The sequence below is a fragment of the Muscardinus avellanarius genome, assembly GCF_963383645.1.
Source record: "Muscardinus avellanarius genome assembly, chromosome: 3".
Lineage (NCBI taxonomy): Eukaryota > Metazoa > Chordata > Mammalia > Rodentia > Gliridae > Muscardinus > Muscardinus avellanarius.
The window spans coordinates 147,988,591-148,130,371 of NC_137788.1; the positions used below are offsets into that span (position 1 = coordinate 147,988,591).

At 49.6% G+C, this 141,781-nt stretch overlaps 4 protein-coding genes across 11 annotated transcripts; 3 read left to right on the top strand and 1 right to left on the bottom strand.

The window, feature by feature from the left end:
- Positions 1–3,402: 3,402 nt before the first annotated feature.
- Positions 3,403–17,010, top strand: PLIN1 (perilipin 1; the record flags this gene model as incomplete). Its single annotated transcript, XM_080692973.1, has 8 exons — positions 3,403–3,447; positions 7,948–8,152; positions 10,474–10,556; positions 11,632–11,896; positions 12,178–12,350; positions 14,655–14,846; positions 15,713–15,958; positions 16,672–17,010. 8 exons carry the CDS (start codon positions 3,403–3,405, stop codon positions 17,008–17,010), a joined length of 1,548 nt encoding a protein of 515 aa, XP_080549099.1.
- A 6,840-nt stretch (positions 17,011–23,850) lies between these two features.
- Positions 23,851–40,189, top strand: KIF7 (kinesin family member 7; the record flags this gene model as incomplete). 8 transcript variants are annotated; one of them, XM_080693055.1, is made up of 19 exons in its annotated part: positions 23,851–23,933; positions 25,915–26,254; positions 27,134–27,334; positions 27,651–28,044; positions 28,120–28,627; positions 29,539–29,655; positions 30,163–30,390; positions 31,191–31,321; positions 31,652–31,767; positions 31,899–32,051; positions 34,063–34,265; positions 35,213–35,410; positions 35,875–36,000; positions 36,106–36,282; positions 37,244–37,459; positions 38,390–38,596; positions 39,213–39,411; positions 39,499–39,645; positions 39,843–40,189. In XM_080693055.1, the coding sequence occupies 18 exons, from the start codon at positions 25,927–25,929 to the stop codon at positions 40,187–40,189; spliced, it is 3,996 nt and encodes a 1,331-aa protein (XP_080549181.1). The 8 variants fall into 8 exon arrangements, with proteins under 8 accessions (XP_080549181.1, XP_080549174.1, XP_080549175.1 ...); XM_080693048.1 differs by lacking the exon at positions 23,851–23,933 and having other exon boundaries at positions 25,927–26,254; positions 31,188–31,321; XM_080693049.1 differs by lacking the exon at positions 23,851–23,933 and having other exon boundaries at positions 25,927–26,254; positions 31,188–31,321; positions 34,063–34,259.
- A 3,933-nt stretch (positions 40,190–44,122) lies between these two features.
- On the bottom strand, positions 44,123–83,848 carry TICRR (TOPBP1 interacting checkpoint and replication regulator; the record flags this gene model as incomplete). The annotated part of the gene is made up of 22 exons (XM_080691121.1): positions 44,123–44,235; positions 46,572–46,697; positions 46,797–48,957; positions 50,748–50,905; positions 52,325–52,459; positions 53,201–53,259; positions 54,768–54,858; positions 58,318–58,479; positions 61,868–61,919; positions 64,204–64,300; positions 65,050–65,286; positions 65,450–65,529; positions 65,617–65,710; positions 66,398–66,498; positions 67,566–67,714; positions 68,923–69,111; positions 69,439–69,575; positions 71,838–71,967; positions 74,676–74,919; positions 76,410–76,648; positions 78,890–79,166; positions 83,186–83,848. The coding sequence occupies 22 exons, from the start codon at positions 83,846–83,848 to the stop codon at positions 44,123–44,125; spliced, it is 5,694 nt and encodes a 1,897-aa protein (XP_080547247.1).
- A 35,614-nt stretch (positions 83,849–119,462) lies between these two features.
- Positions 119,463–139,915, top strand: RHCG (Rh family C glycoprotein; the record flags this gene model as incomplete). The annotated part of the gene is made up of 10 exons (XM_080691690.1): positions 119,463–119,649; positions 128,460–128,646; positions 129,059–129,209; positions 131,534–131,681; positions 132,349–132,515; positions 135,201–135,338; positions 135,518–135,654; positions 135,943–136,067; positions 136,253–136,326; positions 139,811–139,915. The coding sequence occupies 10 exons, from the start codon at positions 119,463–119,465 to the stop codon at positions 139,913–139,915; spliced, it is 1,419 nt and encodes a 472-aa protein (XP_080547816.1).
- Between the last annotated feature and the right edge of the window lie 1,866 nt (positions 139,916–141,781).

The window sequence follows — 141,781 nt, forward strand, 5'->3', positions numbered from 1 at the left end:
TGTCAGGGTGTCCATCTTGGTATCCGTGCCCTCAGCAAGTGTGTGTGGGAATGCCACGTCCTCTGGAGTGTGTCAACTTGACTGCTGGTGCCTTATCTCTGTGCATTTCTCCTTCCCAGCGGCCCACCCCAGCCTGCACATCCTTGGTGGGGTCCAACTACCAGAGAAGTCCCTGAGCCTGCAGGCCCCACGTCCACACTGGGCACCGCGCGGGCGCTGTGTATTCAGTACGCCTGGGTGTCCTGCGCGGTGTGGGGACCCTCCGTGACCAGGACGACCACGGCCCCGCTCTCGGGCAGTGGAGGAGGAGAGGGCGGGTGGACAGGAAGACGGCGCTTCGTGCCCGGCCCGCTGCAGCTGGCCACTGGCTCTTTCTCCTCCTTGGGATTTTCCTGGGCCCTTTCACCGCTGTTCACCTCTCACCCACATTCTAGAGTCCCAGCTAACGCGGCCAAAGGCACAGCTTTGTCAGCAGAGCAGGCACAGAGCCCTGTGCTCCCTCTGGCCTGCAGCCAGCACTCCCGCAGCCAAGGCTGCCCTTTGACCCAGCAGGCCACCCGGGAGCAGCCTCCCCAGAGGAGGCCGGACCTGGGAGCGAGGCCCGAGTCCACCTCTTCAGACACTTCCTGTCTCTCCATTAGTGCCCATGCCTGAAAAGCCCAGGTTGGATCAGTAGCTAGTCCGTGAATCACAGATGTATTACTCGTTTTGGAGGGAGCCACCCACTTGTCTCCTCCCTTTCTTGGTTTCTTGTTCTCTATTTCATTTTGTCACGGATACAGATTTTATTACCATCCATCCATCACTGCTTCTCCCTACTCCTACCTCTTCCTCCTGTTTCCATACCTTAGCAACTAGGGGACCGAACCCAGGGGCATTCTGTCTCCAAGCTATACCCCAGCCCTATTTTTTTATTTTTTATTTTGAAATAGGATCTCACTAAATTGCAGAGGGCCTCACTAAGTAGCTGAGGTTGGCAGTGAACCTTCCATCTTCCTGTCTCAGTCTCCCAAGTACAGAACAATGCATGATTTTCTTCTTTTCTTTTTCCTTCCTTCCTTCCATACTGGGAATTGGGCCCAGGGGCGTTCTGCCTCTGAGTATCACTCCCAGCCTATTTTTTTAAGATGTATATTTTGAAACAGGGTTTTGCTAAGTTTCTAAGCATCTCCCTAAGTTACTGAGGCTGGCCTGATGCTGTGATCCCCAGCAATTTAGCAAGACCCTGTTTCAAAATAAAAAATAAAAAGGGCTGGGGTCTAGCTCAGAGAATACCTCTCCTGGGTTTAATCACCAGTACCAAAAAAACCAAAAACAAAACAAAAAAACCCTGGTATGTTCAAGTGAGCCCAGGTCCAGTACAGATTTAAATCAGACTCTTCAATCAATATTCACCTTTACTAGTGAGTAAGAAAGCACGAGAGAGATGGGTTGGAAACTGCCCCACAGGATGCACTGGGGAAAGGGACCAAGATTATGAATTAGATGGAACTTTACAGCTTGAGCTTCATATGATATATCCCAATACCTTCTCTTCTTGCCAATTGAGAGCCAGGAATACTGCAACTCAGTGAGACCCTATTTCAAAATAAAGAATAAAAATCGAAGTTCCATCCCCAGTACTGCAAGAGAGAGAAAGGGAGGAGGGAATCAGCCAGGTGTGGCAGCGTATGTCTATAGTCCTTGTACTTGGGAGGCTGAGAGGAATATTGCAGGTTCGAGGACAGCCTCAGCAAGTAGTGAGACTTACCAACCCAGCAAGACCCTGTTTCAAAATAAGAAATAAAATTGGGCAGGGGATGTAGCTCAAGGGTAGAATGCTGCTGGATTCAATCCTCAGTTCTACAAAAAAAAAAAAAAAAAAAAAATTAAAAAAATAAAGAAATAATTAAAAAGGGCTGGGAAAGTAGCTTTGAGCTAGAATGGCCTTGGGCTCCCAGACCAAAAAAAGGACAGTCTGGGCACAATGGCACATATCTAATCTTAGTACTTGGGAGGCTAAGACAGGAAGATTGTAGGTTCAAGGCCAGAGTGCGATTCTGTTTCAAAAATTAAAAAAAGAGCTGGTATAGCCAGGCATGGTGGTATACGCTTACAGTCCCGGTACTTGGAAGGCTGAGACAGGAGGATCGCAGGTTCATGACCAGCCTCAGCTACTTAGTGAGGCCCTCTTCAACTTAGTGAGACCCTGTTTCAAAATAAAGAATAAAAAAAAAAAAAAAACAGGGCTGGGAGTGTAGCTGGGAGGTAGAATGCCCCTGGGTTTAAGCCCCAGTGCAAAAAAAAAAAAAAAGCTGGAGTGTAGCTCAGAGCTAGAGCAGTTCAGGATAGAAGGATAGAGCACCCTGGGTTCAATCCCCAGTGTCACACAAAAAAGGGCAGTTAGGGTGTCCCAGGGGACCCCGTGGCAGATAACCATGGCAACCTCTGGCCGGGTTTTCTTTTCCTCCCTTCCCTGTAGCTGGGAGGCCCAAGGGGCATTGCCCAAGAGCCCCTGGAGCGACTGGAAGTGTTTCTGCCGAGGAGACACTCTGAGCCTGGGCTGTGGGAGACGGAGGCGGCGGGCAGCTGCAGTAAGTCTGGGGTCCCTGGCACCGGCACCGCCCCACCTGGTGGGTTTGTGAGAGCGGAAGGGGAGGCTGTGGGTGGGGCCTTTTGGAATTTTACTGGGAATAAAGAGACCTGTAGGGTCCGCTGAGGCAAAGGTTCAAGGTGAATGGCCAGGATTCTAGAGGAGGTATTTGGGGACCACTAGTTCTTCCAAAAGATGGCTGAAATGACTAGCTTTTTGAGTGACTGCTTACTCAGCCGGCTGAGCCGAGAGGGACAGGATGCTTGCTGAGAAATAGATTAACCCAGAGCTTTCTCATAAAAATAAGACAAAGCCTGAAACTCGTTCTTTTAGTCTCTTTCGGACCCTCATTTTTGAGCCCTCAGACTTGATCAAAACCTTGTATCTCTGTGGCTTCTTGCATTTTTTACTTCTCATCCTGAATCCTTATAAGAAGCATCAGAGCTGGGCATGGTCATATAACTCTAGTACTTGGGAGGCTGAGACAGGAGAATCACGGGTTCGAGACCAGCCTCTGCAACTCAGCGAGCTCTTGTTTCAAAATAAAAAAACAAAAAAGGCTGGGGTGTAGCTAGGAGGTAGAATTTTCAGTCAAAAAGAAAGAAAGAAAGAAAAAGAAACACCAGTAGGCTGTGGGACAACTTGTTGTTCTGAGACCCTAAGGAGTGACATCTACCTACGAAACTTCTATGAGAGCAGGTGAGCTCCCAGGCAGCCGGGGCCAGTGGGTGGCCACGGGAGGCCGGGAACTGACCTTGTGAACTGAACTGACATCAGCCCGTGGGCTTCTGATGGACCTGGGACTCTGCTTTGCAGCGTGAAGAGCTAGGATGGCCGCCAACCGGGGCCCGACTTTGCTGGATGGAGAATTCCCTGTAAGTACCGTGGGCTCATGTGAGACAGGGGTGGGCAGCCGAGGAGGATGGAGCAGGAGGAAGGGAGGTTCGGAGATGCCTGTTACAATCCCAGTTCAAAGACCACGTCTCAGCTGTTCCTGTCCTTGTACCTTTTGCAGGGTGATGTGGAGGATCTGAGGATGGGGGGAGATACCTATCAAAAACTAAGCCCAGCTGGGTGTGGTGGCACACTCTTGTCCTCTCAGTACTTGGGAGGCTGAGACAAGAGGATCACAGGGTTCGCGGCCAGCCTCAGCAGCTTAGTGAGGATCTGTGCAACTTAGTGAGACCCTGTTTCCAAATAAAATATAAAAAATAGGTGGGGAACCCTGGAGCTAGAAGATCCCTGAGTTCCATCCCCAGTGCCACAAACAAACCAACCAACCCCCAAAAAACTAAGCCCAGAGCCAGTCATGGTGGCGCACACTTGTAATCATAGCACCTGGGAAGCTGAGACAAGAGGACTGTAGGTTCGTGGCCATGCTCAGCTACTTAGGCCCTCTGTTACTTAGTGAGGCCCTATTTCAAAGTAAAGAATAAAAAATAGGACTGAGGGTGCAGCTTTGAGTTAGAACGTCCCTGGGTTCAATCCCTAGTACCACAACAAAGCAAAACTAATCCCGGTCAGGTATGGTAGCATATCCCTGTAATCCCAGTACTTGGGAGGGTAAGATAGGAGGATCGCAGGTTGGAAGCCAGACACTTAGCAACTTAGCATGACCTTGTCTCAAAATAAATAAGTAAAAAAAGCCGGGCGCGGTGGCGCACACTTGTAATCCCCGCGCTTGGGAGGCTGAGACAGGAGAATCGCACGGGTTCGAAGCCAGCCTCAGCTACTTAGTGAGGCTCTCAGCAACTTAGTGAGACCCTGTTTCCAAATAAAATATAAAACAGGTCTGGGAGTATAGCCCAGAGGTAGAAAAAGCCCCTGGGATCCATCCCCAGTGCAAATAAATAAATAAATAAAGGGTTGGGGGCGCAGCTCAGAGGTAGAAGGTCCTGGGTTCAATTCTCAATCACACACGCATACACATGCACACACACACACACACACACACACACACACACACACCACCACCACCACCATCACCACCACCAACAACAAAGTCCTTTGGAAGAAAAGGACAGAAATCCTGGCTGTTTGGGGGGGCTTGACGGGAAGGAGCTACTGGGCTCTGGACCCTGATATGAGAGTCCACCTTTCCTCATGCAGAGCCGTCGCCCTGCGCCACTCCTGGGTCACTCACTGCGAGCGGCTGGCCCGGCGGTGCTGTGCCGGGCAGTGACTGGGGTGTCCAGCGTGTGGGGTGTTTATCTCTGTCCTGGTTTCACTGTGACTTGGAGTAATTTCGATACTTTTAAATGTACTTGTTGTCTCTTGCTAGTTTGGCATGGTTCAGAGTTAGTGAAGTTTAAAAATTATGAGGCCATCTCACTGCAAATTAGGTGCAAAGTAACCTCCGTAATAGGGATGGCCGGGTAAGCGTTGTACTGACGCTGAGCAGAGAGACCTAAAGCGGACACATGCAGTGAGTCCTTCCTGACAGAGGGGGGATCTCCCTTTCCCAGCATCCTTTTCTCCCCTTGGGCTTTGTCTAAAACAACCCTTGATGGCTCTGCCCAAAATATTGAAGAAAATGTTTTTTTGTTCATGTATACTCATAACCTTTTTCTACTTCCAATTTCCAACTTGCCCGCCGTATGAAAAGCTAAATACTGTGGTCCAGTGTCCGCGTGTGTCTCCTTGCGGGTCCTGTAACAGCTTTCTGCAGACAGAACAGGCTAGGCGCTCACCTCCAGGGCAGACCCTGCCACAGAGGCGCGTTCACAGCCCCGCGGAGCCTGAGCATCTGAGCCAGACCCCTGGGGTCTTCTCATTTTACCTCTGTGAATCCTCATAAGACGAGGCACAAGTATAGAGTAAGGGCCTCCTTTCACCAGCACTCCCCTCAAATCCATGGCCAACCCGCCTCACCTTCACCTCGATGATTTTGAAGCCAACCCCAGGTATGCCATTTCACGCAAGCCCAACTTGGAATCCTGCCTCTGCCTCTTACGAGCTGTGTGACCTTGGATAAGTCACTTCACGTCTCTGGTGTCCGTCTCATCAGCAATGGTGGTGACAATGAGGACTCAGAGGGTCCCTGTGAGAATGAAGAAAGTTCATGCCACCAGGGCACCCGACCAGCTCCGGGGGCATATGGCACCCGGTAAACTGCCCAATAGAAATGCTTCAAGAAGAGCACAGCACCCCAGGGAGGAGGAGGGATGGTCCCACTCCCCCCTGCATGCTCAAGCTACATCTGGAGACTTCAAGTCTGAGTGCTGTTTTGTTTTTTGTTTTTTTTTTTTCCAGTACTGGGGATGGAACCCAGGGGCATTCTACCTCTGATCTACACTCCTAGCCCTATTTTTTTTATTCTTTATTTTGAAACAGGGTGAGTGCTATATTTTTGAGGGGGCTATTGGGGGATGAACTCAGAGACAGTCTTCCTCTGAGCTATACCCCCAGCCTTCTTTATCTTGAAACAGGTTCTCACTAAGTTGCTGAGAGTCCTTCTAAGTTGCTGAGGCTGGCCTCAAACTTGGAATCCTCCTGTCTCTGACTTCCAATTACCTGTCTCAGTCTCCCAAGTATAAGTGCTGTATTTTTAAGAATGACAATGTAAAGCCGGACTCTGTGACACACATCTATAATTCTAGCTACTTGGGAGGCTGAGGCAGGAGAATCACAAGCTGGAGGCCGGCATGGGCAATTTAGTGAGATCTTGTCTCAAAATAAAAATTTTAAAAAGGGCCAGGGTATAGTTCATGGTGGAGCATTTACCTAGCATCCATCCCTAGCACTGCAAAAAAAAAAAAAAATGCCAAACTGTATCTTGTCCAGGGGAGGTGGTCACCAGTCCATGGTGTAAAACATTTATAAACTGAGACCTAGGCTTGGTGGGCATGGCGGTGCCTGTAATTCTAGTGCTTGGGAGGCTGAGACAGGAGGGTTGCAGGTTCGAGGCCAGCCTTAGCAATAGTGAGAGCCTCGGCAATTTAGTGAGATCCTATTTCAAATTTTTAAAAAATAAAAACCCCAAACAGGCTGAGGGCATAGCTAGGAGGTAGCATGCCCCTGACCTTGATCCCCAGTACCCAAAAAACAAAAACTAAAAAAGGCCGGGGGTGCAGTTCAGAGGTAGAACATCCTTGGATTCAAGCCCCAGTACAACAAACAAACAAACACGAACACCAGGGGAGGAACTGGAGCTGCTACGTGCAGAGACGGGACCTCCCGAGGGAGACGCTGGACTTCAAATATGTGAAGGGCCAGTCGTGAGTGATGAAATAGACGTGCTCGGGTTGTTCCAGAGCTCAGAGGGTAGGACGGGCTGGAGGCTGACCTCAGCTCAGCAGAGCTGTCCAACAGGGGGCCCAGGCATGGCCAGGAGGGAGACACCCAAATCCAAGCCTGGCGGGGGATTCTGGATAGGGCTCTTGTCCGAGAGCCCTGGGGAGGCCAAGATTCTGTGCAGTTGGCAGATGGAAACCTAGGCGGTCTGCGGGCTGCGGTTCTGACTGCCACTTGCCTCTCCTGTGAACTCTCCTGGGCCGGCCTTTGGCTTAGGCACGGGAACAACAAGCCCAGAGTCACTGGGAGAGAAAGCGTCCAGGCAACTGATCGATCACAGCGTGGGGGCCAAGGGAAGGAGGCAGCGGCTTCTGTCTGAGGGAGGAGACTCCGGAAGCCTCACGGAGAAGCGATGGTGAAGGGCAGGAAGGGACGAGGAGGGAAGGTGAGCGTCCCTGGCAGTGGACGACATCGATGGGCAGGGAGGCAGGAGCTCAGAAAAGGCTGAGATGGTCAGGCATGGTGGCGCACACCGGTGATCCCGATACTCGGGAGACTGAGGCAGGAGGATTGCAGGTTCAAAGACAGCCTCAGTGACATAGAGAGGCAGACTCAGCGATCTAGCGAGACCTGTCTCCAAACAAAAAATAAAAGGGGTTGTGGGTGTAGCTTGGAGATAGAATGGCGCTGGGTTCAATCCCTAGTACAGAGAGAGAGAGAGAGAGAAAGAAAAGAAGAAGGAGGAGGAGGAGGAGGAGGAGGAGGAGGAGGAGGAGGAGGAGGAGGAGGAGGAGAAAGGATTAGATGACGCTACAACTCAAAGGTAGACTAAAGTTCCAGGTTGATGTGTTAATGCCACCTGCTCTCTGCCAATGAGTCTGCAAGGCCCTCAGGGGGAGCTGGTGTTTGGCCTGGTCCCTGGAGAGCAGAGGCCGCCCAACAGCTCTCCAGAGCCCGGGTCGTGGCCAGGAGGGCACAGCAGTCTGGCTTTCATTTCCCCCATGGGCTCCCATGACTGGGGCATCTGAGGACGCTTTTGGATTCAGGCCGGCCTGGCCATTGGACTGCACGATCCCGGGGCTACCTTCCCGGGGGTGGGGGGCTGGAGAGGGGGGAGACGTGACCGTGCTCCTTCCCCCCAGGAGCAGGAGAATGTGCTGCAGCGGGTCCTGCAGCTGCCAGTGGTGAGCGGCACCTGCGAGTGTGTGCAGAAGACCTACACCAGCACCAAGGAAGCCCACCCCCTGGTGGCCTCCGTGTGCAACGCCTACGAGAAGGGCATGCAGGGCGCCAGCAGCCTGGCCGCCTGGAGCATGGAGCCCGTGGTCCGCAGGCTGTCCACCCAGTGTGAGTGCTCGGCCCCTGACGCCCGCTGCCACCTGTCTGTCTGTCGGCCTGTCTGTCCTCTGATGCCTGCTCATCTGTCTTCTGACAGCTTCTGTCTCATTGCCCGGCCTTCCCATCTATGGACATATGGACACAGAAACAGACTTAGACACAGATCCCTCGCATGCGGCCTGCCTCATGAGAGCCCGCTGGCATTTTCCTAGGATGACAGCCCAAGAGTTTGCAGGGGAAGGGACAGGCAGAGCTTCGAGGGCAGGGGAAAGGGGCAACAGAACAGACACCCACCAGGCACCACCACCAGCAGCATCCATGACCAGCAGTCCAGCAGGGAGGCCCCAGCAGCAGGCACTAGGGCCCCAGGGTGTGGATGGAGAGGGGCTGCTGCCGATGGTACCAGCTGGTGACAGGAGGGGGCAGCAGAGAGCGACCTGCCGGGCCCTGGAAGTGGGAGACAGGAGACCCTGTGAGCCTTACAGAGCCGCCCCTGCAAATCCTTCCAGCCCCATCTGAAAACATGGTCTCCAAGACGCAGCTTTTGACAACGCTGGGAGAAATCCCAACAGCTAAGAAGTCTAGTACCTTCCAGTCTCCTAACTAGAGAACTGTGTCCAGCAAGTTCTCCACATCCCATCCCTGGGTCTCATTCTGCCCAATCAGAAGGCAGACAAGTCCTTCAGGCTCTTTGCTGGCTGGGTAATTGTGTGTGTGTGGGGGGGGGATAAAAATCAGGAGAAAGAATGAAATTAAAAAGCACATAAATTAGCCGGGTGTGGTGGCGCACACTTGTAATCCCAGCATTCGGGAGGGTGAGACCTGGAGGATCATGGTTCGCGGACAGCCTCAGCTACTTAGTGAGGCCCTCTGCAACTCAGTGAGACCCGGTTTCAAAATAAAGAATAAAAAATAGGACAGGGGGTGTAGCTCAGAGGTCAAATGCCCCTGGGTTCCATCCCCAGACCCGCAAAAAAAAAAAAAAAAAAAAAAAGCACATAAATACCCTTTAGAATTATGGACCCAGCTGCTCAGGAGGCTGAGACAGGAGGATTGTAGTTTGGAGGCCAGCCCTGGCAACTTAGACGTATCAGTCTCAAGTTTATTTTATTTATTTATTTTTGTGGTACTAGGGATGGAACCCAGGGACATTTTACCTCTGAGCTCCACCCCCAGTCCTATTTTTAGTATTTTTGGTATTTATTTATTTATTTATTTAGGTGGTACTGGGGTTCCTGGAAGCCCTTCTACCTCCAGGCTACACTCCCAGACCTATTTTTTTATATTTTTATTTGGAAATAGGGTCTCTTAAGCCAGCGTGGCTGACTTCGAACCTGCGCTATCCTCCTGTCTCTGCCTCCCAAGCGCGGGGATTACAAGCGTGAGCCACCACGCCCAGCTAAAAGTTGAATTTTTTTTATTTTTTATTTATTTATTTTTTGTGTGGTACTGGGGGTGGAACCCAGAGGCTTTCTACCTCCGGGCTATACTCCCAGACCTATTTTTGGAAACAGGGTCTCACTAAATTACTGAGAGCCTCACTAAGTAGCTGAGGCTGGCTTCGAACCTGTGTGATCCTCCTGTCTCAGCCTCCCAAGTGCAGGGATTACAAGCGTGCACCACCACGCCCGGCTGTATTTTTGGTTTTTGAAATAGGGTCTCACTGAGTTACGAAGGGCCTCGCTAAGTAGCTGAGGCTGTCCGCAAAACACGATCCTCCAGTCTTTGCTTCTCAAATGGTGAAATTACAAGCATGCGCCACCACACCTGGCAAGTTAAAATTTTTTTTTAAAGACCAGGCTGGGGCAGGAGGGTGCCACTCAGGGCATCGCTGGGTTCAACCCCTAGTACCATACACACACACACACACACAAAGGAAGAGCGTGGGTGCGCATGGGAGGTCGGAGCCACTGAACTCTCCCACAGCCCCTGCGCAGTGTCCCTGAAGCATTTTCCACCCCTGGCGTGTGCCTCCTCTCTGGGGAGCTCTCCCCGGCTGTAATCCCCTACACACTGTCGCCATCTCAGCGCCCAGTGGTTAGAAGCAAGGGCCATGAGCAATCGGGAACCTATGGGGGCTGTGGCTGGCCTTAGCCACCTCTGGTTCTCAGCAGCCCTCACCCAGCCCCAGCAGGACAAACACCAGGCTGAGTTCAGTGGCTCCAACCTCCCATGTGCGCCCACGCTTTCCCTCACTTCACCCAGAGCCCAGCAGCAGGGGTGCAAGGGGAGACGACAAAGGGCTTCGGGTTCATGGATGCCTGGAGGAAGCAGGTGCTTTCCTTGGTCCTCAGTGGGGGGCTGGCTCACTCCTGGCCCTTCCCTTCCAGTCATAGCTGCCAATGAGCTGGCCTGCAGAGGCCTGGACCACCTGGAGGAGAAGATCCCGGCCCTCCAGTACCCTCCGGAGAAGGTGAGTCCCTCCCTAATGTCCCACAGCACCCTTGCCTCAGGGAGGAGAGCCGAGCATCTTCTGCCACTGTGGCCTCCAGGCTGTTCTTCCTCTCCCGGTGGGGCCAGCTGGAGGCAGGGTTTAGGGGACATCAGGCACAAGCCCAGGACAAACTCAAATAGGAACTTGGGATAGGTCCCACTCCTACCTGACACCCAGTGCCGGGCACCTGGGTCTGTGTGGGGCTGCACTGGACACTTGGTGACTACAGCTGCCCGAGATCACGCCACACTCGTTAGGACCCCAGGGCTGCAGCCTGGGTCCTAGAGACACGGGTCCTAGAAACCCAGCCCTTGTGGACTATGGGGTGGACCAAGTCACTGTGCCTGGCTACACGTTCACCGGGCGGTTGCTACAGTCAGGTCCTCGTGGGCACTTAGGAATAAGCTTCAGTCTGTAGCTTCCTGTATTTGGCAGACCAACCATACGCCCATCCCTCTGGCCTCCCCTGAGCCTGCCCTTGCCAGGGGCCACAAAGTGCTTCCCCAAGCACTCTCACTCTTGCCAACCCTGTGGGGCAGGGCTTGCAGCCCCCATGCACAGATGAGAAACAGCCACCACACCCGGCCCCACGGCCGAGCACGGGCACTGCAAGAGGGCAGGTCTGTTTGGCTCTGAGTACTGTGTTCTTTGCTCCCCAGTTTTCCACAAAAAGGACACAATAATGTCACTGTCACAGAGGAGCTCCCCGGCTCCCCAGGGGAAGGCAGATTATTTCAGTGCAGAACCTGGAGGAGGATCATCTACATCTGTAAACCAATATAAATGCAGATGGGGGTGGCCAGTGTTCTGAGGGAGGGACACGAGACGGGATTTGTGTGCACAGGGTGTCAGGACAGTGCCACCCCTGGGGGCAGGATCTTGACAGGCAGGGGGCTAGGGTGGCTGGCACAGGGAGGGCATGGCTTTCACTGCAAAGCCCAGCTTGGTCCAGGAGCCCTCGTACGGGTGCCAGTCCCCTGGACCTTTCAACGAGGCCTTCCAGGAGCTGGGCCTGCGGGGGCTCACGTGGCTGACCCTCCTTCATCGCCCCCAGCTTGCCTCTGAGCTGAAGGACACCATCTCCACACGCCTTCGCAGCGCCAGAAACAGCATCAGCGTGCCCATCACCAGCACTTCCGACAAGGTCCTGGGGGCCACTATGGCCAGCTGTGAGCTGGCCTTGGGGGTGGCCAAGGAGACCGCAGAGTATGCCGCCAGCACCCGCGTGGGACGGCTGGCCTCTGTCGGGGCTGACCTCGCCCTAGGCAGCGTGGAGAAGGTGGTGGGCCTCCTCCTCCCTCCCGCCAAGGAGGAGCCAGGTACTTTGACCCTGAGGAGCTGCCCCCTCCCCCAGGCGCCCGGGGATCAGCAGAAGGTGCCAGGGCTCACTGGGATAGGGAAGGCCCGGCAGGATTTTCAGAGGGATCCCTAATCACTTAGTGACTTCCACATCTGTAGAGGGAAAGCGGGTTGAGCACATCACGCATAAGTTTGAGTCAGAGAGCCGGGAAGGATCACCTTCCAGCCCAAGACACAGCCTGGCCTTCCCTAGCCCTCCTCTGAGCTGTTTTTCCTTCTTTCTCCCCAAATCCCCACCCAGTCTCTGTTCCTGGACGCCAGCGGGCGCAGAAGGCCCCCAAGGGCAAGCCGAGCCTCATGTACAGGGTCGGGGCCCTGGCCAACACCCTCTCCCACCACACCGTGCAGACCACGGGCTGGGCGCTGAAGAAGGGCCACTCCCTGGCCATGTGGGTCCCGGGTGTGGCGCCCCTGGTGAGTGTCTGCCCTGAGGCTGCCTGACCCCTGCCTGGGAGCCTCGGGCCTCCCTTCCCTCCTGACCCCTTCCAACCAGGGCTGGGCTCGTGGGTCAGGCTGCAGGGGAGAGAGAACAGCAGCCACTTCTGTGGCCCACATCTTCCCCGAGTCCCCCTCACTCCCCTAGGTGGGCCTTGCTATGTGGGCCTCCCACCTGGAGGGAGCGACCCACCTGCTACCAGCACTAGGAAGTGTCATCCGCACACAAGCAGAGCATGAACCCTTCTGCTGGGGGGAGAAACAGCTGGCCCTGGCCTTGACTGCCCTGGATCCTGTTCTCCCTCCTAGAGGCTTCAGATTCCCACACCGCTGCACTCACCCCCGGGGAGGGCTAGCTCCTCACGGCCCCCAGCCCCACCCTTCTGTGTCTTTTACCTCTGATGGATGGACTTTTTTTTTTCCATAAAGAACTTTAGTTAAAAAAAAAAAAAACGAAGCTGGGTATGGTGGCACACACTTGTAATCCTAGCATTTGGGAGGCTGAGACAGGAGGCTTAAGGTTCGAGGACAGCCTCAGCAACTTAGTGAGGCCCTTTGCAACTCGGTGAGACCCTGTTTCAAAATAAAGAATTAAAAACAGGGCTAGGAATGCCTCTGGGCTCCATCCCCAGATCCCCCCCCCACAAAATAAATAAATAAAAATAGGGCTAGGGGTGTAGCTCAGAGGTAGAATGTCCCTGGGTTCCATCCCCAGTACCACGGGGGCGGGTGGGGGGGGACTGAGGCCAAAACTGGAAATAAAAACAACAGTAAGTTATGAAGGTTAGCAAAACAGGATGACCACTGTTGAGCTGTCATGTGAGTAGAAGCCCAGCTAGGCTCGGGTCATTCATTCAGACACAGGTGGACTGAGGACCCACTGTGAGCCAGGCGTTGTGGCCCCAGAGGGTTGTACAAGCAGTGGTTCGCTTCCGCCCCTGCCCTGAGGGTCACCTGCCAGTGACGCTGGGACTGATCTGCGCGCCTGGAGTGGGTAGGACTGGATCAGGGACACCATTCACGCAGTCCCTGAAAGCCATAAGATAAGGAAACCTGGTTTGCGGGATGACTTGCTTTTGTCTCCTACAAGACATCAAAAATGTTCATATCAGCCATATCTTTAGCCAACAACTGGGAGAAATGCAGGTGTCCATCCACAGTAGAATGGGTAAAGGGTGGGAAATTCATACAAGGGAATATTACACAGAGATGAAAGAGAAGAAAACACTTGGAATATGCAACGAGGGTGGCTGTCATATCCACCATCATGTGCAGTTACAGAAACTCTCCATGAGCAAATACACACTGTACGATCCACTTATAAAAATTAAAAATATGCATGGGGGCGGGGGTGCGGCTCAGCGGTAGAATGCGTGTTTAGCATGGTGAAGCCCTGGGCTCAATCTCAGCACCAAGATAGCCCTTCCCTCCCCTCCAATAAAAACATGATAATAGGCGGTCAGAAATTGTGGCCACTCTTGGGGGAACGGGGTCGATCGGGGGCACTGGGGGTTTTCTGTGGTGCTGAAAATGGTCTCTGTGTTGATCTGTGGTAGTTGTACAGGGCATATATCTATCTATCTATCTATCTATCTATCTATCTATCTATCTATCTATCTATCTACCTACCTATATGAAAATTCATAGAACTGTATGCTAAGGGTGTTTGCCAGTCGGTGCCACCAGGGAGTACTCACTAAAAGCCGGGCTTTGGTGGTCCGTGCCTAATCCCAGTATTTGGGGGGCTGAGACCAGAGGATCAGCAACTTGGTGAGACCCTGTCTCAAAATAAAATATAATAGGCCGGGCGTGGTAGCGCACGCTTGTAATCCCTGCGCTTGGGAGGCGGAGACAGGAGGATGGCTGGCTTAAGAGACCCGGTTTCCAAAAATAAAAAATAGGTCTGGGAGTATAGCCCGGAGATAGAAGGGCTTCCAGAAACCCCTGTACCACAAAAAAAAAAAAAAAAAGAATAAAAAATAGGGCTGGAGGTGTAGCTTGGAGGTAGAATGCCCCTGGGTTCAATCCCATGTGTGTGTGTGTGTGTGTGTGTGTGTGTGTGTGTGTGTGTGATATCTGTATATATATATAATATATATATATATATATTTATATATATATATATATATTTATATGTAGCATATATAGCCCAATATCTATACCGTTTTAGGAAACGTCTGCAGGGCTGGGCCTGCTAGCACCCTGCCCCGGGTGAGGGGCTCTGGTGTGGGCGCCCCGGCCTCTGCAAAGCTGCTAAGCCAGGTCGGCCCATCCCTCCCTTAGAGCAGGCTGGCCCAGTGGGGCGCGTCCGCAGCCATGCAGGTGGTGTCCCGGAGGGAGAGCGAGGTTCACGTTCCCTGGCTGCACAACCTGGCTGCCGCTCAGGATGAGGACCACGATGACCAGTCGAACTCAGAGGGAGAGGAGACAGAGGAAGAGGAAGAGTCGGAGACTGAGGAAAACAAGGTAAGCAAGGTAAGGACGAGAGCCCCGGGCCCCAGCATCCTCAGGGGGGAAGTGGAAGCTTGGGTGGGAAGGGGGTTCCGCTCCCGAAGCCCAGGGACGCCACGCATGGGGCAACGCTCTACCCACCCCAAAGGCACGGCCAAGGAAGGACTCCCATGTCACACTCTCGGCCCCTCACAGTGCCGCATAAAGACGCTGTCCACCTAGTACTTTGGAGGCTGAGACAGGAGGATGGTGGGTTCATGGCCAGCCTCAGCCACTTAGCGAGGCCCTCTGCAACTTAGTGAAACCTTCCTTCCTTCCTTCCTTTCTTTCTTTCTTTCTTTTTCTTTTTCTTTTTTTTTTTTTTTTTTAGGTACTGGGGATTGAACCCAGGGACATTTTATCTCCAAGTTACACCCCCAGCCCTAGTTTATTTTTATTTTGAAAGAGAGTCTCACTAGGTTGAAAAGAGTCTCACTCCTTGCTGAGGCTGTCCTTGAACCTGCGATCCTCCTGTCTCAGCCTCCCAAGTACTGGGATTACAAGCGTGCACCAGTTTAAGATCCTATTTCAAAATGAAAAACAACAACCAGAAATAAAGAAAATAAGACTGAGTGTAGCTCAGTAGTAGAATGCCCCCAGGTTTAATCTTCAGTACCACACACAAAAAGAGAGAGAGAAAGAGACAGAGGCAGAGAGAGGCAGGACAGAGATTATTGTCCACTTTGCAGATGAAGACACTGCGGTCCACAGAGGGGAAGAGACAGCTCACAGCAGAGCCAGGTCTTCTCAACACGGCATGCACACGCTTTCCCCTGGAGCTCTGGGGCTGGTGGAAGGGGGTGTCCGGGGAGTGGTGGCCGTGGGAGGTGCTGACTCTGCTCTGCCCTCAGGGAGCCGCCCTGCCCAGCCAGCAAGGCCTCCTGGGCAGCGTGGCGCACACGCTGCAGAGTGCCCTCCAGACCACCGTCGCGGCTGTGACCTGGGCGCCTGCAGCTGTGCTGGGCACGGCGGGGAGGATCCTGGGCCTGACGCCGGCCCAGCCTGTCATCTCCACCAAGGGGAGGGCCATGTCCCTGTCGGATGCCCTGAAGGGCGTTACTGACAACGTGATGGACACTGTGGTGCACTACATGCCGGTGAGTCCCACCCGCTGAGCCCTGGGGCCTGGACTGGACAGAAGGGGCTGCACCAGCCCCTGGAGACCCCCCAATCCTCAGCACCCAGGGACCTTGTGACATCTAAAACCTGTCTCAACCCCAAGAACATAGAAACCTCTTCCCACACCCCACTTCCATCTGGGTACATCCAGAGCTAAGCTCTCACCTTTCAGCTCCCAATTGAAGGACCTGGCAGGTGTGCGTGCCGCCCCAGGGCAGGGCTGGGGAGGCTGCCAGGGCACCCTGAGGGGCGAGCCATGAGTTCTAGGGACAGCAGCCAGCCCCATCCCAACGCTATCCCCTGTCACCAACAGGAAAAGCGGAAGGGACACGGTGCTAGCTCTTTGGGAGCCCCTGGCAAGTTACAGATGGAGCTGACCCATTGAGGGCCGGCCAGGGCAGGAAATGCCGGGATGGGGGGGGGCCGCTCACTCCCACCATGGGGCTGCCCAGGCAGTGACTAGGGCTGGGCCAATGTGTGGACCACTCAGCCCCAGTCCAAGGAAGGGTTAGTAAAACCACTGCCCGCCTCTGACCCCCAGAATGGCCCGAGGGGTCTGGACACTTTGGTTGACAAGCTTGCCCTGCCTGAGGCCTGAGGAGGCAGATCAGGGCTGGCAGGACCTCAGGGGTCTCCCTGGCGGCCCCTCCCCATCCTGCCTAAGCGGATCCCTTTCGCTGCTTGGTCTCAGCTCCCTAGGCTGTCGCTGATGGAGCCCGAGAGCGAATTCCGAGACATCGACAACCCTCCGCCCCCTGTGGAGCGCAAGGGCTCGGTGGTTCTGTCCTCCTCCAGCCCCGAGCTCCTCTCGCCCCGGCCCTCGCAGCCCCGCGGCGGCCTGCGCAGGAGCCTGGGCGCGCCCTCCTGCTCTGGCCCGGAGGACAAGGGCGAGACCTCTCTGCGCCCCGGCTTCCTGGCCATGCCCCGCGAGAAGCCCATGCGCAGGGTCAGCGACAGCTTCTTCCGGCCCAGCGTCATGGAGCCCATCCTGGGCCGCGCGCAGTACAGCCAGCTGCGCAAGAAGAGCTGAGCCGCGGTGCCCCCTCCCCGCGGGCCGCCCCCAGGCCCGGCTGGTTCCTCTAAGAAATCTACAGAGCCTAGCTTCCACGTTGATCCCCGCAGAGCGGGCCCCCTGGGAGCCCAGCCTCCTCCTCGGGTGCCGCCAAGGCACATGCCAGTTTTAAAGCATCTTTTGGGGGTGCCCATCAGAGCCAATTTTTAAGGGGCCGATTTCTAAGAGCAGCAGCCTGTTCTGATGTTGTGGCTTATTTTTTGTTGTTGTTGTTGTTTACTAAAAAAAGTAATCGCTTAACTTAATCGCTTCCTTCTTTAACCAAACTTGTGGCTAAAATTTGACTTTTGTCTGTTTACAACATTCAGATCCCTTCTCTGTGGACAAATATTTGTTGCCAAGGAGTATAGTGTCACCGGCCTAAAATGATGTCTGTGATGTTTGTGACATTTTTAGCACTGAGTTCAGAGATCCTCTGCTTCTCTGGGCTCTCAGCAGACCACATTGAGGGAAACGGCAATGGGGCGCCTCCTGTGTTTACTTAAAACATTGGTATCACTTTTAGGTACCCCCTGTCCTGCCCCTGTGCCACGCCCGTCTCTGAAGCACCTGCCACCTTCCTGCTCACAGCTGCATTCCATTTGCATAACATCTGCCTTCTGCCTGCATAGTTACTCTTTGAAATGCTGGGACCCCCAGGTGCGGGGGGATCACAGCGGTAATCCTCTACCCCAGATAGTCTATATTATGTGGACCATATATACAGACTCTATATAGCTGCTGTTTGTTTCAGATTCTGTTTTGGGGAATGTTAATATCTGGTAAGTCTCGGAAATGCATAAATATAATTTAAAAATTTAAATATTGCAAAAGAGTGTGTTTTCTTCTCTGAGTCCCCCAGTTCTTGTGTATATCCTTCCAGTTATAGACTGTGCATCGCAAGGATGTGCCGGTATAGCCCCGCCAGCCACTCCCCCTGGGCACTGGTGTACCTACTGTGTGGACAGGGCTGGCCACGCCCCCTGCCATACACACCACACCCAGCAGTTCCCGGAGGCTGGAGGGGGGTGGATCTGGCAAGAGTAACCCTTATCAATTGTGAACGTGTTATTACCAATCTCACTAACCCATGTCGGGAGGGAGGAAGGGGGAGTGGGATATGAAAGGAAATAACCCCAATTGCTGTGTACATGTATGTTTTGGTTTGGGGATTAGAGGTAGCTTTTGTTTTATTTTAGCTTAGAGGTAGAATGCCTCTGGGAATTGAACCCAGAGGCATTCTACCTCTAAGCTATACCCCCCAGCCCAATTTTATATCTTATTTGGAAACAGGGTCTCGCTAGTTTGCTAAGAGCTTATTTGCTGAGGCTGGCTTTGAACATGCAGCCCTCTGTCTCAGACTCCTAAGCACTGGGATTGCAAACATACATCACCAGGCCCCGGCTCATGCGCGTATGTTTGTAACTCACGGAACCTCATGTGTTGTGTAATTGCAATGCACCAAAAAATTACGGGGGAGAAAGGGCTCTGGAAATCACCTGGGCTATCTGCGACCCACAGTTCTGCCGCTCCTCTTACTAAACCACGCTGCAGTCGGCAGGAAGCGGAACTCTCCTCAGCTTTTGAGAACAGGGCCTGGGCTGGGCTGGGCTGCAGCAGTTACCGGGCCAGCCAGGCCAGATCCTACACCCGGCCCTGGACCTCACTTGGGGAAGACAGCACAGAAAATAGTGTAAGTTGTAAACATCACTCTTTTGGTGCCCTGAGTCTATATATCAGTATTTTTAAACATATTTTGGCTGGAAACAAGGACAAGGTAACTCCTTTAAATGTCAGGACTATGCTTCCTTGACTCTAGGCTTGATGGGGACATTTACTTATTTACTTATTTACTTATTTATTTAGTGGTACTGGGGATTGAACCCAGTGGCATTCTACCTCTGAGCTATATCCCCAGACCTATTTTATTTATTTATTTATTTATTTATTTATTTATTTATTTATTTAATTTAGGGTCTGGGGATGGAACTCAGGGGCATTTGACCTCTGAGCTATACCCCCTCCGCTATATTTTATTCTTTTTTTATTTTTTTGGTGGTACTGGGGGTGGAACCCAGGGGCTTTCTACCTCCGGGATATACTCCCAGAATTATTTTATACTTTATTTGAAAACAGGGTCTCACTAAGTTGCTGAGAGCCTAAGTAGCTGAGGCTGGCTTTGAACCTGCATGATCCTCCTGTCTCAGTCTCCCAAGCACTGGGATTATAAGTGTGCGCCACCATGCCCAGCTTATTCTTTATTTTGAAACAGGGTCTCACTAAGCTGTGGAGGGCCTCACTAAGTAGTTGGGGCTATCCACGAACCGCGATCCTCCAGTCTCAGCCTCCCGAATGCTGGAATTATAAGCGTGCACCACCACACCTGGCTCTATTTTATTTTGAAGCAGGGTATCACTAAGTTTCAGAGGCTGGCTTCAAACCTGAAATCCTCCTATCTCAGCCTCCCAAGTACTGGGATTGCAAATGTGTTCCACCACGCCTGGGTGATGCGGGACTTTCTTTGTTCTGGGAAGCATCACTATGGTCACCAAGACATTACGTGGTCAAGTGGATGCCATATTCAGCATCTTATCCAGAGCTTGAGATTGTCTACTTTTATCTTTTAGAAATGTGACGAGGGTAAAATAGTATCTTCTTGTGTATTCTTTTTCTCATGAACTCTTAAAAGTTTTTTATATTTTCTGGACACTAATCTTTTATCAACTATATATATCACATATATCTTCTTCCAAATTATGGTTTATCTTTTCATGGTTTATTTCTTGTGTGTGTGTGTGTGTGTGTGTGTGTGTGTGTGTGTGTGTGTGGTACTGGGGATGAAACCAAGGGACATTCTACCTCTGGCCTATACCTCCAGCCCTATTTTTTATTCTTTATTTTGAAACAAGGTCTCACTAAGTTGCAGAGGGCATCAATAAGTAGCTGAAGCTGGCCATGAACCCATGATCCTCCTGTCTCAGCCTCCCGAGTACTGGGATTACAAGTGTGTGCCACCACGCCTGGCTTCATGGTTTCTTTCAATGAACAAAAATCCTTAATTTTTGTTGTTGTTGTTGTTGTACTGGGAATTGAGGTCAGGGATATTTCACTTCTGAGCTATACTCCCAGCCTTTTTTTTTTTGGTGGTACTGGGTTCCTGGAAGCCCTTCTACCTCCGGGCTACACTCCCAGACCTACTTTTACATTTTTGTTTGGAAACAGGGTCTCCTAAGCCAGCGCGCGCGGCTGGCTTCGAACCTGCGCGATCCTCCTGTCTCTGCCTCCCAAGTGCGGGGATTACAAGCGTGCGCCACCACGCCCGGCTACTCCCAGCCTTTTTAATTTTTTATTTGGAAATGGTCTCACCAGGTTACTGAGAGTCTCACTGTTGCTGAGGCTGTCCTCAAACCTGCGATCCTCCTGCATCAGCCACCCAGGTACTGGGACTACAGGTATGTGCCATCCTATCTGGCTATAGGTTCTTAATTTTAACTTAGTAAAATTATCACTTCCTTTTAATTTATAGTTTGCAAATTTGAGTATGTTTTAAAAAGTGATTTCCTGAGCCAGGTGTGGTGACACTCACCTATAATCCCAGTACTTGGGAGGCTGAGACAGAAGGATTGCAGGCTCAGACCCAGTTTCAGTAATTTAGTGAAGCTGTCAGCAATTTAGTGAGCTTTAGTTTCAAAATAAAAAAATAAAATCTGGGGGGAGGGTGGTACATGTTTATAATCCCAGTACTTGGAAGGCTGAGACAAGAGGATCACAGGTTCACCTATCAGCATCAGCCAGCCTCAGCTACTTAGTGAGGCCCTCTGCAACTTAGTGAGACCTTGTTTTAAAATAACGAATAGAACCGGGTATGGTGGCACATGCTTGTAATCCCAGCATTTGGGAGGCTGAGACTGGAGGATCACAGTTCAAGGACAGCCTCAGCTATTCAGTGAGGCCCTTTGCAACTAACTCAGTGAGACCCGGTTTCAAAATAAAGAATAACAAATAAGGTTGGGGGTGTAGCTCAGATGTAGAATGCCCCTGGCTTCCATCCTCAGTACCACAAAAAGGAAAGAAAAGAAAAGAAAAGAAAAGAATAGCCAGGAATGGTAGTGCATGCTTGTAATCCCAGCATTTGGGAGGCTGAGACAGGAGGATCGTGGTTTGCAGACAGCCTCAGCTAGTGAGTCTCTTTACAACTCAGTGAGACCCTGTTTCAAAAAAATAAAGAATAAAAAATAGGGCTGAGGGTGTAGCTTGGAGGTCGAATGCCCCTGGGTTCCATCCCCAGTACCACACACACACAAAAAAAAATGAAAGTAAAAGTAGAGCTGAGGTGTAGCGTGGGGGTAGAATGCCCCTGGATTCAATCCCTAGTAACACACACACACACACACACACACACACACACACACACACACTCGCCCCCTCAGTTAGCCAAATTCCACAAAAGGAATTTCAACAGACTCAATTTATTTCAATCACCTGTCACTTTTGTTTGCCTGCCTGCCCGCCTGCCTGCCTTCCTGCCTTCCTTCCTTCCTTCCTTCCTTCCTTCCTTTTTTCTTTCTTTCTCTCTCCCTTCCTTCCCTCCCTCCTTCTTTCTCTCTTTCTTTCTTTTTCTGGTACTACTGAACCCAGGGGCTTAAGTTGCTGCGGTTGGTTATGAACCTCTGATCCTCCTGTCTCAGCCTCCCAAGTACTGGGATTACAGGCCTGCACCACCATGCTGGGCTACAGCCTTATTTTAGTAACTTCCAGTCATGGTTTCTGTTACTTGAGGCTGAGGGTTTCCTAAGATGACTCTATCTGAAGAGAGCTGGCAATTTCCACAACCTTTAATTATGTTCCCTACAACAGGCAATCTTCTATATACAAAATAAATTCACCTTCTGTTATTACATTAGAGTGCAGTTTCTTCAATGATGTGTGTGTGTGTGTGTGTGTGTGTGTGTGTGTGTGTGTGTGTGTGATGTTGGGGACAAAACCCAGGGGCATTCTACCTCTGAGCTACACCCCCAGCCCAATTATTTTATTTATTTATTTATTTATTTATTTATTTATTTATTTATTTATTTATTTGCAGTACTAGGGATGGAACCCAGAGGCAGTCAACCTCCAAGCTACAACTCCAGCCCTATTTTTTATTCTTTATTTTGAAACAGAGTCTCACTAAGTTGCAGAGAGCCTCAAGTAGCTAAGGCTGTCTGTGAACTGGGATTCTCCTGTCTCAGCCTCCCAAATACTGGAATTATAAGGATGTGCCACCCTGCCTGGCTCCCAGACCAATTATTTCTTTTTTCTTTTTTTCTTTTGTGGTACTGGGAATGGAACCCAGGAGCAGTCTACCTCTGAGGTACACCCCCAGCCCTATTTTTTATTCTTTTTTTAATGGTACTGGGGAGTGGAACCCAGGGGCTTTCTACCTCTGGGCTATACCCCCAGCCCTGTTTTTTATAATTAATTTGGAAACAGGGTCTCACTAAGTCGCTGAGAGCCTCACTCTGTAGCTGAGGCTGGCTTTGAACCTGTGCGATCCTCCTGTCTCAGCCTCCCAAGGGCTGAGATTACAAGGGTGTGCCACCATGCCCAGCGACATTATTTTTATAAGTGACAAATATGTTCCCAGAGGTTTTGTAACATCAGAATCAAACCCAGGGCTCCTACATGCTAGGCAAGAGTTCTACCACCGAGTCACAAAACCAGCTCTGTTTTAAAATTTTAATTAAAATTCAATCATGCAGCTGGGTGTAGTGGCACATACCTGTAACCCCAATACTTGGGAGGCTGAGTCAGGATGACTGCAGTTTGTGGCTAGCCTCAGCAACTTAGACCCTTCACAACTTAGTGGGATCCTATTTCAAAATAAAAATTAATATAGGGCTGGGGGTCTAGCTCAGAGTAGAATGCCCCTAGGATCAATCCCCAGTACTCCTCTCCTTCGAGATTCAACCATGCACTATGCTCCCAGTACACACAGTCCCTCAGAATCACAGAGGTGAGGACACCTAAGCCTCTTCTTGCCGGACCCGGGCTGGGTGGCATTGGGACTGGCACACCTGGAGAGTCCTGACCTAGCATCACCTCTCTTTCCTCCCCTGGTGACAAATTTCCCTTGACAACGACTACAAGGTGAACTTTAAGAAGGAAAGGGAGAGTCCAGCACGGTGCCATACCTCTGTAATCCCAAGTACTTGGGAGACTGAGACAGGAGTATTGCAGGTTGGAGGCCAGCCTAAGCAACTTAACCAGATCCCGACCGACTTCATGAGACTCAGTTTCAAGATAAAAAGGCTGGGGGTGTAGCTTGGAGGTAGAATGACCTCCAAGCCCAAGTACCTCCTGGTTCAACTCCCAGTACAAAAAATAAAAAAGGGAAAAGGAAAAAGGAAGGTACAGGAGAAATAAACTGATCAGAATCTGTACTGATTTAAAGAAGAAAAAGATGCAATTCAATTGCAGGGATGCTAAACTGTGAGAAAATTAGTCTTAGAACTAAGCTTTTTTTAAAAAAATACTTGTTAGTTTTAAGTGATGGATGTTCCTGCTGGCTTATTTATTTTCGTCCAGGGAGGATGGTTTGGCGCTGGGAGCGAAGAAGGAACTCTGGACACAGCACAAGGCTCCAGGGGCTCAGCCCGAGGCCTCCTCAGGACCAGCGTGGAGGGGGAGGGGCGCCGGATGGCTCCGCCCACAGCCCCGCCCCTCCTGCCGGCCCCGCCCCGCCGTCCGCGGGCGACTCCGCGGCGCCGCCGGCTCGCCTCCGCCCCCAGCGCCCGGCGGGCGGGGTTGCGGGTGAGGGGAGGGATGTTTTAGGGGGCGGGGGTCCCGATGACGGCATCGGAGCGCGCCGCGCGGGGGCGTGGAGCCTGACGGCACCGCCAGGGCTGCGCGGGACTCCGCAGGTGGGTGGGGGCCCGGGGGCCCGCGATCCGGCTGGGCGGGCCCCCCTCCTGTGCTCCCCGGCTTTCTGGAAGCCTTTCCCTAAAGTGGGGACGGAGGCCGGCTTCCCGGGCCTGGGGAGGAGGAGCGAGCGCCGCGGCTGGCCGGAGGGTCGGCTTGGGCTGGGAGTCACTTTTGCAAACTTTCCGGGAGCGCCTGCCGCGTGCCCGCCACCCCCGGCGCCGGGTCCCTCACCCCGGGCCGGATTGCACGGGTGAGCTGTCGGGGTGCCTTCGGGGCGCAGAGCCGTGTGGGCCGAAGCCCGCACCACCCGAGCTGAGCTGGGAAAGCCCAGGGGATGGGGACGCGCGGAGGCAGAGTCACCGCACGCTGGTTCCCCGGGGCTGTCTCCCAAAGATCGAGCCGACGCTTGCACGTGCGGAAGAGGCTCACCAGTAAATAATAAAGGCCTGTGCTCGGCCCGGCGCTGAGCAGGGCCATAGGAGGAAGGACGGTGATTCCTTGGAGAAGGCTATTTATCGGACCTTGTGCTGGGCTCCCTAATACAGCGCCGAGGGGACAAAGAGGGGTCCTGCCTTCCAGCTCCGATTAGGAAGGTGGAGACAGCTGGTAACTTGACGATCGCATCTCAGTGGTCAGTGGCGGATGGGGTCAGCTTCAGGCCTGTGTGTGGCACAGGGGGCACCGAGCACAGGAGCTTCCCTGGCCCTGGGAAGGTGGCCTGAGCCTTAGCTTCGAGGGAAGAAGAGCTGTGGCGACACTAAGCCGTCCAGGTTGTGGGCAGTGAGGTGAGGTGGTGCCTGGAGGCAGGGAGGTGAGTGGTTGAGAGGCGGTGCTTTATGGCTTGCCCCCCTTCCTCTCGCTGTCCAGGGTTGGAAGCCCAAGGGCAATGGGGAGCCCAATGGCCGGGGTGGGGGTGGCGACAGGAGAGATACACGATTGCATTTGCATCTTTGGATGATGCCCCCGGCTGCTTGTTGGTGGGGGCAGAGAGACTGAGGCCCAGAGGCTGGCCAGAGTCAGCCCATCAGGACCACCGTGGCAAGACCTGGGCGTAGGCAATGGCATGGGAGCAGCAGGTGGAATCGGCAGGATTTGGTGGTGGGAGCTTGGTCTGGAAGGATCTGCTGGCATTGTGTGTGTGTGTGTGTGTGTGTGTGTGTGTGTGTGTGTGTGTGTGTGTTTGTTTGGTGGTACTGGGGTTCCTGGAAGCCCTTCTACCTCCGGGCTACACTCCCAGACCTATTTTATACTTTTTTTATTTTTAGAAACAGGGTCTCCTCCTGTCTCCGCCTGGTGGGGATTACAAGCTTGCACCACACCCGGCTGCTAGCATTTTTGAAGGTGGAAGGGGCGAGGGGGGACCCAGCAGGTGTTAGGGAGAGGAGTTCCCTGGTGTGGTGTGGTGCTCTGAGCGTGCTCCCGTGTGATACTCGTGTGTGCACATGCCCATGTTCTATGAGGTCGCAGGGGAAGCTTGCAGCAGGAATACAGAAGCCTCTGGGCATCAGGTGCCACAGTTGAGGCCTTGTTTTGGCAGTGACTGGAGCCATGCGATGCTACTGTGTAAGACTATGCATATTATGCTTAGCTGAGAGTGGCGGTGCACACCTGTAATCCCAGTACTTAGGAGTCTGTGATAGGAAGATCGCAGGTTGGAGGCCAGCCCCAGCAATTTAGCCAAACCCTCAGCAACCTAGTGAGATCGTGTTCCAAAACAAAAAATAAGAAAAGGGTTGGGGATGTAGCGCAGAGGTAAAATACCCCTGGGTTCAATCCCTCATTACCACAAAATTAATCATTCTGTCTATATCTAGCATGACTGTTGTAGCATTTGGGTCCAGAGGAGGTTCTGAGCTTAACTCTTCCCACTCCCCAAGGTCAGGCGCGGCAGGATCTGGCTCCAGATCACCTGTAGGGTGAGTCTAGCTCCCTGGGTGCAGGCACTGATGGCAGGTTCATCTGTCTGCAGGTTCCAGGCAGCCCTCCCTCGACATGGGGCTGGAGGCCCAGAGGCTGCCAGGGGCCGAGGAAGCCCCAGTGAGGGTGGCCCTGCGAGTCCGCCCACTGCTGCCCAAGGAGCTGCTGCACGGGCATCAGACCTGCCTGCAGGTGGAGCCTGAGCTCGGTCAAGTCACCCTGGGGCGCGACCGCCACTTCGGCTTCCACGTGGTGCTGGCGGAGGATGCTGGGCAGGAGGCTGTGTACCAAGCCTGCGTGCAGCCCCTCCTGGAGGCTTTCTTTGAAGGGTTCAATGCTACCGTCTTTGCCTACGGTCAGACGGGCTCCGGGAAGACGTACACCATGGGAGAGGCCAGTGTGGGTGAGTGACCGTGCCGGTGGCCTGGTGCCCGCTTTCAAAGGCCTCAGTGTTTTCCCTCGCTTCTGCCTGTGTCCTCCCCCACGAAGGTGAGGATGCTATGGGCAGGGGTGCAGGTCTCCTAGGCAGAAATCTGCACCCCAAGGTGGGACCAGCCATGCCCCAAAACTGGGCAGGGCAAGAGGAAGGGGTAGACTTCTCGGGATGAGAGGAGCTGGGCCACGCTGCCTGGCCCTGGGGGCCTCAGCAGAGGCAGGGCGCGGGAACTTGGAAGTTGTCTCTGGAGGTTGTTGGAGTGGCTCCCGAGGGTCGGAATCTGCTGCATAGCAGGTCCTGGGCTGGCTCGGTGAGGCTCTGAAGCAGAGTTTGGAGGAAGTCCCTTTGGGACAGCTGAAGGAACTGTCCCCCTTTTAAGCAGCAGGAACTCTTTTCTCTTAGGCTACTGTTTAGTGCATTTGGGCTGTATAACAATGTCACCATCAGGGTAGCCCATAAACAGAACCAGATCTCCTGAGCCTTAGGATGAGTACTTCTGATTACTTCCTTGGGATACATTTAGGAGTTCCTCTAGTTACCTGAACATGGACTGTGGTAATGAATGCCCTGTCCTGGGGTATAATCAAACCAAGGGTATCTGGTTATCTGTTGAGGATGTGCTGAAGGGGATGCTTACTTCACGAGAGGGGATTATTTAATGATGAGAGGTTGCTTCCACCTCTGGAATTCGGATTCTGCCTGGCCTGCCTGCAGCATGGCCTCGCCCAGGCTGCCTCTCCCATCCTGCCCCTGTGCGCTTTCCTATGCTGGAGCCCCATCCTCTGGCTGCCGGGGTCTGGGGGGCCACAGGAGGCTGGTGGCAGGAGGTCTGCGGTGTCTCCCCAGCCTCCCTGCACGAGGACGAGCAGGGCATCATCCCGAGGGCCATGGCCGAGGCCTTCAAGCTCATCGATGAGAATGACCTGCTGGACTGTCTGGTGCACGTGTCCTACCTGGAGGTGTACAAGGAGGAGTTCCGAGACCTGCTGGAGGTGGGCACTGCCAGCCGGGACATTCAGCTGCGGGAAGACGATCGCGGAAATGTTGGTGAGGAACCCCTGGTCCGCCATTGACGGCGTGTGGGGCACTGGCTTGAGGGGCCTGCTCTGCTTTGAGGGGTGGCTTCCCTGTCTGGGAAGGGAAGGGAATTAAGGGAAACCCAACCTATGGGTGATTTTACTCTAGTCCCCAGCCTCTTCTAGTAGTTCAGGATAACCCTCTGTGCTGAGCAAGAGGCATTGAGGTGGGCTTGGGGGAAGATGGAGCCCCTTATATCCAAAGCAGGGTGGGCAGGACTCCGGAGGATGGACAGGGCCTCGGGTCCGGAAGAGCAGGCTGGGGCTGATCGCGCGCTGTGCCGCAGTGCTGTGCGGGGTGAAGGAGGTGGACGTGGAAGGCCTGGACGAGGTGCTGAGCCTGTTGGAGATGGGCAACGCGGCGCGGCACACGGGGGCCACGCACCTCAACCGCCTGTCCAGCCGCTCGCACACGGTGTTCACTGTGACCCTGGAGCAGCGGGGGCGCGCCCCCAGCCGCCTGCCGCGCCCCGCGCCGGGCCAGCTGCTGGTCTCCAAGTTCCACTTCGTGGACCTGGCGGGCTCGGAGAGGGTCCTCAAGACGGGCAGCAACGGGGAGCGGCTCAGAGAGAGCATCCAGATCAACAGCAGCCTGTTGGCGCTGGGCAACGTCATCAGCGCCCTGGGGGACCCCCAGCGCCGCGGCGGCCACATTCCCTACCGCGACTCCAAGATCACCAGGTGCGCGCCCCCGCCGGCCCGGGTGGGCCGCCCGCCCCGGCCCGGGGGTCCTGACGAGCCTCGCCCGCCCCGCAGGATCCTCAAAGACTCGCTGGGCGGGAACGCCAAGACCGCGATGATCGCCTGCGTCAGCCCCTCCGCCTCCGACTTCGACGAGACCCTGCACACGCTCAACTACGCCAGCCGCGCCCAGAACATCCGCAACCACGCGGCGGTCAACTGGCGGCCCGAGGCCGAGCGCGCGCCCGAGGAGGCGGCCCAGGCCCGGGCGCGCGCGCCGCCGCGGCACCGCTCGGAGACGCGCATCATCCACCGCGGCCGGCGCGCCCCGGGCCCCGGCGCCGAGTGCGCGCGCTACCGGGCCCGCGCCCGCGCCGCCTACGGGCTCCTGCGGGAGCTGCAGGCCGAGCCCGGGCTGCCCGGGGCCGCCGCGCGCAAGCTGCGCGCCTGGCTGTGCGCCGCGGACGGCGAGCGCAGCGCGCTGAGCTCCGCCTCGGGGGCGCCCGACAGCGGCATCCAGAGCGCCGCGGCCGAGGAGCGGGCGCCGCCGGGGCCAGGCGCGCGGAGGGCGGCCCAGGGCCAGGTGCGCCGCCAGGGCGGGAAGGGCGGGGGGCTCCGCCCGGCCTCTGACCCGGCACGGTGGCTTGGCCTCCAGGTCTCCCCCGGTCCCGAGTTCTGGGAGTGTCCTGAAGGCGGCAGGTGTAACAGGCGCCAGCTGTGGCTGTTGTTTCTAATATTACTCTTAATAGAAATGTGGTTGACCGGAGGATCGCGGTTCCCAGACAGCCTCAGCTACTTAGGGCCTTCGCAACTCAGTGAGACCCTGTTTCAAACGTAAAAAGGACTAAAAAATAGGGCTGTTGGCCGGGCATGGTGGCGCACGCTTGTAGTCCCCACGCTTGGGAGGCGGAGACAGGAGGATTGCGCAGGTTCGAAGTCAGCCTCGCTGGCTTAAGACACCCTGTTTCAAAAAAAGAAAATAATATAAAATAGGTCTGGGAGTGTAGCCCCGAGTTAGAAGGGTTTCCGGGAACCCCAGTACCACCAAAAAAAAAAAAAAAAAGGGCTGCGGGTGTAGTGTGGAGGTACAACGCCTCTGGGTTCCATCCCCAGTGCTGTAAAAACAAAATATGGTTATGAGCTGGGCATGGCGGCCTGTAATCCCAGTACTTGGGAGCCTGAGATGGAGCATAGGTGCCCAGCAACTTAGACCCTATTTCAAAACAAAACAAATGACTGTGGTGTAGCCCCTGGGTTCAGTCCCCAGCACGAAATACATTATATGGTTAATAATTGCAGCAGACAGCTCAAATGGTTCCTAGAAGAAACCTCAGGCCACGTGGGGCCCGGAGTACCCTCCCCACCTGTGTTCAGGACCCCTCGGGATAGGGTGGAGAACAGGGCTGGGGGCAGGTGGCAGAGAAGGGGCTGGGGTATCCCAGCTCCAGGCCAGCCCCAGCCCCAGCCCTAAACGCCTTTCTTCCCGCTCCCCAGGAAGATGAGGGGGCGCAGCAGCTGCAGACCCTGCAGAGCCAGGTGGCGCGGCTGGAGGAGGAGAACCGGGACTTTCTGGCAGCGCTGGAGGACGCCATGGAGCAGTACAAGCTGCAGGTGGCGCGGCCCCTCCTGCAGTGAGCAGAAGCTTCCTGGGAGAGCTCTGAGCTGAGATTCCCAGAGCCGGAGGGGGCCAGAGCGGGGACTGGGGCAGGGTGGAGGCGCAGCGTAGAGCTACGCGTGCACAACGCGAGAAGTGCAGAGATGAGGGGCGGAACACGCTAGTGTTCAGCTGCCAAGCAGGGCACCTTGCTGGGTGACCGTGAGACTGGGCGGAGGACGCGACCAAGGTGCACCTTAGCCAGGCCTATCCGGGCCGGCATTGCGTCTGGCGCCCTCCAGCGGCAGAAGTCAGAGGTGGCGGACCGCCGTGGTTGGAATGATGGGTGGTGGGGAGGTGAGAGCCTGTTGTCTCTTCCAGTGCAGTGTGTTGGAGGGTGGTCGGGGTATTTGAAGGTCTTCAGCTTTACACTCCCGCGGGGGCGTGTAGGTGGCCTCAGGCCACTCTCCCGCACTCTGCTGGTCAGCAAGCATCCCTGCCTCCTCCCCCCTGGTGTCTTGCAGAGTGACCGGCTGCGGGAGCAGCAGGAGGAGATGGTGGAGTTGCGGCTGCGGCTGGAGCTGGTGCGGCCGGGCTGGGGGGCTCCGGGGCTCCTGCAGGGTCTGCCTCCCGGGTCCTTTGCACCCCGGCCTCACACAGCACCCCTGGGGGGCGCCCATACCCATGTTCTGGGCGTGCTACCCCCTGCCGGCCCTCTTGGAGATGACCTGGACCCTGAACAGTGGGGCAAGGTGAGGGGCGCTGCTGGGCTCCGCTGGGCTCCGTGGGAAAGGTCAGGCTCCAGCAGGAAGGCCTGTGCTGGGGCAGCGACCCTCGCGCCTCTCTGTGGGACCACCTCTGGGATGAGACCCCTCTTTCAGACATCCCTAGAGCAAGGGCCAAGGCTTGGGTGACTGGGGCTTCTTAGAGGGCCCAGTGCCCTTGGGCATCCTAGGAGTAGCTGGTGATTGCTTGGAGAGAGAGGTTCCAGAGGAGATGGGAAGCTTGCATACTCCTGAGATGGAGAGCTCACTACTTGGGAGCCCCCCCCCCCCCACACTTGGGATGCCTCTTTCTTCCACGAACCGTAATCCGCCTCCCTGACTCTTGGTCTCCGGCTTCTGGTTCTGCCCCTTGGGGCCTTGTGGACAAGTCTCCACAGAGTACCTGCCCTGCCTCGAAGCTGGAGGGCATCTCAGCTGTAAAGGTCCAGGAGGACTTGGGTGGTGGAAGTCTGTTTGTACCCTCTGCCCTGGGAGGGCGTTGTTGGTGAGATGGAACTTAGGCACAGATGAACTACCTGCCAGACAGAAAGGGCAGGGAGGAGACCCAGGTGCCGGGGGTGCCGGGGGGCTCCTGCCTCGGCTCGGGGTCGAGAAGGCTTCCCAGCTGTGGTGTTGGGCTTGGTCTTGAAGGCGGGGCCAGGCTGCTGCAGGAGGTAGGTGTGTGGTGGGCGTGCATGTCGGGGATGCTGCAGGACAGACCTCGTGGGAAGTAGCCTGTGGAAGACGCCTTGCGGGTGCTCCTGTCCTGAAACCCTGTATCCTAGCAGGTGACAAATGGGAAGGAGGCTGGAGCCGAGCTGGCCGAAGTAGACAGGCTGGGAAGCGGCTCCTCAGCTGCATCAGAGGACGAAGAAGAGGAAGAGGTGGAGCCGCCCAGGCAGACCTTGCACCTGCGCAGGTGAGCAGACCGATGCCTGGCCTGAAGGCACCAGGGCAGAGCTGAGGTGGGGCAGGGCAAGGATCCTGCAGGGAGGCACTAGGGTCTCCTCCATCACCCTCAGCAGCCCTTGGGAAGAGCAGGACAGAGGCCGCACCAGGGTGGGCTGAGGTGGGCCTGGTGCCCCAAATGCCGGTGACCTCGGAGCTCTCCCCCGCCTCTGTCAGCTGTACATCCTGGGCTCCTGCGGACCCTGGGCTGGGAGGCCCAGGCCTCTCTTCCTCCAGGCCTGAGAGAGGCGGGGCGGCGCGGGGCTGGTGAGGAGGCCGGACTCCTGCTTCTCTCCTTCAGAAATGGGATCAGCAACTGGAGCCAGAGGCTGGGGGCCCAGCCAGCGAGCCCGCCCGACAGGAAAGGCCCAGAGCTCAGTCCAGAAGAGCTGACTGCTGCCATCCCGGGGCCCGCAGGTGAGCGGTGGGAGCCCAGGCTCAGGCTCACATTGCCCCTCTCTGGTCCTAGTCCGCAGGCCACTGTGGCAGCCCTCCTCTGCCTCCTACACCTAGTCCAGGTGATGACCTTGACAGTCTTCCTGTTCCAGCAGCTGGTGGGAGCAAGGCCCCAGGTCAGACCCGCCAGGGCCCCGCTGCCACGGCCTCCGAGTGGCGGCTGGCCCAAGCCCAGCAGAAGATCCGGGAGCTGGCCATCAACATCCGCATGAAGGAGGAGCTCATAGGCGAGCTGGTCCGCACAGGTGAGGGTGGGCATGCCTCCCAGGCTGGCGAGGAGCAGGAGGGACCAGGCTGCCAAGGTTTAGACTCAGATCAGCTCCTTCCAGCTGTGTGACCTTGAGCAAGGTGCACAGCCTTGTGCACCTCAGTCTCTGATCTCTAGATGGGGATTTACCTACACCTACTGCATAGGGTGTTTATAAAGGTGGAATGGGGTGGTTGAGGTGAAGCGCTTAGACTAGCTCTCTGAAAGCGGAACTTACTACCAAGTCCCTGCTGTGTTGTAGGTATTTTGCTGGATTCAGTATCTCTTAGTTTTGGGGGCCACACAGTAAGTGTGACTAGACCCAGTTTCCCCAAATTCTGACACATCTGTAACAGGAACAGAGGAGCTGGGATAATTTTAGGTGGTGACCATTCAAGCCTCTTTATTTTAATAGTTCTGAATTTATTACTTTTTTCTTTTGTTTCTTTTTTTTCTTTTATTTTTTCTTTCTTTTTTTTTTTTATATGCTGGGGTTGCAGTCAGGGGCATTCTACCACTGAGCTACATCCCAAGCCATTTTTATTTTTAAATTTTGAAACAGGATCTCCCTAAGTTGTTGAGGGCCTCACTAAATTGTGGAGGGTCTCATGAGTTGCTGAGACTCGCCTCAAAATTGCAATCCTCTTGCCTTGCCCCCCAAGTATTGGGATTATAAGTATGGGCCACCAACCTGGCTGTGAATTTCTTTATTATAAAATTCATTATGCAAATTTTAAGAAGGTAGATAAGAAGAAAGACTGTGCCCTGGGCCCCCATAGATCCATTGTCTAGACTTAGCAGTTACTGAGAATTTCCCATTTATTTTCTCTCTCCCTTTTTTCTTGGTTGATATATTCTGAACCAAATCCTAAATACCATGTCCTTTCATTGCTCCACCTTCCAGACTACCTCCCTAAGAATTTGGACTTTTTTTTTTTAATGGTTCTGGGGATTGAATTCAGTTTACATCCCTGGCCTAATTTTATTAAAAAAAAATTTTTTTTGCAGTAATGGGGATTGAACCCAGGGACATTCTACCTCTGAGCTACATCTCCCAGCCTGATTTTTTATTTGTTATTTTGGAACAGGGTCTCACTAAGTTTCGGATGGCCTCACTAAGTAGCTGAGGCTAGTCTTAAACGTGCAATCCTTAGGTCTCAGCCTCCCGAGTGTTGGGATTACAAGCGTGCGTGACCACGCCTGGCTGTCTGCTTTTTTATGGTGTCATTTAACATGTTCCTCCAACCTCCATATTTCTTATAAATCGATGCCAGTTCTAGGGACTGAATTCTGTGCAGGTTCAAGATACATACTTATTTGGGCACATATTAAGTAAAAATAAAACGAGCGATCTTGTTTCTGTGGGTCGCTGCTGTGGGTGAGGCTCATTTAAAACGTGAGTCCAGCCGGGCGTGGTGGCGCACGCTTGTAATCCCCGCGCTTGGGAGGCGGAGACAGGAGGATCGCGCAGGTTCGAAGCCAGCCGCGCTGGCTTAGGAGACCCTGTTTCCAAATAAAAATATAAAAATAGGTCTGGGAGTGTAGCCCGGAGATAGAAGGGCTTCCAGGAACCCCAGTACCACCAAAAATAAAAAATAAAAAGTGAGTCTGTTTAAAGAAATACATCAGCCGGGCATGGTGGTGCGCGCCTGGAAACCCAATACTTGGGAGGCTGAGACAGAAGGATCGCAGGTTCAAGAACAGCCTCAGCAAGTAGCAAGCCTCTCATCAACCTATCAAGACTATTTCAAAATAAAAATAAAATAGGTTAAGGAGTATAGCTGAGAGATATAATGTCCCTGAGTTAAATCCCCTGTACTACACACACACACACACACACACACACACACACACGAAGAAAGGCATCACATTAATCACAATAGGGAGGGATGAAGGTGTGGCACACCTGTGCAGATGTTCACTGCTGCTGGCCTGTGCCACCTCCCTGAGAAGCAGTGGCCCTGCTGGGGCTGAGCGGCGCCTGCGCTGATGTCCCTGCACTCTTTCAGGGAAGGCCGCCCAGGCCTTGAACCGCCAGCACAGCCAGCGCATCCGGGAGCTGGAGCAGGAGGCAGAGCGGGTGCGGGCGGAGCTGAGCGAAGGCCAAAAGCAGCTTCGGGAGCTGGAGGGCAAGGAGCCCCAGGACGCTGGCGAGCGCACCCGGCTGCAGGAGTTCCGCAAGAAGGTCGCCGCAGCCCAGAGCCAGGTGCAGGTCAGTCTTGGGGCGGCTGTGGCTCCCCAGGCTGGGTCCCAGGGGCCAGGATGTGTGGGTCCCGGGGCCCAAGCCCCCTGTGAGCCTGCGCATGTTCAGGCCTCCTGCCTCAGCCGGGGCACTAATTGCCTCCTAGCCTCCCAGGGTGAGGCTGATGTTGTGTAGGGAAGCTGGGGCTGGCTCCGCTTTCAACACGAGAGAGACATGGAGAGGCAAGTCCTGCCTGCAGACCACGCAGGAGACCAAGAGAGGATGGGAACATCGAAAAGAAAGCTCCCTGCATGGCTGTGGGAATACATGCCTGTCCCGCTGGTACCTGCAAAACTCAGACAGGAAGATTGTAGGCTTGAGGCCGGGCTCAGCAACTTAGCAAGACCCTGTTTCAAAATAAAACAGAGCTGGAGGAGTAGCTCAGAGGTAGAATTCTCTGGGTTCAACCTCCAGTACTAAAATAGTAGTAATAATAATTATTATTATGCAGTTTCTGAGGCTCGCTAGGATAACTTAATGCACACAGAGCCCCTGTATAGCGCCCGGTGCATAGCAAATGTCATAGTAGCTACCATGATTTGTATGACTTATTATTAGTTTATTTATTTACTTATTTATTTTGGTGCTGAGATTAAACCCAGGAATAGTCTGCCTCTGAGCTACACCTCCAGCCCTATTTTAATTTTTATTTTGAAACAGGGTCTCACTAAGTTGCGGAGGGCTTCACTAAGTAGCTGAGGCTGCCAAGAACCTGCTTCCCCAGTATCAGGATTACAAGTGCGTGCCACGGGCCTGGCTTTAATTATTAGTTTATCTTCCACCTGCCTTTCCGCCTTCTGTGTGTCCTTGTATCCATCCATTTGTCCACCCTTACTTTCCGCCCTCGGTGAGTGCCAGGCAGTGCCGAGTTCTCGGTAGTCCCCGTGCATGGTCCATGAACACCGTGTGTGTCCCAGGTGCTAAAGGAGAAGAAACAGGCGACAGAGCGGCTGGCGTCGCTGTCGGCGCAGAGCGAGAAGCGTTTGCAGGAGCTAGAGAGGAACGTGCAGCTCATGAGGCAGCAGCAGGGCCAGCTGCAGAGGCGGCTTCGCGAGGAGACGGAGCAGAAGCGGCGCCTGGAGACCGAGATGCATAAGCGGCAGCATCGCGTCAAGGTCGGGCTCTAGCCGCCGGGCTTGGGGCCAGGAGGTCGAGCTCTGCTGGACCTGGGGTGTCCAGGCCACTGGGCTTGGGGCCAGGAGGCCGAGCTGCGCTGGAGCCGGGGTGTCCAGGCTGCCGGGGTTGGGGCCAGGAGGCCGAGCTGCGCTGGAGCCGGGGTGTCCAGGCTGCCGGGGTTGGGGCCAGGAGGCCGAGCTGCGCTGGAGCCGGGGTGTCCAGGCGGGCTCTGCCCTGCGCCTGCCGCTCCAAGCCACGGGACCCTAGGGGGCGGCTCACAAAGCCCCTCCACGTGTGGGCCACAGGCAGCTCGCAGAGACAGATGTTCGCATCTGTTGGCTGGGCAACGCCTGCTGGGTGGGCTCAGAGCCTGGGCAGATGCTCTTGCTGGTTTGGGGCATCACTCTGGGGAGCTCTGGAAGGATGCCTTGGGCAGTGTTGCCCACCGGGCCTCCTCCCCCAGGAGCTGGAGCTGAAGCATGAGCAGCAGCAAAAGATCCTGAAGATCAAGACGGAAGAGATCGCGGCCTTCCAGAGGAAGCGGCGCAGCGGCAGCAACGGCTCCGTGGTCAGCCTGGAGCAGCAGCAGGTGGGTGGCAGCTGCACCTGCTGGCCTCTTGTCGGGCCCCTGGTGGCTGCCCTCCAGCCGGAGGCGGGAGCTGAGGCCCCTCCTTGCTTCTTCGCCCTCCCACAGAAGATCGAGGAGCAGAAGAAGTGGCTGGACCAGGAGATGGAGAAGGTGCTGCAGCAGCGGCGGGCACTGGAGGAGCTGGGCAAGGAGCTCCACAAGCGGGAGGTCATCCTGGCCAAGAAGGAGGCCCTGATGCAGGAGAAGTCGGGGCTGGAGAGCAAGCGCCTGCGGTCCAGCCAGGTGAGGCCCTGCTGGGTGAGGTCCAGCCCAGGAGACCCTGCCAGGTGAGGTTCTAGTGGGTGAGCTTAGCCGAGTGGGGGCCCTCCAGGTGATGTGCCCGACAGGTGAGGGCCTCCTGCTGGATGCCCATGCCAGGTAAGGTTTAAGTAGTTGAGATTCTTCTGGGTGGTGTCTTTGCCGGGTAAGTTTTAGACAGGTGAAGCTCTTTCCTACAGATCCTCAAGAATCCTGGCGCTTTAGGATTCCTCCATCCCACAACTCATTTGCCTTGTTATTAACCACCTCTCTGGGCCCAGCGCAACCAGAATAAGGAGGAGCGGGTGTAGGAAGTGGTGTGGCCAACGAGACTGAGACCCTCCAGCTCTGGAGGTGGGCAGGCCTGGCAGCCCTGGCCCCCTGGGCATCATCATGCTCTACTGAATGAGAAGCTCTGCTTTGGAGCCAGTTTCCTCTCTGTCCATTAGGATCTGAATGTGGCTGTAGGGATTGGAGCGAATGCGTCAGACCCAGAGTGTGTGTCAGTCCAAGTGCTGGGGTCAGATACCCGAGGGCTGCAGATGCAAGGAGCCCCATCCCTGCTGGAGCATCCATAACCCCTGGGCTGTGGTACTCTCGCCCCTGCCACATGGGGCCCCTGGGAGGGCCTTTGGGGTTCGGCCGTATCACATGCTGTCCATCTGAGTCATCTCAGCGACAGCCACCGCCATCTCTGCCCTTGGCCTGTTGCCCCTCTTGCCACTAGGGTCCCTGCCTTCTGCTTATCAACAGCCGCCTCCAGGCCGTCTCTGGGCCCTGGCTCAGATGCTCTGTCCCTTCACCCTGCTCCCTGAGCTTCTGTGAGCTGAGAGTCAGGCCCTCTGCCGAGCAAACATCTAGGCTGTAGGTTTCTTGGGGACGGGCCCACTTCCTCCTGCGAGTCCCTTGTCTCGCTCCCTCCCTGACCCCTGCGGTGCTGCCCCAGGCCCTCAATGAAGACATCGTGCGCGTGTCCAGCCGGCTGGAACACGTGGAGAAGGAGCTGTCCGAGAAGAGTGGGCAGCTGCGGCAGGGCAGCGCCCAGAACCAGCAGCGGATCCGTGGGGAGATTGACACGCTGCGCCAGGAGAAGGACTCGCTGCTGAAGCAGCGCCTGGAGATCGACAGCAAGCTGCGGCAGGGCAGCCTGCTGTCGCCCGAGGTATGCCCAGCGGCTGCCTGTCCGTCTGCTCTCCTTGGCCCCTGCGCCGGGTCTCAGTGGGTGCCAGCCTTGCTGCTGTGGACACAGGTCGCTGTGTGTGTTCCACCCTGTATGGTGTGTTTGTGTGTGCGTGGGGGGGGGGGGTTGGGAGGCCTGTCCTGGCCCTTTCACTCCCTGATTCAGCCCCCTTGATGGGACGTGGGTGGGCCTTGCCCACCTCTCAGTTCCCTTCCAGCCGAAATCTGGGCTTGGGTGTCTCTTGCCGCAGTAGACCTGTGTTCACACGCCTCGGCTCTGCACCTGGGACCGAGTGCCAGCACATGCCCAGTGAGGCTGGAGCTGGCATGGAATTGCTTCCTCCAAGCGAGACAGCACAGTAGAGAAAGTCTGTGCTGTTGTGAGGTGTGGTAGTTCGTGCCTGTAATCCCAGTACTGGGAAGGCTGAGACAGGAGGATTGCAGGTTTGAGGCCAGTGTGTGATAAGACTGTCTCAAAATAAAAAAATAAAATAGGTTTGAGGATGTAGTTCAGTGGTAGAGCACTCCTGGCTCCAGTCACTATACCACACACACATATACAAAAAGCAGAAGCAGGCCTGTTTTGCAGACTTAGGCAGCAGACGCTGGGGCCTCTGTGCAAGCCCAGCCCTGCATTCTGGTCAGCTCCCGCTGTTGGGGGCTCCTTGAGTATTGGTTACTTGGGAGGTCATGCGCTTGAGAAAGCAGCCTGTTAGCAGTGCCAGCCTTAACTCCTGGTCCAGCTGTGACAAGCATCCCTGTTGCTGCCGCAGTGACTGGGGATGCTTTCCTCTTGAGCTCAGGATGTTCGAAGCTAGGTGGTGGCCATGTATTGACTGATGCAAGTCTGCCCAGGACTTGGTTGTTTGGGGAGCCCGGCTCCCCTCCTCCATGTGTGCCCCTGTCTCCCCAGGAGGAGCGGACGCTCTTCCAGTTGGATGAGGCCATTGAAGCCCTTGACGCTGCCATCGAATACAAGAACGAGGCCATCACGTGCCGCCAGCGGGTGCTGCGGGCTTCGGCCTCCTTGCTGTCTCAGTGCGAGATGAACCTCATGGCCAAGCTCAGCTACCTCTCTTCTTCGGAGACCAGAGCCCTGCTCTGCAAATATTTCGACAAGGTGGGTCACAAGCCCCAGCCTTCACGTTCTGCAGCTCTTGTAGGGACTGTCTGTTGGCAGCTCCTGCAGATAAGCATTTCCTCTCAGATGGGGGACAGGATCAGAACCCGCCACCTCCAGTCCTGCACCTCACCTCGTTGAAGCCTGTCTTAGTGAAGCCAAGACCCAGTCTCCTTAGCCCCTTCCCAGTGGATTGCCAACGTCAGGGTGGCCCCTGCTAGATCCTTGGGTCTTGATGGGATGGTTTCAGCCCCTATCCCATCTGGACATACTTTGGTTGTCCAGTGGTGGGGAAGGGGCCAGGGATGCTACTACGTATCTTACAATGCACAAGACAGACCCCAAACGCTGATGGTGCCGAGGGCCAGAAGTCCCAGCCTAGGCAGTGATTTTGCAGATGAGGCCCCGGCTCAAAATGCATTAGCAAGTGGCTGGGAAAGGGCTTGAGGCAGGGATGACAGAAAAGTTCTATCTTGAGAGCCAGTTCTGGTCATTTGGAACCCGCTGCCTAGAACACTGTGGAGAACGCTTGGCTCACGACGCCCCTTGTGGGGCCAGGTTTGCTGGCACTGGGGAGGGGTGGGTGGCAGGGCTGAGCCCGGCGCTCTGGGCGCAGGTGGTGACGCTCCGCGAGGAGCAGCACCAGCAGCAGATCGCCTTCTCGGAGCTGGAGATGCAGCTGGAGGAGCAGCAGAGGCTGGTGTACTGGCTGGAGGTGGCCCTGGAGCGGCAGCGCCTGGAGATGGACCGGCAGCTGACGCTGCAGCAGAAGGAACATGAGCAGAACGTGCAGCTGCTCCTCCAGCAGGGGCGAGGTGGGCGCCGGGGGGCGGGGGAGGCTGCTGCCCGCTCCCACCCCCCCTCAGCCTCTCACCACTGCCTCCTTTGCCTTCCCACACTAGACCACTTTGGCGAGGGCTTGGCAGACAGCAAGAGGCAGTATGAGTCCCGGATCCAAGCCCTGGAGAAGGAACTGGGCCGCCACATGTGGATGAACCAGGAGCTGAAGCAGAAGCTCGGCGGGGGCGGAACGGCTGGCCAAAGCAGGGGTGACTGCCTGCCCCGCCTGCGCCTGCCCTGTGGGGCCACAGGCACTTGCCTGCGTTTGGGGGAATGTACACGCCACGCTCACTTGTATTTTTATTGGCTCATTCCTCCAGGCGCTTATCGCATAAGGCACTGAGAAGTACTTTAGGATGGTGCCGCCATCTCCCTTCTGACGGGGGTGTGCTCTTCTCCCTGACAGGTGGAGAGCGGAAGAGCCTTTGCGTGGAGAACAGACAAGGCCCCGCAGGTGAAGATGGGGTCCACGTAGCAGCGCCTGAGCCTCCCTGGCAGCCCCCTGTCCCTGAGCCGCGGGACTTGGTGCATGCCCCGTTACCCCTGATGTGGAAACGCTCTAGCCTGTGCAACGAGGAGCAGGGCTACCCCGAGGACCCGAGACCGCGGGAGGCACCCGAGCCCCTCGTGGGGCGGGTGCTACCTGTGGGTGAGGCGGGCCTGCCCTGGAACCTGGGACCTCTGTCCAAACCCCGGCGGGAGCCGCGAAGACCCAGCCCCGGGATGATTGATGTCCGCAGAAACCCGCTGTAGGCTCTCGAGGCAGGGCCTGCATCAGGGAGCTGGCCCCTGCCGAAAGGTGCAGGTGCCAGCGATTTGCTTCTGTGAAGGACAGTCTTAACTCACACCCAACACCTATACGCTAGTCTAATGAGTCAGAAGATTTGGTACACAGCCCAAAAGAAAGACTTTTCTTTTTTTATTTTTTTTCTGTATTGTTGGGTATGAGGCCTAGGGTCTTACCCACACTAAGCACATGCTCTACCCCTGAGCTATGCTCTCAGCCCTCATTTTTAGGACAATATGCAAATTCTTCCCCTTCGATTCTTTTAAACTGCAGGACCTGATGGCCACTTTGGCTCGCTCAGGTTTCGTGCAATTCTGGCTTCAAGCACACGCCTACATGTCCATAGTTCTAGGGTTCAGCCGGGGCTTGCCACAAAATGGTCAGTGGCAACAGTATTAAGGTTTAGATGATCTTATGTAGAGGGAAGAACTGGGAAACTTAGCACATTTTTAGAATTTTTAAAACCATTTTATAATAAACAAGATTAATATTTTTTGTGGTTTGGATCTTAAATGTCCCCCAAAAGCTCATGTGGTGAAGGCTGGTCCCCAGCTGGTGGTGCTGCTGGGAGGTGGCGGAACCTTTGGGGGGTGGAGCCTCGTGGGAGGAGGTTAGGTTGTTGGGGGCGTGCCCTGGGGCGGGTGTGGAACCCTGGCCCCGGTGTCTGTGAGGTCATCAGCTCTGCTCTACCACGCACTCTTGCATGACATCTGCTTCATCAGATCCAAAAGCAGCCAGATGCGGATGAAACCTGGAACCGTGAGCCAAAATAAACCTTTTTCTTCATTTAAGTTGTTTATTTCGACTTATTTGTCACGGTGATGGAAAGCTAACGGCTTTTACAAAGTGGGGGGGTCTTTGTGTTACTAAATCTGCAGATGTTTTTCTACTGCACACGATGTCCCAGGAGCAGATAGGATTTGTTCAGTGGCTGTTAAGTGGAGAAGGGGGCTCATGCTCTAAAAGCACCTCGTCCCAGGGAGGCCTGGAATCTGGGTTTTTACTGAGACTGCGTGAGGGGCTGTGGTATGCCTACTGTCATCAGAGGTTTCCATGGAAAGGAGAGGTTGCCAGGAATTAGGGCGCTGCCTCTTTTCTCCCCTTAATTTGGGCTTGGTTAGGTCTGTCATGACACTGGTGGGTATATTCATCATTATGCTGAGATTGTAACAGGCCCAAGGTTATCTGAAGTGTCAACAAATTGAGCTGGTCTGGAGTCCTCCTCATTGAGAATGTTATAACTGCTGGCCAGCAGCTGAGCAGGTGGTTAATAGCTTCTAGGCCTTAACAGTTTTAAGCGTGTGGCATCTGACTGACAGGACAGCAGGTGTCAGGAACTTGGGGTTTGTGACAGGCTACAACTATATCTCATGCTGTGTTTCACAAGCCTTTGGATCTGGTTTGCAGGAGGAGTTTGGAGACGCAGGCTAGAGAAACCCTAGAATGTTATAAACAGCTTAATGGGCAGTTCCAGTCAAGAGCTGAGACAGAATGCTAACAGGACTGTGGACAGCAAAGGCCTGCTCATGACATCTCAAATGAAGTGAAGACTATATTAGGAATTGGACTAGGAGGCCTCTGTTACATTCTGGCCAAAATCTTGACTAGCTTTTGTCCATGTCCTGACTTTGTGGGAGGCTATTTAAAGGTGATGGACTAATTAATCTGGCAAGGGAAATACCAATGCAGCACAGCATTCAGGTTGTGTGGTGTGATCACTGGCTGTTCTGGCCAGATTTGTAGTGAGCAGAAGAGCAGAGCAGTAATATTTGAAAAACCTGTAGTGTCTCCAGAAAAGGAGTTACTTTCAAGTTGTGGCCAAGGAGCATATGCAGAAAAGAGATTAGTGCCATTAAAATGATGCCAAGCCAGGTGCATTCCAGTGCTTCAGAGGTTGAGACAGGGATCACAGGCTCAAGGACAGCCTCAGCAACGTACCAATGCCCTGTTTGAAAATATAAGAAGGGCGGGGGGCGGGTCAGAGTAGAACAGGTTCTACCTAGGTTCAATCCCCATTACCACAACAAAAAAAGTACTTTGCACCAAGATAGGAAAGATGCCTTCAGAGCATCTCGGTAACTGGTAAAACCTCACTCATTACAGGCTCAATAGTGTGTAAACCCCTTGAAGGTATAAACTCCTTTCAAAGACTTTGCTTTGAGAGAGCCCAGGGTGCCCTGCTTGCGCTGGACCACCTCAGAAATCGCTTCTCGGATTCACTTCCTCCTGGTCAGCTGCCCAGGAACTCGGGCGCCCCTGCACTTGTGGTTAAAGCAGGCCACCCAGATACTTCTCTCGCTGGTGGCAGATGTTGGGGATGTCCACATGGTACTGCTTTGCAAGTACGTAGAATGAGTTGTGGGGGCAGAGGTGTCCACTAAGGTTTCAAAGGAAAGCAGCGTGTGGCAGCATAGGGTTCTGCAAGCAGCCCTTTGAGAGGGTGATGTGGAAGCTGCCAGGAAACCGAAGGTGCAGTGGGGGCCAGGAAGACACGGGAGCACGGGATGCCTGGTAACGGGAGGCAGCGAGCTGAGCCGGCCCGAGGGGCCCGTGGACTGCGGCCAGCAAGCTGTAGGGTGGGGCAGCACACCTGGAGCTGATCAGGAACTGCAGGATTTAATGTTTGCCACGCTGGGTTTCACTTTAGTCTGATTGCTCAGTATTTCCCTATTTCTCCCTGGGTAACATGGGAATGTTTACTCAGTGCCATTGTATCTTGGAATTAAGTAACTTCTTTTTTTGCAGAGTTCACAGCTGAGTTTGCCTTGAGTTTCAGAGACTTTGGGGCAAAGTCCCAAGGAACTGTTTGAACATGGGGACTCTTAGACATGGATCAGATGGAGGCCTTCTGCATTGTGAGGTGGGCAAGCCTTTGGGGGCAGGAGGAAGAAAGTTTGGATTTCAAATGTCCTCTAACCTCTCCTGCGCTGAAGGTCCCTAGCTAATGGTCCTGTGGCGAGGTGGGGGACCTCGTGGAAGTAGTGCTTCACAGGCGAGCACCATGCCTGGAGCAGCCGGCCCTCAGGGTAGACCTTGACAAGTGGTTGCTCTGGAAACCACTAGAGTTGGACCCTAGGCACAGTTAACCTGAGACAAACATCAAACAGAAAAGCACTGAATGGTCAGTAGCCAGAGATGATTTTCTTTTTTCTTTTTTTTTTTTGGTGGTACTGGGGTTCCTGGAAGCCCTTCTACCTCCGGGCTACACTCCCAGACCTATTTTTACATTTTTTAAAATTTGGAAACAGGGTCTCCTAAGCCAGCGCGCGCGGCTGGCTTTGAACCTGCGCGATCCTCCTGTCTCTGCCTCCCAAGCGCGGGGATTACAAGCGTGCGCCACCACGCCCGGCAGCCAGAGATGATTTTCACTCAGGGAATGCAAAAAATTTTATTCTGTTGCCTGATGCAGTTTTGGCTGTGAGGGGCTTCACAGTTTACAAAGCACTGCTGTGTCTCAGCCGCCCCGCAGCTCGAGACCCCACGACGAGCTTTCCTGTTTTCACAAGTAAGGCAGCGGGCCTCCGACTCACCCAGGTCAGGGTGCTGCTGGAATGGGATCCCCGTGAAATACTTGCTCCCAGGCTGCCTGGGACCTAGCAAGCTGCCTTTCCCTCCCAAGGGCTGGGCAGTGGGTGCATTCTGTGAAGGGAATCGGAAAGCTGACTTAAGGGGAAAAGGCTTGGGACAGGTCCCGTTTCTTCAAGCCCATGGGACCTGGCTGACTTCACCTTCACCTTTTGAACTTTCTGGCCCATAGGTACACAGCAAGAGCTCCTGATGGTATGAGTTTGGAATCGCTGTTGTGTCCAGAATACCACCCGCAGAGTGCTTCTCAGAATTGCTGTGGGCCTGGGCAAGCTTAGTGTTGTAGTGTTAGTCCTCCAAGGGCTCCATACTAACTAGCTAATGAGCTTCTTCCGGGTGTAAGTCCTGCTGAAGGGGCGTCTCCTGGAGAAGGCTCGGCTGAACGGAGATTCTTCTGGAGCGGAGGGAACTACATCCACATCCTCATCTGGAAAAAGGCAGAGAAGTGACTGAGAACTGAACAGAAGAAAGTGGGCTTACACTGCAAGACAGAACATAAAGACGGACTTGAGAACCGGTGCTGCGTGGAGGTTTTTCCACGCTGCAGAAATGGTACCTACACTTGCAATAAGGCTTTCTGCCATGCATGGGCATGCGCAGTGCTAAGGCACTGTGAAAGTGCAGTGTCTGCATTCAAGGGCCCGTGGTTTTCTTTCTTTTTTTTTTTTCAATCACATCATAATTGTAATGACTCCATAGTATTTTGTTATGTAAATATCTCATTTTATTTTATTTATTTTTTGCGGGTCTGGGGATGGAACCCAGGGGCATTTGAACTCCAAGCTACACCCCCAGCCCTATTTTTTATTCTTTATTTTGAAACCAGGTCTCACTGAGTTGCAAAGGGCCTCACTAAGTAGCTAAGGCTGCCCACGAACCGCGATCCTCTGGTCTCAGCCTCCCAAATACTGGGATTACAAGTGTGTGCCACCACGCCCGGCTCATATTTTATTTATTTTTATTTATTTATTTTGGTGGTACTGGGGTTCCTGGAAACCCTTCTATCTCCGGACTACACTCCCAGACCTATTTTATACTTTATTTGGAAACAGGGTCTCACTAAGTTGCTGAGAGCCTCACTAAGTAGCTGAGGCTGGCTTCGAACCTGTGTGATCCTCCTGTCTCAGCTTCCCAAGAGCGGGGATTACAAGTGTGCGCCACCACACCCGGCTTCCCAGACCTATTTTATATTTTATTTGGAAACAGGGTCTCTTAAGCCATGGAGGCTGGCTTTGAACCAGCACGATCCTCCTGTTTCCGTCTCCCAAGAGCGGGGATTACAAACCACCACACCTGGCTCATATTTTATTTTTAATTAATTAATTAATTTTTGGGGTGGTACTGGGGTTCCTGGAAGAACTTCTACCTCCGGGCTACACTCCCAGACCTATTTTATTTTGGAAACAGGGTCTCTTAAGCCAGCAGGGCTGGCTTTGAGCCAGTGTGATCCTCCCGTCTCCGCCTCCCAAGCACGGGGACTACAAGCATGCGCCACCACGCCTGGCTATTTTTAATTTATTTTTTAACCTACTACTTTTTATTTTTATGTGGAACTTATTGAAAATGTCATACATTCAGACTATGCTTGGTACCCTCCCCCCCACTCTCCCCCTGTCCCAACAATGAGTGTCCAGGTTAACCATGCTATATTTACATTTTTACACAAAACAGAAAGAGAAGGGACTTATGTTTTCTTTAATATGCTCAAACTAGGGAGTATTAGGGATACCAGAGGGACTCTAGACAATGGAGGAGCCCTTGGTTTTCTGAGTTACATTATTATTATTATTATTATTATTATTATTATTGTTTTTTTTTTTTTGGTGGTACTGGGGGTGGAACCCAGAGGCTTTCTACCTCCGGGCTACACTCCCAAACCCATTTTATATTTTATTTGGAAACAGGGTCTAAGTTGCTGAGAGCCTCACTAAGTAGCTGAGGCTGGCTTCGAACCTGTGCGATCCTCCTGTCTCAGCCTCCCAAGTGTGGGGATTACAAGCGTGCGCCACCACGCCCGGCTTCTGAGTTACATTATTATACATTCTTTTTAGCTTTTGGATCTATAGGACTTAGGCTACTTTGCTGACTTAAATCACTGTCTCAAGGAAAGAGAACCACCAAAGGGCCTTACTTCTTGTTCCATGAACAGCAGGAAATGTTTCTTTTTTGGTACTGAGGACTAAAACCCAGGGCATTCTGCCTTTGAGCTACACACCCAGCTCTTTTTATTTTGAAATGGACGTGCTGAGGCTAGCTTGGAACCTGTGATCCTCCTGTTTCAGTCTCCCAAATACTGGGATTACAGGCAGGCACTACCATGCCAAGCTAGCAGGGAAGGTTTCTCACCAGTACAGCAGGCAGAGAGCTTGAGGAAGGGGAACCCTCGCCTCCAACAGCTGATCATGAGTCAGTACTTTTCATAGTGAAAACACGAGCACAGAGCATGGGCGGGATGGCCGGCTCTGCACGTGCTGTCCCGTGTCACCAGATGCTTTCCTGTTCAGATCCTAAGACTGCAGCAAGCACGGTGTGCCTAGCGCTGCCACCGTCTGCTGGAACATGAAGGTAGGATACTGAGGGGCTTCTTGTTGGAATGTGTGTGACTCTACTGTGGAGCTTCTCTGGGAACTTGTGAGACACCTGAGGCACAAAACCGTCTATCCCATTCTTGGCACCCCGAGATTCCTTCTGGTTTGATTTGCTTGGCAACCCTGAGCAAACTGGGCTCTTGAAAGTCTCCAGGACCTTGAACAAGCAGATTACCTCTGGAGTCCTTGCCCTGAGAGGCGGGTGTCCTCCCCTGGAACAGCAGTGGAGACTGGGTTAGAGCCTGCAGACCACTGGCTGAGAGGCAGCTCCGCACGGCACAGCCGGGAGGTGGCGTGGAACCTGAGAAGACACGGTCAGTGACCCCTTGGGGACCTCCCAGCCCACCTGCCCATGCACTCTGCCCCAAATCCACGGCATGTAGGTTTCAAGGACACTCACTGGAAATAAACACGTCGTCGTCGCCCATGGAGTGGCGCGGTGGCACGCTGCCCCCTGGAGAGCTCTCTTCCTGCTGACTGGCTCCGGGGCCTGCGCTCAGGCCATCACAGACCCTTTTGGCTCCATCTTCAGTTTCGTCCTGGTCAGAAAGGAATCTCTTCCTGGAACCCAATCCAAACTGTCCCCAGGAGAAGGCTGCCTCGGCCTTATGCACGCTGTCCCTGGGAGGCGACTGGTCTGGCAGCTGACATACCCCCTCAAGCTCGAAATCCTCCAGGATGGGGGCCTCATGGAGGCCGAGCGCAAGGCCCGGCTCCCTGCCATCAGGCTCAGGCAGTGGCAAGCCCCCCTGGGGGTCGGCACTGGCCTCGCCCTTCCCTGCCGGGGGCCCAGTGCTGCAGTCCACCGCCCTCTTCCTGCGGGGCCAGTCTTTAATTGTGTCAGGTGTGGTCTTCCCACTGTGCTTGGGGGATGGTGTCCAGGGAACCCCGGCATCAGTTTGAAATGGAGAGGGGGTACTGGCGGGGCAGTGGGTGGGGGTGCAGGACTGGCAGATGTAAGTTTGCCCCCTGCTTTTGCCAGGCGTGCTGTGCGAGGGGCGGAGGCAGGGGGGCGACGTGTAGGTGGGCTCGGGCTTGCTGGAGGACCTGCTCTCCCTGGGCATGCTGAGACCAAGGAGGGAGCCCTCCTCTTCCCGAGGGCTGTCCCCCTTGCTCAGGGCCTCAGCCTCCAACACGGTGCCGGGATCTACCTTTTTAATCCGAAGCTTGGGGAGGCCAGAAGCCTGCATCTCCAGCTCCACCTCGTAGGTCTGGGGGCTGGTGGGAGCCCTGGGCTGCCATGCCAAGGCTGGCAGGCTCTCCAGCTGTGCAGCAGCCTGGCGCTGCCCTGGGCCCGCAGCGCAGCACAGGGTGTACGACAGCGTAGGAGAGCTGAGCCCAGGGGAAGAAGGGGGTGGTGTGTTGCCAGGGTCAGGTACAGAGGCCCGCTCCTTGGCCAGCAGCATCCCTGCCCCTGCACCTGGCCCTGGTGAGACCCTGCTGCTTCCATCATGGTTCTCCCAGCCACATTGCTCAGCCTGGTGGGGCAGAGTGAGGTACTCCTCATCACCTGCAACCAGCAGAGGAGAGCACCTGTGCCAGTCGCTCCCGGAGGCAGGGCTCGAGTGACTCCGTCCTTTGGGAGAAGACTGGGGAGAGGGGCTCCCTTCCTTTTGGCCCTTTCTAGAGTCTGAGATGGTGGCTGGGCTATGGACTGCCACAGGAAGAGCAGAGGGGCCGGGCTTGCACTCCAGGAAGCCTCCTTCAGGACCAGAGGGCTTTCTACAACCTCTCCCAAGTTTAGAAGGTGGTGGAGGGGTGATGGGGTCAGCGTGCTGTGGGGTTCTGTGGGGAGTGGAGGGAACAGGACAGGAGAGAGAGGCGACTACGCTGGGTGGCTTCTGGGGCTCTTTCTGCTCTAGTTCTCCAGGTGGAGGGGATGCTGTGGAAGAATTATTAAGTGGACTGGAAGTGTCACATGCAGGAGAGGTAAGTCGTTTCTTTGGAGAAACAGGTGAGGAGGAAGTCAGAGGGGGAGCCCCTGGCCTCTCTGGGGTCTTAACGGCTGTATCCTTTAGAGTCTGTGTCGGTTCCTCTGCCTGAGGAGTTCTGGGGCGGCAGGACTGCTGGTGCTTCTGATTTTGAGGTGTGCCCAAGTGGGCTGCCGCTCTGGGAGGTGTTCTGAGGGAGCATCTGCTGGGTGGGGTCAGGCACTCGCTCCTGGGCTGGGCATTTAAGGGAGGTGAGGATGCTGGATGGCAGAGACCTTGTGGACTGGAATTCACTGAATGTGGCCATGTACAGTTGGGCAAAAAGCCAGGCAGCTGAGCACCCGGCCTGCTGGGAGTGCTTGGTGTGTTCGTTTCGAGAGGAGAGGCCCCTTTTCCTGCCAGGGAGGGTCCTTTCTGAGAAGTGACTTTGGATGCCAATGGCGGCCCATAGCTGTGTGAGGAAGGGTCTTCTAAGGACTTCTTAGAAAGTGCCTGTTTCACAGGTGTCCTTTCTGCAGGGGAGTCTTGCAGTCTTTCTGGAGAGTGCAATGGAGCCTGCGGTGTATGAAGGAGCCTTCTTGGTGTAGTTTTAGAAAAGCGTGGAGACTTCCGGTGACTCTTCTTGGGAGTCTGAAAAGGAAAATGCTTATTTGAGTGCTTGAATATTATAACCCACATTCCTAAAGAGTCTTAGTGATCTCTCAGATGGTTAGAAAAGTGAACAGTAGATTTAGTCAGCCAAAGGACTAATTCTTTTTTTTTTTTTTTTTTTTTTGCAGTACTTGGGATGGAACCCAGGGGCATTCTAACACTGAGCTACACCCTAGCCCTATTTTTCTTATTCTTTATTTTGAAACAGGGTCTCACTAAGCTGCAGAGGGCCTCACTGAGTAGCCGAGGTTGGCCATAAACCTGTGATCCTCCTGTCTCAGCCACCCAAGTACTGGAATTACAAGCATGGGACACCACTCCCAGCTCAGGACTAATCTTAAATTGTTATTTCAAACAGCAATCCATTTCTCCTACCAAAACACGACTCAGATTTTACTTGTCCACTTTTTCTAGGACCAAGCACTATTTCTAATTTTGTTCTCCTAAGAACAATTTTAATAATGAGCACACTGTAGTTAAACCAACTGTCTCATGCCGCCACTCACAACTATACTAGTCTCTCTCTTCAAATAAATCAGTATTTCTGACCTTTCCCTTCAGTAGCCTCCAGGAGCCACTTCATCTGCTCTCAGCTCCATTCAATCTGTGCTTGCTAAATGCCTACTCTTTGCCTGGGAGTGAGAGGCACGGAATATACAAACACATACGGCACAGCAACAACGATCACATCTTGGAAGGGATATTCTGCAACCAAACCTCCCCTTTCTTCTTGCAAACAACGTAGTTAAAAACTCCAACAGATGGGAAGCCAAACACCTGTCTTTTCTATAACCTTACTGGATCGTCTCACGGGAATCCCTGTTTGGCTGGCATTTCCTGTGTAGTGCAATACGCACACGTGATAACAGTGTGTAGGGGAGGGACATACGCAGAGGAGACAGTGGAACCAAGATGGGGTAGGGAGGGAGGACTAGCCAGGTGTTCGAGAACCGTGGCAGCAGGGGCAGGCAAAGGCTGGAGAAGCGCAGCGGAGACAGGGCAGGGAGTGGGAAACAGCAGCTGGCAGGCGGCAATGCTCAGCCTTGTGCTACGGGGCAAGAGCCACAGGTTGAGGCCCACCTGGAGGAGACTGGCCTCCGTCATGCAGACCTGCACTCTTCAAACCTTTCCCCAGAGTGCCATGTCCTCCCCAACCACCACGCAGGTAACTGGGTTTCCAGGCAAGATTTCTCTTTTTTTTTAATAGAATGGTTGCATTTTAGGAAAACTTAGAAAACTCTGATTTACCAAATGAGGAGTCTATAGAGCATGAAGCAAAGCACACATTTTAAGCAAAGTCAGATGAATGTTTCAGAAAGAACACCCTGACCTCTGGGTGGGGGGTGGATCTGAGGGAGAAAGGCTGTTGACAAGTTCCAGGTAGAACTGAACTAGGGCAGGACTCGGGAGAGGGAGAAGTCAGGACCACTCCCAGATTTCTAAAATAGGAGACTGGATGGAGCGGGCAATCAAACAAAAACAGAGGAAGGATTGGTATGTGTTTCAAAAAGAGAGAGTATAATACAAAAATAGATGAAACCCAGGGCGTAGACGAGACCACCTCTGTCTCTTGCCACCACTGGGGCCCAGCCAACCTGCTTTACTTTCCCCTCTGCCTAGTGATCATCTATGTGACACAACCTAGCCGCCCAAATCTCTGTTACCACTTACAGAGGACCTACTTTCTCTTCTCTACTGGACTCTGAATTCCTTGGCCATGTCTACATGTTCCCCAAGATACCATTTTAAATGTTATAGGAATTTTATACCTGGTAAGCTGTAGGAATCGCACAACTCAGCCTGCTTCTTGAAGGCCTTGTAATTTTGGTTGAACCTTTCTCTGAGGGGCTGATCACCTCGGACACTGCCCCAAAAAGAAGACTCTTGGGAGACCAAATGCTTTGGACTGGAGAATTTTCTCTTTGGTCTGAAAGTTAAACATAGCAACATTTAATTCCTTCTTAATATCTGCCCTTCCAATATTAGTAAAATAGCTACTCTGAACAACAAAAGAAGATGAAATTTTAGAGCAACTGGGGAGGAGGGAGATTCTATCTAATTATGACCATAACTGCAATGACTGCTGCCTTCCTACATTTTAACAGATTAACACCCCAGGTCCTATGTTAGGAAATGTAGGCAACTAAAATAACTTAATCTGTGTGTGTGGTACCGGGGCATTCAACCTCCAAACTACACCCCTAGCCCTTTTATTATTATTATTATTATTATTATTGCAGTAATAATAATTACTATTATTATATAATAACATATGGGGATGGAACACAGGGCATTTGACCTCCGAGCTACCCCTCCTGCCCTATTTTTTCTTTATTTTGAAACAGGGTCTCATTGAGTTGTAGCAAGCCTCACTAAGTAGCTGAGGCTGTCTGTGAACCATGATCCTTCAGTCTCAGCCTCCCAAATGCTGGGATTACAAGCGTGCACCACAAAGCCCGGCTAGTCCTATTTATTTATTTATTTATTTATTTATTTATTTATTTATTTATTTATTTATTTGTGGTACTGAGGGTGGAACCCAGAGGCCTTCTACCTCTGGGCTATACTCCCAGACCTATTTTCTACTTTTATTTGGAAACAGGGTCTCACTAAGTTGCTGAGAGCCTCACTAAGTAGCTAAGGCTGGCTTCAAACCTGTGCGATCCTCCTGTCTCAGGCTCCCAAGCACGGGGATTTTTCTTTTATTTTTGAAACAGGTCTCATTGAGTTGCAAAGGGCCTCGCTAAGTAGCTGAGGCTGTCTGTGAAGCGTGATCCTCTGGTCTCTGCCTCCTGAATGCTGGGATTTCAAGTGTGTGCTATTTTTATTCTTTTGAAGCAAGGTCTTACTGGGTTGCTGAGAGTTTTGCTACATTGCTGAGGCTGTCCTTGAACCTGTGATCCTTCTGTCTTAGCCTCCTAAGTACTGGGATTATAGGTGTGCACTACCATGCCCAGCTAAATTAACTTAATTTGTTAGTATATTTTAGGTATATGTTATGTTAATCATGTATAAAAGAATGTAAAACACACAGAAATCACACAAGTATCCCTCTACCGGGGATACTTGTGTGTAGCATCTAGACTTATGTTGGAAATTAGGGATCATTTCCTCTTGAATGAATGAGCTCTCGATAATAACAATGTGGATGACTGTCAAGGGAATCCCTAGTATGGCGGCTGATGAGAGGCCATTCATCCATGGGCTGTTCATCCGTCATCACCCCGAGCCTCGACTGTACACACTATTCCACTTCTCCAATATGAAGAAAGAAAATGCCCACTGCATGCTTCTTTCCCCAGAAACACTTCTCAGCACATCAGCACAGACAGGCGAGGCCATGTACCTGATTTGTTTTGCTGGAGTGAATGGATCCTTTGCACGCTTCGAGACTTTGGCTGAGATACAGAATAGAAGGAACCAGAATTGGTTCTGCTAAATGATAAGTGCTTGATTCGAGGACTTCGTCTCAAATTCCCTTCTGCAAAACCAGGGTCACAGTTAGCAACCAGGGAGAACTACAGACTTAGCTTTTCCACATAGTGTCAGAAATGGGCACAACTTATGTAATACCACACACAAGATGGAAATTCAGTGGCTTTAAGGACTTTTGAAGTGTCTTTAAAAAAGTTCAGAGAGGTTTGGTCTATGCTCCCAACAAGGCATGAGAAAATCACTGACCCACCTGTCACCTTCAGAAAACAGCCACCTTTAAAGCATGATATAGGGTGAAAAAGGGTGTATGTAGTGTTACTTTGTTAAAACAACAACAAAAAACCCAGATAGGCTTTATATGTGCAGAGTACATACATTTGTATAGAAATAGCACTGGTTAGGGTAGAAGCTAAATGTTAACGCTATATTTGAGTTGTGGGATTATCAAGGAATTTTTAAGTTTGTCTTCTCTATATATTCCAATTCTTTTTACAATATGAATTACTTGAGCAATTTTCAAAAGTTCTTGAAAACCTTTCCTTTGTCATGTACTTTTAAAATGAGCCACAGCACTCTGTAGTTTAGTCCACACACTGAGTTCCATTTTTCTTGCACAAAAATATTTCTTATCTAGAAATTTTCTCAAAAAATTCTGAGTAAAATACTTAATACTCTAGAACCATTAAAATTTCTGTAAAGTACCTGCAAATATGCCACATGACTATACAAGTACAGAAATGTTTTCATAGAAGCTGGTTAGAATGCGAAGACAGTAGGTAGTACTCACCATCTTCTTTTTCAGGGGACTCTTCAACAACATTAATATCAGGACCAGGATCAGAGGACCTCAAGGAACAACACAAGGACTCAGTATCACTCATAATCAATGCACATTAAAGCCAGAAACGGCTTCTCATCTAACAAGATAACAAGCAACTAACTCAGTTGGAGAGTGCCCCGGGTCTGATTCCCAGTATAGGGCTGGGAGAGGAGGGAATCACAGGGTTCGACAATACCAGTATTAGTAAGCTCTCTCACATATGACTGTTATTGCATTTATTTATTTACTTATTGGTGGTACTGGGGATCGAACCCAGAGGCATTCTACCTCTTAGCTACATCCCCAGCTCTATTTTATGTTGAAATGGGTCTTGCTAAGTTGCTAAGTCTGGCCTTAAACTTGTGATCCTCCTTTCTCATCCTCCCAAGTATTGGGATTACATAGGCATGTGCCACCCTGCCCGGCTGATCATTATTGTATTTGTGGTGCTGGGGATTAAACCCAGGGCCTTTCACATGCTAAGCACACACTCTACCACTATATAACCCCAGCCCCATACATCATTATTACTGAGTGATATGGCTAGAATGCTTTTTTTTTTTCAGAAAGCAATTTTATAACATCAAAATTAATTTTAAAATAGATTAAATCCATTCATGTACTAAAAACTATGCCCAAATGTCACACGGTCACAATAATGAATAGCAACATTCAAGTTTCTATTTAGAGCTTTAATTTCTGAGAGTTTGCCAAGGACTTCTAATCTACTTGTCATTTATTCTATAAACTTTGAAGTGTGAAGCCAGTCAACAATGTCAAGGTGGAGCTTTGAGAAGATGAAGTAGACACACTTGTCATGATTTCCCTTGAAAGTACAGCTAAAACTCTGGACATTATATAGAAAACAAAAAGACGGTGACTTTGCACGATGGAGAGATGCAACCTGGCTGGGGACCTCACGAGCTGAGGAAAGATGGGGCGGTGAGGAGGGCAGTGGCTTTCCTTCTGCTGCACATGTCCCACACTGGGTGCCAGAGAAGCAGACTTCCAACCCTACCTGGTAAGATGAGGACACAGCCTTTCACATTTCATTGGGTGAATGGGTTTAAAAAAAAAAAAATTAATGGAATGCTACTCAGCAATAAAAAATGACATTTTGTGTGTGTGTGGTACTGGGGATGGAACCCTGGGGCATTCTACCTCTGAGCTACACTCCCAGCCCTATTTATTCTTTACTTTGACACAGGGTCTCACTGAGTTGCAGAGGGCCCTTGCTAAGTAGCTGAGGCTGTCCTTGAACCATGATCCTCCTGCCTCAGTCTCCCAAATGCTGGGATTACAAGCCTGTGCCAAAATGCCTGGCTAAAAACCGGTAAATTACGGATATAAACATCAAGGTGGAGTACATTCTGAATGTCTCTCCTGTCCCCAAGTGTTCACAGAAAGCTCTGTAGTTATGGGCAGCATGGTTAAGAACTGAAGTCATGAAGGGCAAAAGAAGGTAAACTGTGGCCTGCAGCATCTTGATGGAGGTGGTGTGTGTCTGAAGATGCCTGGGGAGGGTGGCACTCACCTGCCCTTGATCTGCCTATGAAGTAGCCTCCTAGAGATCTGCTTATGCACTGGAGTCTCGGTTACACTCTTTGTCAGTAGTTTATGATAACCTAAAATGTAAAGAAAGCTTAAGTTACAAATTTCACTTAGCCTTCTCAAGCAGCAGCAAGGTAAAAGGAGCGCCTGGACTTACATACAACCTAGCTGAAGGGGATCTTAATCTTTAAGTTATGTTTATTGGACTCAATTGGACAGAACAGCTTATCAGCATAATCAGAGATTGAATAATGACAGAAGCCATTGTAAAATATTGCAAAATTATTTGCCAAATAAGCAATCCTACAAAAACAAAAAGCGCTCACTTATTAGGACTAACATGTTCATCCTCCTAACTGGTGATTCTTTTTTTTTTTTTTTGGTGGTACTGGGGATGGAACCGTCTTAACTCCGGGCTACACTCCCAGACCTATTTTGCATTCTTATTTGGAAACAGGGTCTCTTAAGCCAGCAAGACTGGCTTCAAACCTGCAAGATCCTCCTGTCTCCGCCTCCCAAGCGCGGGGATTACAAGTGTGCACCACCACGCCCAACTCTAACTGGTGATTCTTATATTTATGATTAAGTGAAATAAAATGTGAAAATGATGACAGGCCATGCAAATGTTGAATTTTAAGATAAATCTAGCTGGCACAAGGTTTCTCAATAGAGTAGGTAGCCACGCTACTCATGGGAGAGCTGGTTTAGAATTAGTGGAAAATGACTGTAGAGGGAGCAAGGTGTGGTAACACACACCTGTGATCCCAGGACTTGGGCGGCTGAGACAGGAGGGTCCACACACCAGCCTCAGCAGCTTAGTGTGATCCTCACCAACTTAGACCCTGTTTCAATAAAAAAATCAAAGCACATATACACAAAACTTAATAAGATCCTCAGTGATTTAAAGCAAGACCCTGTTTCAAAATAAAAATGGCTGGGGGTATAGCTCAGAGATAGAATGCTTTTAGGTTCAACTCCCAGTATGGGACAAAAAAACCCCAGAATGCTTCAAAATTTGCACATCAGCTGGGCCTGGTGGCCCACACTTGTAATCCCAGTACTTGGGCAGCTGAGAGAGGAGGATTGCAGGTTTGAGGATTGCCTCAGCAAGTAGTGAGACTCATCAACCCAGCATGACTCTGTTTCTAAAGAAGTAGAATGCCCCTGGGTTCAATCCCTAGTACCAAAATATAAGAAAGGTCCAATAAAGGTATACCAGTAAAAGTCCTCCCCCGCATAAAAATATATATATACAAGAAAGGGACATAATTCTATAATAATAGTTAAAGAGTTTTTTTTTTTTGTGTGTGTGTGGTACTGGGGATTCAACCCAGGGGCATTCTACTTCCAAGTTACACACCAAGCCCTTTTTTTGTTTTGTTTTTTGTGGTGCTGGGGATTGAACCCAGGGGCATGCTATCTCCCAACTACATCCCCCAGCCCTGTGTTTTATTCTTTACTTTGAAATAGGGCCTCTGAGTTGCAAAGGGCCTCACTAAGTAGCTGAAGCTGTCTGTGAACCCGTGATCCTCCTGTCTCAGCCTCCCAAGTACTAGGGATTACAGACGTGCACCACCATGCCTGGCTTATTCTTTATTTCTTGAAACAGGGTCTAAGTTAAGGAGGGTCTCACTAAGTAGCTGACTGCTGGCTATGAACCCAGATCCTCCTATCTTGGCTCCCAAGTATTGCGATTACAAGTGTACCCTCCTACGCCTGGCCTAATTTTTTGTTTTTGAAACAAGGTCCCTCTAGGTTGATGACAGTCTCATTTCTTTGCTGAGGCAGTCCTTGAATATGGGATCCTCCCGTCTCAGCCTTCCAAGTACTGGGATTATTATTATTATTATTTTTGCTGGGGATGGAACCCAGGGGCATCTGACCTCCGAGTTACACCCCCTGCCCTATTTTTTATTCTTTATTTTGAAACAGGGTCTCACTGAGTTGCAAAGGGCCTCACTAAGTAGCTGAGGCTGTCTGTGAACCGCGATCCTCTGGTCTCAGCCTCCCAAATGCTGGGATTACAAGTGTGCACCACCACGCCCGGCTCCCAAGTGCTGGGATTATAGGCATGAGCCACATTGCCTGGCTGGAGACTCTAATACAAGTGTACCCTACTTTCGATAATGCTCATCAATGAAAAGGAAATTTGCCGGGCGTGGTGGCGCACGCTTGTAATCACAGAATTTGGGAGGCTGAGACCGGAGGATCGTGGTTCGCAGACAGCCTCAGCTACTTAGTGAAGCCCTTTGCAATTCAGTGAGACCCTGTTTCAAAACAATGAATAAAAAATAGGGCAGGGGATGTAGCTCGGAAGTAGAATGTCCCTGGGTTCTATCACCAGATCTGCAAAAAAAAATTTGAATAACATTATAAACCAACTAAATCAGGTGGATGGTGCACACTTGGGAGGCCAAGACAGGAGAATTGCAGGTTTGAAGAAAGACTCAGCAAGTAGTGAGACTCATCGACCTAGCAGGATCCTGTTTTACATAAAAATAAAATAGGGGTGGGGGTGTAGCTCAGAGATAGAATGCCCTTGGGTTTGATCCCCAGTAACATAAACACACACACACAAAACTAAACCTAACATACATCTATAGAACACTATACCCAACAAAAGCAGAACACACATTTTTCTCAAGTACACATGGAACATTCTCTAAGACAGACCAAATGTTATGCCAAAAAACAAGTTCCAATAAAGCTTTCCCTTGCTTTACGGATGAAACCCAGGCCTTGTACATGCTGGGCAAGTGTTTTACCACTGAGCCATATCCTCAGCTCAGGTTTCAATATATTTCAAAAGACTGAAATCATGCAAAGTATATTCTCCAACACTGATGGAATGAAACTAGAAAACAATAGAAGGGAATTTGAACAACTCACAAACACATGGAAACTAACACACTTCTAAATAACCAATGGGTCAAAGAAAAAAATCCCAAGTGATTAGAGGTGATGAAAACACACCATACCAAAACATGCAGAATACCGCTGAAGCAGTGGTTAGGGGGTGGTTGGAGGTAATTTCTACTTGTAAATGACTGCTTTTAAAAAAAGCTCTCAAATCAATAACCTAAACTTCACCTTAAAAAAGCTGAAAAGACAAACTAAAATCAAAGCAAGAAAGAAAAATATGAATGAAATCAAGTTGAGACAGGAGGATCCCAGGTTCACGGACAGCCTCAGCTACTTAGTGAGGCACTCTGCAACCTAGTGAAACCCTGTTCCAAAATAAAGAATAAAAAATAGGGCAGGGGGTGTAGCTTGGAGGTAGAATGCCCCTGGGTTCAATCTCCAGTACAGAAAAAAAAATTAAAAATAAATAAATAAATAAATAAATAAAATTGAGGTTAGGAAAAAAGAGGAAAGTTCAACTTCCTTTAAAAGATCAATAAAAATTAACCAAACTTTAAACTAAGAAAAAAAAGAGGGAAAACCCAAATTATTAAATAAGGAATGAGGAATGAAAGAGGGGACACTGTCACCAGCAAATTTGTTATAGACAAAACTCCTCTTTTCTTAGTTACCCTGAAATGTGGTACTTTTGGTCTTCTTGAAGTTGTCAAGTTTGTGGTCCAGACCTTCCATGGCTGACACAGAATGGCTTCTAGGCAGCCCCCGCTTTAGGGATCTCTTTGAAGGAGATAGCATTTGCTGGTTGAAGAGATTTCTTCGAACTTTGGTCACTTCTGAAGGCGGCGGGGGTGGGGGAATGGGACAAAACAACAAATATTCTCATCAACAAAACAGAGGAGCTGTTATGGAAACAGAGAAGCTGCTTAAGGAAAACTACTCTAATGATTGATTGCTATTTTCACATTTACTACAAAGATTTATGTAGTACACTCCCATGGTGGCTTAAAACAATTTACTCTTAGGATTCAGATTTTGTATGAAGTATGGGTCCATTATGATTTTGTTGCATGTGGACACCCAGCTATTTCAGCACCATTGTTTAAGACTATTCATCCCCCAATGAACTACCTTGGCACCCTGGTCATATAATAATTGACCATAATAAATGCTCGGGTATTAACTCTTCTTCCCACCCCCTAGGACTAGAGATTGAACCCAGGAGTGCTCTATCTCTAGGCTACATCCCAGCCCCTCCCCTTTTTTGTGATACTGAGGATTGAACCCAGGGGCATTCTACCTCTGAGCTACAACCTGAGCCCTATTTTTATTTTATTATGAAAGAGGATTTCATTAAGTTGTGGAGGGCCTCACTAAGTAGCCATGAACCTGCCATCCTCCTCTCTCAGCTTCCAAGTATTGGGATTACAAGCGTATGCCACCATACTTGGTTATCCCAGCCCCTTAAAATTTTTTTTAAAAAAATTCTGAGACAAAGTCTTGCCAAGTTCACCAGTTTGGCCTTGAACTTGTGATTTTCCGCTTCCTGAGTAGCTGGGATTACTATTACAATAACACATTGGCCCAGCAATATGTTAATTCCTTTTTTTTATTTTATAACTGAGGATTTTTATTGTGCTACCAGAGGCATTCTACCTCTGAGTTATATCCCCCCAGCCTAATTTTATTTTTTGTTTTGAAGCGGGATCTTGCTGGATTGCTGAGAGTCGCGCTACACTGCTGAGGCTGCCTGAGCAACTGTGACTCTGCTGTCTCAGCCTCCCAAGTAGCGGCATCAATGTGGCACCACTCCCAGCCATTAATTCTTTTTTAAATGTTAGGTAGAATTTAGCTGTGGTGCCATCTAGTCCTAGACATTTTATTTACTTTTTGGTACTAATGGTTGAACCAAAGGCATTCTACTTCTGAGTATATCCCCAGTCCTATTTTTTTTTTTTTTTTTTTGAAACAGGTTCTCACCAAGTTGCTGAGGAACATCTCTACGTTGCTGAGATAGGATCGCAAACCTGAGATTCTTCCGTCTCAGCCTCCCAAATACTGGGATTACATGTCTGTGCCACCATGGCTGGCTAAAATCATTCTTTTTAATTCTGAAGATTTCATTCTTCTCTGACAACTTTACTAATCAGCTAGTTTATTTTATTTTACTGAGACAGGGTCTCACTATGTTGGCCAGAATAGTGCTGACTATGAGCTCAAGTGGTCCTCTTGCTGCAGCCTCCTAAGTAGCGGGGACCACCTCACGCAGGTTGCCAAGGACAACAGTAACACTTCAATGGCTCAAAAATGTTTATCTCTGTTACCTGAGATAATGTGACTCCATTACATTAACTCAGTAACTCTGTTACCTGAGTTAGGCTCTCTGTGAAACTGAGTTATTACTGGAAGGCCAAATGCAATTTATTTTTTATTTTTTCCAATGTTTTTTAAAATTAAATATCAGCTGGGAATGGTGGCACATGCTTGTATTCTCCGTATCTGGGAGGCTGGCAGGAGGATTGCAGGTTTGCTACCAGCCTCAGCAACTTAGTGAGACCTGTTTCAAATTAAAAATAGGGCTGAGCTTGGAGGTAGCATGCCCCTGGGTTCCACCCCCATTACCACAAAAATAAAACCTCTAAGGAAAATATAATACAATAAACATGTAAATCCAACAACTCTCAACATTGTTTCTTCTCCACTTCTCTCTAACATATAGTTTCTCCCCCTGAACCCTGGAGAGTAAGTCATGGACTCTAGGACTCTTCCCTATGTGTCAGCCTGTGTCTCCTAAGAAGGATGCTCTCCTGCATAACCACTGCCATTATTACATTCACCAATATTATTTAGCATACAGGCTTCCAAGTTCCCTAGTTGCTTAAATAATTTCCTCCCTCCCTCCTTCTCTTTCCTTCTTTCTTCCTTTTTTTTTTTTTTTTTTAAAATAGTAATTGGGATTAAGCCCAGGGGCACTCTATTCTGAAATAGAGTGCCCCTGGGCTTTTATTTTGAAACATGGTCTCAATAAGTTGCAAAGGGCCTCACTAAGTAGCTGAGGCTGGCCATGAACCTGAGATCTTCCTGTCTCAGCCTCCCAAGTACTGGGACTACAAGTATGCACCACCATGCTCACCTCAATAATTTACTTTCTAGCTTTCTCTCTCTCTTTTTCCCTCTTTTTCTCTCTTTCTCTCCCCTCCCTTCCTTCCTTCATTCCTTCCTTCCTTCCTTCCATACTGTGGATGGAAGCCAGGGACATTCTACCTCTAAGCTATACCCCCAGCCCAATTTTTTATTTTGAAACAGGGTCTCACTGAGTTGCAAAGGGCCTCACTAAGTAGCTAAGGCTGGCCATGAACCCAGATCCTCCGGTCTCAGCCTCCCAAGTACTGAGTATTACAAATGTGCGCCACCGCGTCTGGCTTCCTTTTTTCTTTCTAAATTTAAGATCCAAGCTGGAATCATGGAGTGCAATTAGCTGTCATACCTAACCTCCCTTTATCTAAAACAGTTCCATTGCCTCTCTTTTTTCTTTCTCCTTTTTTCCTTCATTATAATAGCATTTAAAAAAAATTTCAAGCCAGAGCTGGGTGTGGTGGTGCACGCTTGTAATTTCAGCATTTAGGATGCTGAGACAGGAGGATCATGGTTCACAAATAGCCTCAGCTACTTACTGAGGCCCTTTGCAACTCAGTGAGACCCTTATTCAAAATAAAAGAATAAAAAATAGGGCTGGGGATGTAGCTTGGAGGTAGAATGCCTCTGGGTTCCATCCCCAGGACCACAAAAAAAAAAAAAAAAAAAAAAAAAAAAGAATTCAAGCCAGTTATTTTGTAGAATGCAGTATTTTAGGATCATATAAAGATATCTTATAGCCGAGTATGGTGACACCTGCTTGTAATTCCAGCTGAGACAGGAGGATCACACAGGTCGAAGCCAGCCTCAGCTACTTAGTCAGACCCTGTTTCCAAAGTGTAACCTGAAGGTAGAAAGCTCCTGGGTTCCACCCCAAGTACCACAAAAAAAAAAAAAATAAAAAAAAAATAAAAAAATTAAAAAATTAAAAGTTTTCTTATTCCCTTTAGGCATAGAATTGGGACATATTTTGTTACCTGTGATCTAAAGCAACAATTTATAACTGAATGCAGCTGCTTAAATACATATAATCAAAATAAACTTGTTATTCCAGCGAACAGATGCATACCCTGGGAGAATAAAGCATACCTTGACCCGTGTCTTTCCTGAGGAGTACAGGCTGCTGAGGGGCAGGGTTCTCCTGGAAAATGAGAAAACCCTCTAAGAAAATTTATATAGTCATTCATTTAAAATGAAAGAATAAAAGTTCCACATGAAACCCTTTGATCCTTGCAGTGCACTTACAGGGATTCAGAACAGAAATAGTAAAATGCACTAAGGTAGATGTTCCAAAGACACTCCTGCTATGCTGTGATAATAGAAAGAAGCACCACAAACCCATGAAGAGTGAACCCATTAAGTACTTTATACACCTATCCAGTGAAGGTATTAAAAGAATAAAGAAGGAACACTTACAGGTACTAACATGGAAAGAGATCTCGGATGGGAAGAAGTTTAAAAAAAGTGTTTTAAATATTGTGCTCCTCTAGAATACATGGAAAGGAGTTAATATTTATTAATTAATCTAATTAATATATGTACCACTTAAAAGTTCACTGCCTCCTGAGTTCACTATATTGACCCTACAGAAGATTCAGATTTCTTCAATGAAAACTTATCTCTGCCCCTTTCAGTTAAACTGTCATTACATATGGTACTGACTTTGACATGAAAAACTTTATTAACCAATATCAAATTCTTTTTTTTGGGGGGGTGGTACTGGGGTTCCTGGAAGCCCTTCTACCTCCGGGCTACACTCCCAGACCTATTTTGACATTTTTATTTGGAAACAGGGTCTCTTAAGCCAGCGCGCGTGGCTGGCTTCGAACCTGCGCGATCCTCCTGTCTCTGCCTCCCAAGCGCGGGGATGACCAGCGTGCGCCACCACGCCCGGCAAACCAATATCAAATTCTAATGTAAGTAAATCTGGGGTTTTAAATTTAATTTTATTTTTTGAGGTACTGGGGATCGAACCCAGGGACATTCTACCTCCGAGGTACACCTCAGTCTTATTTTTTATTCTTTATTTTGAAACAGGGTCTATATTGTGGAGTACCTCACTAAGTAGTGATCCTCCTGTCTCAGCATCCCAAGTGTTGGGATTACAAATGTGCGCCACCACACCTGGCTGCAAATCTGGTTTTAAAGAAGTAAACTCTCTTGGCCACTGTTAAATCAAAGGTTCAAAGAATGCTAAAGTGTAAATCACTGTAAAATCTAGTGAGAAAGGAGGTGTGACAACCTTATAACTGTCCACTTTTGGACACTCAATTCTACAGTCTTCAATAACAAGGTATGTAAGATTGGCATCTTATTCTCAGGTAAGGTATAGTAAGAAAGTGAACACCACTAACTTTAAAAGCAAGGCCCGCTTCTAATGTCAAATGACAGCTAGTAATGTCCAGAAACAGAATGAGCCATTTCTGTTGTAATGGTTACTGATTCTGAAGTAGTTCTCATAAAATCACAAGTCTTCTCAAATAGTTTGTGCAGTTCAAAAGTTTCATGCACTTTTAGTTTCCCTTCTTTTCTTACCAAGACATCAATTCCATTCAGTAAGCAGATTCCAGCCAGGTTTCTTTTCTTTGCAACCAATAAAAACTTAAAGTACTTATGACCACTGCCACAGAAAAATGTGCAATCCCAGTAAATCCCACACCTGTAATCCCAGTACTTGGGAGGCTAAAACAGGAGGATCAAAGATTTGAGGACAGCCTTAACAATGTAGCAAGACTCTTAGCAACCTAGCAAGACTCAGTTTCAAAATAAATAAAGATGGGCTGGTGATGTAGCTTGGAGGCAGAATGCCCTTGAGTCTGATACAGTTTTTTCCCCAATACCATAGGAGGAGAGAAAAAACATACATACATATGTATGTGCATGTATGTATATAAAATACAAAAATATATAAATGTGCATATATGCACATATTTATATAAAGTATAAAAGTACACATATGCATTAATATTTTTAAAATTTATTCATTCATTCTTAAGTTTTACTTGCTGATTTTCTTCATATTACCTCTATCACATCCTTGGGTAAAATGGGTAACCTCTTCACAAATTTGTATTTCTTCATTCCTTAGGTTACAGTTTAATATATATTCATAAGAATATTTAATACCAGTTGAACACCCCCTAATCCAAAAGAAGTTTAAATTGCTCTGAAATCCACATTTTTTTGAGCATCAACACTGTATGCAAATACTCCAAAATCAGAAAACTCTGAAATCTGAAGTTCTTCTGGCCCCACTATTTCAGACCAAGAGTACTCAGCTTGTACATTCTGTGCCCTACTAAGTTCCTTTCCTAAAAGTAGGGACTTATCAACTAAGGGCCTTTCATTCTTATTTACTGTGTCAACTGGAGCTAGAAGAACAAATCTGTTAGTGTTGTTTCTTACTTATCGGAGCTTACACTTACGTTTTTTGTAGCTCTTTTGGACACTTTAGGAATTTCAATTTGTCGAAGATTCTGTGAAACCTCTGCAATGCTTTTATGTCTTATAAGTGCATTTTTCCTTTTAAAAAATAGAAAGAAACAGTAAAAACCTAACAGAAGTTATATGGAGTTAAATTTGAATGGAACTAGGGTCTGAATTAAAGTCTTATTTGAATAAAAACCAGTTATCTTAGAGTTGGTCTAGATTTATATAAAGAAAAACAAAACAAAAAAGGCAAACCCAGAACTTCAAAAAATAGGCACTATAAATTAATTCGTTACAGCCAAGTGTGGTGGTGCATGTTTGTAATCCCAGTACTTGGAAGGCTGAGACGGGAGGATCACAGGTTGGCAACCAGCCTCAGCTACTTAAGTGAGGCCCTCCGCAACTCAGTGAGACCCTGTTTCCAAATAAAGAATATAAAATCAGGCTGGGATGTAGCTCAGAGGTAGAATGTCCCTGTGTTCAATCCCCAGTACCATGGAAAAAAAAATCAATTCGTTAATAACAATGAAAAGCATCAAGGGGAATTAAAAAAAATAAGCTGAAATATTAAGATTATTTCATAAAAAGCTCCTACTTCCTGGAGACTCTATGTGGATAGTAAAGAGGGCTTTTGTGAACTACAAAATAAATACTATAGATTCCCTAGGTAATACTGAAGGCCAGATACTACTTGGTAGGAACCCCCAAAGTTGGCTTCTGTGATTCAGATGAGAGTGACTATTAATCCAACACCTCACACAGACACATCTAGACTTATCTAAACACGCCCTCCGCCCAAGCTAAGCCAATGCAAGCAGTTCCTCTGATGCCCGGGTGCCTACCTCTTCTTGGCTGATCTGGTACGGAGCTCCTCTAGCTGATCAGATTCAGTGCCACCCAGCACTGAACTGTGAGCACCCGATGAAAGAGGCCCAGAGAGAAGTGGTGATTTGCTCTCTTGTGTCATGGAGTCATCACTGAAAAAATCTGTAGGAAGGACACTGGCCAGCTTCTGGGGAATCACAAACCCGAGGCTATGGTAAAGATGTCCAAGCATCTCTGGGAGCGAGTTGATATACCTGTGAAAATGGTTACATATGAACAAAGGATTACAACCTCACCCCCTCGATTCCCTCCCTCACACACAGGAGTAATAATCCTTATAGCCCCATAATTCTGAGACGCTACCTTGTGTAGATCTTGGTCAAACAATTTTTTAAAGTTAGCAGTCAACAAACTTACAGTTTCAAAATCTCCTCCAGAAACGTTGCCACGTATGCTGAGTCCTCGGTTACACACACTGTGCGCAGCAAATCTGTCACCTGAAGAGGATTTTAGGAAATGATCACGTGCTCTCCGCAGCTAAAAAGACAATGGCGTGTTCCCGAGGCACTGAGCTGAGAGCTTACCTCCTCCACTACTTGTTCCATCCCATCCATACTTCCTAGTACTGAAGGGCACTGCAGACACATCTCCAGATGAAGAAACACCTGAAGCTGACACCTCCAGAGAAAAAAACACGGTCACATTTACTTTTAGTGCCCCTCTTCTTGAAAACTTTTGCTGGACATATAAATCTATTTATATAAGAAATGAAGCTGGGTGCGGTAGCACATGCCTGTAATCCCAGTACTTGGGAAGCTGAGACAGGAGAATTGTAGGTTGGAGGCCAGATTTAGCAATTTAGTTGAGACCCTCAGCAACTTAGCAAGACCCTGTTGCAGAATAAAATAATAAAAAGGGCTGGGGGTTTAGCTTATAGGTAGAATGCCTCTGAGTTCAACCCCTAGTACAAAAAAATAAAATAAAATTCAAAGAATCAGCTACAAAATTATCTGCAACTCAGACAACAAAAATGAAAAAAAAAAAATCTTCAAGCAATTGGCAATTTTAAACGTATTCAAGTAAAAGCGGGCGTGGTGGCACACGCTTGTAATCCCAGTACTTGGGAGGCTGAGACAGGAGGATCGGCACAAGTTCAAAGCCAGCCTCAGCTACTTAGTGAGGCTCTAAGCAACTTGGTGAGACCTTGTTTCCAAATAAAATATAAAAAATAGGTCTGGGAGTGTAGCCACCCCCAGTACCACAAAAAAGAAAAAAGAAAACTTATTCAAGTAAATCTTAGTTTTGTCTTGAAGTAATGGTAAAATTTAAAAAGTGAATAGATAAATAAAAGGGGTAGGTACTTACTCTCTGACTTTATCATCCTTATCCAGTTTCTTCCCTAGATTCTGCCGAAGACTTTTGCTAGTTTTTAAGAGGTTACTTTTTATGTGATTCAGACAGTTAACCTGAAAATACAAAATCATTATATAGCAGAATACTGTTACTTAATATTATTTCTAATTTCTTTCACAAATGACTAATGCCCTAAGAAGGGAAATATATGCCATTACGAATTTTCCTCTTCATTCACTGTAATAAATAGTGAAATGAGTATTCTTTTACATCTTTAAAAAGAACTGATAAAAAGCATTAGGGTGTGGTGGCGCATGCTTGTAATCCCAGCATTTGGGAGGCTGAGACTGGAGGATCACAGGTTTGTGGACAGCCTCAGCTTCTTAGTGAGGCCTTCCGCAACTTAGTGAGATCCTATTTCAAAACAAAAAATAAAAAATAGGGCTAGGGGTGTGGCTGAGAGGTAGATTGCCCCTGGGTTCCATCCCTAGCACTGCAAAAAAAGGGCATTTGTTAACAAGTAGGTAAGGGTACAGGAAGCCTGCAAATTTCAACTTAAAAGGAAGGTTCTGCAAGTAGTGATAAGAAGCCAAAGTATTATAAACAATTCTCTCTGTTTTAGAGAAGAGCCTGCTTTTGCCACTAACCACACAAATAAAAAATAAAATAGGGATGGAGGTACGGCTTGGAGCTAAAATATCCCTGGGTTCAATCTCTAGCACCCCCCCAAAAAAGAGTTTTTGGTGACTGAAGTGCAGACACACACACACACACACACACACACACACACACACACTAGAGTTTAATTAATGCAGCCCAGATGAGGATAGGGTTTTCATTAAAAAGGAAGTTTAAGTAATTACCAGTTATCCCCTTTTGACCCTTTTGTTTGATTTCTGTTACCTGTTCATCTTATCTACCTTCCAAAATCTAGACCTGTATTCATAAGCCAGGCGTGGTGGTGCACGCTTGTAACCCCAGTACTTGGGAGGTTAAGACAGGAGGATCGCGCAGGTTCGAAGCCAGCCTCAGCTACTTAGAACTGTATTCATTTCCTTTTTCATCTTATAATTTTTGAATCATGTACAGCACAACAGGAATGTCCCAAGATACATGAACCAAAGCCATCAACAGCTAACCAAACACTACACCTATGATAACATTATCCCGACTTTCTTACTTCTAATTCCTTGGTGCCTTTCGATTTTAGGAACACTTTAATGGTTGAGATCAAGTTCTGAGCACATGAATACAACATTTCTCCTGTGTCCACAGTCTTCTGGTAATTTTCATGTATGTAAGAAAGTAGCTCTTCCTCAGTTTTAAAATCTGTAGGGGGGGAAAAAAGTAAAATTGGTGATCATATTCAGCTCAAGGGCTTGTATAACTTAAGGTGGTAGTTGTCAATGCAGGGAGCCTTTGCCTCCCCACAGGACATCTGACAATGTCTGGCCTGCCTCCACTGGCAGTGCTAGTGATGGGTTACTGGTATTTAGTGTATAGAGGACAAGCTTCTGTTAAACTTCCTGTAGTCGTACGACAGGCCACGCAACAAAGGACTACCCAGTTCAAGATCCCAATAGCATCAAAATGAGAAAGTACAGAGATAAGTGACTCATTAAGGCTTTGTGAATCAAGCATACATGTTAAAATTTTAAGCTTGAAAAAAATAAAACTGCCTGTTCAAAGATGACATGACATCATTATCTATGTATAAAATTTGAAAGAACCAACAAGAAAATTCCTGGATTTAACAGGGGATTATAACAAGAGAAAACTTTCATTCCAGAATACCCAAAGGAACTCAAAGGTCATCATACAATTATTGTTCCAATGTTTATAAGGACTGGCACCATCACCATGGGTTAAGAATGTGCCCTGGAGAATTGGAAACACATGGGAATCTCATGTATAATTTAATTTAAAAAAAAAGGGGGGGGGAAGAATAGCAAATAAGAAAATAAAAGTTGCTGGACAAAATTCTTTTGCCACTTTTTCAAGACTTCAACGTAGCCCTAGGTCACTCATCGACCTCTCTCTCTCTTTATCCACAAATGTAAAACTTCTTTAACCACTTGTCCTAGAGCTAAGATGTAGACCTTCTTTGAGACTACTTGTGCTAATACCCCATTTGGAATGCTTTTATCTTTCTGCCTTTAACACTTGCCCGTTCTTGAAAATCCAGCCAGGCTCCAGGGGCACCCTAGAAGGTTCCTTACCCCATTCCCGGCTGGACCTTCCTTTCCTGACTCCTGCTCTTGTTGGTGGACAATGATTTTGTTTTACTCTCATGTATTAGTTCATTATATAGATTATACATGTCAAACATATATAAGCTTGTTAGTTCATTAGTTTTATCTCTATAGTTAGATCATATGTCTAAGAATAGGACATTATATCATTTAATATATTCATCATACTATTTGGCACATAGCACAGTATTCAATAAATTAAAAGATGATTAAAAGTTACTTTAATAAATGAAGGGTATAAAAGAGTAAATACAGACACCGAAATGCTATAGAATGGAGAGATACCCTTAAGTTTGGAACTTCTTAATGTTCTTCCACTGGCCATCTTTGGGATCCCCTTCTCCCCAGGCACGTCTGGACTGCCATCCGGATGCAGCTTCTGTGCCTTTACATTCAGCCTTGCAACATTCAGCATCTTCAGGGAACGGCACATGGTATTCATCTTCTGCCTCACTGGTGTGCGGGGAATGCCGCCTAGCGAAACAACGGCATGAGAAAAGGCCAACTCACCGTCCTGTCTGCACAACCAGACCACTGTGAGACAGCGCGGAAATGAGGCATCTCCCTTCAGAGTGGTTTTGCATCTCTTTCTACCCATAACACGGGGTAGAAAGAGAACCCTTCCTTTAGCTGTCTAACTCAGAAATCAGCTAGATATTAATAATGAGTATTTGGTAACTAAACATTTCAATGATTTTTACATATATCAAATGCTAAGTATACTCATTTCGGAGATGTCAGTCTCTTAAAATATACAACTATAAATAAATAAAAGACTGTCTTAACAGTCTATGTGCATACGTTTCTTTTTGCTGTCTTCTTGATTAACTATAGATTCTTCACGAGATTTTCTCTGGTAGAGCTCGGAGAGGCAACGTGTTAATTCACTTTCAGTTTTGGGAGACTCTTCCTTATTTGCTGAGGCAGCTTGTAATAACCTGCGAAGTAAAGTTGTTTAGTATGAAACCAAAGCTCTAATTTTCAAAAACGTGGTTTTTTTGGATGATAGTACCTGCGCTTGAACCCAAGGCTCACTCATGCTCAGCTAGGCAAGTGTTCTACCACTGAGTTACACTTCCAGCCCTTCTTATTTTGAGACATGGTCTCACTAAGTTGCCCAGATTGGCCTTACACTTGTGATTCTTCTGCCTCAGCCTCCCAAGTACCTGGGATTGCAAGTATATGCCACCATGCCGAGCTCTAAAATGCCTTAAAAATAAAACAAGCTGGGTGTGAAGGCATATGCCTATAATTCTTAGTACTTGGGAGGCTGAGATGGGAGGTTTACAGGTTGGAGACTGGCCTCAGCAACTTAGTGAGGCCCTCAGAAACTTAATAAGACCCTGCGCCTCAAAATAAAAAGTGAAAGGGCTAGCTAGGAGTGGTGGCAAACACCTATAGTCCTGGTACTTATGAAACCGAGACAGGATAAAGGTTCAAAGGCAGCCTCAGCAATGTAGCAGGACTATCAGCAACCTACTAAGACTCTGTTTCAAAACAAAAAATGGCTAGGGGTACAGCTCAGAGGTAGAATGTCCGTGGGTTCAATCCCCAGTAACACATACGAACACACACACACACACACACACACACACACACACACACACACACACACACACACTCTGAAAGGGCTAGGAGGTAGCTCAGTGGTAGAGTGCTCCTTGGTTTAATTCCCAGCACCAGCACCACAAAAATAATTAAATAAAATGGCCGTAATCATTTGTACTTCCACTATCTAAAATTCACATTTCCCTAGGTGCTAGCATCACATTTATTAATACTGGCAATCTAAGGGGGCACAAAATAGAGTCTGCTGGGAGTTTTTCTTATTATGCCTTTAATTTACTTCTATCTGAACTACTGGCTATTAGATTTCCCCTTGTATAATTTGTGGGTATTTTTTTTTTTTTTTGGTGGCACTGAGAATTGAACCCAGAGGCATTTTACCTCTGAGGTACACCCCTACACCAATTTTATTTCTTATCTGGAAACAGGGTCTGGTTAGGCTGATGAGAGTCTCACTACTTGCTGAAACTGTCCTTGAACCTGTGGTCCTCCTGTCTCAGCCTCCCAAGTATTAGAATTACAAACATGCACCACCACGACCGGCTTTGTTGTTATTCTTTACCCAATAAAAAAAATCCCTTCCTCCTTCTCTCTCCTAATGGGGATTGAAACCTGGGGAGTTTGATTATTGAGCTGCATCTCCAGCCTTTTTTATTTTATTTTGAGAAAAGGCTTTGCCAAATTGGCGAGGCTGGCCTTTAACTTGTGGTCCTCCTGCCTCAGCTTCCAGAGTAGCTGGGTTCACTGGTATGAACACTATGCCTGGCTTTAATTTTCAATTGGATTGTTTGTCTTAGTGATTCGAGGAATTCTGTACTAATTTGAAAACCGGTTTTTCGTTGCTTATATGAATTGCAACCACCCATCTATGACTTGTTTTTGTACTTTTTTTTTTTTGCAGTACTGGGGATAGAACCCAGGGGCATTCTACCTTCGAGCTACACCCTCAGCCCTATTTTTTTTTTTTTTCTTTATTCTTTATTTTAAAACAGGGTCTCACTGAGTTGCAAAGGGCCTCACTAAGTAGTAGCTGCAGCTGTCCATGAACCCGGATCCTCCTGTCTCAGCCTCCCAAATGTTGGGATTACAAGTGAGCTCTGTTTTTGTACTTTAACAATACAAAAATTTTAAATTTATTATGATCAAATATATTGTTTCCTTTATGGTTTAAATTTTTATATTTTGTTTAAGAAATCCACTAAGCTCTATATTTTATTTTATTTTATTGCAGTACTGGGGATGGAACCTGAAGCATTCTACCTCTGAGCTACACTCCCAGACCTAATTTTTTATTCTTTAGTTTTGAAACCGGGTCTCACTGAGCTTCAAGGGGCCTCACTAAGGAACTGAGGCTGTCCGTGAACCGCGATCCTCCTGTCTCAGCCTCCCGAATGCTGGGATTACAAGAGTGCACCACCACGCCCGGCTTATTATTTAATTTTTAAGACAGGGTCTCACTAAGTTGTTCAGGCGAGTTTCAAACTTATGATCCTCCTGCCTCCCTTCTCCCAAGGGATAACAGGCATGTACCACCATGCCCGACAACAAATTTCATAACTGGAAATTTTTAAACTCACATGCCAATAACTGAGAGTTGATTTCGATAACCAATGACCAGAGAAATAAAGTTTTACCAAAATGACTCCATCAAGTTTGAACTGGCACCACTGCTGTTAGAGAAAGGAAACCACTTCTCCACTACAGCTGGATTCCAAGGGATGGTGCGACCAAGCTCCTGCTGGGCCCACTCTGGAACAGGGGCACCTGTGGAACAAAGGACAGGCAGGAGAAGAAAGGAGGTGTTAGACCACAGCAGAGTCCAAGCGCTCGCTCCTGCCTGGGAATGCCTCCCTCCGGAGGACAGATACAGCAGGACCACTAACAAGGTTCTTCGTCTGCACCAACTCCTGCAGGCCTATGTTGTCTATGAAAAATACAAAAATGATTTAATTTTTTGTTCTTATTACTAGCAACAAATTCCTTCGTCTTATTTCTGACACGTTCCTCTAAATGGGTAAATAAACCATTTTTCTGACCATAATGATGTACCTCTTAAATGTGTCTTTAATTCAGGAATAAATACAATAATATAAAAGCAGCATAAAACTGTAGACTGTGACAACTGTGCTGCACCCAGTAGGTAAATCTGCAATGGTGTGAGGCAGCGCCGTGTTGTGAAACCTCAGGACAGGTCTCTGAGAGGAAGCCTGGTGGACAGGGGTGGTCAGGGAAGACTAACAGGTTCTTCACTAAATTTGGTAATTCTAGGATACCCTTCTAAAACCCCAGACAAAAGAAATGCCATACAACCTGGAAGCCAAATCCTTAAAGTGTATTCAAATTCATACTGAGATGATCAAACTCTAGAGCGCCAACTTTAAAAGGAGTCCCAAGTGTCAGAAGGTAGATCTGCTCTTGAGTCTTGTCACGGAGATATGGACAAATGCTAGTACACTATCAAGGACAAGGAAGCTGCCCTGGAGAATATTTGAGCTGGGTACGGATGCACGAGTAGGACCTCACCAGGACAGAATGTGGGGGGCAGTCTGGGCAATAAGTCAGCATGCTGATTTACACCCTCAAAGAATCCATGGGCCGGGCTGGAGTATGGAGTTCTGGTAAAATGCTCCAATTCTTCTTTTACCACATCCCAAAACAGTTTTTTCTGACCCATTTCTAAGACTTTATAAGTAATTAAACTACAGTCTGTTCCACTGCATCACAAATTTCCTGTAACGCAAATAGCCTACACATGACTGGCAAAGAAGGTACTGAAATCAGTACAAAATATCATATTGTTTTGGTTGCTATGTAATTATTTCTAACATGCTAATAGTAGCAGCAGCTGTATCTGAAGTGGACTAAGAGCACAACTAAATATACTTAGCCAAAGGAACAAGGCTAGGTACACCCCACGCCCTTCAAGCCACACCCTCGGGCTTGCCTGGCCACAAGCTTGCTTCTTACAGAGCTTTCGTGCATTCTTCGCCATTCACCCTTCTCTCCACAGGCCCACGAACTCCATCCAGCCTATCAACCCCCTTCACCACACCATCATCACCTTTTTTCCCTTTTCTTCAATTTTTTTTGTGGTGTTGGGAATTGAACTCAGGGGCATTCTCCCTCTGAGCTACACCTTCAGCCCTTTTATTTCTATATTTTTGGTTTTGAAACAGGGTCTCACTAGGTTGCTAAGAGTCTTGCTTCTTGCTGAGGCTGCCCTCAAACCTGCAATCCTCCTGTTTCAGCCTCCCAAGTACTGGGTTTATAGGTGTGCGCCAACATGCCAGACCTTTACCTTTTACTGTATGTATGTATGTGTGTATGTATCTATGTATCTATGTATGCATGCATACATTTATTTTGCGGTACTGGGAATGAAACCCAGGGGCATTCTACCTCCCAGCTACACCCCCAGCCGATTTTTTAGTCTTTTTCTTTTTTTTGAAACAGGGTCTCACTGGGTTGCAAAGGGCCTAAGTAGCTGAGGCTGTCCACAAACCGTGATCCTCCATTCTCAGCCTAGAGTATTTCTTTCTTTCTTTTTTTTTTTGCAGGTCTGGGGATGGAACCCAGGGGCATTCAACCTCCAAGCTACACCCCTGCCCTATTTTTATTCTTTATTTTGAAACTGGGTCTCACTGAGTTTCAGAGGACCTCACTAAGTAGCTGAGGCTGTCCGTGAACCGTGATCCTCCCGTCTCAGCCTCCTGAATGCTGCGATTACAAGTGTGTGCCACCACACCCGGCTGAGTATTTCTTAAATAAAAAACAACAACAACAACAACAAAAATCACCACATTATAGCACTAATGCCCATTAATTACATTTGCTATATCATATCCAAAATTTCAGACAAAGGAAATAAAGGTCTATGAGAGTGGGGCTGTGGTGTAAGTTCGGTGGTAACGCGCAATCCCCAGCACCGCCCCCATAGGAGGCATTGAGATCTGGGAGTGAATGCAGATGCACATGCCTCCAGCTGGCACACGTGCTCCAGCAGCACTCAGGCCCCTAACAAGCCAAGGACCTGTCACCGTCCTCCGCCCTTCTGTTGCCCTCAACTCCGTTCCTTTTCTGCCTGATTCCATGAACAGTCACCATCAACACTTTCTGCTCACACTTTGGAACCTGTCACTCCTCTCTAGCCTCATTATCCTTATTTGGCAAAATCCTAAACCTGGTCAGGCCAGCTCCCTGCTTTCTCTGTCACTGTCCCTGGCAAGTGACCACAGCTGGAGACAAACCAGCCTGCTGCGGGACCTTATTTTATATTCAAGACCCACTAGGCGGCCTTCCTTGTTTCCTGCTACTCGCCATCCTGCTCAAGCCTTCCAACAATACCTCCCCTCTCCTCAGCACCGACAGTCCCTACGCCTTGATTTTCAGCTGATGACTTCGCTTCCTATATCACTGCAAGGGCTGGCACACTCAGAAAAGAACCCTGCACGCTCACCACCACACCCACTCACCTCCCAGCTTACCAGGAGAAGGGTCTTCAAATGAATCACAAATCTGATTCAGTACACCATCCAAAACGTCCGAGAAAAGGGAAGCTGTATCCTGGGGACCTCCGCCCCCAACTGTTTGGGGAAAATGTCTTTGAAATTCAGCCTCCTTGGTGTGGAACACAGTGAGAACCATAGTACTGGCAGAGAGCGGGGAAATAACGCCGGTGATGGGAGGCCAGCCTTCGCCAGGATCCACACTGGCAACCTGCAAAGTAGTTCTAATTAGTTGAGAATATTGTTGTCAAGGTACCTGAGGAATCCAGCTTAATAAAAGATAGGATGATAACTGGCTAATAGAGGCAAACGGAATTTGTTAATGATACAGTGTTAAAGCTTCAGTTTATAAATAAGAATAACCTAATGCTGCCAGGAATATTTACTAAGCATTTATTATGTACTCACTGAATCTTCACAACCACTCTGAGTTGAAAATGGTTATTACCCCCACTTCATAGTGGAGGGATTGAGGCTGAGGAAGAAGTAACATGTTCAGGGTTCCATTAGTATGGGAGAAGTCAGGCACATCAGACTTCAAAACCCACACCTGTAACCCCAGTGCTTGGGAGGCTGAGACAGGAGGATTGCAGATTCCAGGACAACCTCAGCAAGTAGTAAGACTTTCATTAACCTCGTGAGACCGTGTTTCAAAATAAAAATAAAATAGGGCTGGGGGTGTAGCTCAGAGGTAGAATGTTCCTGGGTTCAATTCCCAGTACCACAAGAAAATAAAAAATAATGTATATAACATTTATTTTATTTATTTATTTATTTATTTTTTGGTGGTACTGGGGTTCCTGGAAGCCCTTCTACCTCCGGGCTACACTCCCAGACCTATTTTTACATTTTTATTTGGAAACAGGGTCTCCTAAGCCAGCGCGCGCGGCTGGCTTCGAACCTGCGCGATCCTCCTGTCTCTGCCTCCCAAGCGCGGGGATTACAAGCGTGCGCCACCACACCCGGCTATTTTATTTTATTTTTTTGTGGAACTGAGGATCAAACTTAGGAGCATTCTATCTCCAAGCTGTACCTCCAGCCTTATTTTTTATTCTGTGTTTTGAAAGAGTCTCACTAAATTTTGGAGGACCTTACAAGTTGTTGAGGCTGGCCGTGAACCTGAGATTCTCCTGTCTCAGCCTCCCAAGTACTGGGATTACACGCATGTGCCATCTGCCCGGCTCTACATAGAATATTTAAAAAAATAACAAGAAGTCACTCACTACCTCATACTCTAATTCAACCATTCCATTTTTTCCTACGTGAATTCAAGGTACTTATTGGATTCAAGATATATACAATTTTATAAAGGGTTTCTTTGCTAATGAGCACTGTTGTCATGATATTATAGGACATACAATATTATTTGCAAAAATGTAATCAGTTTTACTGAGACTACTTTTTTTTTTGGTGGTACAGGGCATGAAACCCAGAGGCTTCCTACCTCCGGGCCATACTCCCAGACCTATTTTATATTTTATTTGGAAACAGGGTCTCACTAAGTAGCTGAGGCTGGCTTTGAACCTGTACGATCCTCCTGTCTCAGCCTCCCAAGTGCGGGGATTACAAGCGTGCGCCACCACGCCCGGCTTACTGAGACTACTTAATGGAGAGCAACCCTTGGCATTTTTATAATCATATTTATCTCATGTTACCATGTGTTATTAGACAAGAATTATTTAGCAATTGGAGGATACCTACCAGATGTAACTCTTCAGCAGTCAGACTGCTTACCAGTTGTTGAAATAACAGCCTTTGAGTTGATTTGTTCTCCTCTGGACTCTGTAGCATCCAGCTGTCAGTGCCCAGAATGCCACACACTGGGAGAGACCACTGGGCCACTGTGCCTTTTAGGAAAATCCTCACTGGTTTCTGAAAATGTCTCTGATGCATGACCAAGGGCTCTAAGATGACTGTCCATGTTTCTTGAATCTCTTTGTCTATTGGATAAAAAAAAAAATTTCTTCAAGTATTTTGTGGTGTTGGGGATTGTATCCAGGGGCATTCTACCTCTGATCTGCACCCCCAGCTTTTTTTTAGTTTTTGAAACAGGGTCTTATTAAGTTGCCGAGAGTCTTGATTAAGTTTCTGAGACTGGCTTTGAACTTGTGATCCTCTTGTTTTAGTCTCCCAAGTGCTGGGATTAAATGTGTGTGCCACCATGCCCGGCTAAGAACATTAAAATTGTAAACAATGATTATTAAAAAGATATTTAATAGTAAAAATGAAAAAAAAAATCAGATTTCCAGTTGAGGTACTAGTACTGTCACTTCACTGAAATGTGAACTAGTACCTCAACTAGAAATCGGATTTCTTCTATTGTCAGCTTACTATCACAGCAAGTTCATTCAGCTCCATGGGAAAAGCTATATACAAAGGGCAAGATATGATTTCAGAACTTCTCAATAATTATGACTTAGCAATACTACTTTTTTTTTTTGCAGTACTGGGAATTAAACTCAGGGGCATTCTAGTTCAGTTTAAATTCTAAAAACTGAATGATGGAATTGCTTAAATAAAAGTACTCTTGAAAATTCCTTAAACTGTACATAATGTACAACATAGTTTGATGTATATTGGTATTATTTCTGTGGGAATATATAATTTATTCAGAACTGAGATTTGCCATATAGCAAATCATATAGTGAAGCAAATTTATGAAGATTCCAACATGCTGGCTTTTCCTGGCTATAAGCATAATTTTTCTTTTCTTAGTCAATCATTGTTTCTTTTATCTTTTTTTTTTTTTTTTTTTTTTTGGTGTGGTCCTAGGGATTGAATCCAGGGGCATTCTACCGACATATCCCCAGCTTTTTTTTTTTTTTTGGTGGTACTGAGGGTAGAACCCAGGAGCTTTTCTACCTCTGGGCTATATACTCCCAGACCTGTTTTATACTTTATTGGAAACAGGGTCTCACTAAGTAGCTGAGGCTGGCTTTGAACCTGTGTGATCCTCCTGTCTCAGCCTCCCAAGCGCTGGGATTACAAACGTGAGCCACCACGTCCGGCTCCCCAGTCTTTTTAAATTTTGTCTTGACATCATTAGTAATCAGGGAGATGCAAATCAAAACTATACTGAGACTTCATCTAACCCCAATCAGAGTGGCAAGCATAAAGTCAAATAACAAATGCTGGCAAGGATGTGGTGAAATAGGAACTCTCCTACACTGTTGGTGGGAGTGCAAACTAGTTCAGCCACTATGAAGATCAGTGTGGAGATTCCTTAGAAAACTGGAAATGGATCGATCTGGTTATATCAATACTGGTATCTTTCCAAAGGGATTGAAATCAGAGAACTACAGTAACATATGCATACCCATGTTCAGGGCAGCACAATTCACAATAGCGAAAATATGGAACCAACCTAAATGTCCATCATTACAAAATTACGGGAAATACACACAATGGAATTCTACTCAGCATTAAAGAATAAAATCATGTCATTCATAAGAAGATGGAAAGACCTGGAAAACATTATGTTAAGCGCGATCAGCCAAGCACGGAAAGAGAAGGGACATGTTTTCTCTAATATGCTCAAGCTAGGGAGCATTAGGGATACCAGAGGGACTCCAGATAATGGAGGGGAAACCTCAGAAAAGCCAGAAAGGAAGGGAAGGGGAGGAAGAAGCCCGAGGTTAATTAATGGAAAAGCTACATGCAACTATGTGTATCCACGTGATTTTTTTTTTTTTTTTTTTTTTTTGGTGGTACTGGGGTTCCTGGAAGCCCTTCTACCTCCGGGCTATACTCCCAGACCTATTTTTGCATTTTTATTTGGAAACAGGGTCTTCTAAGCCAGCGCGCGGGGCTAGCTTCGAACCTGCGTGATCCTCCTGTCTCTGCCTCCCAAGCGCGGGGGTTACAAGCGTGTGCCACCACGCCCGGCTATCCACGTGATTTTAACATTGTTAACCTGGACACTTCGTATTGGGAAGGAGGGAAACAGGAAAGCGGGGTGGGGAGAGAGCACAAGTACTGTGTGAATATAAGGCTTCCCATGGTGCCTTTGATTTTGCTTACTTTTTTTGTGTATGTGTGGTACTGGGGATGGAACCCAGGGGTGCTCTACCTCCAGGCTGTATCTTCAGCTCTATTTTTATTTTGAAACAGGGTCTCACTAAGGTGCTGAGAGCCTAAGTTGCTGAGGTTGGCTCGAAAACAACAACTAAAATTATGCTTACCTTTAAGAGGGAGAATTAATGTTCCTTCCATCTGTGGAAATGAGGCTTCATACTCAAAATTACAGAGCAAACGGTTTATAGTGGCATCAGCTGGCAGAGCTGAAGTCCACGGAGAGAGGTGAGATACACCTGATGGCTTTCCTTCATCCCCGAGCATGGTTTTCTCTGCTTTAGTAAAAGTCCAGCTGAAAGTTTCAGATGGTAAAACAGTGCCTCCTCCATGACGGAGCAGCTCACAAACTGTCCAGTACCCAATGTGGTCTGGGGATTCCCACAACTAAAATAAAAATGCCAAAGAGGTTTGGTTGGTGCAAACTAGGTACTCATGAACAAAACTGAAGGAAATCTGGAGCAAGTAAAGTCATTACCAACATTAAAGGATCATATTACATCATTAATACATTCATTGAACCAAACAGTGGCCAATATCCATTACTTAACAGCACAAGAACATAATTATTGTATAAGATACCTTTTAGAAAGCATTCATTTAGTGAAAATAGACTTCATTTGTATTTTCTTTCTTTCTTTTTTTCTTTTCTTTTCTTTTTTTTTTTTTTTTGGTCAGTACTGGGGATTGAACTGAACCCAGGGGCATTCTCTGAGCTACATCCCCAGCCCTATCGTCTTTTCTTTATTTTTGAAACAGGGTCTAAGTTGCAGAGGGCTTCATTAAGTAGCTGAGGCTGGCTGCAAACCTGTGATCCTGTTTCAGCCTCCCAAGTACCGGGGACTACAAGGGTGCGCCACCAAGCCCAGCTTTCATTTGTATTTTCTATCAAAGAAGAGAAGTGATGCACATCCCTGGTGTAAATCATAATAACATTTATAAAATGTTAGAGTCAGAAGGAATACAAAACCATTATATATTAATAAAAATAATTCTGTCTTGCACAACCTAAGTCAAAGATGATCAGGTGTTATGGGAGGGCCAGGACACTGTCCCTAGACAGTGACCTTAACTTTGCCCTGCCCACCGCAGGTCTGGGCCGGAGCCAAATGGCTGTTCTCCAGTCCATCTTCCCCACTCCACAGAAGCCCTCACCACCTTGCTGAACTCTTACCACAGCTATGAAGGCTGTGCCCTGACTCCTGCTCTCAGGAGAAAGGGGACTCTTCAGTATGACCATAAAGCCTCTCACAACCAAGTGCTAAGTTTTCCAGAACACGTTTTCTTCTATTTCCCTCACCCATCCCTACCTTCTGGGCACACTGAACCATTAGCTATTCCCTAAACGGGCCACGTTTTACAAAGCTCCCAAGTTTGTGCTGATCTTATCTCCTGTGTTTCCACTTCCTTCTTTGTCAACCAAATGCTTATTACACATCTGTATCTAGCTCAAATCTTGCTACCTTTGGAAAAGCCCTACCTCAGTCCTTCATGGGTGACTCTTTAGTCAACTTCTTTCAACATATTTCTATTGCATAACCACGAAGTGCAAGGAAATAGTAAGAGAGTCTCTGTTGTCTAATAACAACAACATGACCGGAATGTGGAGGTGCATGCCTGAAATCCCAGTGCCTGGGAGGCCTGGACAGAGATTGGAGGTTTGAGGGTAACCTCAAAAACTTGATGAGACTCTGTGCACCTCCATGCTTGGCTTTATTTTGAAACAGGGTCTCCCTAGGTTGCTGAGCCTGGCCTTGAACTTGTTTCAGCCTCCCAAGTACTGAGATTACAGGCATGTATCACCATGCCCCCAATAAACATTAACTGTTGATTAGATACATATGCACATGATTAAAATAAGTTATAGAATATGGTTACTTTTTCTTCATTTTTATGCATCTTACAGGATGACAGATGGTAGGTTCACAGTGGTCGTTTCCTATTTGGGGATTTGCAAATGTCCACTAGACCTTAAGCTCCAAGAGAGCAGGAACCATATTTGATTGCTTCCTGATGGTAAACCAGCCCCCAGCATACCTTGCAGGTATGTAACAAACACCATTGAGCAAGTCAGAGACAAAGTTGAAACTGTGTCAGGGTCTCCCATGCTTCACTCTGTCCCATCTGCAAAGGATCTCTGTGCTTGTATTGCTCCACTCCCCATATGAGTCCAGGCTCTGTTTCTCCCAGTTTTTCTTCCCAGACTGTAAATTCCCCAAAGTCAAAAACTGCCTAAAATTCCCTTCTGCTTCCATAGTGTGGCTGAGTAGAAGCTTTTGAATAGAAAAAGATAGATCTTCAGCAGAAAAAAAAAAATTCCAGAAATGTTAAAGATTATTTGGTATGTCAGAGCTGGGTGGAATCTTTAAGACTCAATCTTCAATTTACTGTGTGTGTGTGTGTGTGTGTGTGTGTGTGTGTGTGTGTTACTGAGGATGGAACCCTGGGACTTCCTGCCTCCGTGCTACACTCCCAGACTTATTTTCTATATTTTTATTTGGAAACAGGGTCTCACTAGGTTGCTGAGAGCCTCAGGAAGCAGCTGGGGCTGGCTTCAAACCTGCGCGATCCTCCTGTCTCAGCCTCCCAAGTACTGGGATTACAAGCGTGCACCACGATACCCAGCTGCAAATCTACTTATTTTAATGCTACTCCAAAAAGAGAAAAAGGAGAAAAAAATAATCTCCAAGATCAGAATACCTGCTCAGAATTATTTCTTCCAGTATTTAATATAAAAAATTCTAGAATAAAGTCTTTGGTATTTGATATCAATTAAGTCAAATCAAACATTTATGGGCTATATATTATTGTCTTAACACATTTTAATTTCTAGGATTTCATTTCCCCCAAATGTTTACCACTCTCTTAAACTTTTTGTTTTGGCCCTTTCCTTTCCTCTTTGTTGACAAACCACTGCTACTTTACTTGGTATTTGCAGAGCCTTTTTTGGGCTTTGTATGTGAAAAAAATTGGAAATCTTAAACTATATCACTAGTTTGTGTGTGTATATGGTACTGGGGATTGAACCCATGGCCTTCTGCCTCTGAGCTACACTCCCAGCCCTAATTTATTCTTTATTTTGAAATAGGGTCTCATGAAGTTGCTGAAGCTGGCCTCGAACCTGAGATTCTTCTGTCCTAGTCTCCCAAATACCGGGACTACAGGTATACACACCAAAATACCTGGCTTTCCCTGTGTGTTCAAAAGGACCTGTTGGTTGTCCACTTAATCTTGCAATTTAACCCACTCTTGGTTTAGTGACCTGTATTTCCAATAGGTGAAATCACATCTTTCACCTTTTAAAGCCTTCTCATGGACTGAAACACAATCCACCCTGAAGACCTTGGCCCTACAGATTAGCCTCTTCTTTCTGACTTCTACTGCCCTCTCTGTTCTTTAGGGCTTACTTAGTACTCCCAGCCTTTTTTTTTTTTTTTCTTCTCTGAAACAAACTGAACTCATTTCTAGCTCAAATCCTCAGACCTGCTCTCGTCTATGCCTACAATGTTCTTTCCTAACCTTCAAGTTCCTTTACCACTCAAGTCTCTCTACTCAAAAAGGCCTTCCCTGATATAAAGTTCCCACCTGCCTCTACTTCCCAGCCTGACTGCCCAATCCCCCCCACCACCCAGCTTTATTTTCTTCAGAGCAGGATTTGAAATCCTATCACTTACTCCCTCATCTGTTTAATGTGTTAGCATTGTCTGGTTAATATATCTTCCACACTAGAAGGTAAACTACTTAGACCATCATATCCCCAGCAGCTAAAACAGAATAATACGTACCCAAGGCAGTAGTTTATCAATGAGTATCTGCTGACTAATTGACATGAGGACAATGACAAAGGCAAAAAAATATGCACTTACAGTGCATAAAAAGCAGGGATCTCCAATGCCTCAACAAAACTCCAAATTAGCCACTGAAGACTTAAGTTGTAAGAATTTACTCATTTAGTCAGTAACTATTTACTGAACACCCACAGTGTTAGGTGCCTATCTGTGGAGGAGTACAAAGATACACGTGTAAGACCTGCCTTTGAGGTATTTTCAAACTAGATGGAAAGTGAGAAATGTGTATGATTCGGACATAATGGAGAAGGGGTTCCACACACAGAGAAAGCATGGAAATTCAGAGGTTACACGACCCAGCTGTCATTTGTGTGAGGCCTTAAAGGTTGAGAGCAGCTTAGAAGGCCCTTAAATGCTCTTACTTGGCAGGTACCAAGCGCCTTCCCGTCTTGTTGTGCAAACCGTCCCTGTTTAACTGCGACAACAGGGCTTTCCTTCCCGCAGGGCACATGGTCTCGTTCTTTCTTTCATTCTGGGTCCCTCCGCAGACGCTGCCAAGTCCTCGTTAGCAGGGAGAGAGCGCGCCGTGCGACAAACCTGCGGCTTTTGTGGCCTTACCTTCGAACACTCGGTGGTATCCACCCAGTACAAGGTGATTTTTCGGGCGATCATGACCTCCTGGACTCTCTTGGGCAACAACCTCTCCATCACCTGCTTGGGAGCTAGCGGCAGGCTTTGGGGCTCGGCCTCGAACCCCGAGACGAACTGCTGCAGCTCCCTCTCGGAGCGCGGACAGGGCGCCAGGAGGAAGACGGCGTGCACGAAGCCCCCGAGCGCGGCCTCGGCCTCCTTGGCCTCGCCCTCCACGTCCAGCAGCCTCCGCCCGCGGCTCCGCAGGACCGGCTTGGTGGGCGACGTGATCTCCGGCCGGTCCCACTGGTAGTCCAGCAAGGTCTCCATCAGGGCGCCGTGCGTGTGCACCGCCCGGGGCGCCGGGCCGGGCAGGGGGGCGCCGGCCGCGCGCTCCCCCAGCCGCGCCTCCAGCTCCTCCTCGAAGTCCTCCCAGGAGCGCGTGCCCAGCTCGCGGAAGTCGGACCCGCGCGAGGGCCGGCTCCGCGCCCCCTGCGAGTCGAAGAACTTGGAGGCCCAGTGGACCTGGGCCAGGCCGAAGCGGCAGCTCAGGTAGGTGAGGAGGCGCAGCGCGGCCCGCCGCACCGGGCCGGGCCGGGCCGCGCCTCCCGCCGTGTCCAGCAGCAGCAGCACCTTGTGGCAGCCGGGCATGTCGGCCGCGCGGCTCGTCAGCCGACCCGGGCCTCAGGGCACCAGCGCCATTCTCCGCTGAGGGCTCGGGGTCCAAAGGCTCCCGCGCTCCCCGGGCGCCGCTACTATTGGCGAAGCTGGTTCCCGAGATCAGCTCTTATTGGCTATCTGTCTTACGTAAGTCACGTAGGCGCTGCCACTTTCGGCGCTGATTGGGAGGGCGGTGGCGGAAGCCTCGTCTGGATTGGTTGAGGGCGTGACCGTGGGCGAGGCGCTGGGTTCCGGGAGAAACTTCACGGTCATTGGCCCGAGCCTTCGTTTTAAAATTTAAAGGGGTGGTGCCAAGGGGGCGTGTCCTGAAGTTTCCGGGGCAGAGGATCGCGTTTGATGGATGATGGAAGTGCGCAGGACTCCAGGGTAGAAGGGGCAGAAAGTGTGTGTGTGTGTGTGTGTGTGTGTGTGTGTGTGTGTGTGTGTGTTTACTGGGGATGGAACCCATTTTGAAACAGGTCTCGCTAACAAACCTACAGCTTAGACCCTGTTTAAGTCTCACTAGGTTGCAGAGGACACTAGGTTGTCCTAGTGTCCTGTTGCAGCCCGATTTTATTCTTTTATTTTGAAACAGGGTCTCATTAGGTTGCAGAGGGCTTCATCAAGTTGCTGAGGCTGCCCTCGAACCTGCGATCCTCCTTGAATCAGCTTTCCAACTACTGGGATTACAAGCCTGCACCATCACGCCCAGCTTAGAAATGTTAGCCTTGCACCTGGAGGGCTTTCGAATGTTTAAAATTTAACCGGGTTTTATTTTTTTAATTTATTATTATTATTATTATTATTATTATTATTATTATTATTATTATTATTGGTGGTGGTACTGGGGTTTCTGGAAGCCCTTCTACCTCCGGGCTACACTCCCAGACCTATTTTTACATTTTTATTTGGAAACAGGGTCTCCTAAGCCAGCGCGCGCGGCTGGCTTCCAACCTGCACGATCCTCCTGTCTCTGCCTCCCAAGCGCGGGGATTACAAACGTGCGCCACCACGCCGGGCTCTAACCGGGTTTTAATCCCTCTAGACCCTTTATGTTATAGAATCCAATTTCAGAAACTTTAGCTTTCTGTACATTTTAAAAAATTATTGGCCAGGCCAGTACCCTTCCCCCTTCACACACACACACACACACACACACACACACACACACACACACACGACAATTTCATCAAATTTTATGCTGAATTGCACAAATACAATTTGGAATTAAACAAAGCCATTGAAATATGAATTTGAGGGTAAGGATATAACTCAATAATAAAGCACTTATCTAGCGGGCAGGAAAGCCTGGATTCAATTCCCGGCATCAAGAAAATAAAACCAGAGGCAATGAAACATGCTCTCTATTATTATTAATCACAAACCTTACCCTAAATGTATATTGTGCCTTGAGATATTAGCTACAGTGATAACATATGGCTATCACAATGAGCAGGTCTCACTAAATTGCTGAGGCTGGCTTTGAACCTGTGATCCTCCTGTCTCAGCCTCCCAAATACTGGGATTAAAGGCGTGCGCCATTGTGGCCAGATGCTTATTCCCATTTATGTCATTGTTTATAAACTTCTGTGTTTAATAATGCATGTACATATTAATAGAAAATATCTGCATATAATTTGCCAATTAATAAATATACAGATGTTGGGGGTACAGCCTCAACTTGCAATTTCTCTATATTTCAAGTTATATAAAACAGGCATGCTGCGTGTGGTGGTGCATGCCTATAAATCCCAGTTCTTGAGAGGCTAAAACAGGGATTGCAGGTTCAAAGCCAGCCTCAGAAACTTAGTGAGGCTCTCAGCTACTTAGCAAGACTCTGTTCCCAAATTCAAAATAAAATAGGGTTGGGGGTATAGTCCAGAAGTAAAAGATCCTGTGCTCCATCCCCAGTAACACACACACACACACACACACACACACACACACACACACACGTTATATAAAATATAGTTCTGCATTCATAAGAGAAAACATCAAATGAGCCGTGGAGACTCTTAGTCCATGCTGTTTATTCTGATGTTTTTTGACAAGAGTACAGATGGTGAAGATTGTGAGCCATGATTGTATCTTGAGTATATTCTGAGTGTGGAACTGACAGACTTTGCAAACTCTACGGATGGAACGATAATTTCTCAGTTTAGGGCCTGAACATTGAACAAAAGGTGGGGAAGGCTCGGTGAAGAGGTGCTGGAATCTGAAAAGTTCTACTTAGCCAGGGTTAGGTTTGAGAGGCCTGTTTGGCTCCCAGTTGGAGATGTCAGGTGTGCAGTTAGATATATGAGTAAGGAGCTCTGGAGAAAAACCCAGGCAGAGAGGGAATTTGAACACGATCGGTACCTCGCTGTCGCTTAACACGCTGGGCCTGGGGGAGCTTCTCAAGGTGTTGCAGCATTGAGAGGTTAGAAAGAGGAGAAGGGACAACAGAGTGTCTGCTTGGATAGGGGGGTGCTATGATCTAAATGTTTGATTCCTCTGAAATTCATGTTGAAACCTAGTCACCTACTAGGTAGGGCCTTTGGGGAGCCGATCAGAGCATAATGGTAGAACCCTTGTGAGTGGGATTAGTACCTTTGAAAATGGGGACAAGGGAGCTTGTTTGCCCCTCTACCTGGTAAGGATGAAGCTAGAGAGGCTATCTGTGACCAGAAAGGGAGTCCTTGCCAGACACCAGCGCTGCCGGGCCGCGCTCTTGGGTCTCAGCCTCCACACTGTTAAACCATAAACTTCTATTGTTTATAAACCACACTGTTCATGGTATTTTGTTATAGAAGCACAAATGGACTAATGCAGAAGAAAATTAGGAGAATTCTATGAGTGGTAATGAGGAGATAGAAAGGAAATAGGCAGATAGGGAAGAGGCCTCGTAGAAAAAGCTTAATTCCCTGCTCTTCCAAGGAGCAGAGATAAAAAGGACCAAAGCTTCACAAAACCATCTGTTTACTAATCAACAAACCCAGAAGACATCACTGGAGCAAGTCTGACACTCCTACTGAAAGGAAACCCTTCAAAGGACATGCAAATGACACTCCTACTGAAAGGAGACCCTTCAAGGACATGCAAATACCCTATGCAAATTCTGAGAGCTGCTTCCCAGAATTCTCAGAATCCCAGACTCCAACCACAACCAATAGAGGACACACAGACATATATAAACCCCTAGTGCAGCCACCAAGATGGATTTCCCTCTCTGGGAACCCCTCCCCTTTGGGGAGCTTTTCTCTCTCTCGCAGGTTGCGTTAGCCTTGAGAGAAGGTGGAGTACAACTGATGGCACGTGGCCCAGGCTACACTCGGGTAGTGACTTGAAGGCCTTTGCTGGACATCAAGGCCGACCAGGGCCCCTAGGGGTGACCTGCACCTCTTTTCTGGCAGATCTTGTGGCTCGGGCGACACTCGGGTAGTGACCTGAAGGCAGCTACTGGACACCAGAGCCCCGACAGCCCTAGAGGTGTTCTGCCACTTTCCCTATTCCTTTCTGGCTGATCGCGTGGACTTTGGGAGAAAGCAGCTTGCAACTGAAGGCATTTGGCTTGGGCTACCCTCAAGTATTTTCCTGAAGGCAGCTGTTGGACTCCAGAGTTCCGACAGCCCCTTTGGGGTGTTCGGCCCCTTCTCCCTATTCCCTGCTGCTTCCAATAACCTTTTACTCCCCTTCCTGTGGTCTGCGGGTGTCATTCTTTGCTCACTGTAGACAAGAACCCGGTAAGGAAACGCCAAGTTTCTTATCAAGAAACCCCCCTGTTTCAGTAATACGATGAAAAACAGGTTTCAGGAATGAGGAGAGCTGGGGGTGGCGGCCCACATTTGTAACCTCACCATTTAGGAGGCTGAGACAGGAGGATCGGTTTGCAGCCAGCCTCAGCTACTTAGGCCCTTTGCAACTCAGTGAGACCCTGTTTCAAAATAAAGCTGGGTGTGGTGGTGCACCCTTGTAATCCCAGTACTTGGGAGGCTGAGACAAGAGGATTGCACAGGCTCGAAGCCAGCCTCAGCTACTTAGTGAGGCTCTCAGCAACTTAGTAAGACCCTGTTTCCAAATAAAATAGGTCTGGGAGTGTAGCTCAGAGGTAGAAGGCCCCTGGGTTCCATCCCCCATACCACCAAAAAAAAAAAAAAAAAAGGAAAAGAAAGAAAAAAGTATTTCCTTCCTGTAAGTCCTCATATTTCCTCCCACTTATTATACAAATGTTTTAAATATTTCCTTTGTAAATGTTGTTAGCCACATTAGACAGTGTTACAATTTTTGCTTCAATCAGCAAGCAATTTAGAAAACTCAAAAAGAGAAGGAAAGCCAGGTGTGGTGGCACATACCTGTAATCCCAGTACTTGGGAGGCTGAGAGAGGAGGATCGCAGGTTCGAGGACAGCCTCAGCAATACAGTGAGACCCTGTTTCAAAATAATAAATAAAATAGGGCTGAAGATGTAGCTCAGAGGTAGAATGTCCCTGGATTCGGTCCCCCCCAGCACCATAAATGAATAAATATTAAAAAGAGAGAAGCTGCTGGGCGTGGTGGTACACGCTTGTAATCCCAGAATTTGGGAGGCTGAAACAGGAGGATCACTGTTCGTAGACAGCCTCAGCTACTACTTAGTGAGGCCCTTTGCAACTCAGTGGGACCCTGTTTTAAAATAAAGAATAAAAAATAGATCTGGGAGTGTGGCTGGGAGTGTAGCTCGGAGGTAGAATGCCCCTGGATTTCATCTCCAGTACGGCAAAAAAAAAAAAAAAAGAAAAGAAAAGAAAAGAAAAAGAAAATTGCACCACATCCATCTGGCCCCACCTGGCTCCCCTGACATTGGCCTCCTAACCACCCAGTGACAGTAGTGCTGGCTCTCCCCTAGGCCTCCTCTGCTTCTGCCCCAGCAGGGAGGGAGGCGTATCCTGATTGGTTGCGGACATCCTGGCTCTTGATTGGCCTCTGTGACTTTGCAGGGCGTGGGCCTCAGGACCAAAAGATGGAGATGGGAGTCCCAGCTCTTCACTTCTCTGCTGCTGCCTCTCTCTAGCGGGCGAGGGTAGAAATCCAGGCCCCAGCTCAGCTTTTCCACCATGTACCATGTTTTCTGTGGAGATTAGCTGGACTAGAGTGGTTATTGTCTTAGAGTTTTCTGCTTTGCTCAGCTGCCCCTTTCCTAGTTCCTTGTCTAGAGAAAGCATGTTTTTCTTGGAGGTTTTTTTTTTTTTTTTTTTTGTACTGGGCATGGAAGCCAGGGACATTCTACCTCTGAGCCACACACACCCCCAGCCCTATTTTTTATTCCTTATTTTTAAACAGGGCCTCACTGAGTTGCAAACGGCCTAAGTAGCTGAGGCTGGCTGTGAAGCGTGATCCTCCTGTCTCAGCCTCCCACATGCTGAGATCACAATGTGCCACCACTCCCGGCTTCTTGGAGCTTTTTTGTCTGTATCCACCAGTATATTAGGCTGTCAACTCCTCCAGGACTCAATCAAGATAACTAAGAAAAAAATAGGGCCCAGGGAATTCCTTGGGTACCAAAGTTCCCAGCCAGTTTCTTCTCTCAACATTTAAGAATCCTCTTATATTTGTGTACATGTGCGTGAGTACACACACACACACACACACACACACACACACACACACACTATCCTAGGGGCTTTTCAACCTCACTTAGTGGTAATAATGGGCATAAATGCCATTTTTCCTGGAACCAGAAGTCAGAAACCATTGTTTTTATTATAACTTATCACATTGGCCTATATTCAAGCAACCCCTGGTAAGAGTTTGCCTCTCTTTCAAAACTTTCCAATCGTAGAGGATGAAAACTAGTTTTTACTTGTCTTTGTATCCTTACTGCCTAGCATAATACGTGTTCAGTAATTTTTTTAATCAAATAAAAAATGTTATCAAGTACTTATTCCCCCTCCCCTAAAAAGTTGGAAATTCATGCAGATTATATAAATTGCCACCAGAGGGCAGCAGCAACAACCCTTCCTTAGGAGCTGGGACACCTGCGGCACCCTACTCCAGAATCCAACCTTTCCTCAGACCTGCTTGTCCTCAGAATTCCTGTGAAAAGCAGGAGTCTGCCAAGGAAGAAAATGGCCTTGGGTTCAGTCACACTACGCCCGAAACTCATGGGTCCCACTCTTTGGAAGAGAGTTGCTTCCTCCTCTCCCCTATGAAGGAAGAAACCACGTATTTCCAGTGGGACAGCCAGGCTGCTGGGCGCCCTTCGCAGTAATTCTTCCAGGCTTGCACTGGTTCCTTCCTTTACAGTGAGGAAACGGGGCTCAGAGGATTGCTCACGGATAGTAAGAGTGAGCGGAGGTCTGACCCAGGCTTGGCTGATTCTGATCTCTTTGTTCTATTCCTCATTGCTTTTCCCCCAAAGAGTGGACATCCCAGTCTTCTGTGGAGGCCGGCCAGTGGACATGGGCCGGGGAAGCTGTGTCTCTCCCCTCCTTGCCCCACAGCCAGCACTCTTCAGAGCCCTCAGTATGCCCCCTTCTTTAATGGGGTGATAATCTACTTTTAAGAACTGTGTGATCTGAGGCCAAGACCAACTATATAACTGGCTTAAAAACTAAGAATTTTAAACTGGGCTCAATGAATGGCCCACACTTGTAATCCCAGAACTTGGGAGGCTAAGACAGGAGGATCATAGGTTTCAAAGCCAGCTTCAGCAACTTAGGCCGTCTACAACTTAGTGAGAACTTGTTTCAAAATAAAGAAGAAAATAGGGCTGGGGGTTTAGCTCAGAGGTAGAATGCCCCTGGGTTCAATCCCCAAATTAAGAATTTCAAGCGCAGTATGGTAGTAATCCCAGTGCTTGGGAGGCTGAGAGGAGGATCACAGGTTCCAAGCAGCCTCAGCAAGTTAGCAAGGCCCTCAGCAACTTAGGGCAACCCTGTTTCAAAATAAAAAATAAAATAGGACTAGGGTATAACTCAGTGGTAGAGTATCCTTGGGTGTCCAATCCCCAGCATCACAAAAAAAGGAAATAAAAAGAAAGGAAGGAAGAAAGAAAGAAAAAAGAAAGAAAAATTTAAGAATGTTATAATGACAACCTCAGAGGGTTGTCATTATACAACCAAGCACAGGGCCCTTCTCAGCATGTGGTCTCATATGTTTTTATCTCAACAGTGAAGAGGTCGGATTAGGCCAATAGTTTTTAACCCTGGTTACACATTAGAAACTCCTGGAGACTAAAAAAAAAAAAAAAAAGTTGGCCCCACCCCCAAAGATTCTAAATGAACTTGCTCTAAGACCTTGGCTTCCATTTGACAAGGACAGAAATGTCCTCCTCCTTTGAAAAAGCAGCAGCTGTGTCCAGATGACTCCAGCTCCAGTTGGAGGAGTCTTGAGGTCTCAGGGCTGAGACGTTTCACCCACAAAGACACAGAGAATATGTGTCCTCGGGGGTCCCGAGTGGTCCAGGCAGGCCTGGAAGGCCTGCCTGTTTCTCCTCCCGCATCTATTCTGCAGAGGGTCTCAGCACTCTAGTGGGCTCCAGGATGGGCTCTGGGGAGACCACCCACTTGTTGGCAGTATTTCTGGGCTTGAGGGGACAAGAGTGGCTTCCTGGTCCTGGGATCTTGCAGCTTGTCTGACCTGAGCAATGTATGTAAAGCTGCCATAGAGAGGAAAGCAAAAAGGAGAAATAATGTTTACTGAGCACTTTCTAAGTGTCTGGCACAAAGGAGCAGTCATATTTAATCCTCCCAAGCCCTTAGGGCTAAGATTTTTTGTGTTAGCTTGGGTTTTTGTTGTTGTTGTTTTTGGCCTGGAGATTGAACTCAGAGGCACTCTTCCTGTGAGCTATACACCCCCAGCCCTTTTTATTTTGTATTTTGGGTTTTGTTCTATTTGTTTTTGTTTTGGAGTTTTCTTTCTTTTCTTTTCTCTTTTTTTCTTTTCTTTTTGGTACTGAGGATAGAACCTAGAGGGATCCTACCTCGAGCTACAGCCCCAGCCCTTTTTATTTTGAAACAAGGTTTTGCTAAATCGCTAAGGCTGGCCTCGAACCTGAAATCCTCCTGTCTTGGCCCCCCAAGTACTAGAATTACAGGTGTTTGCCACCTCACTTTGCTTGCTTGCTTTATCTTGTGGGTCTGGGGATGGAAGCCAGGGCCATTCTACCTCCAGGCTACACCTCCTGCCCTGTTTTTTATTCTTTATTTTGAAACAGGGTCTCACTGAGGTACAGAGGCTCACTAAGTAGCTGAGGCTGTCTGCGTACTGTGATCCTCCGGTCTCAGCCTCCTGAATGCTGGGATTACAAGCGTGTGTCACCATGCCCGGCTCAGCTTTATTTTTTATTTCAAAACAGGGTCTCGCCAAGTTGCTGAGGTTGGCCTTGAACCTGCAATCCTCTTGTCTGGAGTAGATTTTTTTTTTTTTTTTTGGTGGTACTGGGGTTCCTGGAAACCCTTCTATCTCCGGGTTACACTCCCAGACCTATTTTATATTTTATTTGGAAACAGGGTCTCTTAAGCCACGAAAACCAGCGCGATCCTCCTGTCTCTGTCTCCCAAGCGCCAGGATTACAAGCATGCGCCACCACGCCCGGCTTGAGTAGTATATTTTTAATCTCCATTTTTACAGTTCAGAAAGGTTAAGCAAATTGCTGAGTATCACACAAGAGCCTGAATGGTCTCTCTGCTTACTGGGAGGAGGCTGGGCTACTGCCCGAGATGCTGTGGGGGTGAAGTGGGGCAGGTATGTGAGCCAGAGACCCTATCCTCTTCCGTTGCCCCCCTGCTCCACACCCCAGCAGCACTTCCTGGGCAAAACCATGTGTAAGGGCCAGTGTGATCCAGACCTCCGAGGAACTGGCCCTCCCTTTACTGGCCGGGGGAGCAGGCGGGAGGCCGAAGGCAGTGAGGTGTGACCCCGGACTGCGCTGAACCCAGGAAGCCCTCACTTCAGGTCCTACAGAAGTGGTGTGGAACACTGGATCCATTCCTAATGTGGGGACTCAGAAACAATGGGCATTGCCTGGGGAGGCGGCATCTCCATCTGGAGAGGGGCCAGCGCAGATGGGCAGTTCTGGGACACCAAGCAGAGCTAGGACTCCTCATCAGAGCAGTCTCCTCTGAAGCCCATCATGATACAAAGAACTTGGGAGGCTACGACAGGAGGATCACAGGCTCAAGGCTAGCTTCAGCAATTTAGTAAGACCCTCAGTAACTTAGCGAAACCCTATTCCAAAATAAAAAATAAGCAGCTGGGTGTGGTGGCGCACGCTTGTAATCCCAGCATCCAGGAAGCTAAGACCAGAGGATGGTGGTTCGCAGACAGCCTCAGCTACCTAGTGAGACCCCCCACAACTTGGTGAGACCCTGTTTAAAAATAAAAAATGAAAAATAGGCCAGGGGGTGTAGCTCAGAGGTCAAAAGCCCCAGGGTTCCATCCCCAGACCTGCAAAGATAAATAAATAAAATAAATAAAAATAAAAAGGGCCAGCTGAGGCTGGCCAATACCTGCAATCCTCCTGTCTCTGCCTCCCAAATACTAGGATTACAAGCATGCGCCACCACGTCTGGCTCTACAAATAGATTCCGAAAAGCTTGGTAGATATGCTCTCTTCTTGCCCTTTCTAGCTGTCCCCAGGTCCATGAGACGAACCCTCTTTCTTCAGCAACACTTTGGGAATGGGTGTGAGGACTGAGCCAGTAAACCGGGCCCTGTCCGGGAGGGTTTGGTGCGGCCCACTCCGAGCATCAGGAGAATGTGGCCTCTGGGCTGAGGGATCCAAGGAACCACTGAGCTTGCGAGCGGAGCCAAGAGCGCATTCTCCAGGCAGAGGCCCATGTGTCTGCTGTCCCATGCAGGCACCCGTGGCAGTATGTTAGGGGCACAAATGCCCTGGGAGAAGACACTACCTTCCTGGAGTGTACCTTTACTTAATTTGCTGGGGTGGATCATATCGCATTTTTATTTAAAACACATATAAGGTCCCCTTGGGAGCATATAAACTAGAACTCAGATGATACAGAAGGCCAGGCGTGGTGGTGCACGCTTGGAATCCCCACACTTGGGAAGCGGAGACAGGAGGATCACGCAGGTTCAAAGCCAGCCGCGCTGGCTTAAGAGACCCTGTTTCCAAATTAAAAAGTATAAAAATAGGTCTGGGAGTGTAGCCCAGAGGTAGAAGGGCTTCCAGGAACCCCAGTACCACCAAAAAAAACCCAAACAAACAAAAAAAAAAAACCCAGATAATACAGAAGATTAAGCCATCACTCTGCATGAATGGTGTGCACATTTTGAAGCATCCTGCATTTTTTAGCAGCAAATAATTGAAACAAACATTTTTAAAAATCCAATTTATGATAATAAAACACTCCAGAAAATATTTAAGAATAAATTTAACAAAAGATGTGAAAGACTTACCCATTGAATACTGCAAGCAGCACATGCCTGTAATCCCAGTACTTAGTAGGCTGAGGTCACAGGTTCGAGGACAGCCTCGTCAAGTAGTGAGACTCAGCAACCTAGAAAGGCCTTGTTTTCAAACCAAAAAATAAAATAATATAAAAAGGGCTGAGGGTGTAGCTTGAAGGTGGAATGCCTCTCGGTTCAATCACCAGTACAAAGAAAGAAAGAAAGGAAGAAAGAAAGAAAGAGAAAGAAAGGAGGGGAGAAGGGATGGAGGGAAGGAAGGAAACTATAAACAGACACAGTGGTGCATGTGTATAGTCCCAGGTACTCAGAAGACTGAGGCAGAAGGATGGCTTGAACCCAAGAGTTCAAGGCCAGCCTAGGCAACATAATGAGACCTTATCTCAAAGGCTGTGTGTGGTGGTGCTCATCTATAATCCCAATACTTGGGAGGCTGAGACAGGACGACGGCAGGTTCTAGGCCAGCCTCAGAAAACTAGTGATATCCTCAGCAACTTAGTGAGATCTTGTTTCAAAAAATATTTAATTTTTTTTAAAAAAAAGGGCTTGAAGGTTAGGCATGGTGACACATGCTTGAAATCCCAGCACTTGGGAGGCTGAGACAAGTGGATCACAGCTTCACAGCCAGCCTCAGCTACTTAGTGAGGCGCTCAGCAATTTGGTGAGACTCTGTTTCCAAATAAAATAGAAAATAGGTCTGGGAGTATAGCCCAGACGTGGAAGGTACCATCCCCAGTACCACAGATAAAACAACAAAAAATCCAACCCCCACCCAGAAACAAAACAAAGGGCTTGAAGTATAGCTTGGAGGTAGAATGCTTCTGGGTTCAATCCTCAGTACCAAAAAAAAAAAAAAAAAAAAAAAAAAAAAGGAGAAGGAGAAGAGGAAGGGGAGGAGGAGGAAGAAGGAAGATTTAGCGTGTTCTCTTCTGGCTTCCTGTCTTGCCATGATACGCCTACCATAAGGCCCTTGCCAGAGCCGGTGTTATGTTGCTTAAACATTCAGCCTCCCCAACTCAAAACTGTGAGCCAATTAGACCTCTTCAAAGAAGGAGAAACTAGAGATGATCAAATAAGGAGACGTAACTGAGGGAGATGGAGGGAAGAAGAAGGAAGTTCCTCAGGTACATGATGTACATTCACAAGCATATCAGGTCAGTCACTAAGCCAAACGTGAGAAGGAGGGAGGGGAAGGAATGGGGTGGGAACTGGGGAAGGGCTGATTGGGTGATGTGTGCACGCTATGCCTCTACCATTTTGTACTCCATTAAGATGTATGACTACAATGCACCAATAAAAAAATTTTTTTTGCCGGGCGTGGTGGCGCACGCTTGTAATCCCCGCGCTTGGGAGGCAGAGACAGGAGGATCGCGCAGGTTCGAAGCCAGCCGCGCGCGCTGGCTTAGGAGACCCTGTTTCCAAATTTTAAAAAAATGTCAAAATAGGTCTGGGAGTGTAGCCCAAAGGTAGAAGGGCTTCCAGGAACCCACCAAAAAAAAAAAAAATTTGTGTACCACCAAAAAAAAAAAAATTTTTTTAAATTACATTCTAGTTAATTCTAACTCCCACACCAGAAGCCCCGACTCTTCATATCTCTCTCTCTCTGCCTCTGCCTGTATGTCTCTGTCTGTCTGTCTCTCTTACCTAAACCACTTAGCTACATCCCCTGGTCTTGTTATTTTTTGAGACAGGATCTTGCTAAATTGCCCAGGCTGGATTCAAACTTGTAGGCATCCTTCCTCAGCCTCCCTAGTCACTGGAATTACAGGTGTGCCCCACCGTGCCTGCAGGTTTATGGTTTTATTGATTGACTAGACTTAAAGAGAATCGTGGAAAATATTAATAATTCAAGTGAACTTTCAAATTGAGTGGTTTCTGCTGCCATGACATTGTGAATAGAACCCCCACCAAAAATATCAAGGAAATAGACTCTTGGCGTTTGGAAATTATTGCCTGATTCAGCAGAGTAGGTTAGATTATTGACTAAGGAAAGAAGTTTCACCACGTCTTTATTGTTTCTTTATCCTTCGTTGTCTTATTTCTTCTTCCTTCTTCACGTAAAACTGTCAAGCAGCTTTCATGTTAGAAGTAGGTGAGTTGCAGCCATGGGCTGGCTCTAGGCACAGGAATTTGGAAGAAATAGACAAAAGTATTTTGTGAGACTCAACTGTCTATATGGAATTCACACTTAAGAGTGTTGTTGCCGCGTGTGGAGCTCCCAGTACTTAGGAGGCTGGCTCAGAAGGATCACAGACGCAGAAACTTAGTGAGACTCTGTTTCAAAAAATAATAATAAAAACGTCTGAGCTCAGAGATAGAGCACCCCCAGGTTCAATTCCCAGCACCAAAAGAAGGCAAGGGGTCTTGGGGTGTAACTCAGTGGTAGATTATCCTCAGGTTCAATCGCCAGTACTGAAAAAAAAAGTATTGTGTATTTTATTATTATTTGTAAATGGCGTGCTACACTTTCTTTTTATCAGTAAGATTTATGTGTACATCTAGGCATGCACTTTTACTTACATTACTGCAAAGGATAGACCCTAAGATTTATCTTCTGACCTCCTGCCTGGGGCAGCCATCTGAGTACAAGTACAAGATCTGAAACCCTTGGGGTACCAGTTTCCTTTGGGGCTCCTTTACCCCTAGCTTTAAGGTCTGTGGAGCACTCTCTTTTATGTTAGTTCAACGAAACATTTTCTTCCTTCCTTCCCTTCTTCCTTCCTCTCTTTCTTCTTTCTTTCTTTCTTTCTTTCTTTCTTTCTGTACTGGGGATTGAATGCAGGGACATTCTACCTCTGAACCACACCCCCAACCCTATTTATTTATTTATTTCTATTTTATTTATTTATTTAGCAGGTCTGGGGATGGAACTCAGGAGCATTCTACCTCCAAACTACACCCCCGGCCCTATTTTTTTATTCTTTATTTTGAAACAGGGTCTCACTAAGTTGCAGAGGGCCTCACTAAGTAGTAGCTGAGGCTGTCCATGAACCACGATCCTCCGGTCTCAGCCTCCCGAATGTTGGGATTACAAACGTGCGTGCACCACCACGCCCGGCTCCGCAACCCTATTTTATATTATTTTTGAAACAGGATCTCACTATGTTTCAGAAGACCTCACTAAATTTCTGAGGCTGTCAAAGAACTTGTGATCCTCCTGTCTCAGCCTCCAAGTACTAGGATTACAAGCATGTGCCATCACACCCGGATTCAGTGACTTTTTTTTTTTTTTTCAGTACTGAGGATGAAACCCAGGGACATTCTACCTCTGAGCTATACCCCAGCCCTATTTTTTATTCTTTATTTTGAAACAGGGTCTCACTGAGTTGCAAAGGGCCTCACTAAGTAGCCGAAGCTGTCTGCGAAGCACATTCCTCCTGTCTTAGCCTCCCAAATGCTGGGATTACAAGCATGCGCCATCATGTCCAGCCAGTGACATCTTTTTGTTGTTGTTGTTGTTGTTGTTGTTGTTGTTGTTGTTGTACTGGGGGTGGAACCCAGAGGCTTTCTACCTCTAGGCTATACTCCCAGACCTATATTATATTTTATTTGGAAACAGAGTCTCACTAAGTTGCTGAGAGCCTCACTAAGTAGCTAAGGCTGGCTTTGAACCTGTGACATCCTCCTGTCTCCCCAAGCACGGGGATTACAAGTGTGTGCCACCATGCCCGGCTCAGTGACATCTTTTAAAATATATTTTGTTTAAAATTTTATTCAGCATTTTTTTTTCTGAGAAGGATCATTCAAGAACACATTTTGCATTGACTCCCAGCTACAAGAAGCTTGACTAAACTTTTGGGACAAAGGATTAGTTTATTGCTTATACCTGTTCCCTCCACAAGGATGGGAACTCAGCCACACCAGTAGGAACAGACAATTAGTGGACAATACCTGAGTGCTGGGCCATGCTGTCTTCTCAGGGAACATGTTTGTATTAAGGACACGAGGTTTAGGGTGTCTCCATTGTTTTGAACTTCTGTACTTTCAGTTTGTAAATGTTGCAAGTGGCTTTGGCTTGGGTGTGACTAATAATAATAATAGTTATAATTGTTATTAGTTGTATTATTATCGTTGTTCCCTAGTCCTGAACAGTTTGGGCAGAATAGTAGTTGAGAAAAAAGAAGCCATTCCTATTAATCAGTATCTGTGGCTACTGGTAAGCAGCTGAGCTGGGTCCCTGTCTTAGTCAGCTTGGGTTACATAATAAAATACCACAGACTGGGTGGCTTAAACAACAGAAATTTATTTCTCACAGTTTTTGAGGCCAGGATCTAAGATCAAAGCAGGAGCCAGTTCAGTCAGTTGTGTGTGTGTGTGTGTGTGTGTGTGTGTGTGTGTGTGTGTGTGTTTACTGGGAATAGAACCCAGGGGCGTTCTGCCTCTGAGCTACACCCCCAGTCCTATTTTTGATTCTTCATTTTGAAACAGGGTCTCACTGAGTTGTAAAGGGCCTCATTAAGTAGTGAGGCTGTCTTCGAACTGCGATCCTCCTGTCTCAGCTTCCCAAATGTTGGGATTACAAGTGTGCGCCAGCACCCCAGGCTAGAGGGTCAGTTTTTGATTCAGGCTCTCGTCTTGTCTTGGAGATGATGTATACTTATGATCAGGTATGCTGATCATGAGACAACAAATTATTCATTCTCTCTTTCTCTCTCTCTCCCCCCCCCCTCTCTCTCCTACTAGGGGTTGAACCTAGGGGCATTCTACCCACCCCAGCCTCTAATTTAGGAACAGGGTCTCACTAAGTTGCTGAGCCTGCCCTCAAACCTGTGATCCTCCTTTCTCAGCCTCTCAAGTACTGGGATTACAGGCATGTGCCACCATGCCTGGCTCCAGATTTTCACTTAAGATGCCTTTCCTCTCTGGGGAACCCCAACAAGCTGGGAGGGACCCCATGACACTTCAGAGAGTCTGTCTTGCATACACAGCAGGTAAACAGATCTCTGTCTTCCCATGCATCAAGTCCTGGCCTGAAGCCTCCACGTTTGCTCTGGATTGCCTCATCAGCATCTCTTCACAGGTGACAGGTGTCCGGCAGAAGCTTCCTCTCCTGCAGGTCAGTGAGGAGAGGCTGCCCCAAGGCCCATAGCCAGTACCTTCCCACACCCAGATGGCTCCCTTACAACTGGCCCTGGGAATGACCACAGGCCTGTTTAGACTCTGATTTTATGCATGGCTCCTAGAACTGTCTGCTTTCTTTCCACCTCCTATGTACCTACTTGGGGGGAAACCCACATATTTGTACTTGTTAGACAGATGTATGCTTCATAAAGAAATCATTCCCAGCTATAGTGGGCAGCTGATCATTCCTACTGTCTCAGGATCCTGCAAGAGGACCAGGACCCAGGTGCTATCGTCTGAATGTCCGTGTCCTGCCAAAATTCATTGTTGAAATTCTAACCCCCAATGTGAGTGTACGGGGAGGTGGGGCCTCTGGAAGGTAACTAGGACACAAGGACAGAGTCCTTGTGAAAGAGATTAGAGCCCTTAACACAGAGGCCCCAGAGGGCTCAGTCATCCCCTCTATCTTTGGAGGACACAGCGAGAAAGCGCCATCTGGGAACAAGTGAACTTTCACCCAACACTGAGTCAGCCAGTGTTCTGATATTGGACCTTTCAGACTCCAGAACCACGAGAAACACATTTTTGATCATGAGCTACCTGGTCTCAGTCATATTTGTTATAGCAGCTGAAGCGAACTAAGACATCAGGTGAGGAGTCTAGGTCCTGGAGGACCATTGGTAAGTTCAGGGCCTTGGGGATGCGTATATTGGAAGCCCTGCCTTACATTACATAAAACGTATTAAAATACCCCCATTTCACATTAAATATAAATTTGCCATCAAATAATTTGCAATTATTGAGGGGCATTTCTTTTTTCTCTTCCTCTTACTACATACTCATACTTTGGAACTTTTCACATGTAGAAAAAGAAACAAATAATATAAGCCTGTGGGACTCATCACCCAGTTAGGGCCCAGCTTAGGACTCAGATGGTCAAAACATTTGGCGCATCTTCTCTGATCCCTACCCCTGCTTCAGAGCTAACTACCATCCTGAACTTGGAGAACATCGTTCCTACTCATTTCCTTAAACTTTATATATATCCCCTAAACACATCTAAAATGTTTGCATTTTCAGCTCTCTCGCAAAGATCTACTAGAATAATGTTTATCATTTTGCACCTGTTGTTATTTGGTTACAAGTTACTTACATCATGATGGTTGTGATTCCTCTGACATCCTCACTCATTTAAAATTTTGGATGAGAAAAATTTAACATATAATTTTATTTCAGCTGTTATTAAAGGCCGAGTGTGGTGGTGCACGCTTGTAATCCCAGCATTTGGGAGGCTGAGACCGGAGAATCGTGGTTCGCGGACAGCCTCAGCTACTTAGTGAGTCTCTCTGCAACTCAGTGAGACCTGTTTCAAAATAAAGAATAAAAAATAGGTCAGGGGGTGTAGGTTGGAGGTCAAATGCCCGTGGGTTTCATCCCCAGACCTGCAAAAAAAAAAAAAAAAAAAAAACAAATGTTATTAGAGATGTCTACATAAGCTAATACAGTTGAAATGGTAGACATTTAACAAAACAGTCATTTTGATTTTGTAATTTTTCTTTTTTTTTTTTCTTCTTCTAGTATTGGGGATTGAATCCAGCAGGAACATACTGCCTCTGAGCTACAGCCCCAGCCCTCTGAAACATGGTCTTACTCGGCTGAGAGTCTGTCTATGTTACTGAGGTTAGTCTCGAACCTGTGATCCTCCTGTCTCAGCTTCCTAAGTACTTGATTACAGGTGTGCATCACCACACCTGACTTCTTTCATATTTTAAAGCCAATATGTTTTTTCTCAGGGTGTGTGTGTGTGTGTGTGTGTGTGTGTGTGTATGTGTGTGTGTGTTACTGGGGATTGAACCCAGAGACATTCTACCTCTGAGCTATACCCCCAGCCCTATTTTATTTTATTATATTTTTTATTTAGAAACAGTTCTCACTAAATTGCTGAGTCTGGCTTCGAACCTACTATCCTCCTATTTCAGCCTCCTAAGTACTGGGATTACAGGTATGAGCACCATGCCTGGCTTTTTCTCGGGTTTTCTAAACGTTGTGGTGGGTGGGTATGAAAACCTCCGAGACGTTCATGCGGTGTCTAGAGTTCCCAAGGCGGGCAACAACCCCTGTGCCCGACAACAGAGCAGGAGCAGTAGCAATGTCAGCAGCTAAAGTACCGGGGACAGCTTGGAGCGCTGACTGGACCAGGGTGCTGTCCTGAGGGCTGTTCAGCTCTTATAGCTCCTACCTGGTGGGTGCACCTACCACCCCACGTTCCAGAAGAGGGAACAGGGAAGGCCAGCCAGGAGTGTGATTAACTCCTGGCCACACTGCCTGCCTTTTTCTCTTTCCTGAGCCCCACATGTCCCTGGAGTTCTAAGTCTTTTCTCGGACTTCTCACCAGAGCAGAACCAGGTATTTTTATTAGGCCTGTTTTATAGGAGGGAGACTGGCCCCAGAGCCTCTGTGACTTGCTCCAGGTCCCGTAGTTGAAAGTGACAGGTTCCGTGTGAGTCCAAACACTGTGCTTTACAGGACTCCATACTATGTCTGTCCCCAAACCTGTCCGTCCACAGCAAGCTCAGTCCTCTCCTTCAGTCCTCCTCCAGCCCCTAGCCCTCTGCTTTCCACTATACCTGGTGGTGCTTTGTGGGGTTCTTACAGGGGTAGGGAAGGTAAAGAGGGGCCCAGGGCCCTGGGAAGGCTGCACTGGGGAGGGGGCTTGCAGCAGGCCCCAGCCCACCTGGACATGCCCCTTCCCTGCTAGGGGCAGCCGGGAGCCCGCAGGCACTTTCTAGATGCGATAGTCTCAGCTGGCTGCTTCTGCTTGGCAGGTCCCAGCTTATCTTGGGCCATCAGAATCACTCTGCTGCCCGCCCCTGCTCAAGGTCACCCCCAGCATTCCAGCCTTGCTTACCGCCTAGGCCCCCTCTGCCTGCCTGGAAATCTGAGAGGGGAGGGTTTTTTATTTTGTGTTTTAAAAAGCCAGATCCTCGTCTGGAGTTCTCCATTTTGCACCACACAGGCCGGAGCAAAGAGAAGCTGGGAGGCCCAAGGACCAGGCTCTGGGCTCTGCTCCTAGAATCCTGGACACTTCATCTTTCCCAGCCCCGATTTCCCCGACTGGAAAGGGTGTGGAGGACCAGCCACTCTCCGACATCCTTCTCTTCTGAGAGAGTGTGACTAAATCTGTCCCAGCACCCCCTCCTGCATCAGTGTTAGGTTTGTGACAGGTGTATATATAATTTTATACATTAAATATAAATTTTTAAGCCGGGCGTGGTGGCGCACACTTATAATCCCCGCGCTTGGGAGGCTGAGACAGGAGGATCGCACAGGTTCGAAGCCAGCCTCAGCTACTTGGTGAGGCTCTCAGCAACTTAGTAAGACCCTGTTTCCAGATAAAATATAAAATAGGTCTGGGAGTATAGCCCGGAGGTAGAAAGCCTCTGGGTTCTACCCCCAGTACCACCAGAAAAAAAAAAAAGAAAAAAAAGAGAAAGAAATATAAATTTTTAATTGAAATTTATTTAGTGTATGTATAGTGCATTTACTTGAGTGTTTATTTAATGTAGTATATGTGTTAAAATTTATTTATATAATGTATGTATTTTAATAAATAAATAAAAATTTATTTATTTAATGTATGTGGTACTGGAGATTGAACCTAAGGACATTCTACCTCTGCACTACACCCCCCATTCTTATTTTATTTTTTATTTTGAAACAGGGTCTTGTTAAGTTCTTGATTCTAGCCTTGAACCTATGATTCTGCTGTCTCAGCCCCCCCCCCAAGTACAGGGATTACAGGAGTGCACCACCACACCCAACTAAATTTTATCTCATTAAAAAATTTTTATACATGCTATATATTATATATGTTACTTTTTGCTTTAGTCCAACATATTGGCAAACCCATCCCCTGCCACCTTGAGAAGATGCCTACTGGCTGCTGAGCCAAGGGGGAAAGAGAAGGCTGAGAAGGACCAAGTGTCTGGGGGAAAGGAGAGTGGAGCAGAGAGTGCGGGGAAAGAGGGGCAGGGGACCCAGGCGCTCCATTTTTGGGGGGGGAGGATACTGAGGATGAAACCCAGGGTCATTCTACCTCCGAGCTACACCCCAGCCCTATTATTTATTCTTTATTTTGAAACAGGGTCTCACTGAGTTGCAAAGGGCCTCACTACGCAGCTGAGGCTGTCCTCAAACCGCGATCCTCCTGTCTCAGCTTCCTAAATGCTGGGATTACAAACATGTGCCGCCTAGACTGGCTCAGGCTCTCCATTTGGTAAGTGTGCTTTGAAATTACGATGCCCCAGCTTTACTCCAGACTAATCCAATAGAACCTTGGGGTGTCTGCTTTTTAGAAGCTCCCCAGATGAGCCTGGCGGGCACCAAGATGTGAGGCTTCCGACCCTGCAGCAGCCCCCCGGTGCCCTGAAGGGCTGGCCCCTGCCCCTCAGTAGGTCTGGGGCACTCAGTAGGTCTGGGGTGGCACCTGAACGAGGCTGCTTTATCAAACCGTCCCACTGTGGCTTAAACAACGCAAACCTGTTACCTTACAGTTCTAGGGGGTGACTGGAAAGAGAGCCTCACTGGCTCTTGTGGTCACAGTGTATGCAGGGCTGTGCCCCCTGGAGGCTCCAGGGGGAATCTGCTCCCCTGCCCACCATTCTCCGTGAAAGCCCTCACGCCAGCCCGACTGCGTTCTCCTGGGGCGCACGCTCTTCCTTACCCGGTCACTGTGGGCTGGAAGCTCTGTCAGGCCCAAGCCTGACGATCCTATCCTTGACCCGGCTCTAGTGGCTGCACAACTTGTCAGGGTGGTGGAGCAGAAACTCGGGGCCCTTGGCAATCAGACAGATCATCCAGGTGATCGATTCACTTGTGAATTCAAAGCACTGGGTATCAGACAACAGAGACATTGAAACAGTGTACCGGTTACCAATTGCTGTGTAACAAACCACCTAACACTCAGTAGCCTAAAGCAACCGCCATTTCAGATGCTGGCTGTGCTGTGGGTTGGCAATGTGGGCTGGGCTCAGCTGGGAGGTTCTTCTGGACTCTCACTTGGCCACAGTCACCACGCGGCACTGGGTGAGCAGAGGCAGCCTCGCTCCCAGGTCTGCCCATGGGTGTGGGTGCTCGGCTGGGCCAGAGCCTACATCCAGCAGGCTGGCCTGGGCTGCTTCCCTTGTTTGCATTATTCCCAGACAACAGGCCCGATGCACATGCGATTTTCAACCTTGTGATTGTGTCGTCTTGCTAATGTCCCCTTGGCCCCAAAGAATCCCACAGCCAGGCCCAGACAGGAAGAGGCCCCACGAGAGTGTGCACATGGAAGGCTTGATCTGTCAGGGGCATACAGCCACAATCTGTGGAATCGCCCAGCCTCGACCTGCCTTGCCCTGCCTCCAAAGCACTCTTCCCTCCCTTGCAGTTTCTTCACTGTGCAGGAGGACATCCAGACGTCCACCGGAAAAGCAAGGGGTCACCATGGCTCCTGGGCTCAGAGCAGAGGTGGGGGGGACGACAGCAGAGGCCCTGGGTGTGTTTGTCACATCCTAGACGTTTCTGCCAGGTGAGACCACCCACTCCCTGCAGCCCACAGGAGGGCCCCACGTCCACCGCTCTGTGGCGAAGGTGGCTTTGGGTTCCATGGGTGTCACCAGCAAGAAGCACTTGGAACTGGAATTCTGCAATGTGGCAATGCCCTTGCCCTTTGACAGTCCAAATGGGGCCTGTGTTTATGCGTATACGGTTCCAGGTGAAGACACAGGCCAGGTATGGAGCAACCAGTTCTGGGCACCCGGGGACCCTGGGAAGCCAGACCTGAGAGCTGCTCTGTCCTCTGGCCCTGAATCAAGTGTGGAGGGCGATGGGTCCTCAGGTCCCTTCCACTATTTGGGTACAAAGAGGCTTTTCTGGTGGGCAGGTGGGTGGCATCCAGCTGTCACCCTTGACTGACGCCTACTGTCCTGGTGTGAGTGTGTGTGTGTGTGTGTGTGTGTGTGTGTGTGTGTGTGTTGAGGAAGGGGAATTACTGAGGATTGAACCCAGGGGCATTCTATTTCTGAGCTACATCCCCAGCCCCTCCTTTTTTAATTTCTTATCTTGAAACAGTGTCTTGATGATTTACTGAGGCCGGCCTTGAACCTGTGATCTTCTGTCTCAGCCTCCCAAATACTGGGATTACAGGCATGCTCCACTACGCCTGGCTTGTCATGGCGTCATTCTTAGTAATGCCCCTGTCGTTCTGGTTTGGATGATGTGTGTGCAGGGTCACCCTGGTGAGGGGCCATGTCAATCCCAGAGCACAGGAAGGCGACTGGGGAGACCTGCAGCGCTGACAAGCTGGGGACCTGGGCGCGGTCCCTTTTCTCTGTGGTGGTGCCTCATCCTGAGCTGAGTGGCCAGATCAGAGTAGCCGTCCTAGTGGAAGAGAAATTCCCTGCGGTTCTACCCCATCCGTGGGTTAGTGAGGCCATCGCTCCCTCTCTAGGACCGTGGACTTGGGGCCTCTAGGGATCTGTCGTGTCCTACTCCTTCTCTCCTGTCACCTCTCTGTGTCTCCAGGTCTCTGCCTTTGGGCTCTATGCCAGCAGAGACTTGCTACCTGTCTCCCTCCCTTGCTCCCCAATACTCCAGCCAAATCTTTGTCTGATTGCCAAGGGCCCCGAGTTTCTGCTCCACCACCCTGACAAGTTGCGCAGCCGCTAGAGCCGGGTCAGGGATAGGATCGTCAGGCTTGGGCCCGGCAGAGCTTCCAGCCCACAGTGACGGGGTAAGGATGAGCGTGCGCCCCAGGAGAACGCAGTGGGACTAGCGTGAGGGCTTTCACGGAGAATGGTGGGCAGGAGAGCCTCCAGGGGGCACAGCCCTGAATACACTGTGACCACAAGAGCCAGTGAGGCTCTCTTCCCAGTCACCCCCTAGAACTGTAAGGTAATAGGTTTGTGTTGTTTAAGCCACAGTGGGCCGGGCGTGGTGGCGCACGCTTGTAATCCCCGTGCTTGGGAGGCTGAGACAGGAGGATCGCGCGGGTTCGAAGCCAGCCTCAGTTACTTAGTGAGGCTCTCAGCAACTTAGTGAGACCCTGCTTCCAAATAAAGTATAAAAGCGCGGCTGGCTTCGAACCTGCGCGATCCTCCTGTCTCCGCCTCCCAAGTGCGGGGATTACAAGTGTGCGCCACCATGCCCGGCTAGCTATGGTAATCTTTACCCTACCAGGACCGTGTGGTTAAGTTTTCCTTTTTTCCAGCTCTCAACCCTTCAGTCTCACTTCTGGGTGCTCTGTTCCAGTAGAGAGAATATCAGCTCTGCCACCTGCCACTCAACTAACTGTAGCCTTGCCCCCTCTGAACCCCGTCATCCTCTTTTGACAAGTGAATAATTGTCCTTAGCTCACAAAATCCTGAGGGCCGGTTATTGGTGCGCTGTGTCACACATCTTAGTGGGGTAAAGTATGGTAGAGCGCACATGCACACATCTTTCTGATTGCTGAGCACAGACAGTTTTCTGTGGGGCAGGACAGGAAAGGAAGCAATCAAGTTTCTAATTTGTCTTGCTGCATGACAGATGGTCAACCACACTTTTGCTCCTAATTTCCTGGGTCAGAAATGCAGAAAGGCTCCCAGAGCCTTTCAAAGGCTGGAGGTCTCTCTCCAGTTGCAGTCAGATGTTGGATGGGAACATCTGCATTCGAAGGCTCTATGCTGGCCATGGGCTGGATCTCCCTCTGGCACTGCCCACCAGAAAACCAGCACATGCTTCCCTCAGGACAGTCTCCAGGCCCATAGTTGGATTTCTTTGTTGCTGTGGCCCTGGGGGATGGAACCCAGGAGTATTCTACCTCTGAGCTACATTCCCAACCCTATTTTGTTTTTATTTGGAAATAGGGTCTCGCTAGGTCGATGAGAGTCTCAGTACTTGCTAAAGTTCTCCTTGAACCTGCGATCCTCCTATCTCAGCCTCCCAAGGCTGAGATTACAAGCGCGCACCACCACACCCGGCCAGTAGTTGGACTTCTTATAGGGGTTGATTTCCTCGCAGAGCAAGCATCTTACCCAGGCAAAAGCTGCATGGCTTTTTATGACCTAGTCTCAGAAATCACATACATAGACCTTGCCTCCTGTTAAAGAAATGGTAAGGTCATATTGTTGACCGGCATGTGTGGTAGAGAAATCGCTGAGGTCATATTGAGAAGTACGGAGGTGGTGCACAGTGAGAGATACTCCAAAGAAAAGATAGAGTGCTTTTGGGGACAGCTGGGTATTCCCACATTACAGATGCTCACAGACTGAGTCATCCTGTCTGCAGCAATTAGCACCCCCAGAGCTGAGGAGAAGGCAGCTCAAAGAGGTGCAGATACTATTTAAAAAGGCTGGCATATGCTGGGCAGGGTGGCACACTCTTGTAATCCCAGTACTTGGGAGGCTGAGAAAGGAGGATCACAGGTTCACATCCAGTCTCAGCAACTTAGTGGGTTGGTAACTTAGTGAGACCGTTTCAAAGTAAAAAAATAAGAAATAAAATCAGGCTGGGGTTATAGCTCAGAAGTAGAATGCCCCTGGGTTCCATACCCAGTAAAACACACACACACACACACACACACACACACACACACACACACACACAGAAAAAAATGACTGGCAATTAAAGGACAAATTTAACTTACTCAACATGATGATAGTACAGATTTTTAGCTCAATACCAGGAAGAACTATTAAAATTTTAATTATATTTTTAACACGGAAATAGGCTACATAGGCATTGAAAACACACTGAAAGGAATGCAGTTACAGCCCCCTCCCACCCCTGTTCCTTCCACCCACCCCTCATTTCATCCCCAACTCCAGCGCCTCCCTTTTTTTTTTTTTTGGTGCTGAGGATTGAACCCAAGGGCATTCTACCTCCGAGCTATACCCCCAGCCCTATTTTTCATTCTTTATTTTGAAACAGGGTCTCACAAAGTTGCAGAGGGCCTCACTAAGTAGCTGAGCCTGGCCACAAAACCAGATCCTCCTGTCTCAGCCTCTCAAGTACTGGGATTACAAGCGTGTGCCGCCACGCCTGGCCAGCGTCTCCCATCTTAACGGTGCCCTATATATATATTTCCAGGGGTTTTCTTCCTTTTGAGTTTTTATTTTTAAGTGGAATGGGTTTTTAACTTTATTTTTAATTGTGGTAAAATATGCATAGCTTAAAATTTGCCATTTTTAAGCAGCATAGACTACGTGCATATTGTTCTGCAAGCATTACCACCATCCTACTCCAGAATTTTTTCTTTTTTTACCTTGTAGAGTTGTTTTGGTACTGGGGATGGAACCCAGAGGCATTTTACTTCTAAGCTACATCCCCAGCTCGATTCTATTTCTTATTTGGAAACAGGGTCTCACTAGATTACTGAAAATCTTGCTAGGTTGTGAGTAAGAATAAGAATCCCAAGTCCTGGGATTACAAGTGTGCACCACCATGCTCTGCTGTAACACAGAGGTTTTTTGTTTTTTTGTTTTTTAATCTATCGAAGAATCACTCCTCGTCTCCCCTCGGCCCCTGGGAGCCACTATTTTACTTTCTGTCTCCACTGATTTGGTTACCCTAGGTACTTCATGAAACCATACAGCGTTTGTCCTTTTGTGATGACTTCTTTCACCGAGCAGTTATGTCTTCAAGGTTCATCCATGCTGTGTCACATGCCAGAATGTCTTTCGCTTTTATTTATTATTTATTTTTATTAATTTTTTTGCAGAGTACCCAGTAGGGGATGGAACCCAGGGGCATTCAACCTCCGAGACACACCCTCAGCCCTATATTTTAATTCTTTATTTTGAAACTGGGTCTCACTGAGTTGCAGAGGGCCTCACTAAATAGCTGAGGCTGTCCGCGAACCGCGATCCTCCTGTCTCAGCCTCCCGAATGCCGGGATGAAGAGCCTGTGCAGCCATCCCCGGCTGATAGCCCTTTGTGTTTAAAGAGTCATGTCCCAATACACGCATGTGCTACATTCGTTTATCCAGATGTCAACAGACATTTAGGTTGCTTTCACCCTTCAGCCATTGTGAGCATACAGTACAATACACTGTTGAGATTAAAAAATCCTCATATTGATAAATGCCATTGCATGTGTGTGTGTGTGTGTGTGTGTGTGTGTGTGTGTGTGCGCGTGTGTTAGTTACTGGGGATGGAACCCAGAGGCCTTCCACCTCCATGCTACACCATCAGACCTAGTTCATATATATATATATATATATATATATATATATATATATATATATATATATTTTTTTTTTTTTTTTTTTTTTTGGTGGTACTGGGGGTGGAACCCAGAGGCTTTCTACCTCCGAGCTATACTCCCAGACCTATTTTCTATTTTATTTGGAAACAGGGTCTCACTAAGTTGCTGAGAGCCTCACTAAGTAGCTGAGGCTGGCTTTGAACCCGTGCGATCCTCCTGTCTCAGCCTCCCAAGTGCGGGGATTACAAGCGTGCGCCACCACGGCTGGCTTAGTTTATATTTTATTTGGAAAGAGGGCCTCACTAAGTTGCTGGGAGCCTCACTAAGCTGCTGAAGCTGCCTTCGAACCTACGAAGGATCAAGCTCTTAAACCTAGGACAGTTTCCTTTGTTTGTTGTTGTCCGTGACACCTACCACTTTTAAGAATCCGGGCCAGGTACTCTGTAGACCGTCCCTCGGCTCGAGTTTACCCCCCACCGCCCTGTGATTACATCCAGGCTGTGGGACTGGGGCCCAGAGAGCACAGAAGGGTTACAACGCCTCTCTCTGAGCTCAGTGGACAGTTTCCCAGTAGGGGTGTGTCTGTCTCTGCTCCCACAAGCCGTCATGGAGGGCAGGGTGTCTCAGGAGGCCTGCAGCTCTCCCCTCACCCCACAGGCACAGGCGGCCTGCTCCAGAGCCTCTGCTGTGACTGCGGGTGGTGGCACTGCTGGGGTTTGGAGGCTGAAGAGATGGCTCCTCCCAGCTCCACCCAGGCCGTGTGTTCCTCGAAGGGTGTGCACAGGCTCTCGGGACTGCCTTTGCAGACTTCTCAGAGAACACCTGAGCAGAAGGCCATTCTGTTTCACAGAAGCAACCCCTAAGTACCCTGTGACACATTTCAATTTGCAAAGGGTTTCCCCTTCTAGTCATGCATAATTAGACCTACTGCTTCATCCAGTACTTTGTGTGTAACTAGCATCCTAGGTTTGTCTTCAAAGTGTTGAATGAGCCGGGTGTGGTGGACATACCTGTAATCCTCGGACTCAGGAAGCTGAGACAGGAGGATCACAAGTTCAAAAATGTCGCGACCCTAAGGCTCTGACCAACTTCCCACAGCTAGGACATGCACATTTCTAACACTCTCATAGGCGGGCTGGTGGTAGCACGAGGCGCTGCATCACTGATCATCCGTAGGGCGCCTGATAGGGCTCACTGCGCAGGCTCAGGGCACCGCCAGCCTCGTGAGCCTCGTGACTTGGCAACATGCCTACGCGCCATCTTGAGCCACCGCCCCATCCCGGTCTAGCCGAGTGGGCCCCGACACAAAAACAGGTCTCAGCAACTTAGGGAGGCTGTCAGCAACTCAGCGAGGCCCTGCTTCCAAATTAAAAATACAATTGGGGCATGGTGTGTAGCTCGAAGGTAGAATGCCCCTGAGCTTCTGTCCCCAGTAACACACACACACACACACACACACACACACACACACACACACACACCACCTGCTGCACCAGAATCATCTCGTCTACTGCCTCCACCATTACAGTATGGGTGGGGAAAGAGGCCCAGCAGCTAGCCCAAGGTTACCCAGCCCGGAAGGGTAGGGCCAGAGCTCACACTCTGGCCTCTTGGCGTCTCTGGGTCAAGTGCTAAGTATTAAGCTGCATGGTCTCCATTGAGCAGCACAGGAAACCAGGTGTGCGGGGAGGGCGGAGAGGTGCCCGTTTGCAGGCAGAGATGAGACCTGAGAGGCTGTAAGTTCTGGTTGGCTTGTGGGACTGTGACTGGCCCCAGGAACTTCTGGTTTCTGCCTGGTGTTTTTGTTACAGTCTCAGCCTGCTTGGGGACCAGAAGATGCCAGAGGGCTGGTGGTGAGCTGCCAAGAGGAAGGGGTGGAGGAGCTCCCCAGCTCCCAGCAAGCCACTCTTGAGGCGCGGAATCCCCACCGGGAAGAAATCCCATCCCATTGCTTCCTTCCCTACCTGCCAAGGTGGCGGCCACACCCTGCCTCTCCCTGGCTCTGGAGAGAACCACTCTGTCCTGTGAAGACATCTGTCTTTTAACAGGAAGTTGATGGTTCTTCGGGTAAACCCCGGTCTGGCCCGATAGACTCTCGAGCAGTATCTGTCTTGAACCCTGACCTTAAAGGACAAGCCCCGAATTCCAGCCTGCCCAAGTGCTAGGCCAGGAAAGGGGATGGGGGAGGTGGTCTGGAATCATCTTGCAGGGATGCACAAGGGCAGAGGGGGAAAGTTCTACCTATTACCCACCCTGTGAACCCCAGACCAAAGTTCACCTCTCTCAACCTGGCTTGGTGGCTCACACCTATAATCTCAGGATTTGGGAGGCTAAAACAGGAGGATTGCAGGTTCGAGGCCAACCTCAGCAACTTAGAGACCCTGGCTACACAGGATAACGCTCTCCCTTAACCACTTGCTTTGCCCCCTCTTCTATTCCATGGGAGGGGGGCATCTTTGTGCAGCTATTCAGGCTACTTACACTGAAGTGTGTATGTAGTGGATCCTCAGCGCATGCTCTGAGTAGTTGGCTGAATGATCTGAAAGAATTTACCCATTCAGAAAAATAATTAACAAGCAACTACCTTGAGTTAGGCCCTTTTCTGGGTGTTGTTGGCTCTGGGGCTGATGTTTTAGTGTAGGGAGACAGACCTGAGACAGATAAATAAACACAGAAATAGACAGAGGCAGTGAGGTAGGCAAGAATAAAGGAGTGATGTGGAGATTGGGGCCGGCGAGAGTGGATAGGAATGAAGCTCAAGGGAGAAAGACCGCCACCCCCTTGCCATCCTGTCGGCCCTGCCCCTGGCACCCCGGGAGGTCAGGCACGGGAAGCATGACATCCCAGCCTCCCTGGGATGCAATCCAGCCAGGTCTCAGGGACCATGCCACCGGACCCTCTCCACCCCATAACTGCCCTTCCCTGGGGAAACTGAGGCCTAAGGACCCCCCAGCAGCAGCCTTCCCCACCCCAGCCCTCTGTCTCTCCGCTCTCCACCTGCTACCGCTGCCCTGGTCTTAGATGTGTGTCCCCAGTTGTGAATGCACATGCTTGAAGTCAAGCCTCCTTCTAGCTCCAGCAGAGGGGACAAGCAGCTCGGTAATGCAGTCCAAGGGCAGCCTTTGAAACCAGTCAGCCCAGGCTTTGAATCTGTAGCCAGTCTGAAAACTCAGCACTTTCATCTGTAGGACCCGGCTACAGTATCCACTTTGTGAACGTTTCATTGAGAATTTAAGAATATATTGAAAGAGGGTCTGTCCACAGAGGGCACTTAATAAATGGTCCCTCTTTACTGGCAATGCTCCTGTAGGGTCCAACTGTGTCTTTTTTTTTTTTTTTTTTACATGCTCACATAATTTTATTAATGATTTTAGCTAGCTGTGCATTTGAATCAACAGGGAAACTTTTTCTCTCTAATGGTACTGAGGACTGCATCCAGGGCTGTTTTACCACTCCGCCACACCCCCAGCCCTTTTAGTTTTTATTTTGAGACAGGGTCACACTAAGTTGCCCAGGCTAGCCCTGAACTTGTGTTCCTCCTGCCCCAGCTTCCCCACTAGTTGGGGCTACAGGTGCATGCCATCATGCCTGGCAACAGGGAAGCATTTTAAAAAAACAATCATGCCTACTAAGTTAGTTTAATTTTCTTGGGAATAAAAAGAAAGAAGAAAAGAAAGTCACATGATCAGGCTCCTTCCCTGGATATTTTGATTTAGTAGGGGCCAATAGTTTATGTGAAAATCAATTCAGAATTGAGTGAAAACAAAACAAAGCAAAGATACAAAATTGAGTCAGGCACAGTGGTGCACACGCTGGTAATCCCCACATTTGGGAGGCTAAGACAGGAGGATCAGAGGTTCAAGGCCAGCCCCGGCAACTTAGTGAGGCCCTCCACAACTGAGCAAGACCCTGTTTCAAAAATAAAAATAAAATAGGACTGGAGGTGTGGCATGGAGGTAGAATGGCCCTGGGTTCAATTCCCAGTAAAACACACACACACACACACACACACACATGAAAGTACACCATTTATGATACTTATTATGTAAAAATAGACATGTAAAAAATACTAACAAAACATACCAAACTGTTAGTTATAAGTAAATCAGAATTAGGGGACATATTAATAGTAATTTGCTCTATTTCCACTATATTTTTGCTTATTTATTTGTTAAATAAATTTTTATTGGTGCATTGTAGTTATACATCTTAATGGGATAAAAAATCTTGTGGAGATATACACGCACACATCACCCAATCAGCCCCTACCCAATCCCTAACCCTTCCCTCCCCCTCCATCCTTCCCATGCTTGGTTTCCTGATTAACTTTGATATGTTTTTTTTTCTTCCATATATGGTCAAGTTATTTTTGACAAGGTTTCCAAGAACATTTGGTGAAGGAAATAATAATCTTTTCACTAAATATTGTTGAAAAATAATAACTACATGAAAAAGAATAAAATTTGGCCCTTACTTAACACCATATACAAATATGAACTCAAAATAGATAAAAGACCTAAATGTAAATTTTAAGACTATAAACTTTTAGAAGAAAACCAGGGTCATAAAACTTCACAACACTGAAATTGGCAGTGATTTCTTGGATATGATTCCAAAGGCACAGGCAACAAAAGAATACACAAACAAACCTCATAAGAAATAGAAAAATATGGTACATCCAAAGACAATGTAAACAGAATTAAAAGTTACTAATAGAATGGGTTAAAATATTTCCAAATGCTATATTTGAAGGTATATTAATATTTCAAATATAAATCCTAAAAATTAACAACAATAAAAGCAAACAATACAATTTAGAAATAGGTAAAAGACTAAAATAGAGAATGAATCTCCAAAGATTTTTATATGACCAATAAACACATGAATATCACTCATCATTATCATAATGTAACTAATCATTAAGGAAATACAAATAAAAACTATAGTGAAATACTACTTCACATTTGTTAGGATGGCTACTTAACATGAATTACCTTGCTCCAGCCCTTTACCTTGAGTTTGTTACTATCTTTACTTGTAAAGTATGTTTCTTGTAAGCAGCAGATGGATGGATTCTGGTTTTTAATCCATTTTGCCACTTTATGTCTTTTTATTGGGGAATTGGGGCCATTTACATTCAGTGTGATTATTGAGAGATAACTTTTAATTCCTAACATGTTAAGATTTTATTTCTGTTTGATATACTGTTTATTCTTCTTTGCTTAGTTGTCTGCTGAATGGAAAATCTTGTTTCTCTGGTTCTGGTATGTATTACCTATTTCTTCTTTGTGGTTAATCTCTTTGAATATTTTCTCTAGTGCTGGTTTTGAAGATATAAATTCCTTCAGTTTCTGTTTGTCGTGGAAGCTTTTATTTCCCCATCTAATTTGACAGATAGTTTTGCTGGGTAGGAAATTTTGGCTGGAAGTTGTTTTCTTACAGAGTTTGGAATATGTTACTCCAAGCCCTTCTGGCTTTCATGACTTGGTTTGGGAAGTCTGGAGTGATTCTAATTTGTTTGCCTCTGAATATCACTTGGCCTTTTGTTGTTGCCTTTAAGATTCTCTGCTTGGCTTCCACATTGGTCATTTTGACAATTATGTGGCATGGGGATCCTCTTCTCCGATCCTGTCTAAAGGGAGTTCTATAAGTTTCCTGGACCTGTGTATCAACCTTTTGCTGCTATTACTTTCTTGAAGAGATTATTGATCCCGTTGGTTTCACCTTCTTTTCCCTCCTCTATTCCAATTATTCTTAGGTTAGCTCTCTTAAAATGGGCCCATATTTCTTCAATGTCAAGTTCTTGCTGTCGGATTTTTTCCCCTAAATTATAAACTATGCGTTCATTTTTGGAGTGATCATCTTCTAGGAACGAGATTCTATTCTCCATGTGGTCTAATCGATTGTACTTTGAATTGAAGCCTTTACTTCAATGATTGCATCCTTTATTTCTTTTAGACTCTCTCTGAATTATTTTTGAAGGTCCTGTATTATTTCTACAGTTATTTTCCTGATTTGATCTTCTGGAGATCTCTGAATTTCTGTGTTATCAGGTTCTGATGTTGTGCGGTTGTGGGCATTCATTGCTCTATTGTTGTTCCTCTTTCCCATGATTTCAGAAGTTTGTGCCTTCTCTGGGTTCTTTCCCAGGTCACCACGACTTCACGTGCTCTGGATCTCGAGTTTGTTGTAATCTCAGCTGCCACTGCTCCTTTACTGGGTTGCATCGTAAAGTCCCAGACCCAGGGAGTTAATCAAGGCTGCGCGAGTCTGTGGGGGTGCCGGGCTGGGTGTTTTCCCACGGGGAGCTGTGACTAGGGTGTGGTATCTTTGCCACCACTACTCCTTCACTGGGTTGGACTGCAAAATCTCAGACCCAGGGAGATTATCAAAGCTGTGCAAGTCCCTGGGGGTGCAATGCTGGGATTTCTCCTGTAGGGACTGCAATTTCACTAACAGTTATTGTGTGCACTGATCTGGAGCTGTGGCGGGCATGGTGAACTCGCCACCGCTGCTGGCAATATGGAGCCGCTGCCACGCCCTCGGCCGTGAGTCAGGCGTATTTCTTTTCTGGTTTTGAGCTCTGTTCTGAGTCCCTGGAAGGCGTGATGAGCTTGGCCACTGGGAGTTTTAGATGTTCTTTGTGCTGAAAGAACTGCTGGATTACCCCCCGAATGATCCGCACTGCTCACTTCAGCTCCTTGTTTACCTTTCCTCTCTGGAGCCTGATGCTGTGAGGTATGATGGCTCCAGTGCAGCTCCACAATGTGAGCCGGTTTCTTTTCTGTTCTCTGGTTCTTCTTCTAGTCTTCTTTTTCTCTGTCCCTTGTGTTTACATTTTTTATTTCTCTGCTGATAGTGTTTTCTGGCTATGAAAAGCACTGACTTTGTGGCAATAGAGATTGAGTGTTAGCAGGACTAGGAAACACTGCTTTTCTGGGTCTCCATCTTCCCGGAAGTCCCCAACTGTGTCTTAATAAAGACGTTTCTCTGCAGAGGCTGCAGGACACCCTGGGGTCCCCAGTGGAGCCATGCCCAAGTTCCAAACACCCTGACTAGTGCCCAAGCTCAACTGTTACATATGGCTTTAGTGGCTTTTGCAAATCTGGGATTCTAACTAATAAGGACCTTTTTATCCTTCTTCAGTGCTTAGTACTGGAGATTGAACATTCACTGAGCTACACCCCCAGCCCTAATTGTGTGTGTGTGTGTGTGTGTGTGTGTGTGTGTGTGTTATTAAGGATGAATCCAGGGGAGATGTATGCCATTGCATCTGGTTTATTTTACCATTAGCATTATAATTTTGGAAATGACAATTTTAAAACGATTTCAGTGATACTACCAGTCAAAATGAATTACTATTAAAGCTTTGATGTGTTTCTATGCATTGTTATAATTGCAAAAATTAAAATCATGCTATATATACAGTTTTGTAATATGCTTTTTTAAAAATTTGCATTACTAGGGATGGAACCCAAGGGCATTCTACGTGAGCTACACCCCCAGCTCTATTTTTTATTCTTTCTTTTTTTTTATGTTTTGATGGTACTGGGGTTCCTGGAATCCCTTCTACCTCTGGGTTACATTCCCAGACCTATTTTTATATTTTTATTTGGAAACAGGGTCTCTTAAGCCAGCGTGGCTGGCTTCAAACCTGCGCGATCCTCCTGTCTCCGCCTCCCAAGTGCAGGGATTACAAGCATGCGCCACCACATCCAGCTTTATTCTTTATTTTTTAAACAAGGTCTCACTAAGTTGTAGAGGGCCCCATTAAGTAGCTGAGGCTGTCTGAGAACCCCTAATCCTCCTTTCTTCAGCCTCCCAAATACTGAAATTAAAAGCATGCGCCATCATGCCCATCTTGTAATTAAACTTTTTTCAATCAAACTTTTTATCAAGAAGATCTTTCCTGAGCTGGGCATGTTGGTACACTCTAATCCCAGTACTTAGGAGGCTGAGATGAGAGTATTGTCGGTTTAAAGCCAGCCTAGACAATTTAACAAGGCTCTCAGCAACCTAGCAAGACCCTGTTTCAAAATAAAAAATTAAAAAGGGCTGGGAGTAGCGGGCGTGGTGGCGAACACTTGTAATCCCCGCACTTGGGAGGCGGAGACAGGAGGAACGCGCAGGTTTGAAGCCAGCCACGCTGGCTTAAGAGACCCTGTTTCCAAATAAAAATATAAAAATAGGTCTGGGAGTGTAGCCCAGAGGTAGAAGGGCTTCCAGGAACCCCAGTACCACCAATAAATAAATAAATAAATAAATAAAAGGGCTGGGAGTGTGTAGCTTGGAGGAAGAATTCCCCCGGGGTCCAATCCCCAGTAACACACACACACACACACACACACACACACACACACAGAATATCTTCTTCCCTGGCCATTACATAATTTTTATTTTTGTTTATTTATATTTTTGTGAGCCGAGCATGGTGGCACACACTTGTAATCCCAGTACTTGGGAGGCTGAGAGGGGAGGATCTCAAGTTCGCAGCCAGCCTCAGCTACTTAGTGCAGCCCTCCACAACTTAGTGAGACTGAAAATAATTGTGTGTGTGTGTGTGTGTGTGTGTGTGTGTGTGTTACTGGGAATTGAACCCAGGGGCATGCTACCACTGAACTACACCCCCAGCCCTTTTAATCTTTTAATCTGAAATAGTGTCTACATTTTGTATTTCAGAATAATTGTGGATATATAGAAAAGTTGTCGAGGCAGTGCAGAAAGTTCCCCTTGAGCCGCCTCGCCCTGCTGCTCATGTCGTACACAACCACAGAACATTTATCCCACTAAGCCATAGCGTGGTGCCCTCTGGGAACGGAACTTCCAGCCTCATTTCAACGCTGCCTTTCTCCACCGGCACCCTCTCACTGCTCCAAGACCCAATCCAGAGCACCACATCACAGAGACTTTCCTCAGTTCTCATTCATGTATCCTGTACAATTCTTTCCCCCCAGGACTGGGGATTGAACCCAGGGGCTCTACAGCTGAGCTACACCCCCAGCCCTTTGGTATTTTTATTTTGAGACAGGGTCTCCATAAGTTGCCCCAGTCGTCCTCAAACCTACGATCCTCCTGCCTCTGCCTCCTGAGTAGCTGCTGTATGGATTCTGTAATGTGAAAAAGAAGGAGATGCTGACCCCATGTCTGGGAATTCCTTTATTCTGATTTCCATGGGACAGCCCTTCCCCTTCCTTTGTTCATCAGAACAAAAGTGAAAATTCAGTGAAAAGACAGGAGGATGGCAGGTTTGAGGCCAGCCTCAGCAATTTAGCAAGACTGTGTGTGAGTCTGTGTGTGTGTTAGTTACTGGGAATTGAACCCTGGGACATTCTACCTCTGAGCATTTTATTTCTTATTTGGAAACAGGGTCTCACTAGGTTGGTTGCTGAATTGCTGATTTGCTAAGGCTAGCCTAGCCTCCAGCCTCAGATCCTCCAGTCTCAGCCTCCCAAGCACTGGGATAACAAGCATGTGCTACCACACCTGGCAAGACCCTCTTTTAAAATTAAAAAATAAAATAGGACTGGAGTGTGGCTCACAGGTGGAATGCCACTTGGTTCAATCCCCAGTACTACAAGAAAGAAAGAAAGAAAGAAAGAAAGAGAGAAAGAAAGAAAGAAAGAAAGAAAGAAAAGAAGGAAAGGAAGGAAGGAAGGAAGGAAAAGGAAAGGAAAGGAAAGGAAAGGAAAGTGGAAACACCGGGTATCAATGGCATCCACAGAGTTTGGGGCACCCTGTGCCCAGCGGCTGCGGGAGCCTCGGGGCGCTGGCCTGGGCCCGAAGGGGTGGGGACCGGCCCGCCGCGCCCCGAGGGCCCTCGCCGGTTGGGCTGCGCGCGGGATCAGCTGTTCTGGCCCCCAGCGGCCGCCCCACCCCGCCCCTCCCCGCCAGGTCCTATAAGCCTGGGCGTCCGGGCGTGCGAATCGCGGGCAGCATGGCCTGGAACACCAACCTCCGCTGGCGGCTGCCGCTCACCTGCCTGATCCTGCAGGTGGTCATGGTGGTTCTCTTCGGCCTGTTCGTGCGCTACGACATCGAGGCGGATCCCCACTGGTGGGGGGAGAAGCAGCGCAGGAACTTCTCCAGCGACCTGGAGAATGAGTTCTACTATCGCTACCCGAGTAAGTCCCGCCTGCCCGCAGGTCCACCTGGCTGTTGGCTCGCTGGGGTGGATGGGGACCCCCCAGGTCCCCGCCCAGCCTCATGGCAGGCTCTCCACCAGGGCGCGCACCCTCCCCTGCAGAACAGGCTGGAGAAATGGCAGTTGTGCGCGCTCTTCGCCTTCCTAGTAAGGAGTATGCACCTGGGTGAGATTTTTTTTTTTTTTTAATCTGACCTGCCTTCCAGCTCTGAGAGGACTCCAACATCAGACTGCCCTGCTGGAGGTGGGGGAGCCCCCTGAGCCCGGAGTCCCACCTCTGTCAAACAGTGGTGACCTCAGTCCCATGTCCAGCTGTGCCCATATACTCCAAATAAGGGATGGGCCCAATGTCAAGGGCCACAGGAATGGCCCCGTGACCTGCCAGCCCTGCTGCAGGGACAGGTGTGTGAGAGCGGCAGTGCTGGGCCAGCGATCTGAAGCCCACCCTCTTCCAGCTTGGAGAGGAGCAGCCACCGCCCCTGGATGGTCTGTGTCTGCGGCGCTGTGGTGGAGAGCAAGGTCTGGAGGTCTCAGGCCTCCTTTCGAATGGATCTGCTTGCTGCCACCCAGCTGGCGGCCTTAGGCAAATGACAACCTCGCTGAACCTCAATTTTTTAATCTATTGGATGGGGATGATAATGGGGTTGGGATGAGGCTGGCATGAGACAGCCTGCAAAGCTCTGGCCCAGGGCTGGGTAACGACCTCACTTCAGAACGGAGCCCTTGCTACACCAGCACTTAGCACAGATGCCGTCTGACTCGGGGAACCAACTGGAGGAACTGGCCGAGGTCAGTCCGGACTCTCAGGCCAGGGCTCTGTGTCCTGGTGCCTCCTGGTTCTCCCCTCCGTCTCCCAGCAGGCGATGACTGTCCTAACTGTTGGGCTGTTTCGGAGGGAGCCTGGAGCTCATCTCCAACAGTTCCCTCTATTGATCAGTGTTCCCTCCGTGCTGTGCCCTCAGCAGCAGAAATGACATCTCACAGCGGGTCCAGAAATAACTACACACATTCAGAATGGCGAGCTGCATAAAAAGACCGTGTCTGGGGGGGGGGGGGCTGCAGGCTTTGTGGGAGCCAACCATATGAAGTAGCCTGCCAAAAAGTTAGGATATAAAAAGAGATATATAGTGTCTACAAGAAGGGAGGTGTGCCCCCTGCTGGTGAGACCACAGCCTCTACTGGACTTGCTAATGGCTCTAGGGTGGTTTGTTTGTTTGGTGGTTGTTGTTTGGTACTGAAGATTGAACTCTGGGGCATTCTACCTCTGAACTATAACCTCAGCCATTTGATTTTTTAATTTTGAAACAAGGACTTACTAAGTAGTTAAGGGTCTCACTAAGTTGTTAAGGCTGACCTTGGAGGGCTGGTATGTGTTTGTTTTAGTTTTTTTTTTTTTTTTTTTTTGTGTGTGTGTGTGTGTGTGTGTGTGGTACTAGGGACTTCTGAGCTATACCTCCAGCCCTATTTTACTTTTTATTTGAAACAGGGTCTCACTAACTTGTTGAGAGCCTCACTAAGTAGCTAAAGCTGGCTTTGAACCTGTGTTATTCTCCTGTCTCAGCCTGGGCTGTGTTTTGTTTTATTTATTTGTTTGTTTATTTTGTATAACTGGGGATTGAACCCAGGGGCATTCTGCCTCTGAGCTACACGCCCAGCCCTATTCCTTATTCTTTATTTTGAAACAGGGTCTTACTAAGTTGTGGAGGCCTCACTAAGTATCTGAGACTGGCCGTGAACCTGCGATCCTCCTGTCTCAACCTCCCAAGTACTAGGATTACAAGTATGCTCCGCCACGCCCAGCTTGAGCTGGGGAGTGTGTGTGTGTGTGTGTGTGTGTGTGTGTGTGTGTGTGTGTTACTGAGGGTGGAACCCAGGGGCTTTTCTACCTCCAGGCTACACTCCCAGACCTATTTTCTATTTTATTTGGAAACAGGGTCTCACTAAATTGCTGAGAGCCTCACTAAGTAGCTGAGGCTCGCTTTGAACCTGTGTGATCCTCCTGTCTCAGCCTCCCAAGCACTGGGATTACAAGCGTGTGCCACCACGCCTGGCTTGAGCTGTGTTTGTTTTAAAAGTATCTTGACAACTGTGGCCTCGGAGTTCAGGCTCCCAGTCTATTCTTTACAATGCCCACTCTTCCTCTCCCTGGGGGAGGCTGGCCAGGCACACTGGGAGGCAGGAGAATTCTTGGCCCCCCTTGCCTGTACCCTCCAGCCCTTGATTACTGCTTGTTCCCAGAACCAGCCACTCAGGAAAGAGTGAGGCCAAGGCCTCCCTCCCATGGGCGTTCGTTCATAGGTCCTTGCCACGCCAGGCAGGGGAGGGCCTTGATTCCTATGAGGGAGCTGCAGAACCTCTCCCCTCTGAAGTGGGGTCCGCGCCCTCCACACCTGCCCATCTTTCCTGCCCCACTTTTATGTAGTCACTCAAGGGGCACTCACCTAGAGTGACCTTGTATCATCCAAGGAAGAGACTTCTGAAAAAGAAGTGGAAGATGCTAGAAGTGACCCACCAGGACCCAGGTGCAAACATGACAGTCCCAGCAAGTTGGGCCTCGTGGTCCTCCTGCACAGACAAGTTGAATATTCTGGGTCTCTGGGCCCAAAGGATTCCCAGACTTATGGGAACCAGAGAGGCACATCCCAGCACCCAGGGCCTCTGTGCTCAGGGCAGGCAGGATCTGGGACCGTTTCCTGGTAAGCAGTGGATGTTGAAGAGGGAGAAGCAGGGCAGGCAGAGGCCCACCAAAAGGGGGTGCTGGGAGGTGGGGAGCGGCTCAGTGTGTCCACGAGTAGGCTGTGTGAAAGGGATGGGGGCGCTGAGGGTGGAGAGAGCCCTTGCCATCAAGGAGGGCCCCGAGTTTCCCCTGCCACCTCCGCTGTGGGTGCAGGGGAGCACCGGGCCATCAAAACAAAGTGACAGAGGAGAGGCCTGCGGGAACCTCAGTTGTCTTGGTGAGATAAGAAATAGTGGCTTCTCCAACCTAGTGTGCATCCATTCTGTAGTTATCAGGGAGGTGCTCTGAGTACCCCCATTGTATAGGTGAGAGAATGAGGCCAGAGAGAAATTTCTTGCAAATGTCACTCAGCAAGGAAGCCAGGAGCTGGGTGGTGGTCCCAGGGGTCTGAGCCACACTCTGGGGCCTGTCTCCGCCCCTACTTTCCTTCCTCCCTCCTCCTCCACCACCCCTTCCAGTCCTCCTAGGTCATAGAGCTGTGTTCAGGAGCTAAAGGGCCTGAGGCTTTCTGGCTCAGCTGGGTCCCCAGGCCTTGGTTCCTGGGAGCAAAGCAATTCCCAGGAGTGTGGGGTGAAGCCTTCAGGTCTTGGCTCCAGGCCATCAGCACTGGGATTAGCCGAGCCTGTGGGCCTCTCCGGTCTCCAGGGAGTCCAGCTCAGCTGGATGGGGCTCAGGAGAGCCCAGGGACAGCTCCACAGGCTTGGGCCTCTCAGCAAGCAGCGGGCACAGGGCCAGCAGGGGACCTCCCTGGCAGCATCCCGCAGCTCAGCATGAAGCCTCCGCATGGGCTGCTGAGTGGGTAGAGGGCAGTAGCTGCTGAGGGGGGTCCGAGGAGACCCTCCAGGGCCTAGGCTTCAGAGCTTTCTGGGAAGACCCAGAGAGGAACAGGGCACATTTCAGGAGAGGACCTGGAACAGAGGACGCACCTAAAGGACCGTTCCATGAGGCTCAGTTCCCTTTTATAAAGGACACTCTCACCCAGAGCAGAGGGCAGTGTGGCCCGGTGGTCCACTTGGGGATTAAACAATCTGAGTCCATCACTAGCTGGAGTAAGCCAGTGGCCTCACCCCAGGGGTCTCAGTACACTCCTCTGTGGAGTGGGACCAGCAGCTAAAGTCAGAGAGATGTAGGGCCAGCGTCTGACAGCGCAGAGCAAGAGCACAACCTGCTGCCCTCCGGCCTCCCCAGAAGGGAGTGACGGGGTCTAGATGGGTGCTGGCATCCCACCGGCGAGGTGGCCGGGACAGCTCCCCGAACATGAGTTGGAACTATCATAACAGTTAAACTCCTTTGTGCTCTTCCCAATTACAGAGTGCAATGTGCCTGCTCCGTCGGGCAGAACATTTATTCTCTTCGTTTTATCCTGGAGGAAATGGAGATTAGGGAGGAGCCCCACATACTCAGCTGGGCAGTGGCGCAGGCATGGAGGATGCCAAGCCCTCCTAGCCCAGTGCCCACCTACTTTCTGGTTTTCTGTGGCACTGCTACCCCTGACCATCCCCCAAACCCCAGAAGATTTTACAGTGTGGATGTAGACGTGGGACATGAAGTACTGGGGGGTTTGGGGGATTGGCCAGTAGGTCTCTGAGAAACAGTTGGGGCTGGACTGGCCTAGGGAATGGGAAGGAGCAGTCCCGTTCCCTTGCAGGACAGTGTTATAAGTGTATTCATACAGCAGAGGGGAGGGGGCCCCCGTGGTCCACCCATGTGGGGGAGACTCATGTTTGGAGGGAGAAGGGAGTCGACCGCCAGGTGGGGAGTAGGGAGGAGGGGGAGAACAGGGTGCTCACGAGTGCCCCTGGCGGCAGCTGTCATGGCTGGAAGCCAGGGTACCAGCTTGGCCACCAGGGGCCTCCAGGCCCAGGAAGCAGGTCCTGGCAGGGCAGCTCCGGTAGCCACAGGCTGGGGAACTGACCGGACTCTCGGCAGGTCGCTATTCCAGTGCAAAGCATCTGGTTAATCTTGAAACAGAAAAAAGAAATAACAGTTCTTGTGACTGAGCAATGGATGAAGAGCCAGGACTGCCTGGAGCTTTGACTGTGCGTGCGTGCGTGCATGCGTACGTGTGTGCGTGTGTGTGTGTGTGCAGGGAGGATACTGGGAATTGAACCCTGAAGTGTTCTTCTTCTGAACCACACCCCCAACCCTTTTAATGTGTGTGTGTGTGTGTGTGTGTGTGTGTGTGTGTGTGTGTGATACTGAGGATGGAACCCAGGGGCATTCTACCTCTGAGTGACACCCCAGCCTTATTTTTTATTCTTTATTTTGAAACAGGGTCTCACCGAGTTGCAAAGGGCCTCACTAAGTAGCTGAGGCTGTCTGCAAACCATGTCCTCCTGTCTCAGCCTCCCAAATGCTGGGATGACAAGTGTGCGCCACCACGCCCGCCTCTTTTTATTTTCATTTTTAAATTTTGAAACGGATCTCTCTGAGTTGCTGAGGGGCTTGCCAACTTGCTGAGGCTAGCCTTGAACCTGTGATCCTCCCTTCTCAGCCTCCCAAGTACTGGGATTACAGGTGTGTGCCACCTCGCCTGGCTTTGCTTAGGTTTCCTGGCTTGACGTGCACCACAAAACCTCTGGGGCCAGCACCATTTGAGCACGGCTATCATGCCCATAGAGAAGCCATGGATCAGAGAAGGCATGTTCTTTGCTGAAGTCAGACAGTTTGGACCTTCGTTCACATTGTTTCCGTTTAAGTCATTTTAAGTAGCACTCAAAACTAGGAAACAGAAATTAAGGAGCTGATATGTTTCAGTGCTGGGTCAGGACCCAGAGAAAAAGCAGGGGGCCCAGATCAGGAGGGGCGAGGGGCGGAAGTGAGGATTCCGGGCTCCAGGGCCACAGGGAGACTGAAGGCCTCCCTGACACTGTAAATACCTGCCTGGCGCCCTTCAGCTCTGCCCTGGCCGCATTTCTCCTCCCTGCCACCAGGCAGCCGCTACCCTGTCTTTGAGGGGCTCCCACCTGCCTTTTTCCAGCGGTCCCTCCTGCCTCCTCACCAAGCCTCTGGCTACAAGGCATAGCCAGCAAGTGAGCGCGCTTAGCTTGTGTCTCCCTCGCCCCCTCCACATCCCCTGCACAGCTACCTGGCCTCAGACCATACCGCCTGCCCGGGAGCCAGGCACTGTTTCTCCCCCATGCCAGGATGTCTGCACCCCACTCCCCATCCCTATGGTGCCTCCAGCTCCCCACCACCAGGGCAGGACCCAGCACCTCCCTCCCACCCCGGAGCCCCTTCCCCTCTGCCTTCCTGCCACCTGCCACCCGCCCCCCAGCTTCTGGAATTGGTGTGTGGATGCGCCACCTCCCTCTCCCTCACCGCTCCTTTCCAGTCTCTCACCCATCAGCTCTTCCCAGAATAACCATAATACCTTTTATGGCACTGCACATACTTAGCTCCACTTCCTTCAACACAGTGACCCGCCATGACGTCTGTGGCATGTGGACAAACCTAAGCCCAGGCTGCCTGCTCCTGTCAGCAGTGGGGGGCCGCTCCTCCTCCTCAGCTCAGAGCCCATCCTGGGGCGGGTGGGGCAGGCCCCCTTTACTTCCCGGAGGTGGCTGCTAGCAGGATTGGAGTGGGGGAGGTATCTGTGGCCGCAGCCTGGGTCTCAGGCAAGGCCCGGAGGACACTGGGGTGGGCGGAGTCAACCCTTGGCTTGGCCGCAGAGGACCCAGGGCCATTGACCCTGTGGGTGGGGGGGTGATGGACTGCTGTTTTCTGGGGATTCGATTGGGTTATGTAATCTCAGCTGGAATACGACTGGTGATAATGGGCCATTTGTCCTTTCCAGGGTATCACATCTGGTTCTGTTAATGTTGGTCACCCAGTCAAGATGTGGTCTAACTTCTCCATTATATAATTACTATCGTTTTTCCACCTCCTTTGTGACTAGGAATCAGTCCATAGGAGAGAATCTTTAAGGCAATGCAAACAACCTGCTTCTTATCAAAATTTCCCCCTGCACACTGGGCGTGGTGGCGCACGCTTGTAATCCCAGTACTTGGGAGGCTGAGACAGGAGGATCGCAGGTTCTCAGCCAGCCTCCGCTATTTTAGTGAGACCTTCCGATACTTAGTGAGACCCTGTTTCCCAAAAGAAGAATAAAAAATAGGGCAGGGGTGTAGCTCAGAGGTAGAATGTCCCTAGGTTCCATCCCCAGGACCGCAAAAAAAAAAAAAAAAAAAAAAAATCCCCCGCAATTAGCATCCACTGGCTGAATCTTTACTGTGAAAATGGCGATTGGTCGACTCCAGCTCTCTCCCCACATTTTTCAGTGAAGCCCTTGGTGTTGTACTGTAAAGAAGAATCTTTCCTGCTACCTCATTTATTGATTTACTAATTTATATTGAGTGATAGACTAAGAATTCAAATATATATAAGAATACATATATGTATATATACATATGTATGAACCCATACAAACATACATACACACACACACACACACACACACACACACACACCACACACACACACACACACACATACCCAGGGGCATTCTACCTTTAAACTACACCCTCAGCCCTATTTTATTTTTATTTCGAACAGGATCTTTTTTTTTTTTTTTTTTTTTTTTTGCAGGTCTGGGGATGGAACCCAAGGGCATTCTACCTGCCCTATTTTTTATTCTTTATTTTGAAACAGGCTCTCACTGAGTTGCAGAGGGCCTCACTAAGTAGCTGAGGCTGTCTGCAAACTGCGATCCTCCAGTCTCAGCTTCCCTCCAGAATGCTGGGATTACAAGCATGCGCCACCACACCTGGCTGAAACAAGGTCTTGCTAGGTTGATGAGGGTCTCACTACTTGCTGAGGCCATCCTGAAACCTACAGTCCTCCTGTCTCAGCCTCCCAAGTACTGGGATTACAGGTGTGAGCCACCACACCCAGCCCCAGGAATTCCTATATTTAAATGATCTCAATTCATTATGGCACATAGCTATTTTTGGTGCTCAACTTGTCCCAGAAATGGCCAGTGGGAGCCCCGCAATCTGCTTCCCATGTCCCCTGGCACCTGCAGTTGGACTCACTGCTTCTCAGAGCTCTCCTCCTTCTGCTGTTTTCTTGGCGTCTAGGCCTGCGTAATGTGAGTGCTGGGAGTACAGCCGAGATCATTCCAACCCATCCCTTTAGCTTTATCACTGAGAAAACTGAAGCTCCAAGAAGAGCAGGGGCTTGGCAAGGCCGCACTGTGAGTTGGCAGAACTGGGTCAGAACTCAGAACTAGGCCAGGCCTGAGTAACGATGAATAGCACTACCTGTCCATTCTCATCGCCCGTTACGGGGTAGACACTGCGGGTGATCAGCGTTTGCACTTAATCCCGCATCATCTCTGAAGTTAGTTAGCGTTCCAGAGTGCCCAGGTGTGTTCTGCAGCGTCCCCTGAGTCACCCACCTGGGAGATGCAAAAGCTGGGGTCCACCAAAGGCAAGTCTTGGTGATGCAGGGAAGCGCACTTGCTGGAGGTGGTGAGATTCGTGGAGGTAACCAGCTCTTCTCTGGTATGGAGGCGCTACCTGACCAGAGGTCCACCGATTCCCCGTAGGAAAGGATTAGGATTGTGGGAGACATGGCCCCAGACTCTAGCCCCTAGACCCTGGTATAACCCAAGGTCTGGCCCCAAATTCAAATGTCCAGCGACTCACCCCCATCCTGGGCCGGCAGAGCCATTGCCATTGGAGGATGGAACTAGGATGCTTTTGTCTACCAGGGGGAGCTTTTGGGCATGTCTTGATGATATAACTCAGTGGTCTAAGCAAGGGACCCATCCCCCCAGCCCAGCCTCCTCCAGCGACCCTTGACAAGCTGGGGGTGGGGGGGGTGGCCATTCTGCCAGCAGAGGGACGCTACTGTATCCCAGCCCTGGAGTATGGATGCTCTGGTTGAGGAACTGGACTCGGACGGTGGGACAAAGAGATGAGCTCGCGATCTGCCCGCGTCTGGCCAGTGGCAGGAGAGGCAGAGGTGTAGTCCTGGGCTGTGCTGGCCCATACCCAAGGCGGTGGTGGGCTTTGGGGAGGCCTCAAGACCCCGCTGCGCTCTCCCCACAGGCTTCCAGGACGTGCACGTGATGGTCTTCGTGGGCTTTGGCTTCCTCATGACCTTCCTGCAGCGCTACGGGTTCAGCTCCGTGGGCTTCAACTTCCTGCTGGCAGCCTTCGGGATCCAGTGGGCGCTGCTCATGCAGGGCTGGTTTCACCACTTCGTGGATGGCCACATTCTCCTGGGCATCGAGAAGTGAGTGGGTTGGGATGGCCTGGGCAGGCAAGGGGCAGGGGCAGGAGGCAGCCCAGAGCTGGCAGGGGCTTGAGCAGAGAAGTAGGGGCGGCTTCCTGAAAGAGGAGGCAGGGTAAATTGGGTTCTGAAAGCTGTCTCCAGTATGGGACACTTTCAATAGCCTCAGCCAGGCCCCTCGGGTTCCCTGCCACAGGCTGCAAGGAGCCGAGCTGCAGGCAGCTTCAGCATCTCCCGGGGCCACTGCTGTCCTGGGTACATCAGCTGTGCAGCCCATAAACACAGGTGGTGAGACAGGGTCAGTTCAAACCACGAGACCAAACCCGCAGCTGATGAGTGTGCAGATCCAAGCCCAGGGTTTGGGGTATCACTTCTTGCTGTCACCCCAGCCCCTGGCCGGCCTGTCTTCCCGCAGCCTCATCAATGCCGACTTCTGTGTAGCCTCGGTCTGCGTGGCCTTTGGGGCGGTTCTGGGCAAAGTCAGCCCAGTCCAGCTGCTCCTCATGACCTTGGGACAGGTGGCACTCTTCACCGTGAATGAGTTCATCCTCCTCAACCTGCTGGAGGTGAGCCGGGATCAGAAATGGGGACCGTGGCAGGAATGGAAGGGGGACAGAGAAAGAGAGAGCTAGGGAGTCCCTCAACCTCCTGCCCTTCCGTTTCCTCCTCTCTAAAATAGGGGTGATGACATCTATCAGGCAGAGACAACAGTCTACCTTGCACACCAGCCCAGCCCTGGGCAGAGCGGGCATTCTTCCATTCTTTCAATGTGTTTTTTTCCCCCCTACTTTCCCTTCTCTTCCATCATATGGGAGAAGTGGCATGTACTCTTGTGTGCACATGTTACATCCCCAGATTGTGTGGCCAAGAAAAGCACCCAGGTTACCGAGAGGACTTGTACCATGCGTAGGTTGTGTACCGCAGAACCACAAAGCACACAACCTGCCTCTCACGTGGGCGATGGCGAGAATGCTTCCCCCTGGGGTTGGCCCATTTTGTGGCAGAGATAAGGGGTACCTTGGACTTCAGACTCTCAGAGGTGTTGGTGCCTTTGGGCAGGGGAAGGTGTCATGGGGGGGGCTGTGTATGTCTTAGCCTCTTCTTCTGCACTTGGACTCTGCCTGACGCACCTGTGCTCCTGGGAGGGTGTTAGGCCACTCCAACTCCGTCATTCATTCCCTTTGCCATTCTTTCAGCCCCCATTCGTCCAAACCACCCCCCACTCACCCTGGCAGGCCAGTCTACACCGGCAGCCATGGTGGCCTGTTGACAGAGCGCATAAGACCATTCCCCTGGTGAAGACCTGGCCTGGGTTTTCAGCTTTGCTTAGAATAAGATCTAATTTAGCTGGGTGAGGTGGTGCACGCCTGTAATCCCAGCACTTGGAAATCGGAGACCGGAAATCACAGGTTTGAGGCCAGCCTTAGCAACCTAGTGAGACCTTGTTTCAAAATAAAAAATAAAAAGGGCTGGGGGGTATAGCTCAGAGGTAGAATGCCTGTGGGCTCAATTCCCAGTATAAAAAAAAAAATCCTCAAATGGTCAATAGGTCTACATGCAGAACTGAGTAGAGTCTGACCCAAGGTGAAGGCAGCAAAGGAGAGAGACACAATGTGGAAATGCCAAGCCTTTCCCCATGGAACATCTGCAGGCCAAAATGGAGTCGTCCTTGTCCAGCACAAGTGGCCTTCAGGTCCCTGAAAAGTAACCTAGGCAACTATTGTCATCCTAACCCACATGTCAGGGGTGTGGCCTACAGCAGAGCCGGTGGGGGGACAAATGTGTCGATGCCCCGCCGCTGAGAGATCTCCCAGATGGGGGATTTTTAAGCCAACTAAGAGGAAGTGAAGCTGGAGGCTTTATTTAGGTTTGTCCTCAGGAACAAATGCATGATGGAAAGCAAAAGTGCAAGAGAAGGTGAAGGAGAAGGAGAGAGAGAGAGTGAGAGGGCCCAGCGCACCCTCAGCTAAGGAGTCCACACCTGCAATGAGGGGATCTATCCGTCCTGCGGGCAGAGCCCTCGTGACCACTTCACCTCCTAGAGCCCCCACTTCCCAGCACTGTTGCGCTGAGGATGAAGTCTCCAACACGTCCACATTCGCACCTTAGTGTCAGCTACAGTGAAAGAGTGCGTCTGGTTTGGTTGCAGTCTGATTGCTTCTGAGTGCGGAGGAAGAGGAGGCTGAAGGGGGGGGGTGCTAATCAGGTGCCCAGTAGAGCGCCAGGCCCTTGCCAGCTGTCCTGGGCATGTTGTCTTGTTGAATTCTGACTACAGCCCTGCTAAGTCACTCTGATCTCCCTGCTCTGTGAACTTGAGACCTAAAGAAGTCAACCTAGAGGTGCCGAGAGGTGGAGGGGGGAAGGAACGCTCTACCTGCTCTGACTTGAGAGGACAGGAGAGGGCAGAAGGTGGGCCGGGAGGCTGGGCAGGACACAGGCCCTGGCAACCTGGGTGAGATGGTGTTGGGGTAGTTGTGTAGACTGGAGATGGGAGATCCAGAGTGTCCGGGAGCCAGTGAATGAAGAAGACTCATGGGCTGCCCTGGGTGCCAGCTCCCTTGCTTCCCCAGCCCTGTGACTGAGCAAGCCCTGTCCCGGTGTGGGTTTCCTCATCTAGGAACAATCCCATTTTGGGGGTGAGGTACCCCAGCATTTTGTTGACAGGCCTATTGCTTGAGTTCAGAGCTCCTCACTGCCCCCTTCCAGCTGATGGGTCTATGGGGGGCCCTGGGTTCCACTCTATAGCCTGAGGAGTCAGAGACAGCTGAACCTGTGTGTGTGTGTGTGTGTGTGTGTGTGCGTGCGTGCGTGCGTGCGCAGGGGCCTGGGAAGATCTGTGAAGAGGGAGGAAGAGAAGGTGCCAGCCCCTGATGGGCTCTTCATACTCCAGGTAAAGGATGCAGGAGGCTCCATGACCATCCACACATTTGGAGCCTACTTTGGGCTCACTGTAACCTGGATCCTCTACCGGCGCAACTTAGAGCAGAGCAAGCAGAGGCAGAGTTCTGTGTACCACTCGGACCTCTTTGCCATGATCGGTGAGAGTCCCACGATGGGAAAGGGCCACCATATTGATTGGGTTGCCACCATATTGGTTGGGGCCTTCATAATGGATGAGGCTGTCATGATCACACCTGATCCCCACATGGTCAATGAGTGGCTGCCATTCCCTTTTGGTGAAAGGGCAGAGGGAGGTTGCTTTTGGCAGTTCCAGAACCCCAGGTGCCTATCTCTTCCCCCTAGAGTGTCCCAAGGCATATACAGTGGAAGCCAGGAACTGGCCACTCCATCCCTGGGCAAGGGCCAGGTGTGCATTCCTACCTGCGAGGTCCATTTGTTCCAGAGAGCACACATGAACCGTGCCTTCTCTGGTATCTTAGAGCCCAGCCCTGCCCTCCAGGGTCTCCAGTGCCTTGTGAGAGATGAAAATGCTACCAGCGAATCTCCCTATGGAAGAGAAAAGATTCTCCCTCCCGGTGCTGTGGGAGTGGGGCCATTTAGCCAGTTATAGGGATAAGAGTAGATAGACCTCTGAGCGGGAAAGCTGAGTAGGAGGGCCCTCCGGGAAGAGTCCCAGCAGGAGGAAAGCTGTAGAGGTGGGAAGGGCTGGCTGTGAGGTCATTTGATGTCTCCAGCGCTGCAGGCAGGGTCTCTGCCTGAGCCCTGTGGAGCCCTATCTAACGCGTCCTGTCTGGTCTGACCCAGGAACCCTCTTCCTGTGGATGTACTGGCCCAGCTTCAACTCCGCCATTTCTTCCCACGGGGATGCCCAGCACCGAGCGGTCCTCAATACCTACTGCTCCTTGGCGGCCAGCGTGCTCACCACAGTGGCAGTGTCCAGCGCCCTGGACAAGAAGGGCAAGCTGGACATGGTGAGAAGGGGGCCTCCGGTTGGCACAGCTCTGCTGATTATCATGCCCTGCCAACACCCCAATCTGGGCAGGCAGCATCAGATTAGGACACTCGTCCTGCAGATGACGGAGCTCAGGGTCCGGGGAAGGGGTTTGTCCTGAACACATCGCTGGCTTTTGGCAGAACCCAGATCAGATCCTTGAGGCTCTGCCATGTCGGCCGCTCAGGCCAAGCTGCTTCTCCACAGCCTGCGGCATTGCCGGGCATGAGGCCTGCCCAGGCCCCTCCACCATGCCTCTGATCTCCTGTATGCTAGCCTTCAAGCGTTTTTTTTTTTTTTTTTTTTTTTGCAGTACTGGGGATGGAACCCGGGGGCATTCTACCTTCAAGCTACACCCCCTGCCCTATATTTTATTCTTTATTTTTAAACAGAATCTCACTGAGTTGCAAAGTAGCTGAGGCTGTCCATGAACCGTGATCCTCGTGTCTCAGCCTCCCAAATGCTGGGACTACAAGTGTGGGCACCACATCCGGCTCTTTTTTTTTTGTGGTACTGGGGTTCCTGGAAACCCTTCTACCTCCAGGCTACATTCCCAGAACTATTTTATATATATTTTTTTGGAAACAGGGTCTCTTAAGCCAGCGAGGCTGGCTTCGAACCAGCGCGATCCTCCCGTCTCCGCCTCCCAAGCGCGGGGATTACAAGCGTGCGCCACCACGCCCGGCTCCTCGGGCTTCTTTTTTTTATTTTTGGTGTACTGGGGTTCCTGGAAGCCCTTCTACCTCCGGGATACACTCCCACGGGCTACACTCCCAGACCTATTTTTTAACTTTTTTATGTGGAAACAGGGTCTCTTAAGCCAGCAAGGCTGGCTCCGAACCAGTGCGATCCTCCTGTCTCCGCCTCCCAAGCGCGGGGATTGTAATCGTGCGCCACCACGCCCGGCTCCTCGGGCTTCTTAAAGCTGCTCCCAGCACACCTCACACACTCAGAGGAGCCATCCTTTTAATGCTCTGTTCACTTCCCGAGAAGTTTTTGTGTGTATGTGTGGGAGTGAGGGAGGGTGTCGTACAGCATCCTTCAAATCACACCGTTGGTTTTTGTCATTTGTTTTGCAGTGTCGGGAAACAAACCCAGGGTCCTAGGCATGCTTGGCAAATGCTTGCCCACTGAGCCACACTCCCAGTCCTTGCATCACACCACGGGGACAGCTGTATTTGTTGGTGTTGGGGGGAGGAAGGAACCCCTTCAGTGTTGGCAGGCTTTCCCACAACGACAAAGGAGAGACACTAACTTTCCAACTCTTCCTTCTGACACGGCCTCTTACCAAGGGCACGTATGTGTTGAGACACTGTTAGGGGGCCCTGTTAGTGGGTCCCCGCCATGGGACCCTAGATGCGCTGGACAAGGGTGGCACTTGGGCACCGGAGGGAGCATGCCTGTGTGCTCCCACCCTACACGCTGGGAGGGTGCAGAACAGGACTCTGGCTCGACACAGATCTGAATCAAGGCATCTTTTCACCTCTTGCTATCTCTGCGCTCCTACATAAGTCCTTAACCTGACTGTGCCTCAGTTCCCTCGTCTGCATACCCACCTCCGAGGCTTGCTGTCCGGGTGGAGTGAGCCAGGCAGCATAGCCCTAGGCACAGGCCCACTGAGAGAGCATCGGCCAGTGCATGGGTACCCAAAGGTCCGTGGGCACCTGATGTAGACCTGTAGGTGTGGCGCCCAGGTAGACACGGTACACAAAGGGAACAAGCAGGCTGGACATGGTGGTTCACACCTGTAATCCCAGTGCCTGAGAGGCTAAGAAAGAAGGATTGCAGTGTCGTGGCCAGCCTCAGCAACTTAGGAGGCCCTCTACAATTTAGTGACACCCTGTTTCAAAATAAAAAAAAATATTTAGAAGGCTGAGACAAGAGGATCTGGGTTCACGGACAGCCTCAGCTACTCTGTGAGCCCTTTGCAACTCAGTGAGACCCTGTTTCAAGACAAAGAATAAAAAATAGGGCTGGAAGCCGGGTGTGGTGGCTCACACTTGTAACCCTAGTATTTGGGAGGCTGAGACCAGAGGATCACCGTTTGCGGACAGCCTCAGCTACTTAGTGAGGTCCTCTGCAACTTAGTGAGATCCTGTTTCAAAATAAAGAATTAAAAAATAGGGCAGGGGGTATAGCTTATAGCTTGGAAGTCAAATGCCCTTGGGCTCCATCCCCAGACCCCCACACACACACACACAAAATAGGGCTGGAGGCATAGATCGGAGGTAGAATGCCTTTGGGTTCCATCCCCAATACTGCAAAAAAAAAAAAAAAAATGTAGCTCAGAGGTACAATGCTACTGAGTTCAATCCCTAGTGTCTGTCTGTCTGTCTGTCTATCTTTTTCACACACACACACACACACACACACACACACACACACACACACGTACAAACAGGCAGTTGCACTAACAGGGCTTGCCGGTACGTCCATCAACACAGTGCCCAGTGGACCTAGAAAATGCCCAAGCCTGCTGGCGGCATGCCTGATGAGTGCACAGCCGTCCCAAGCACAGGTCCAGGCCAGACCCCTCTGCATGCTCCTTCCTGACTTGCTGAGGTCGACACTGAGCCCGCCTGGGTGCCACCCTCCCCCAGCGCCCGAGCTCAGGTCGGTGTTCCGGGGGAGGACTGAGCGCTGCCACCCTGCCCGCCCTCCTCAGGTGCACATCCAGAACGCCACGCTGGCGGGTGGAGTCGGCGTGGGCACCGCAGCCGAGATGCTGCTCACACCCTACGGTGCCCTCATCGTAGGCTTCTTCTGCGGCATTTTCTCCACCCTGGGCTTTGCCTTTCTGACGGTGAGGGCCCCAGGCAGGGGCTGGGCGGAAGAATGCTGGGTCTCTGTTTTCCTGACTGTAAGGGGTGTCCCCAGGGAGGGCGCCTAAGGGCTGGAGAGTCCCAGGTCCCCCCCAGAATCCTGGCCTCCCCACATCTCTGCTGTGGCCCCTGCTTCAGCAGCACCCTCCTCCCCCCTCAGCCCTTCCTGGAGTCCCGGCTCCGGATCCAGGACACATGCGGCATTCACAACCTGCACGGCATCCCTGGTATCATAGGCAGCATCGTGGGGGCCGTGACGGCGGCCTACGCCGCCTCTGATGTGCAGGAGCAACCAGGGTAACCGAGGGGGAGGAGGACGGGGAGGTGGGGATCCATCTCCCCGCTCTCCGCTTCCTGCTGACCCTCTGGTCTGCGTCTCCTTTACCTTCCCCACTCTGAATCACTGCTTCATTCCCTCCATGCGTCTTAGAGACCATTGCTCCATCCTGTGCGCCCACTTTGCAGATGGGAAAGCTAAGGGCCAGGGTTCCCCAAGCCCGGGACCCGCACGCTTGTGTGGGGTGGCGAGGACTGACCACTAAGCTTCTCTGTGGGCCCCTGAGCCGCTCCCCATCTCCACCCCAGGTTTGCCCATTCCATTGACTTTCAAGGTTTAAATGACTATAGGACCATGAAAACCCAAGGAAAGTTCCAGGTGTTTGGCCTCCTCCTGACCTTGGCTATGGCCCTGGTGGGCGGCATTATCATGGGTGAGTGAGAGTGGCTGGCCGGGAAAGGGTGAGGTTCCTGGGAGGCTTCCAAGAGTATCCCCCACTAATGTGTCTGCGCTTCCTGCCGTAGGACTGCAGAGATGTAGGTCCCAGCGGAGGGAAGGGGCAGGGGTGGGTGGACCTGTCTCCTGTCTCCTGACCTCCTGTGACCTCCGATGTTCTAGGGCTCATTTTGAGATTGCCATTCTGGGGACAACCTGCCGACGAGAACTGCTTTGAGGACCAGATCTACTGGGAGGTAAGGTGCCTTTGCGGGGTCGTCCAGCTGCGCAGACTCCTGCACCCCGCTTCCTGCCTGCGTCGCTGGGCTGGAGACTCTGCTGTCTGGGAGCTCTGTCTCCTGTGGGCTGATGATTTCCCTCCCCTACCTCTGGACCTCAAGGCTCCGAAGGGGTCTCAGCCCTCACAGGCACAGCTGATGGCCAGGCCCCCAGCTGTCCTGTGTATCCTCAGTAGCTGTTACCTGGCAGGGGTCTGGCCTGGAACTCGAATTAGAAATGCGAATCTGTAAACCGGGCGTGGTGGCGCACGCTCGTAATCCCCGCGTTTGGGAGGCTGAGACAGGAGGATCGCGCAGGTTTGAAGCCAGCCGCGCGTGCTGGCTTAGGAGACCCTGTTTCTAAATAAAAATATAAAATAGGTCTGGGAGTGTAGCCCGGAGGTAGAAGGGCTTCCAGGAACCCCAGTACCACCAAAAAAAAAAAAAAAAAGAAATGCGAATCTGTGAGCCAGAGGCGGGGTGCTATTTGGGAGGCCCAGATAGGAGGATCTTCAGTTGCAGGCCAGCCTCAGCAACTTAGCAAGACCTTTGTCTGAGTACAAGAAAACAAAAACAAACGCTCTGGGTTGGGGAGGCAGCATCTCTAACAAGCCCTCCAGGTGATTCTGATGGGAAGAGCATCAGAGAACAGCCCATGAGGTCAGTGGTTTCAGCCCTTACCACACACAGAGGCTCCCCCGAGGCCTTCAAAGCCAAGCCCAGCCTCTGCCCAAAGACTTGGGCTCACTGGGTCTGGGATAGGGCCTAGGCATTCGGATGTTGTTAAAGCCTGGTAGGTGATTCGAACATCCAATCTCAGTCAAGAGTCACCGTGCAGCGCTGGACTGCAGTCTCCATCAAAACCACCTGGAGAGCTGTGCGTGGTGGCGCACACTTGTAATCCCAGCATTCAGGAGGCCGAGGCAGGAAGATCCAGGTTCGCAGACAGCCTCAGATACTCAGTGAGGCCCTTTGCAACTCAGTGAGACCCTGTTTCAAAATAAAGAATAAAAAATAGGGCAGGGGGTGTAGCTCGGAAGTAGAATGCCCCTGGGCTCCATCCCCAGTACCACACACAGAAAAACAAAACCCACCTGGAGAGCTCAAGGAGATGCAGCCTGCCAGGCACCGCCTGCGTGGGAACAAGCTTCTGAGTGAGGCTGAAACAGGAACCAAATTCTGCAACATCCCACTCTCAGCGCACAGAAGCACGCCAGTGCGTCCCTCTAGAAGCTGAAAATACTGGAATGTAGCAGAATTTCGTTTCTTAAAAAAAAAAAAAAAAAAAAAAGAACATGCCGTGAGTCAGGCTTTGGGCAGCCCCCGCCCCCCCCCCCCGCCGCGGATGGGCACCCCTCTGCCTCCTGTGCTGTCCCTGGTCACAACGGCGAGGAGCAGCTGTGTCTCTGGACCTGGGAGCAAGGCCACCATTGCCTTGCGTTTGTTCTGTGTGTTTAAAACCATACCAAAGGCCGGGTGTGATGGTGCACACTTGTAATCCCCGCGCTTGGGAGGCAGAGACAGGAAGATCGTGCAGGTTTGAAGCCAGCCGCGTGCGCTGGCTTAGGAGACCCTGTTTCCAAATAAAAATGTAAAAATAGGTCTGGGAGTGTAGCCCAGAGGTAGATGGGCTTCCAGGAGCCCCAGTACCACCAAAATAAATAATTAAATAAAACCATACCAAAGGTTTCCAGGGTAACTTTAACTAATGTCCTCCGTAACCCATATATAATTTAAGTAGAATTTATATGACTCCAGATGTACGACTAATAATAAGCCTTTTAAATTAACTCTTTACATTTGTTTTTTGTTAATAAAATGACTAGAAAGCTCATTAAAGAAAATCTGAAGCTGGGGAAAAACATAAAGAAATTGTGTCCCTAGGGGCCGGCGGTGTAGCCCAGTGGTTGGACACTAAGTTCAACCCCAGCACCACGCACCCCTCCCTCACACAGCCCCACCACCCCAATGCAAACGCTCTTAGTATTTGGGGTATGTTTCCTTTCATTCTTTCCCTCCCTCAGCATAGATTTTTCTTACCCAGTGGATATAATATTATCCACCCAATTTAGTACCCTGCTCTCCCTGTCAACTCTCCAATATGAGTTGTTTTGCGTGATTACATTCCTATTATGTTTTATTTCTCAGCACAATTATTTTAACCTACCTTTAAAGTAAGAACATAAACTACTCGAGACGCCACAATTAGAAACCATGTGTGGGAGCCGGGCGTGGTGGCGCACGCTTGTAATCCCCGCGCTTGGGAGGCAGAGACAGGAGGATCGCGCAGGTTCGAAGCCAGCCACGCGCACTGACTTAGGAGACCCTTTTTCCAAATAAAAAGGTAAAAATAGGTCTGGGAGTGTAGTCCGGAGGTAGAAGGGCTTCCAGGAACCCCAGTACCACCAAAAAAGAAAGAAAGAAAGAAAGAAAGAAAGAAAGAAAGAAAGAAAGAAAGAAAGAAAGAAGAAAGAAACCATGCGTAGGTTAAATGCTAATGAAATAAATCAGAAATGTTACCAGTTTTCATACATATTCTCGTGTGTATGTGTGTGGGGGGGGTACTGGGGGTGGAACCCAGAGTCTTTCTACCTCCAGGCTATAATTCAGACCTACTTTATACTTTATTTGGAAACAGGGTCTCCCTAAGTTGCTGAGAGCCTCACTCAGTAGCCGAGGCTGGCTTTGAACCTGCACGATCCTCCTGTCTCAGCCTCCCAAGCGCGGGGATTACAAGCGTGCGCCACCACGCTCATTCAGTTTCTATCTTTATAACTTATTCCAATATCACACCTTTCAGCTACACCTGTGCCTTCAGCCGTTCTTGGGTGGGAGGAATAAAATTCCCTATCAGTAGAAATGAAAGCCATCCAGTGGTCCCTGAGTCCCTGGATGGTTTGACCTGGGAGGTTAGGAGGCTTCCGGGAGGCTGGGGTTGACACAGATGTTCTCCAGGACCACAGAGGCACAGTCTTTGGGAGGCCGAATCAGGCCTAATCTGTCCCAGCCCCGCGCCACCTCCCAGATCTGCCTCCAGCCTCCTCCTCATCTCCTGCACCCCACTTCTGGACCTGTCCACACTGACACCTGAAGCTGCCTCTCGGCGGCCACACTCATGGTCTTTCAAAACAAATAGGTTCAGCACAACCTCCCAAAGTCCCCCAGGCTGGGTGATGACCACAGTGTCCATGACAACTCCCAGTGTCGCTGTGCATTTCACTTACGTGCCCTGGCACTATTCTCTGGAGTGAGCACCCTGTCTTTGCTTAGTGTGTCTCTGCTCAGGACAGCGACTAAGGTGCTGTCCACAGGGTGCGATCTGCACAGCGACCGCACGGTGGCGCTCGCTCCCCGCCATTCGCAGCTCCCCGCTCTCCCAGGCAGTTCTAGATCGCCAGGGACAGCCTGCCCTGCCTGGGAGAGAGAGGACCCACAGAGTTGCCTCTTCTCTCCGCGTATGCAGGAAGTGAAGAGCAATGTCTACGTCCACGAGGAGCCCGGTCTAAAGCCTGCAGTGCTCTCGGTGCCCATGGGACCCGCAGCGCCCTCTGCATCTGCGGCACCCTGAGCTCCCGCGGCGGAGGGAGCAGGTGAGCCTGAGAGGGAGGAGGGTGACGGGCTGCTTCTCCCAGCGCGGGCCTGCCTCGCTCTCGGATCTGGATGCCACCAGCAAGTGGACAAAAAGCCAGCTTGAAGAAATGAGGATGTGGTGCCCGCCCGTAACCCCAGCAACCTGGGAGGCCGAGCGTGGGGAGGGGGGATCGCAGGTTAGAGGCCAGCTTAGGCAATTTTGCAAGACCCTGTTGTCGAAACAGAGAGTGAAAAGGGCTGGGATGTAGCTTGGTGGCGGAGGGCACGCCTGGCGTGTGCAAGGCCCTGGCTTCCATCTGAAGCAGCAAGGAGGGAAAGAAGAAAGGACGGACGGCTCCACCCTTCCTGCCTGAAGTGGGCAGACTGCACAGAAAGAATATATGACAGAGGCCGAAGGCGTGCTTAGCTTCGTGACTGTGCTTTCTTTGGGAATCTCCGCATCCTAGAGACTGAGCCTGTTTCCTCTTATTGGCAAAAGCTTTTTTTGGAAGGCTGAGACAGGAGGATCGCGCAGGTTCAAAGCCAGCCTCAGCTACTTAGTGAGGCTCTCAGCAACTTAGTGAGACCCTGTTTCCAAATAAAATATAAAAATGGGTCTGGGAGTAGAGCCCGAAGGTAGAAAGTGTCTGGGTTCCAGCCCCAGTACCACCACCAAAAAAAAAAAGCTTTTTTTTTTTTTTTTTTTTTTAAACTGGGGAATTGAACCCAGGGCTCTACCTCTGAGCTACATTCCCAGGCCTTTTTATTTTTTGTTTCAAAACAAGGTCTTGCTAAGTTGCCACACGCTAGCCTCAAACCTGCGCTCTTCCTGCTTCAGCACACACCACAACAACCAGCCCAGCAGTCCTCCTCTTAAAAGTGAAGCTGGGCTGGGCGTGGGTGGCGCATGCCCTCTAATCCCTGTACTTGGGAGGCTGAGACAGGAGGCTGGCCTCCACAACTTAGTGAGATCCTGTTTGAAAATAAAAAATGAAATAGGGCTGGGGGTGTAGCTCAAAGGTAGAACATCCCTGGGTTCAATCCCCCAAGGAAAGAAAAAAAAAATGAAGCCGAAGCCAGGTGGGAGGTGTGCACCTGTAATTCCAACTACCGCTCAGGAGGTGGGAGGGTCACAGTTCTGAGGCTAGCCTGGACAACTCAATGAGACCTCGTGTCAATAAAAAAACAACCAGCCTTAGGACTAAGAAAAGTGAGAACCAGGGATGAGAAAACTGATGGCGCAGGTGCTTCTAGTATCCACTCTGTCCAAAAAAGAAAACTGTACCCAAGCGGCTGCGGTAGGACGTGGCAGTGACCAGCAAGTGCCCTGGCTCTCCCTGCAGGCTCCACAGACTGTTCAGGGGCTCTGGAAGGAGCGGGTGCCGACCCAGCAAGTTTGCAGCACCCCACCTGTTGGCCTGGCCCCAGGGTGCCTCCATCCTTCCCTCCCCTGCACCCTAGGGCCCCTGTCTGAGAATGGAGGAGGACAGCGGCCGGAGCGGGCGTCTGCCCCAGGGTTCGGCTGCAGAAGCTCTGCCCTCACCTGGGGCTTTGTGGCCTCATCCCGAGAAACGCAGGCCCAGCGTGGACCCAAGTCTTCCCAGGAGGCCTCTCAGCCGCCCAGCCGCCTAGGGCCCCTGCACCCCTGCCTGCCCCTCACCTGCCCCTCCCGTGGCCCCTGGGTCCCCCGACCTCTGTGCCTGATAGGCGGCACCTTCCGTAAATAAACGTTCTTGATGTGCTTTGTAGAATAGGCATGGGTGCTCCAGGAGGGCCAGCTGGGGGAGAAACGAGCCCGAGACACCTGGCTCCAGCCCTGACTCTGGCCACACACACCGCCGTGCATCCATCCCGGCAAAAGAGG